At 26.5% G+C, this 144179-nt stretch overlaps 7 protein-coding genes and 1 long non-coding RNA gene across 17 annotated transcripts; 6 read left to right on the forward strand and 2 right to left on the reverse strand.

Moving 5' to 3' along the window:
* The first annotated feature begins 2044 nt into the window (after window positions 1-2044).
* LOC135926970 (uncharacterized) lies at window positions 2045-4259 on the forward strand. The gene is made up of 4 exons (XM_065462903.1): window positions 2045-2081; window positions 2125-2287; window positions 2339-2539; window positions 3937-4259. Exons 2-4 carry the CDS (start codon window positions 2170-2172, stop codon window positions 4257-4259), a joined length of 642 nt encoding a protein of 213 aa, XP_065318975.1. The 5' UTR covers window positions 2045-2081; window positions 2125-2169.
* Window positions 4260-4408: 149 nt separating this feature from the next.
* Window positions 4409-7777, reverse strand: LOC135926216 (ATP synthase subunit C lysine N-methyltransferase-like). 2 transcript variants are annotated; one of them, XM_065461994.1, is made up of 2 exons: window positions 7671-7756; window positions 4409-5189 (listed from the first exon to the last, which is right to left on the reverse strand). In XM_065461994.1, exon 2 carries the CDS (start codon window positions 5162-5164, stop codon window positions 4499-4501), a length of 666 nt encoding a protein of 221 aa, XP_065318066.1. In that variant the 5' UTR covers window positions 5165-5189; window positions 7671-7756; the 3' UTR covers window positions 4409-4498. The 2 variants fall into 2 exon arrangements, with proteins under 2 accessions (XP_065318066.1, XP_065318065.1); XM_065461993.1 differs by having other exon boundaries at window positions 4412-5189; window positions 7668-7777.
* An 18924-nt stretch (window positions 7778-26701) lies between these two features.
* LOC135927282 (RCC1 domain-containing protein 1-like) lies at window positions 26702-33336 on the reverse strand. 6 transcript variants are annotated; one of them, XR_010572028.1, is made up of 7 exons: window positions 33170-33335; window positions 32923-33130; window positions 32737-32860; window positions 32576-32697; window positions 27292-27534; window positions 26950-27174; window positions 26702-26889 (listed from the first exon to the last, which is right to left on the reverse strand). XR_010572028.1 is itself a non-coding variant. In XM_065463239.1 (7 exons), exons 2-7 carry the CDS (start codon window positions 32927-32929, stop codon window positions 26883-26885), a joined length of 648 nt encoding a protein of 215 aa, XP_065319311.1. In that variant the 5' UTR covers window positions 32930-33130; window positions 33170-33334; the 3' UTR covers window positions 26702-26882. The 6 variants fall into 6 exon arrangements, 5 of the variants coding, with proteins under 5 accessions (XP_065319311.1, XP_065319312.1, XP_065319310.1 ...); XM_065463239.1 differs by having other exon boundaries at window positions 27030-27174; window positions 33170-33334; XM_065463240.1 differs by having other exon boundaries at window positions 26702-27155; window positions 33170-33336.
* On the forward strand, window positions 33306-40091 carry LOC135927281 (26S proteasome regulatory subunit 6A-B). The gene is made up of 9 exons (XM_065463237.1): window positions 33306-33464; window positions 33515-33619; window positions 36484-36793; window positions 37096-37257; window positions 38167-38304; window positions 38486-38575; window positions 38845-38951; window positions 39090-39265; window positions 39883-40091. Exons 1-9 carry the CDS (start codon window positions 33408-33410, stop codon window positions 40043-40045), a joined length of 1308 nt encoding a protein of 435 aa, XP_065319309.1. The 5' UTR covers window positions 33306-33407; the 3' UTR covers window positions 40046-40091.
* Window positions 40092-59433: 19342 nt separating this feature from the next.
* Window positions 59434-60647, forward strand: LOC135927423 (small ribosomal subunit protein uS5-like). The gene is made up of 5 exons (XM_065463400.1): window positions 59434-59760; window positions 59899-60006; window positions 60044-60217; window positions 60260-60419; window positions 60462-60647. The coding sequence occupies exons 1-5, from the start codon at window positions 59536-59538 to the stop codon at window positions 60611-60613; spliced, it is 819 nt and encodes a 272-aa protein (XP_065319472.1). The 5' UTR covers window positions 59434-59535; the 3' UTR covers window positions 60614-60647.
* A 10053-nt stretch (window positions 60648-70700) lies between these two features.
* LOC135926971 (uncharacterized) lies at window positions 70701-71216 on the forward strand. Its single transcript, XM_065462904.1, has one exon. It carries the CDS (start codon window positions 70701-70703, stop codon window positions 71214-71216), a length of 516 nt encoding a protein of 171 aa, XP_065318976.1.
* A 22588-nt stretch (window positions 71217-93804) lies between these two features.
* Window positions 93805-94225, forward strand: LOC135927258 (uncharacterized). The gene is made up of 2 exons (XR_010572018.1): window positions 93805-93933; window positions 93986-94225. It is a non-coding gene; the product is annotated as an uncharacterized LOC135927258 (long non-coding RNA).
* Window positions 94226-101164: 6939 nt separating this feature from the next.
* Window positions 101165-137580, forward strand: LOC135927267 (somatostatin receptor type 2-like). 4 transcript variants are annotated; one of them, XM_065463222.1, is made up of 2 exons: window positions 101165-101180; window positions 135439-137580. In XM_065463222.1, the coding sequence occupies exon 2, from the start codon at window positions 135495-135497 to the stop codon at window positions 137214-137216; it is 1722 nt and encodes a 573-aa protein (XP_065319294.1). In that variant the 5' UTR covers window positions 101165-101180; window positions 135439-135494; the 3' UTR covers window positions 137217-137580. The 4 variants fall into 4 exon arrangements, with proteins under 4 accessions (XP_065319294.1, XP_065319293.1, XP_065319291.1 ...); XM_065463221.1 differs by lacking the exon at window positions 101165-101180 and adding an exon at window positions 108349-108464; XM_065463219.1 differs by lacking the exon at window positions 101165-101180 and adding an exon at window positions 109519-109660.
* The last annotated feature ends 6599 nt before the right edge of the window (window positions 137581-144179 follow it).

Consider the following 144179-nt stretch of genomic DNA (forward strand, 5'->3'; position numbering starts at 1 on the left):
TTGTTGATAATATCGCTTGGCATTTAAACTAGGAATACTTTAAGAATCGCCATAATTATTATTTTATATTTTTTTATTAAAACATTATCATAATTAATATTTAGACTTGAACATTTTATTTTATTATAATTAAAATATTAACAATTATATTTTAATTTCTTCTTTATAAACCTTATGTTGATAAGTAAAAATCCATTATAATGCTAATAAAATTAAAAAATTAAAACAATTTAAATTTATTTTTGGATCTAAATATTAAATACAATGGCACCTTGTTTCTTGACAAAAATATATAAAAACACAATGTTAAATCATATTATATTTCAAAATTTAAGCCGGGTCAGAATATATTTTTTGAATATTAGGCCAGACCTAGCACGAGCAAAATAAAATAATCAAATATAAGTAGACAAAATTTAAATAAACTAAAGCCCGAAAAGCAATTAAATACACTGATTAAATAAGATCGATTAAGTGTTCCCGGTCATACTTTCACCGAACTCTAATATTCTTATATTTCCTATTAAATTGTTAATAATTTACATTTATTTTTATTATAATTATTTTTTTTATTTTTTTTACAAAATTTAAACTTTCTAGAATTATTATAGTATAAAACAATTTTGAATGCCAATTTATTATGTATGCAATTTTATATTAATAATATACGGATTAGAATCTAAATATCAAGAGAGTGTGTTAGTTTAGCGAATTATCAAAAATTTATACATAAATTTAGTAACATTTGAGGAAAACAGTGAGCAAAAATTATCTTGCGCATATGAAGCACCCTTGCCACACAACAGATGCTATGAAAAATCGATGAATAATAACGAAACGAGGGCAGCAAAAATTATTAATTTAAAAAACTGGGGAGATCGTTGGCGACCTAGCGTAGTTATGTGGATATACAAATCAAAAAGTAAATTTTACAATTTAAGGGTCCGTTATATAAACGTATATTTTGTGTATTATAAAAAAAATTTTAATCTGATAATCGATGAAATTGCAATTTATTTAGTTTGCAATAATAGTCGCCTTCAATATAATTGTCCTGTTAGCATGGAAAACAAATGTTTACCAATCGCAAAACTATGCGATAGTGTTTATGATTGCAATGATGGAAGCGATGAATTATTTTGCCCAGCTAGAAGTAAATTATAACCCCCTTAAAATTTAATAGTAGCATAATATCAATTAAATACAAGCTAGTTGTCTAAAAGACAATGGTGGATGTGAAGATGTGTGCATTGAAACTAATAATGGAATATTTGGTTATGTGCGGTGTTTATGCGCTAGAAAAAACTATATTATGCATGAGGATAATATGCATTGCATCAAATCAAATATTAGTAATTTCAATCGTATAAAATTATATTTTTAATTATTAACATTTTAAGTATACATATAGGATTAGGTTGGGATATGGAATCCGAATATAAATTTAAAATCATTTACTGAAGATGATTTCTATCCAGCACATGTAGATTTAATTTTGGACAATTTTGGTAAAGTTGCTTGGGTATTTTTAATTTTTATGAAAAATATCTAGAAATTCATATAAATTGAGAGTAAATTAAGATTATTCACAGATTGTTCAAATTTTTTAAGTTTAAGAGTCATCATTAGCAAATGATTTAAAATTGAGAGATTCCAAATCATAAAGAATTATATCCCAATATGGCATTCAAAAAATTTTTTTTAAATGACTGCTTAGATCTGTAAACAAATATACTATAGAGATATATTCTATGTCTTAAAAAATTAGAAATTACAATTATTAATTTGAATTATAGGTGTTAATGATAAAAACTCAGAATCGGATTTCTACATGACAAATGAAAGTACATTAATTAGCTTATAATTAAACTTATATTAAATGGGTCTTATTAGCCTTAGAATCGATAACATCGGATAGGGATAAAAGTTATTTTGAAGATTTACTAGGGTTTGATTTGCCCAAAGTGAATATTGATGCTTACAAAAATATGGCACCTCTTTTAGTATCATTACATTATACACAATATAATAAGTCAATTCCCTATCTTTCTTTTCATGGAGAAATTCGGGGATATGGATTTGTAATAATAATTTTTAAAAAGCTTAAGTTTTAGACTCTACTAGATTTTGTTGTACGCCGAAAAAGAATTGATATTGGATATACCCACAATGAGAAAAAATTTTGAAGGCGACTATATGTGCGTAAGATGGGACATGTACTGTGACACACTCGGGAATCTTTCAATGGAACCTAAGCTTATTGATCAAAAATATATAAAAGCACTAAGTAATTTATAAATTTTAAAACATGATACTATTTAAATATTATATTATAAAGGCCCTCATAAATTCTTTCAAAAATCACGAATTAGTTTAACAAATATTTTCAAATCCACATCGAATGATAATCTTTCCCAAACGCGAGTTATATATGTTGTATCCCGTTTAGAATCCATATTAGTATGGGTTTTCGCAATTTTGTTTATTTTGACGATAATTGCATTTTTGATCTTGTTGTACAGTTACCGAAGGATTGAAAGTAAATTATCAATCTCTTATATTGTTCTTAATTAATTTTTTCCTTTGGATTATTATAAAAATCAAATGGTAGAAATGTTCGATTTTCAATATTTTTCTAAAAAATGATGATTTAGCAGAAATCATGAAAATCGTTTATACTATTGTTATTAGAGTATAACTTAGAAAAATAAGAGGTAATATTAATCAAATTTACGATATGATTGTATAGACGAAATAAAAGTTATATGATTTTGAGACTCGCAAACCTCGGCTTGTACAGAGGCAAACAAAATAACCGTCGCATTTCCTAAGCCCAAATCAATAAGCGATTTGTTATTCATTGACTCTAACTAGGGCTATGCTGATATTTTTGCCAATATTAAAATGATATGGTTATAAATGTGGATATCTCTGAATTGCCAGAAGATAAGCAGTAAATTTTTAATGCATAGCCATCTTAGAATGTTAATAAAACTTTAAAATAATTTATCAAACAAAAATATATTAAAGAATAGTCAGCATATGTTGTAGATCGGGTTTTAACAATTTTTTGCTGATCCGATACAAAATAAATTCTTGACCTGCCGATTCTAATTCCTCCTTATAATGATTTTGTTTTATAACAAGTTTTAATGTTATATCGATATTCCAAGATGTTTATGCATAAAAAATCTCTAACCAATTTAAAAGTATTATTTCGCAATATTTAAAAAATTAAATATCCGGCCCAACTTTATTTAGTAGATATTAAGGTATCTTACGGTCATTGATTTCAGAATTTAATATAAGAAAAATTTTAGGAAATAATCTTCCGAGAAAGATCAAGGAAGTATTTCATTCTTTAAAATATAATCAAGAGATTTTTCCAAATATATTAAAATTAATGTATATTTTGAAACAATACCAATAAGCCTAAGCACGGTCGATTGAATGGATTAGTTCTAATGTACATAGATATCTGACTCCATCTTGGCTAAGTTCGGGTTTAAATATAAATTACCCAAACTGTCGATCGGATAATTAGTTTATTTTGTAAAATTTTTAAATAGCTATGAAAGTTTTGATGGTAAAAAATTTGGATGGAAATCAGGTTAGGACAGATGTATTAGGAGTAAAAAAACATATAAATCAAGTCTGAACCGAACAGTTATTACTTTTGTTAGAAAATAATCATAAAATGGCTAAAATTTCTGAACCAAATTTGGACTCTAATCGGGTCATAAACCTAAATAAATTTGGGTCCAGATGTGGTACTGTATTGGGAAAAATGTTCCAAATACGGGTCCGGAGGTTCCAAACTGCAACAACATATTTGAATTATATGGCTTAACATTTATAAAGGTATTATTTTTACATTAATTCATGAGAATAATTTATAGTTATTGTATTAATTTCCGTTTCATGTCATAACATTAGATTTAAATAAGACTAATTACTCCCAAGAGAATACCCAGAACCAGAATATACCAACTGAATACAAAAATCAAGGACTCCATTCTAGACCTGTAAGTAACGAAGAGATCAATTTAGACCTAGAAAGCCCGAATGTTAGTGATAGTGACTATATGAAAAACAGAGCTGGTAGAAATTCACCAAAAGCGGAATCTAAAGACAGTTCTACGATGACAAATCCTACTTTGATGATGGCCAGCAGAGGTTTTGACTCAAGATTAGGACTCTACGAATACAAACGCGATGAACATGGGAAGTGGAGACGTAGCTTTCTTTACAAATCATAGGCAATCATAAAAACATATTAAGCAATTATGAATTCGTTTTAACAAAAAAAGTTGTAAATAATTAATGCGTTTTAATTTTACAAAAACTAATTAATACATTTATTTATAAATAAATTTATTATTCTTATCATAAAAGAACATATACAGGATAATTATTAATTTATCTTAAGGTTCATAAGTTATAACCAATAAGTAACGCAAATAATATATCATTAAAAAATAACTTTTATTATAATATATTAACTTTTCTGATATAACCACATAGAATCGATTCCATCTTCAATTTTAAAAATCAATTTTAAGTCATCAATCTTATAGGGTAAAATTTTAGCATCCGTTTCTCGGGTTATCAACGGAAACCGGCATGTTATAACTTTACTCCCCTGGTCTAATTCTTTTATTATTTTATCCTTAAGTCGTGGCATCATCTCCTTTACTCCAAACACGACTACAGTTCTGTATTGACTCAAGGGCATGTTCCATAAATTTTTACGGTAAAACCTTATGTCTGTAAATACATTACCTGATTTTTGACTGGTAAGTCGGATAAATGTTTTGAGATAGACCTTAACAATCGTTGAATATAAAATAAGCCAAGGATTAAGCTCTATACCATGGGCCACTAATCCCATTTTTGCTGCATGCAAAACCAGTCTTCCATCTCCACTACCCAAGTCAACTAGGGGACCTTTACAATGTTTTAGCAAGTGAGCGAAGTTTTTGATCTGACCCTGTGTGGCAGGTAAATAGGGAATGCATATTTTGCGTAAGGCGGGAGTCAAAAAAGGTAAGACTACTGCTTTGATTACTAGTAAAGTGCCACCAGCTACCGCTATAAGCTTCCAAGATCTCCCTTTTTTGTGTTGATCTAGTTGAGTGTTTACTAATGTAGTGGAAAGTGTCATTGCTCATCCTGGCTTTGTTTGGGAGCTTTTATTAAAATATTTTAAAAATATATTCAACAAATATAATATTTCTAAAATCATATTTAATAGTGCCTTATAGAAAAGTGTTATAGGGCATCGTCGTTACCCCCCCCCCCCCCACCCAAATAAGTAAAAGTGGTACTGAAGTGAGATATAAACGATCATGTTTATCGAATAACATTATTGACTATTATCAAAATCTAATTATTTAATCTCTTTAAAGGTTTTTTAATACATTTATAGTATAATCCAGGGTTATCAAACTGATCAATTGGCCAGTCAAATAAGGTCATTGATCGAAAGTATTTGACAAGTCATATAATGTTAAGTCTTGATCGAGTAGTTATTTAATTTCTCACATATCCATTTTTTTTTAAAATGTAAAAATATACTAAGTGCAATATTTTCCTGCAAGAGCTATCAACATGCCATATCTTCTACTTTAAGTACAATTAGTTTAACGAGGTGGGCCGCTTCTATAAAATAGACAAATTTGTTAAAGAGCTAAAAAGCGTCTATCGTTGAAGAAAATGTTTACTGGTTTGACCATGTTAAACAAAGAAAATTTAAAGTTTTTATATATATTTAACCGGTAGATATGTTACTGTCAAGAATTCAAGGGGACAGATGAACTTTGTTCCAAGTAAAGAATAAGATGTTAGCTTTAGTGCAGCATATTATTCAATCATGCCAAGACTCAACATTTTCTCCATCAGAAGAAAAAAATTTTATAAATGTTTGAAATAAGAAAAAATGATCTAAATACAACTGCTCACAATGCTACCTATTTATTAAATCCCCAATATCAAGGACAACATCTCATGAGAATTTGACGAAAGTTATGAATAGGATAACAGAAATAGGAATTCTGAAAGGTGGTGATAATCATGCTATCTTAAGTGATATAATAAATATTTGCTGTAAAAGTGGTATCTTTGATAAACAAAATAATATGGAACGCCAGAGAATTCATAGCCATTAATCAGATTTTGGCATCAAGCTGTTGGAATTGACTTACTCCACTTTGCAGTTTATGGGAAGCAAATATCTTATTAACTCTTCCAAGTTCAACTTATTCTTCATAAAGAAATAGGTGTGTTTGAGGTAATATTCATTTAAAGAACCGAAATGAATTGAAAACTTCTATTACAGGAAAATTAGCTAAAGTTTATCATATTTTATTTAAAAATATAAAAGAAAATTATTATTCAATATATCCAGAAAACGACTCTTTCATAACAAAACAATATTTCAAGAATGAATCATCAAATTAATAACATGCATTTGTTTATGAATATATTTTGTACATTTGTTATTACATATAATAAAGTGAATACTATCATAAAACCCAGTCAAATACCCAACCCTGAATTACTTAAAAGAGTTATAGAATATATGTATAATGGTTAATTTCTTGAAAAACAGTGTTGAAATTAGAGATCTGCAAAAGTAGGCTTGGCCCGTTACCAGCCTGAATGGGCCTCAGGCTGGACCTATTTTTTAAAAAAAATTTGGCCTGGGTTGGGCCTTAGAAGTTTTTTAAAATATCTAAATTTATCAATTTTATGTTGAATTTTTTATATAAAATAAAAATATTTGATTTTATCTATAGAAACTAGACACCATATAACATACATCGGTTATTTTGAGTAATTATAAAAATCAATTTCTATATTTAAATAAATTCGGCCCAGGCTGGGCAAAACTTTTTAAAAAAAATTTTAGGATGGGCCAGGCTTAAAAATTAGGTAATATATTTTTTGTGATACAAAATTCCATTTATTTAGAATCTTTTGTTGCAATGACTCTATAAACTGCTGGTCTTGAGTCTTATATCCCAACTGTTTGTTTCATACATGGTTGCATAATTGATATTAAAGAAAATTGATAGGTATTTAATTTTTTAAATCAAGAAAATTAAATGGGCATATATTTAATGAAATTTATATAAATTAGTAGAAATGGCCCTATGTAGTTTAAACTGCACAAAAAATCTTTTCACTAGAGTATTCACATACAAGTGCTTCACATTAACTTGAGTATTAACTTTACATTGTGGGTTGATGAAAAATAAAAAAGTTCATAAGTGTAGACAAGATTTTCCTATGTGGGGATTTTGGCCTATCAACTGTAAATATTAGAAGGTTTTCTGATTTTTCAGGTCAATAAATAGGTACCATTCTTATTCTAAAAAATTCACTTATAGTCATTATTAAATCATTCATATTTTTTATTGTTGAAATTTGGTTAGAGGAAACCAATGGATCAATACAAGAATACCAGATAAGGAATTGGCCCCTCTTCCAATGAATTTAAGAGACACTGTCAGGGCATTTCTCTTTTATTCTACAAGATGGCCAGTTAATAAATAGTATTTGATTAAATCTAAATAATCTCATCTTAAGTTAATATTTAAAAAATAGATTATTTGATTTAAAAAGAAATTAAACATAATATGGCAGAAAATATATTAAAGTCTTACTACTTCTATGCATCATAACTCAGATACGAACTTAAAAAAGGAAAATCTTTTCACAATATAAATCAACAAATTATCGATTTAAAAGTGATGATATTGGACAGACAACTTTGACGTTTAAAACATTTTGTCAATTTTCTAGCAGAATTTTCTGAAATAACCAAATATTAAAATTATATCTTATAGGTGCACTGGCTTTTTTAGACGTGTTTGATAGTTATATTATTTAATTATGAGATTTTCTTATAAATGTTTTCAAAAAAACGCTATATTTACATTTTGGGTATGTTATTTTACTAATAAATGTTTTAGCAAATTATTCATCTAATTTTAGGCTACGTCCAATTAAATTTTAAAAGTGCTCTGTTAAATCTTTTCATCTAAGTCAAACGACAAATAAAAAAAACGCTTTGAGCTGAGTATTGATGGATAATGGAATGGCTAAGTTATACTCATTTAACCAGGGGCCCCTACAACGGGGGGGGGGGGGTCCGAAGCAACTGCTTCAGTAAATTTGAGTGGGGGTACTTTTTTTTTACATCCATCATGATCATGTGATTTTTGCTTTATAAATGTAATAATAAGACCCCCCCCCCCACCACTTAATATTTAATTTAATATATTGACGGAAATTTTGGTCGATGTTTAGTAAATTTTATTTAATATCTAGTAACCAAGCCTTCTGGGGGAACAGACAACAAGAAGGCAATATGATGGCCCTTATTGAGCTTATTGCAGATTCTGAACCTATACTAAAAATGTATACACAGCAAAATGAAGAAAGAAAAAAGGATAAAAAAAATAAATGATTAAAAACGAAATTATATTCAAACCTATTATCATATAATAATAACATAAACATTCTCATTGAAACCATGAAAAATATGGTTATAAAAAAAATTCAAAATGAGATTACATTTAACAGGTGCTTTTCAATCATAGTTGATGGCACATACGATGTTTCGAAATCAGAAGCAATAGCTTTGATAGTAAGATATGTTGAAAATAGTGAGACGCCGAAGCCTGTTGAAAGACTTATTGACATATATTGTAAGGGAAATACCACAGGTCTCGATATAAAGCATAATATAATATCCAAACTTGGCTCGATGAATTTACCCCTTGAGTATCTAGTTGGGCAAAGTTATGATGGCGCCTCAAACATGAGTGGAAGAATCAATGGTGTGCAAGCCTTGATTAGAGCAGAGGCGCCAAAGGCAGCTTTTATTTGGTGTTATTGTCATCGATTAAATTTAATCGTTGTTCAATTATGCCAATCAATTAAAAAACTTCGAAATGTTCTAGGAATACTAGATGAGATTTATGTCTATTTTAATGGTGTAAAAAGATATGAGGTACTCAAAAAATTTCAGTGTAATGATCTGAAAAAATCGCAACGATTTCTACGCGTCAAGAATACCACTCGGTAATAGTTCCTTATTTATTTAAATTTTAAATGTTTTTTTTTATTTAGAAGCTGGCTATCGTCATATAAAGCTATTGTAAATTTTTTTAAACTTTATGATGCTTTGAGGGCAGCTTTAACAAATTTAAAGGATTCTGAAGATCCTGCCACTTCCACTATGGCTAGTGTTATAGTCTTTAGAATAGAAAAATTTGATTTTATCTTATCACTTTGTGTTTTGGATAAAATATTGTTGATAACAAGTTTGGCTTGTACAAAATTGTAAACCATTTCGAAGGATATAGGGTATGCAATAAATCAAATTCAATTGGCAAAAGATTGCTTGATTAATTTGAGAAGTATAATATAAATATTTTTTAATCTAATAGATAATAACACTGAATTTTTGGATATTTTTCAAAGGCACAAGATTTTATGAAGGAGATAAATCTACCTTTTGATTTTGAAAGTTATAGACTTCAAACATTACAATCCAAAAAGGAGAGGTATATATACTTTCATCATTAAATATAGAAATTATTTTTAGCTTTAAAATAGGTGTGTTTTATGCTGCACTCGATTTAATTATTATGCAGTTTAACGAAAGATTTAATGATGATTCAATGAAATTTTACATCAAACATCATTTTTTACGCCAAAGGGAATGGCAGAAAAATCAATTATTAAAGAAGATATCGAGGATATCTGTGAATTTTACAATTTAAATTCAAGTCAAATTTTCGAAGAAATGTTGAAGTTTAGAAATATTTATAAGATGGCCAAAATGGGGAATGTAATTATTACTCATGACCTAGAGGTTCAAGAATCTAAAGATTTGTCAGATTCTGAGAATTGTAAATTTATTTAATTAAAATATTTTTACCAATACATTATTTAGCTTCTTCTGATGATGATGATAATTCAGGGACTTACGATTCAGATTGGAAAAACTATTCATTTATTTTACCTTATCGTTTACTTTTAAATTTTTCTGCTTTCCCTAATTTAAGAATTTTATATAAATATTTATTAACCATTCCCACAACCTCATGTACTGCCGAAAGAGTCATGAGTAAAATTAAATTAATTAAAACAAGACTGCGCAGTACCGTGAAAGATTCTTTTCTCAATAATTTAACCATATTATCAATGGAAAATTTTTTATTTAAACAATTAAATACTGATGAAATTATAAATTCTTTCGCTTTCTCTTACCCTAATTTATCTAAATTATTAATTTAAAAATAATATTTATAAAGTTATATTTTTTGCATTTTATTTATATTATATATTAAAAATTGATGCAATAAAAATTATTTTTGAAATTTATGGGTGTCATAATTATCATCATTTTTTCGAAAGAGGGGGGGGGGGGATAGGTTCTTTTCATGGGCGTATTCTGCTTCATTCGCTCAAAAAGTGTAGGGGCCACTGCATTTAACAGTAACTTTAAAAAAATATTATATTAGTTGAAGTCATATAAGGTGTAATGATTAGCTACCAAACACTTTGAAATAAAAATAAGAAATCAGATGATCAGAAAAGTTTATAGATGTTTTGTATATCATGGATTTATTTGAGATGACCGAGTTAATCTATAATTATTCTATTTGGCCTTCGAGGCATAGTTTGAAGATTTATAACTTTTATTTTATTTATAAGTATTTAAATTTGTATTTTTTTGTATAACATTAAACAATTTTCATATTAGTTTTATACAAAAAATAATTTTACTTAAATGATTTTATTTAGATTAAACTATTAAAAAAATATTATATATAAACTCGATAAAAGTTGTAAAGATCAGTCGAAATGAAATGTAATTTATTGTTTTAAAATATACACAGTAAAAACCTCTTAATTGCATATCGCCAAAGTGTAAAATTTTTAAATGCGAAAAAAATCATTTTGTTAAAATCTACAATGGTATAATGTTAAAATATTTTTCCAAATACAAATCGGTTAATTGCGAAATATCGGTTAAATACGAAAAATTTTAAGTTTATGTTAACAACGCTATTATTATGGGACAATTGCGAAGCAGTGATTTTTGAATTGGAGTTTAGCACTAATTAATTAAGAAAATATTTTTGAATTTACATCAATCCATTAAATACTTGACACCCAATTTGATGGGTTTCTTTTGAGGATAGCGAAAATATCAAATCATAAAAAAATATAATATGAAATGAGGTTAGGTTAGGTTTTCCAGTGCAGGTTAATGCTACAAATGAAGATAATGAATATCAAGATTAAAAAGTTATTACCGAACTTTTTCAGCCATATTAATCTAATTAGAATATTAAAATTGAACATCTTATTTCACAAGAAATTAATATATTTTAAATTTTGTTCCTTTAGGATAAATCAAAATCCAATTGATATGAACATTAAATCTCTTAAAATCAATAGTAGTCATTTAAGACTACACTAGGGAATTTAAACTTAAAATCAGCCACCTCCCACTCTTAAAGTATAAATTATACGGAAGTTCATGAGTGTAGGCTTTTATCTTGCCCATATTCTTTTCTTAGCCTATAGAAGTAAATAACACTTCTCCGACTGTTGTGTCAAGTACATGTGGACTGTTGTGTCAAGTACATGTGGCCAGGGATGTGAACTCGAACCAGGGTTCAGGAAATTTAAATTGTTTGGTTGGACATTTTGAAACCACAGAACAAACAGAGACCGATTTTAGGACAACTCATTAAACCCGAGGTGAAATGGACCTGGGGCAGGTTCGGACACCTTTTAGGAAATCGGTTTTGATTAAGTTCCTGATTTTCATTTAATAAAATTTAAAATTATTGAATTCGGGTTCGGGTTCACATCCCTGTATGTGGCATGCCCACAAACGTGTAGAGAGCTCATCATTTTTAATTTTTCATCCAACTTAATTTAATCCAGTTAGATCTGTTGAACTTTCAATGACAGAAGGCATAAGCACTATAAATTATAAAATAACGTATTTGAGACTAGGCGCTTAATAATCACGTATAACATATTATTATTTTATGCTTAAATTGTCATTAGAAAATTTAACATATAGAATCAATGACATATAATATGTCATTGTATAGAATAGAATCGAAATTATCACAATGCCTTATAAATAAATCATTAGCAACTAAGAAAATTAGCTTTCCGAAAAAAGAGTCGCATTATTAATTTGGCTTTTACAGATACAGGGCCCAAGTTACAACCTGAATGGCCTTGTTATGCTAGAAAAAGGTAAAATTTACAGCACATTTGATGAGGTAGTTCTAAATTTTATAAATATCTACAGTTTTTATAATTCCAGGTGGCTGAAGAGATTTAGAAAAGGACAAAATATTATTTTCACACAATCTGCAAAGTAAGAGGGAGCACCGGTATCCGAAATTTTTTTGATTTATTAATTTTATGGAAGGGCATGATAGTAAAGAAAGTGATTACTTGAATGATGTTATAACCCAAACCTTATTATTTACCTAACAAAAGCAAAGCAATGAATGGATGTTACACCTTTATCGTATGCAAATGCTAACTTGAAGGACCAAGAATCATGAAGAAGGTTAGAAATCATTGTAGAAGGCCTTTTTAAAATATAATTACAAATAATTTCAAATCATTTAATTTTATAAAAAATATTTATCTGTTTATTTATTTAATATAATAAAGGAAAATAAAATATCACCTGTGTAATTTTAATTTTGCAATTCATAAATTTAATATTAAAAGGTTTTCAAATAAAAAATTAAAAACATTTCTCAGTGAATAAAATTGGGTTATCTACTATTCACTCATTTGATTTATTTATTATTGATTGATTATGATTTATTTAACAGGTTTAATTTACATAAAAAGGATAATCTTAAAAGGAAAATAAAAAATCATGTGCCTATTAATTCGCCAATTCATAAATTAAATATTAAATTACAAATAAGAAATTAAAAGCATTTCTCAGTAGTGAAAGAAATTAGATTATATACAATTCACTGATTTAATTTATTCATCATTGATAGATCTGAATTTAGCAGGGTCTACTTTCATTTAAAGGATTATCTTAGTTGGCATGTTTTAAAGTAAGGTGTAAATCATTGGTTTAAATATGATATTTCTTGTTATAACTTATAAGTTGCTATTCTCTCTATATCAAATTTCGTTATAATTATTTACAATAATTAATTTAAAACTTTTTATTAAGAGTTGTAAAGATGTAAATATTCACAACTTTGTAGAGAGGTAACACAAAAAATATTTTTCTTTCTTTCTTATATATTAATTAAATGTTTCCTAAAGAAAATCTTCATTTGATTTGTGTATTTTGGATTATCTTAAACATATCAAATTTTATAAAAAAAATATATAAAAAAAATATGCAAATATCCCGATTATATACAAAATGGGAAAAATATTTTAATCATTTTGAATTTTAACACAATATGTATACATTAAAGCAGTGGCGTAACTGGGGGGGAAGGGGGGGGTCGCAGGGGCTTAAGCCCACTGAAAAATTAGAATAGCCCCCTGAAGCAATTTTTTTTTATTAGCTCCTTAATCCCCTTGAACTAAAAATAAATTTTTTGATTGCCCACTGAATGATTTCTTTTATAATTCTATTAAGTAATATATAGATTTAATTTTATTATTTAAAAATTAATATAATTATCTAAATTTTTATTAAATGTAATTATTAGATTAGATTAATACATAAAAATTATATTTTCACTATGTCAGCTTGCAATCAAATTCTGTGATAAAAATAGAATATCAACACTCAGACTCACTAAATATTAATTTAGCATTAACAGTTGAAGCTTTTGACTTTTATTATTTAAATTATTATATAACTTTTATTAAATTAATATAATGATTTATTAATTAAAAATTAACAAACTTAATATTGTAATTAGCTGAGTTCAAAATCACTAATCAACTATATTAATCATTTTTAAATTAAATTACCTTGCCTCTTCCTAAAAATATTTTCAAGGTCCTTTATAAAAAGTAAGTTTACGCAAAGAACTTGCACGAGGTTTACACACAAAATTTAAAAATAGAAAAATTTTATTTTAATCATTACAAAAAATTATATCTATATATTCGTAAAATAATTATACTATATATACAATCAAGATAAAAAAGAAATCAAAAATACTTTTTTTATAAAAACAAATTAATAGTAAAATAAGGTGAGGTCAAATCTATCAAATAAGTATTTTTTTTATAAAAACACAAATTTTAAACTAAAAATGAGGAGAGGTCAAAGTTATTATTCAACATCAGGGTTGCCATGTCTCCACCCAACAGCGGGAGACTCCCGCAATTTTTTAGTTTACAAGCAGACATCTCTCTCCCGCAAAACTACCACAATTGGAAATCTCCCGCAAAAATATACAGCAATTTTTTAAATTCTCCTGCAATATTTTTTTAAAGTATTTTAACTTTTTTAATATAAAAATAATGAATTTGAGAGACATTAATTGATTATTTTTATATTTTTAAAATAAATTTTAAATATTTATTCGAAAAACATGTCTAGTTTGTAAATTTTTTCCTAACCTGTTTTATTTTTATCCAATAATAAATCAACATCATTCCATTCATATAAGTCAGTACAGGGGAGTATATCAACATCGATTGCAATACAAAAATATTCTCAAAAATAATAAATAATACAGATGCAACTACATTTGCGAAAATCATATACATCTATCATGTAGTTTAACATTCACAGAGCTATATCATCACAATGTGGGTCGAATCTTTTTCTCATGATAATTAACGACTCCAATATAAGTGCAAACCTTACTTGTGGCAGAACAAAAATGAGCAAGGCCATCACAAGTGTTTTAGTACCTGAATCCTAGAGGTAAATTCTAGATGATTTGAAAGATGGGCATCCATATGCAATTCTAACAGATGCATCTAATAAGGAAAATATTAAAGCATTTCACTCGATCCTTCGCTACTTCAACAAGAATAAGAATATTTCAATAAAACTGTTAAAATTTTTCCTCGGATAGTGAAAAATCCAACGATGTAGCTAGCCACATAATGGTAAATATAGCTGATTCTGGGTTATCAATGATTTGCATGTCAGCTTTCTGCGCTGATAAAGCCTCTGTAAATTTTGGCAAATACCAAAGTTACTGAATTGAGGCAGCACAATAATGAATTAACAATAAATGGCTGTATATGCCATATAATAATTCTTGCAAGAAAGCAATGAATGTACTATCTGTGGATGTCGAAATAATTGTGATGAAATGTTTTAACGAATTTAATTCATCAACTAAAAGAGTTAATGAATTAAAAGAGTTGGTGAAGTGGTCTGACTTGGAATGGTGTGAGTTGTTGTGATATATACCTATCAGGTAGTTGTCATTAATACATGCCATAGATAGAATTTTAAAATTTTACAAACCCTTAAAAAAATACTTTTTAAATAAAGATTTTAAAAGCTGTCCTAAAATTTTTAAAAATTTTTCGAGTATGAAATAGCAGAAGCATATTTGGGATTCTTTTAACATGTAGGAAATCTACTTCATGCAGTTAATATTCAGGCAATCAGAATATACTTTATTAAAAAAGATTCACAAAATCATGCTACAGCTCTGTTCATCTCTACAGTTAAAAATTGATAATATATTTTATGGCGCTATTGCTAAAAATATTATATTTTAAATGAAGCAGATATTTTTATTACAATCATAATTTGATTTTAATAATTCTATTTACAAATGTATAAATATTATGACCTTGGAACAGAAACCATCAATTGATGGTTTTTATAATTTAATAAATATATTAAGAATACTGAAATACATTGATGCCTTGTTTGAGGAGATTGTAATTCTCTTTATTTTTTATGATTTGCCAAAATACTTAAAGTTAGATGGTCTAAAAGCAGAGGAGAAATAGGTAGAATTTTTTTGTAATAACGATAAATCTCCATGCTTGGAAAAAATATGCGAGTATGTCTGCTCCTTACCTCATTCTAATGCCTCATCCTAGCGCATTTTTAGCCTGATGAGGACTGCCTGGAAAAATGAGAGAAATCGGATTGCTTTAACAACATTAGAGGCCCGCTAATGGTTAAACAAATATATAATATGTCATGTCAGGAATTTTATAAAGATCACAATAACGACGGTAAACATTTAGTTCTATTATTTAAACCTCAAATAAAATATAATTAAGTTTTAGCAATGGCGCCAAAAAATTATTGTCAATTTTTAACTGTAAAGATGAACACATCTGCAGCATAATTTTGTGAATCTTTGTTAAGATTCTTCTGATTGCAACTACACATTAACAGCATGTAGTAGATTTCCTATATGTAAAATCATTCCTAAATATACCTCTGCCATTCATTATTGAAAAAAATTTTCAAAATGTTAGGACAGCTTTTATAATCTTTATTTAACAAATATATTTTTAAAGGTTTATAAAATTTTAAAATTCTATCGATGACGGGTATTTGGAACATATCGCAACCAACATTGTGCTGACTCAATTCTGTAAATACACTCTGTTTCTACCAAATTCACTGAGGCATTATTAGATTAGAAAGCTGACATGCAATTTATTGATAATCTCGGATCTGCTATATTTACCATTATATGGTTAGCTATGTCTTTGGATTTTTCACTATTTGAGGGGAAAAAATTTAATAGTTTTATTGAAGCGACTTTAATTTTATTGAAATATCGGAGGATCAAGGTTCCCTTATTAGATGCATCTGTTAGAATTGCATATGTATGCCCATCTTTCAAATCGTCAAGAATTGACCTCATGGATTTAGGTCCTAAAACATTGATGATAGCCTTGCTCATTTTTGTTCTACAAGTATAGTTTTCATTTATATTAGAGTCGTTAAATATTATGGGAAAAAGATTCTACCAACATTGTGATGATAACTATCTCTGTGAATGTTGCACTACAAGATAAGTGACTAAAATTGCCGCTACTGTAGTTTCATCTGTATTATTTCCTATTTTTGGAGTACCTTCTTATGTATTTAAACGTGATACATGATAATTAAACGCCTATCCCTATAATGTTATACACACACACGGTAGATTTACAATTGCGGTAGTTTTGCGGGACATTCACATAGAATATATTTTTAATTGTAAAATTAAAATCGTTTTTTTTAAATAAAATTTTATCTTGTTTACATTCTTTTATATTTAAAAAAGATCGTTGGTTTTTTTTTATAAATTAATATATTCTAATAAATCAAGACGTATTTATTTTTAAAAATAGTTACCGACTTTGTATTAATATAAACTATTTATAAAAATAATAGGCGGATAATTAAGTCAATTCAAAATTCCGGCCGGCGGCCCACAAATAAATTTTTTTAGCAATTTTTATCTTTCTACCGCAATTTTCATATTTCTCCCGCAATTTGAAAATTTTGACCTGGCAACCCTGTTCAACATAGATATATAGCTTATAAATTATCTATTATATATATTATAATATATTAGGTAAAATGCCACTTCAGATGTATTTAACAGTTATATAATATATTACAATTAATATTTTAATAAGTTTTACTATTAAATGCTTATGATAATAAATATAAGGAATATTTGCATTCAATTCTTTAACGCCATCTATTTATTTAAAAAAATTTTAAATTAAACATCTTATTATTCATCCCACAATGGATGTAATAAATTAGATATCTTTTCTTCTCATATTTTACGTGTTTTTAGGAAAGCTATTTTCTCTGATAAACAGTTTTGAGTATACGAACATATTTTTGATATTTATAAACTACTATTATTTTAAGATTTAATATACCAACTAGAGGTGTTGCGAAAATAATATATAAAATCCTAATTGTTTTCATCATATTACTCTATCTCTTATTTTATAGTTACAAAATGTTTCATTTTATTATGACAACCTTGTCATGTAAATAACTCAAGGCTTCAATATTTATGCATAATTTCTTCTTATTTATAGTTTTCTTGTTTTATCAATTTATCTGTTAACATCGTGGGTATCATGGCTATGACTGCAAATTAACCAGCATATATTATTTGTTTAGCTATGAAATTTAAGGAGCATATTTTAGATAAGCAATAATGATCAACTGTTTTGTGGTTGGTATATCATTAAAAATGGAAGATAATCTTTTAGAAATATAATATCTCACAATAATTTTCTCGATTACTTATCTAGCTTCCATCATGTCATCTAAGAGGAAACTTTAACTACCACATTTTATGATTTGGATTGGTCGTTTATATTATTTTCTTCAAGAATTATTAATTTGGTTAGGCCTATAAATTTTTCCTTATTGGTCCATTCTATATTGCGTAAAATGGTAACAGATAGTTATATTAGTTTCATGACCTTTGGCAATATAATTGCTAAGAATTATATTGCCTTATATGCTTTTTAAAAACCATTATCAATTGAGGCATATGTATGTATTCCTTTTTATCACTTGTAATTCTTTAGACGCAAAATTTTTTTATACATGTGAAAATATTTTATACTGTCATAAATAGATTTTGTATTAAAAATATTATATTTAGAAATGTCTTGTATTATTTTAAATATTTATATGCTAGTTTATTTTGTATGCATAACAATGATATAAATAAGTTAAACCATCTTATATTTTAAAAAATTAAAAGGTGGGTTAGTCTTAGATTCATTTTTTAAATATAATCACCTAGTCCACCTTCATAAAAAAAGTCTTATGAAAATTTAAGAATAAAAGATACTATAAAATATTATATCATAAATCGAAACCTTTAAAACTAAATTATCGTAGTAGACTTGTTTTCTATATATTAATATTTCTTGCTGACAAATAATGGATAACCAAACTACAAAATGGCGCTACAGCTGATTACAATGTGTGGACACTTTTATAATGCATTGAATGAATGAATCGCCAATCTATAGTTATATATATCATTGATGCATAATATGATAAATGACAAAATATGAAATTCAGAATAATTGTTCCAAGTTAGCAAATCTTAAAAATGTATTATATATTAATATAAAACCCGGCCAAAGGCCGGGCAAATTAGGGGGAATTATTTTAGTTGAGCCCACAGAGATGGTAAAGTCTAGCGAAGCCCCTGCATTAAAGATGCCAAATTTGATAGCTTAATACTTAGATATGAAATTACATTATCAATAATAACACAAAATTGGTTTATATTAACATATAAATATATTTAATCTTATAATTGTGAAAAATCGAATAAGTGATAAAAAATAAATTTTTTCAGTTCTAACGCTTCGCAATTAACGGTGTACATTCTTTATTATCAAACACAGGCAGTTTTTCTATTATCAAATAAAGTTAAAAGATAGATTTGTTTAAAATTACTTGATAAAAACATGAAAGAATTAAGACAAATTATAACATTCATGATTATGATTTTGGTGACTATATGTTTTAATAAAAACCTAACAACCACTTAAGCAATAGCTATTACAGTGAATATAAATGACTACGAAGTCATAGTCAATTTAAAGGGTTCATCTTCTTTTTTAAAATTTGAAAATGGGGCTAAAATGAAGGAAATTTAGCGGGAGGGGGCTTAGCTCCACTAGCAATACACACTGATTGTATTTTACTTGGAAATAACCGATAATCAATACTAAAAATTTATTTTAAAATTTCTTATATTATATATAAATTTCATCTGTATAAATATACATCCTAGGCTAGGTAATTAATTTACAAGTATTTTGTAAAATTTTTATATCCAGGTGTGCAAATGATGCCGAATGCAGATGTCATGTTGTAAAATTTTATAATAAAAATTTAGGTACAACTCAATGAAATTGCCGTCTATTACTTTAAAAAGTAGAACGCTATTGTTACCGCTATTTTAAAAAAAGTAGCGCAAACTACTTTTTAAACTACTTTGGAATGTTTTTTTATATCTCTATTTCCACAAAATTTCAAATTATATATAATTTTTTTTAAATATTTTATCTCAATAATAATAACATTTCCATACTGTCTTCCAATCCTAGAGCAACAATTAGAAAGTATAAGCTATGACTAAATAATCGTTCAACACTAGCATGCAAAGCAGCATTAAATTAAGTATTTTTTTTATATAAGAAAAATCATCAAAAAGATTCATTTGAGTATTTTTAGATTTAAAAAATTGCGTCTATAAAGCATTCTCAATAGTATTAATTAATTATTTCAAAAAAATCATCTATAAGTAGGTGGCGTTTTTGATTTGACTAGAAAATAATATTAATAGATGCTAGGAAGAACACTTGTATGAGTTTTTAAAAAATAGTTAAAATGGAAAACAATTATCATTGTTCCCATAATTCGAACATCATTTGGGAATATTGATATTTCCCTTTTTAGCGATTTCTTTAAAAAACTCGATTAAAATAAGATATAAGCAAGGTTCCAGTTTTTTTTATTTTTAGCGATTTAATGGGAACCAAATTTGTTTGATATCTATAGCAAAATTATCTTCAATCTATATTGTCGACAATTTAAATTTTTTGAAAACTAGGTTTATAATGCAGATTTTTAAATATAAATTTCAAAATTAAATTAAAATTATGATTTTAGGATTAATTATAAATATATTTTAATTTTTATATGTATTTATTATATGAAAGTAGCTACTTTCTAAATTAGTAGAGAGCTACCGCTATCGCTGTTTTTTTAAGGTAGCGCGCTAAAGCAATGGCTACTGAAAAAGGTAGCGCGCTACTTTAACAAAATCGACTGCTGTCCCCTCATTAAAATTTATATTAGACTGCTTATAATAACATGATCTATCCGATTTGTTACAAAAAATTGAATTAACTCTATCTAATGGTAAGCAGAAAATAATTCCCGGGAAAAAAAATCCCCAATAATAATTCTTAGTAAATAATTCCCTTGAATTGATTTTCTTAAAATTTTTAAACAATTTATTTGAGATGGATACATTTATAGGGAATTTTTTTTTCATCTATTTTATTAAATTTTGTAATTTTTAATATCTTAATAAACAGGGATTATTTTCCCGGGGAATTATTTTCCTAGATTCCTACTATATATCTCTCAAACCTTTAATTAACCTCAAACCCTATCCCATATCTTTCTAATCCTACTCTACTCCTTATCTAATTTATTACATATTTAAACCCTAAATATATTTCTGCTAATTAAGAAAAATTCCTTCAGGTATATTATTTGAGTTGAACTATTATTATATTATTGAGAATGAATATATACATACAAAAATAAAACACAATTATAATTTATCTGTTGTATATGCAAATTCGAATGTTAATTTTGAAAAGTGATTATTCATAAATAAATGGTAGACGAAGATAATATTTTTGGGGTAATTTGTCTATGTAAATAATCTTAAATTGAACATAATATTTTTCTATAAATTTTATATATATATTCAAATATGCAAATTTTATATATTTAATTCTTCGAAAATTGTTTAATTTATATATATATATATATATATACATTGTTAATTCAAAAAAGTTTAGTTTTGAATAATTTTGGATTCTGCGAAATTTATGTTATTATTTTTAACGAACGATATTTGGAAATAAAATTAATAAAACCAAAGGAAAGAGTTAATAAAGAAAAGAAAGATTTAACAAACCTATAATTCTTAAATTGCTCTCCCAATACTGATTAAACACCCTGAGTAAGTTCGGAATTATAACAATTTGGACCGAAGTAAATCAGGGACCTTTAGATATTCACGTAGGAATTAAAAGGTAAAAACAGATTTATTTTATGGTATATAAATTATTATTACTTTTATTTATGATAGTAGTAATTTTATATGTATACAATTTTTTTAAATTATTTAAAATTTTATTAATTAAGTGGTTATTGAGTACTTTATAATGTATATTACACAGATTAATTTATTAAGTTTAGTTTTTGAATATATAGGTATAATTATAATTTTGTTATTAATTTTAAGTTTCTCGATAGGATTAATAATAGGTAGAAATACTTCGGTAATAAGATTGGAAAATAAAGATTTAGAAAGAATAAAGAACGCTATAAGAAAAGAAAGTAATATAAGTCAAATAAATAATGTAGGGACAATTAAATGTTACAGTTGTGGAAAGTTCGGACACATTTCGAGGCAATGTGATTTAACTGGACATTTAAATTGCACGAGATGTGGACGGAAAGGCCATTTAGTAACAAATTGTAGAAGTTTTGCAGATAATAGTTTAATATGTTTAAAATGTGGACTAAAAGGACATGTTCAGGAAACATGTAACAGATGACTATATAAAAGAGAGAATAAGTATATAAATTATAATAGTAATAGTATATCTGATTTTTATAAATTTAATTGTAAATTAGGAATAAATGATAATAATATAAATGATTTAGAATATTTGAATAAATATAAGATAAATGATAAAAAAAATTTCGAAACAGAAAACATATGCAAGATGGAGTTGGAAAATATTATAAGGAAAAATAGATGTCCTAGGATTAAAATAAATATAGGTGAAATGGAAATTAGCTTTTTATTAGATACAGGAGCCGAAATTAGTTTAATGAGTGTAAAAGAATTTAATAAATATTTTTCAAAAGATAGATTCATCACAAAGAAAATAAAGGTGAGACAGATAGATGGGAGCATGATTAAAATTCTTGGTTTTTATATAATAAAATTGATAGATATAAAGAAGGAAATAAAGTTATGGATAACGACAATAAATACGGAACCAATTTTAGGTTGGAATGACATTAAGAAGATAGGACCGGATTATAAGTGGTGGTCTTTATTCGAAAATATACAAGAGAACAACAAAACAACTAAAGAGATAATAAGAAGTGAGGTTAAAGAGAAGACTGAGTTACCTTGTTTAAGAGTCAATCAAGAGATAGTTCTCGATGAACTTAAAAATCGAACACCAGAATTTTTGATTAAATATAGAAGCAACTTAGAAGAAATTAAGAAAACAAGAGATATAAAGACTATAGAGGTAAATTCAGTCGAAATTAAACAAGAAATTAATAATATGGTAGACCAGAATGTTGTTGAAGATATTTTTGACAAAGAAATAAAGATTATTTTGAACAGGTATAAGGAAGTCTTTAAAGAAGAATTAGGTACTCTGAAAAATTTTGAAGTAGATATACGATTAGAAGAAAATTATAGGCCTAAGTTTTGCGGCATAAGAAGATTACCGTTTTCTTGGATAGAAGAGATAGATAAAGAATTAGATAAATGGTTAAAAGACGGAATAATAAAACCAATAGTGCATAGTGAATGGGCAACACCTTTAGTGCCCATAAGAAAACCAGATAACAGTTTAAGATTGTGTATAGACTATAGAGTAACAGTTAATAAGTGCGTAATAAATGAAAAGTATCCACTACCTAGAATAGAACAACTGCTAGCGAATTTAAGAGGAGACACCCTGTTTTCAAAGATTGATTTTTCGAATGCGTATTTGCAAATTAAGGTGAGTGAAAAGACAAGTAAGATACTAACGATTACAACTCATAGAGGTTTGTTTGCATTCTGTCGATTACCTTTTGGTTTGAAAATATCAGCGCCAATATTTCAAAGAACGATGACGGCGTTATTTCAAGGAATAAAAGGAATAATGTATTATTTAGATGATGTTTTGATATCTGGTAGAACAGAAGAAGAACACAATTCGAGATTAGTTAAAGTGTTAAATATTATATTAGAAAATGGTTTAAAAGCTAATTTGAAGAAGAGCGTTTTTGGAGTAAAAGAAATAAAGTATTTAGGACATGTTATAAAGGGAAATGAGATTACGCCAATTGGAAAGAATATAGATAAGATCATAAATATGAGAGCCCCGAATAATAAAGCGGAGGTACAAGCGTTTTTAGGAGCAACAAATTATTATCATCGGTTTGTTCAAAATTTTGCAGAAATTGCTACACCGTTGTATGATTTATTAAAGAAAAATAAAAAGTTTGAATGGGGAGAAGCACAGGAGAAAAGTTTCGAAAAGTTGAAAATAAAGATGGTAGAGAAGCCGATTTTAAGTTGTTTTAATGAGAAATTAAATATTATTTTAGCAGTAGATGCTTCTAATGAAGGTATAGGAGGAGTTTTGTTGCAGATGATAGATAATGTGGAGAAACCTGTTTTATTTTTATCGAGACGATTTAATAGCACTGAGAAAAATTACTCAACGATAGAAAGAGAGGCTCTAGCAGTAAAATTCGGGCTTACGAAATGTAAGGAATATCTGATAGGAAAAAGGTTTTTATTGTATACGGACCATAAACCGTTGGTAGATTTATTTAAAAAAGAGAATAAGGAACTTATGATTTCACCCCGGTTGCAAAAATGGCTAATTTTAGTTGGTAATTTCGATTTTGAAATAAAATTCAGAGAAGGTAAACAAAATTGCTTACCGGACATTTTATCAAGATTGTTTAATAAAGACATTGAAGACATAGAACCAGTAATCAATAGTTTAGAATATATAGAAGAAGAAGAAAATGTAAATTGTAATATTATAAGAGCGGTGAGAATAGATACAAGAGAAAAACCTATAACATTTGATATAGTAGATAAGATATCCCAAAAAGATGAAGAATTAATAAGAATTAAAGCTTGTTTAAAAGGAGATATAGAATGGAAAAATGAAGATAAAGCGTTTAAAAAAGTTAAGAGTGAATTAAATATAGAAGACAATTGTTTATTGAGAGGATATAGATTAGTGATACCGAATAAATTAAGAAAGGAAACCTTAGATGTAATACATTCAGGTCATCAAGGCATAGAAAGAATGAAAAATAAAGCAAGAGAATATATGTGGTGGCCTAAGATGAATAAGGAAATAGAAGAGTTAACAAGGAGCTGTGAAACCTGTAACATGTGGGCTAATGTTCCAGCAAAGAATAAGGAAGATAAATGGCCAAAGACAGACATTCCATGCGAAAGAATACACGTAGATTTTTTAGAATATGAGAAGAAAAGATTTTTTATCATGGTAGATGCAGGTTCAAAATGGATAGATTGTCAGCAAGTTTCAGGTTTATCAACAAGAGTAGCTTTAGACAAGATAAAGGATTTTGTAGGCAAATATGGTTTAATGAAGACGATAGTATCAGATGGAGGTCCAGCGTTTAAAGGTAGAGCATTTGATAAATTTTGTGATAGGTGGAATATTAGACATTTATTATCACCACCTTATTACCCAAGAAGCAATGGACAAGCTGAACGAATGGTAGCTTTAGTAAAGAGTTGGTTGAAAAAGGCAAAATATGGAGAAGGGCAATGGTGGTTATCATTGTTAGCATACAACAGTACGGAAACAGCAAAAGGAAAGTCACCAGCGGAAATATTTTTAGGAAGAAAGACGAGATCAGAATTAGATTTTTTAAAGGAAAAAGTGATAAGGAGAGAACAAGCAGAGAGTGAAAGATTTCCAGTAGGAAGTTTGGTGTGGGTATTGTTGTTTGATGGGCCTATTAAATGGGGGAAGGGGGTAATAAGCAAAAATATAGGAAAGAAAAAAGTAGAAGTAAAGATTGAAGGACAAGAAGGAACCTTTACAAGGCACCTGAAGCAAGTAAGGTGTAGAAGCTTAAGGCCTTAGAGAGAAATGAGAAATATACGAAGATTTAGAAAGGAATAAATTGATGATAGACATAGTAGGAGAATCATAATTTAGAAAGGAATAAATTGATGATAGACATAGTAGGAGAATCATAATTTAGAAAGGAATAAATTGATGATAGACATAGTAGGAGAATCATAATTTGGAAAGGAATAACGTGATGATAGACGTAGTAGGAGAATCATACGTTGTAGGAAATAAAAGGGATGTTAGACTTAATTAGGAGAGTTATATTTTATAAAGAGTTAGAGAAGAAAGTCGAAGAATATATATATATATGTGTATAAAGTATTTGATTTAGATGGCCTCCTATGTTAGAGTGGGTAACAAAATAATGAAGATAGAGATCCGAGAGGTTGACGGTTCAGAAGAGTCCAACAGATGGGTAGAAGCCGCTAGGAACGAAGCAAAACAAAGATATGGAGATTGGCTACAAGAGACGCCAACGAGAGGGGTTCACAGGATAGCACCATATAACACAAGAAAGAGAGTGGAATGTTGGGCTTGTGGGGGAGGACACAAGTTACGATATTGTCCCAGTGTAGAGTTGACAGCGAACAATAAGACGAATTTACCGATGCGAAATATGGTTGAATCAGCGAACACTTCGGGGGCAAGGGAGATCTAAAGGAAGGAGGTGTTGTATATGCAAATTCGAATGTTAATTTTGAAAAGTGATTATTCATAAATAAATGGTAGACGAAGATAATATTTTTGGGGTAATTTGTCTATGTAAATAATCTTAAATTGAACATAATATTTTTCTATAAATTTTATATATATATTCAAATATGCAAATTTTATATATTTAATTCTTCGAAAATTGTTTAATTTTTTTATATATATATATACATTGTTAATTCAAAAAGTTTAGTTTTGAACGAACGATATTTGGAAATAAAATTAATAAAACCAAAGGAAAGAGTTAATAAAGAAAAGAAAGATTTAACAAACCTATAATTCTTAAATTGCTCTCCCAATACTGATTAAACACCCTGAGTAAGTTCGGAATTATAACAATAACCAATATTAATAAATATTTTAGTAAAAAAATAGTGATTATTAAACACATATTGAAATGTAGGAAAATTTCACTCGTGTTACATCCCTGCTTAATTCTTCAAAGTCAACTTCCATTCCCCCTTCCAAAAACCACTGCTATACAGTATATAACAAGACAAGTAGTTTTGAAGATTATACGGTGGTCATTAGAAGCTAAAAAAATATATTCGTAATTTTTTTATAAATAAAAGTTGTGCGATGTTTAAACAATACTTTATATTATTGTACATGATTTCAATTAAAAATAAAACATTTGAAGAGTAAATCAATTTTCAGTTTCTACAATTGTATACCATGATCCCGCATATAGTTTCAATATTTTGTTTTGGTTATAAAATGGCATTTTTTGAGGTATCCTTATTTCTTGAGGGAATTCTATTTCATATTCACCGATTTGGCCATATTTATTCCATCCCCAACTATATAAAACATCATTGTCTATAAGCATAATATTATTTTTTAAAAAAATATAGACTAATTATTAACATTTTATAGTACTCTAAAGCAATGATGTAATAAGTAATATCGAGTATTAAAAATATAATTTTTATAAACCTGTCAAAACTATCGTGTGCTGCGAGCCGCATGCTATGTCTTTTACAATAACCTCGTTTTCATCGTCGTCACCAATTATAATTGGATGAGGGAGACATTGAATATTGGAAGCATGTTTGCGTTTGTTTTTATTATTTGCAATTTCAGTAAATTTTTGAAATTCACTTTGACAAAATTCACAAGAATCGGATAGCCCAAGTTGTCCATTTAAGTTCCATCCCCAGGTATAAATATCGCCTGTATCTGTTAATTAATTATTAAAATTAACTGATATGGCTATAAAACAAAATTTCATACTATATATTGAATAGATGGTTGATGGGCGAAAAATCATTTTTATAATAATATTAAAAATAATAGCTCTACCTGGAAAAAAAAAGTTTTAAAAATAAATCATCTAGTTAATAAATAACGGATTTTTTATGATACCCTGTCCAATGCTTTTCCTCGAAGTCTAATTTTATAAAATTCGTGCAATAAGAACCCAGGCTTTAAAAATATATTAATTAACGAATTCGTTAACCATGATCCTTACTGTGGTGAAAGCGATATATAGGTTTTAAACTAATATTTATTGCCTGATTAGTACTTATTCTTATTATTTATCAATTCATCAATAAGTTTTATATCTCCTAATTCCATTTTTCTGGATTGAGTTTTTTCATATTTTTATTATTATTCATATTAATTTTTAATAACTTAATGAAACTCGGGAAAATTTTTAATATTATAAATTTTTTTTTATTAAAATAATAATAAATATGTGATCGTCTGGATATTGGTGGAAATTTTTTGATGTAATAATAATTCAAAGTTTCATTACTCAAAAGTTTTAAGAATTGTATACTTTTTTTGTTCATTTGGCATAATTTTAATTATTTTTTTTAGTAAAAAATAATAAATAAACTATTGTTTGGATTTTAGTGAAATTAAGGCGAGCATCCCCAGAACTGGAAGAAAATCTTCCTCTCATTTATATATACATATATGTGAATATTCTTATTTTCGTAATATTAAAAATATGTTAAATTTAAGTAAATTAATTAAATTTTTAAATGATATAAATTTATATAGAACTATTTATATTTTTCCTTAAAATATATATATATATCTATATATTATCAGTTTATATATCATATTTATTCAAATATCAAGTATTTGATTTAATAGTCCTAATTTAGTAGCATCCAATACAGCACACGACTTTTTAAAATTTTTAAATAATATACTCCATTTTTTAATGTAAAATTAAAGAATTGTGTAAATTTTAACAAAAAAAAAATTATACTCCTAACTTAGTAACATTTAATATAGCACACCTTGTCCATTTTTAATATAAAATTAAAGAATTGTGAAAATTTTCAAAAGAAAAAGATATGAAATTCTTAAAACTTTTGAGTAATGAAGCTTTGAATTATTACTACATCAAAAAATTTCTATCCTATCCACACGATCGCATATTTATTATTTTTAAATAAAAAAAATATAAATAAAAAAAAAATATTTTTTTTCAAAGTATATTTATTTTAGGTAAATTTTATGAAAAACTAGTAAGTAATATTAAAGTATGTTATTTTTCGTATTTTATTCCCGTTTTTTTGGTTATGTTCTTATCTAGTTTTTAATGGAAGATTTCGGACATATTTAATAATTTTATGAATTTGTAAAAATTTATAAATTTTGAGGTTTTTTTCAAAACATTTAGGACACAGACATATATAAATAAGAATAATGGGAAGGCATGTAAAAAACGTGGTACAAATCTCTATGAAACTTGTTTTAAAATATATCATATAAAACATTTATTATATTTTACATTTTAGGTTTAGTATTATATAGAGATTTATAAAATATAAAAAACCATTGTATCACGTTTAGGTTCCGGGGTTCAGATAAAATAATTTTTTATAAAAACAAGTGATTTAAAAAATAAAATTCATCTTTCTTATTTACACAATAATTAAAAAAAATCATTAAAAAAATTTAAGAATTAAATTTTTTACTTAGCAAAATCGTATATTATTAAATTTTAAGAAAATCAGTAAAAAAAACTATTAGCTTTCAATGTTTTTAGTCTTGATCCCGAATAAGTAAGGAAAAATTCTAAGAATTTCAGATTATTTACTAAAATGTACTTTAAATTGCATAAAGCTAATTATATACATTTTCGAAATTTATTTTGGATGGAGAGGGGTGAATTTATTGGGGTAAAAAGACTGAACCCAAAATGCCCTACCGTACTTAAGATTAAGAGTGAGAGAGAGATCAGGAAAAAATTGTGAAGTTATTTTTCCTCACATCAGATAAAGGTCATATTTAAGCCAACTTTTGCTCACTTATAAATAACGAAATATCCTTATAACATTTTGTGCTTATGATTTAAGAACTTATGTTAGTAAATATATACTGAATATTTTGTTTTACTTTTAATAAATGCATTAATATGCTCATTGATTTGCGACAATGCTCTCGCATTAATGACACTACTTAAATACATTCGTAGTGAAAAAAAAGACGTGATAGAAGTCTAGCTCCAAAGTGTTCGCGGAAATAAACTCGCGAGAATGCGTTTACGATAATGTCTTCGGTATATGTTTCTTGAAAAAAAATGAACGGAATTGGTTTCGCGATATTACCTTCGCTCTAAATTTCCTTCGTGATCAAAGTCTCGCTAAAAAGTGTTTGGCAGAAATGATCTGACATGACTCAAATACATTCCATTTTAAATTTTAACTAATAAAAAATGTCCCCTGTTAGCTCCCTTTTATCTAAGAAGTAAAATGGGCAAAATTAAAAAGTTAACATTGAATTCTTGGAAAAAACATAACTTTTAGAATAGTCATAAATCATGCAAAATGAGTATTTATGACATTCAATTTGAAAAATATAACGGCTTCTATTATAGAGGTCTGCAATGGGCGGATTTTTAGCCAAAATGATCGCCCACTCGTTGTTTTAATTTTTTTTAATCCGCCCGCTCCATTTATAATTTTATGAAAAATTTCACCCGCCCTTCATTTATCTATAAATTTTGTTTAACCCGCCCGCCTAATGCTTAAAAATTATTTTAATGGCTGGTTTGGCTCTTTATTTTTTTATTTTAATATATTTCTAAATAAACATATATAAAATGCAATAAATACTATGAAGTAAAACTATTATTTTTAATAAATTGAAGTTTGTTCTGCTCATTTCGTCAGAAAAATATTAAAAGTTTACCCGCCCATTACTCTACAACTTAATTTAACGCCCAATTTTAAAAATATTTTAAAAAACCCGACCACGCCCGCCAAAAATATGGGCGGACGGGCTAAAAATCCGCCCAATGCAGACCTCTATTCTATTATCAATATTATTTTTTTTACTCAATATTAAAAAACAAAATCTAACAAAAATATAGAATTGATTGACATTATCCATATATAATAATTACCATTTAAATAAAATGGCTATTTTAGTGGTCACCAAAAAATTGGAATTAGTTATAGCAGAGTTGTTAAGATATTGCGATACTATATTTGGTGCATTTTTTGTATCGAATTTATAAAATTTCGATGAAAGTTTTATGTATATTTTTTATTAATATCACATATTTTTTTTTATCTGATGTGATGTTGTTAAACGGTCCGATTTTTTAAAAATGTCCGATTAAGATTTTAGCCAAAATAATATTATGTAAACATCGTGATTTAGCAAATAGAGGTCCAAGCCTTTCTGCCATTTATGAGGAAAATCTCCAGGCTTACATACTATTATTTTGGATAAATCTTTTGAACCCTTTTTAAAAATCAAAAAACACTTATTTGATTGATATTTCTTAGAATGATATTTAAGTCTTATCATAGCCTACCCTAAAATAATATTATCAGAAATCTTATTTTTATAATTTTAAAAAAAATAAATATGGAACAAAAAATTAATCTTATTTTCAAAAAATAAAATGAAAATGTTCCATATTCAAAAAATTTATAAAAAGAAATCTTATTTAAAGATAAAAAAATATTTAAGTTTAAAATAGATATGGAACATTTTGTTATTTAAAATTAATAAAATAGAACAATTTTTTGAAGTAGCCACATTTTAAAAATCACCAGACTAGATATTTATAATCCTTATTGGTTTTAAACATATGGAACACTAGAAGTAGACACATTTTAAAAATCACCACTAGATATTTATTATCCTTATTGGTTTTAAACATATGGAATACTATAATATTATGCAAATTAAGATGGAATATTTGGGAATAAAAATATGTTTTTTCACATCTTAATTGTGACATATGGGCCAGAGTTTTGAAATTATTTTAATAGACTTTGGCCTAAATTTTTTTAATTTAAATTTAGCTTATTTAAAACAGTTGCTAACTTAAAAAAATATTGCATTTATTTTTTCCAATAATAATAAATTTCAGTATTATAAAAAAAATGATTGCCTAAATACACTATTATTTGTTTTCATGAAATTTATTAAATTTTTGGATATGGGTTTGGGAAAAATTTTTGTAAATTATTATTGGCTAGGAATTTTTTTTTAAACATTAAATATAAACCAGGCCAGGGCCTAGGAAATTTTTTTTACTGTAGGCTTGGTTCTCAAAAAATTAAGAAAGTAATCAGGGCTGTGAACCCACTTTCTAAATAAAGGGTTAAGAAATATCTCTGAACCAGGGTCAGGTTTAGGTGGGTTCAGGAAAAATTTATTTACATAAAATGGATAGACTAAAATAAAAAAAACAATTACATTTTTAAATATTTATTTTTTACTATACATCTATTTTGCATGTTAATTTTTTAATATTGTTCAAATTTTATAATTAAAATTTTTTTTAAAAAAATAAAACAAACTCTTGAACCTTATTTTTTAAAAAAGGTTCCTGATTATATAAATTCAAAGGGTTCTAGTTCAGAGAGGTCTCTGATGTCTCCTTAATAAAAACTTTGAATGTATTTGTTAATAGTTTTTTTTTTAAAAATCACTCCTAAAAAAATTATATAGGAAATTATTCATAAATAGTGAAAGTTAATTGTATATTTATTGAATATTATAAAGCTTTGTTACTGATAAATAATAATTAACATTTAATCATGTTGTATTGAAATGTATCAGTTTTCTTCATAAATCAATATCAAATACAATCGAGTAGAATTGTTAAAAAGCCCAATTTTTAAAATTGCCCCATGCAAGCCTGAAGATTTTGCTAATGGCATAAGGCTTGTAATACCATTAAATGGTTATTGTAAGATTTTCATATTATTTTAAATGTCATAATAAAATATTTTACCAGTTAATACAATATTATGCCATCCACCAGCAGATATTTTAACAATATTTAACCCAGAAAGAGCATCAATTAGATATAATTTATCAGAACTTTGACAATCCCCAATACCTAATTCACCATGTCTATAATAACGTTTTATATTACTTTTATTAAACTCTCACCTTGAATTTCCATAAGAATACAAATTAAGATTGTCTGTCAATAATAATATATGTTCCTTTCCTATGGATATATCTTTGACTTTAATTATTTCAATAAATTGACATTTGTTCAGTTTTAGTTCATCTTTATTATGAAAAATATATATCCCACTAATTTTTATCAGAATTATGAGAGAATTAAGTTACCTATCATTTTTTAACACTATAAATAGTTCATTTGAATATATATTAGTCAATTTATTCTGAGGCATTCTTATTTTATCCATGTACTCATGATATTTTACAACTATCATACTATTTTCAATTAATACATAAATTTTATTTTGAAAAATTGTAAAGTCCATTATTTGGTGATTAATATAAACTTCTCCATATTTATCATATAAATTATGATCTATATAATAAATAATAATAATAAATAAGATTTCTATACCATTAACTACATAAATATTATTCCAATCAAAATAGATTTTATTAATAAGATCAAAGCGAGGAAATATTTGAGAAGGACTCTCTTTTTCTTCAGCGAAAGAACCTAATTTTATTAACATATGATAATGGATAAGTTTCACAAATTTTATTTATAAATTTATGTGTGCTAATCGTTATTATAGAATGAAACATGTCTATAAGTTTTTCGATCCATTGACATCTTACTTATTTTTTTAAACATGTCAGAACTAATTATCCAAGAACCGATAACGGATGATCCAGATATGGATAAAGAGGTAATAAATATAAGAATATATACATTAAATTTTTTTTATAAATATAATAGATTTTGGCAATGCCTACTCAGGATGTAATAACACGCACCAGATTGTTGGAAGGAGAAATAAGAATTATGAGAAGTGAGATTACAAGGTTAACTCATGAAATGCAGGTATAATAATACAAGCGCCTTATTTATTTGTTTTATTGGTATACTTATATTATATTAACACATAATATAATAATGGGTTTATTAGTTTTATAAAAGATTTAATGATTTAAAAAAAATATTAAATTAGACTATTTTTAAAAATATATTAACTTAATTTAAATCAATTTATGAATAAAACCTGTGATCTTAATGGACTATTTGAAAAAGCTTAAATCAATCATCTTTTGCAGGGAAAACATTTAGAGCCCTGATGATAATGTTTTATAAATATTTTATTCTCTGGACCAACAAAATAGGAAAAATCTGGTTATTTTACTACAACTTACTCTCTCTCTAATTTTATTTCCCAATTTGATTTTGATTTATTCCTCTTATAGATTACTGTACTTGATAATAATTGGGCATAAGTAAAATAAATTGAGTTTGAAATAAAAAAATTATTTAAATCAAAGATGTGACCTCAATTTAAATCCTAACCTAGGCCATTTTTAAAAGTTGAGGAGTGTACCAAAAAATTTCAATATAAAAAATTTAAAGTTAAATAAAAAGATTTTTCCATGAAATCATTTTTCATTTTCTACACATTTTTGAAAATTTTCAGTTTTTGCCATCTTTTTTTTAGTTAAAATTTTAATAAAAATGTTAATTTAAAATACTAATAATATAATAGGAATATGTTCCCTATCTTATCTTGTTTTTATATCAATTTTAGAAATTAAAAATGAAACAAAACATACAATCAAGTAAATAAAATGAAATCAATTTTTCTAGATAATCAATTTAAATTTAATTAAGATATATAGAATTTTGGTCAGCATAGGACTCTCTTTTCTTCCTTTGAATATATATTGTCAGATTTGCACCGAAATTTTAAAAAAGAGATCTTGGAACATGTTTAATTGAATAAAACATTTAAATTAATATAAATTAATTTTTTACTAGTAAATAATGTTTATATGGAGTATTAAAATAAAATGAAATAAAATTTATTATTTTATTAATATTGAATCAATATTTCTTTATGCTCTCCAAACCCTAGACCTAGATCTTTTTTTGAATTTTTTTTTATCTCTGAACATGGACCTGGACCATTTGTTTTATTGAAGGGTTCACAACTCTGCTTTAAATTATTTTGAAAGAAGATTTTATTAATATATTGGGCAAAGTTCAAAATAAATTTTATATGTATAGTCTATAAAAAAATAATTTAAAAAAACCAGTACTGTTATTTTGGCTTACAAAATATATTATAAAATAACTGATTTAAAATATTAAACATCTTAGTTTAGCTTAATTAAATAGTAAGAAAGCTAATGAAAAAAAATATATCTTAAAAAGTGAAAAATTTAATAAAAATTTTGTAGACCCCTTTTAATTTTTACAAAATTTTGTACAATCCCAAAGATTTGTGTAGCCTATATTTGGGCAAAATTTCAGCCTACTAGCTGTTATAATTTGGATATATCATGAGTCAAAGCATAAAAATGACTTTTCTGAATGTTGGTTTTTATTTAATTAATGATTGATTTAAACTACACAGACACTATCGAATAAATATACTTAATATTAAAATAGGGTAAATATACTTATTTAAGAAAATAAATTAAAAAATTTTTAGGCATCCTTTGTTCAATATTTAAAACCCTCATACAGAAAAATGGGTTGCTCCAATTTTAATTAAATTTTAAACACATTACTACTACCATTCTATATCTATATAAAAAAAATTAGAGATGGACCTTTACAACTTCTTAGGTAAAATTGATAAAAACTAAAAATGAGCTATATTTTTTATACTATAGATGACTTATATGCTACTTATTAAAACAATTAATAATGTTCCTATATGATATTTTTTAATAATATATGATTTAAAAGGCATCTATCATGACATTTTCTATGTCTGTCCTGTGGATGAAGCTTTGGAGTGTCTTTAGGCTTTCGGCTGAATAGATCCCACATATTTATTTTTAATTACTTCATATAATATGATGATAAATCTTTTTAATATAAAATGGCATAAGTTCTTTTACCGATTAATTTCAATTAATAAAAGTGTCTATGCCATATTGTATGAAAACTTGCACAAATCAGTCCACAAGCCACATCAAAATGTTATGGGGTAGCTAGTAGTGTTGTTAAAAAAGCCCTATTTGGGTCAATTTTTCAAAATGGTTCGATTAAGTTTTAGCTAAAATAATATTATATAAGCATTGAGATTTGGCAAATAGATGTCTAAAAATATTTCTGCCAGCTATGTGCAAAATCTTTAGGCTTACATAATGTTATTTTGGTTATAATTTTAATCAGGCTGGTTGTTAAAATCAACCTGAATTGGGCTTTTTAGCAACACTAGTAGCCAGAATATAAAATAAATAAATTTATATTAAATAGAATCTATTAGATTTATTTTTGCAGGTCCAATCTGTGAGAAAATTATAAGTTTTGTCCAAGATTTTTTTTCAGAGATCGAAGTCCAATTCTACCCAAAATTGTCATTTAAAAATAGGTCCGATCAAAAAAATTTATTCTGAAATATAAGATATACATCTTATTATAATACTAAATTTATTAATTACAATGAAAACTGACACTCATAAAAGTTGCCATTTTTATGCCTTTACCTCTGATATCTTCTAAATTTCCAAAACAAAAATTTGCTAACCTTAGTTTATATACTAAATTTAGTAAAAATTGGGTCATCCAAAAATCATGTTTTTTATCAATGATAAAAACTTAGAATTTTAATGATATCAAACATAATTTACTATTTTTTTAAAAAATTTCTAAAAAAAATTATTATCTAAATTTGAAAATTTATATTTAAATCATAAAATTAATGACTTCTCCTCATTTTTACTAAGAACCAAAAGGAAAAGATAAAGGAAAACGCCGAAAAGATTAAAGTAAGCAAAACCCTACCCTACTTGGTGAGTAATGTTGTCGAGCTTTTGGATGTGGACCCTAACAGAGATGCCGATGAATTTGCCGAGGACTTGATGGAGCAAGAAGGCGCAAATGTTGATCTCGACGCTCAAAGGAAGGGCAAATGTGCAGTCATTAAAACTTCGACCAGGCAGACTTACTTTTTACCAATAGTTGGATTGGTAGATGTGGAAAAATTGACCCCTGGGGATTTGGTGGGTGTCAACAAGGATAGCTATCTTATCTTAGGTAAGTGCTTGGTTTTATTTTTTTTAATTTAGGTAAAATGGTTTAGATTTTCTATAATTTTAATCAGAGATGCAATAATCCTCTAGACAGGACCTTATTGGCATAGGCTGATATTTTTAATTTTTTGCTGGTTCCAAATTATATTGATTTACCTTTTTCCCACCATAGTTATATTGTTTATAACATTTTAAATTAGCGGAAACGTTTAAAGTGGGAAATAGGAAGCGAAAAATTACATAAGAAATTATAGTTTAAAATAATTAATATACACCTTGGACACTAACTAAATTATCTCTAAAAAGAAACTCTACCACCTGAGTATGATTCTAGGGTAAAAGCTATGGAGGTAGATGAAAGACCTACGGAACAGTATGGAGACATTGGCGGGCTAGAAAAACAGATTCAGGAGTTGATCGAGGCCATTGTGTTACCAGTTACTCACAAGGATAGGTTCGATAAGTTAGGTTATTTGAAAAAAATATGAATATAATTCACAATTATTTACGAATTTATAGAATTGACAATTTTTGCAATAAGTTCAGACCTAAATAAATCGGTTATATTACTTCACAGATATAGTTGTATGTATTTGGCCACTTATATATAAAATATATCTATTGAGAAATATATATTTTATAACCATAAATATAATAAAAAAGTCGTATTGACAACATCTTAAAGGGACTTATCATTTAATATCATGTTAATCTGGAAAATCAGGATCCTCAGGGATGGATTAAAGTGATTTTTTTTTAAAATATACCTTGGAGGAAAATAATTTACTCCTAAGGCAAAGTTATTAATGGATGATGCATTCATTTTATTTAGGTTGAAAGGTAAAAATACACTATATTATTTTATTTACCTGCGAAATTTATGAATGTTAAATTAAATTAGTTGATGGTGAGTTGACTAAAAAGTATTTTACCATAATGTTAACAATAAATTATTAATATTTTTGAACTGCATTTGAATTAATCATAGAATTATCAAAAAATAGTATACATATTTATCATATACGACACACTTTTGATATTTAATCTTGACAATTTAAAAAAATAAATTATTGTAATTTATTATGTCAAAGGAATAATTTCAGGATGGATTAATGCAACATATAAAATCAAATCATTTGCAATAAAAATTTATCAATCGATTATAAAACTTAGTAAAATGAGATATGATAAGATGTTGTATTTGGAAAAAAACTAATAGTTACTAAAATATAAACATAACAAGAAATTAGTTTAAATCATGATTTATACAACGATTTAAATTGCAATTTTGATTAGTGTACTTAAGTCAAAACTAATATATAATTGTGTTTTAATAATACAATTGTAAAATTGACCACAATATCTATAAATAATAAGGTATTCAGCCACCCAAGGGTGTTTTGCTATATGGACCCCCTGGGACTGGTAAGACGCTACTTGCTAGAGCCTGTGCTGCTCAGTCAAAATCAACTTTTTTAAAGTTGGCTGGACCTCAATTGGTGCAGATGTTTATTGGTATATTTTAACATTTATATTTGAATTTATATAACCGAGAATTCAAGGAAAATGAAATAAATATATAGTGAGTTCTTATCAAATTTAACAAAGATAATCTACTCTTTTATTTAAGATGGAAAATTAAACCATTATTGTAAAATACTGATGAAAATTATGTATATTTTACATTTGCAAATAGGTGACGGTGCAAAGTTGGTTAGGGATGCATTTGCTTTGGCTAAAGAAAAAGCTCCGACTACCATATTTATTGATGAACTTGATGCTATAGGTAAATGTTTGTTAATCAAATTAATGATTATTTTAAAGCATTATTAAAAAACAATATTAGTGGATTTATTTTTAAATTTTAAAGCTGTAATGTTGTGTGACTATGCATTATGAAAATATTTTTTAATTTGTATGAACTTCTAATTATTTTATATAAAATATTCTTGAACATCTGGTGCATCTAGGGAGCGAATTTTGCACCTTCAAATGCATGAGTTATAATTAACAAAAAGCACCTTATTTTTTTACATGAATCACACTTTACTATAGGCACTAAACGATTTGACAGTGAAAGGGCTGGCGACAGGGAAGTCCAACGTACTATGTTAGAATTACTTAATCAATTGGATGGTTTCAGTTCTTCTTCAGACGTTAAGGTTTATTCACCATTTTATATACATTTTGCTTGATATTTGAGTCTGAATATTTATGGAAGCTTAAATAACCTTGTTTGAACTACTCTTTTATACATTTATATAAATGTTTTCTTACACAAACCTAAATTTTTCCATTAGGTGATAGCAGCTACCAACAGGGTTGACATTTTAGACCCTGCTCTTTTAAGATCTGGCCGTTTAGACAGGAAAATTGAGTTCCCCATGCCTACAGAAGAGGCCAGGACACGTATAATGCAAATCCACTCACGTAAAATGAACGTTCAAAACGAGGTCAATTTCGAGGAGCTAGCCAGGTATTATTTAATTTAATAAATATTAAGTTTGATGGCTTTGCATAAATAAAGTTCGAAGGATATATCACATTCACTAAGTATTTAATTATTTCTTTTTTAATGACTTGTTTGAGTTGGGATTTAACCGATTTTTAAAGGAAATTAAAAACTGGCCTTATCAAGACAATTTTTTTCCCCATTCTTAATATAGTATCACGTTATTATTATATTATAATATATATTACAAGCGGGGAAACAAAAGATTGTTTTACTGTGCGTTCCTTTATAAAAAATATATAATTTAGTACTGCAAATTTTTGCAAACATTTTATTTATTTGATAGCATTTTACTGTGCTGTTTACTATGAATATTTTTCACGACTAATAAGCATCGTCTACTAATATCCAAAGATGCTCTTTTTTCGGGATTTTCTTCTCAAATTTTATTTTCTTATTTGAAATAGAAATCGAAACTCATATAATGGAATAATTTTCAAGTTCAAATCTTTATTTTTGATAAAATTATCCTCTATCTCTACTTTAATTATTTCTCTCTTGAACTTTGGCCTCGTTTCATTTATTAGATTTTAAAATAATGTATCTAAATTAAATTACATTGTTGTATAAATACTCGAAAGATGTACGGATGATTTTAATGGTGCACAATGTAAAGCAGTATGCATCGAAGCTGGTATGATAGCTTTAAGAAGGGGTGCCACTGAACTAATTCACGAAGATTTTATGGATGCTATAATAGAGGTTCAAGCTAAAAAGAAGACTAATCTTAATTATTACGCTTAAAATGTTTATATATTTACTACTTTTGCATTATATTAATTTTTAATCGTTATTTTTTTACATGAGCTCTCAATAAAAAAATTCTATTTGTCAAAATACTGCATAATTATTTTTTAATGAAACGTTGTTTGAATCATTTTTATGATGTATCTAAATGCTTATAAGATATTTTTTTGGACAATGGTTTCAAAAAAATACTTTGTCACGTCAAAAAAAGTTTAAAAATTTTCCATAAAACATAAAGTCATTTATGTCATTGTACTTCAAATTTTTAGAAAAATCTAAAAATGCTTGGATGTGTTTTTTGTCATCAATGGTAAAAAAAATTGGGGTGCTTCAAATCGCTAAGAGATTAAAAAATTTTAATAAAAAATAATTTTATTTATAACGAATCAAAAAATACTTAAATGGATTTCTAGTGCCAACAATATTATTTTTTTTTTCAAATATAGGAAAGATTATGGTTTTTTAATAAAATATAAAGTTATTTATATCACTGAACTTCAAATTTTATAACGAATCTAAAAATATGCAGATATTTTTTTGACATCACCTGTATAAAAAATTATCTCGACTATTAAAAATAGTTATATTGACGATGACAGAAAAAAACACCTTTAAGACTTATTAATAAACGAAACCTTTTATTTTTAGAAAGTGTGGTGCCAACAAATTTATCAATTGAAGAAGATACTTTTGTTCGGAAAGTAGTACATTTAATTTAAATAATATAGTGAATGATGTATAATTAGAGGTCTTTAATTATATGAAATTTATATGGCTCATTATTATATTTAGAGAATAGTGATAAAATTTATAAAATGCTCTTTTTTTACATGATTCTAATATGCAAAAAGGTTTGGACCGGTTTTTGATGGTTAAAGCCAAACCGATATTATCATTTTTAACCGAACCATAAACCCTTATATCCTTACGGGTCAGATCAAAAGTGTGAGGGTTTGCATTCGATTATGAGAAATATCTTATTTTCTATACCCACCACCACATTCAATAAAAATCAAGTAGTATCTCTTAGTTTTTTAAGCTATTATGAGAATTTTAAATTAATACAACTAGTAAGCAGACGATAAAATTTTATGCAAACACTTGAAATATCAAATTTTTTGAATTGATATTTTGCGACGATAAATTTTTAGCTTGTATCATAAATTAACATAATTTTTGAAAAAATTAGTAACTGTGTGAATAACTAGATACATCTCAAGTAAGGTAACTGCTATTTAATTAATTATTTTTTCGACAATCTAACTAGATACATTTGAAAGTAACTAATATCATTACTAATGTAATGCTGTAAACAAACGAGTCTTCTTATTTTTATTCACTTGAAAAAAACAATATTAAACCAATTTTTGGGGGGAAATAGGTTTTAATTTGAATATTATTATTTATATCTTATGGCTCCACATCTTTATAGAGAAACCATTGTAGAGAATTGTTAATAGAGAAGATTTTAAAGAAAATGATTTTGAAGATTTTAAGATAATTATTCTGTAGAAAATCATTTTTGGTAGATTACTATTTTATTGAGATAGATTTTATATTGAATGTCTGGACTAGTGTTGTTAAATTACTGGCTCGGGTTGGTTTGGCCGACAACCTAGCAAGGTTTGAGCCGAAAAAACGAGTTTAAACCCGCGCACATCTTTAGACATAGATCAGACCCGACCCAATGGGCCTCATAAGCGGACCCAGCCCGATGAATTGGATTACTGGATAGGCTCGCTGGGAAACAAAATATATAGAAAATTAAACTCGTTAGTTTTAATCCGGGTATAGTTTTTTTAGAAAAATGTTCAAAAATCTTTGATTCTGATAATAAATGGGCACTGCCATTATATTTTATTCCACGAGGAAAAAAATAAAATTTTTAAAACTTTGTTTTAAGTCTAGTTAATAGTTTTTGATACTAGAAAGAAGTTCTAAAACCATTGAGTCTAGTAATAAATGGGCACAATAATTTTTAAAATTTTGTTTTAAGCCTAGTTAAAGTTTATGATATTAAAGATGTTCTAATACCTTAGGGTCTAGTAATAAATTGGCACTGACATTTAATTTTAGTCCACGAGGAAAATTTTTTTTTTAAACTTTGTTTTAGTTAAAAGTTTGTGATATTAGAAATATGTTCAAAACCTATGGGTATAGCAATAAATTGACATTGCCATCATATTTTACTCCATAAAAAATAAAATTATGAAAATTTTAAATTTGTTTTAAGCTTTTATAAGTTTTTAATCCCAATAAGATATTCTCTAATCCTTAGGATCCAGTAGGCCTATTCAAAAAAAATTCGAATATTACGATTCGAATAATTCGAATAGAAACGAATAATTACGAATACGAATAATAAATTATTTGTTTTATCCGAATACGAATAATCATTTATTCGATTCGAATAAAACGAATTATTCGTAATATTTAATAAATTGCTTTTTTTAAAATAAATCTAACATTTGTCATTTCTATTTGATAACCTGCCAATCTGACAGGTGATGTGTTTATAAAAAGACTAGCAAAAATTTTAATTTCCCGTATTTTTTCAAAATTAATTATATTAAAAATTACACAAACCAAAAGTATATAAAAATATATACAAACCAAAGGTATATAAAAATAAATTATATCTTTATAATAAAATATTATTAGCTAGCCTAATTATGTTAGAGGAGAATGATTCTGATGTAATAGTTATGGTTGATGTTGACAAAATTTCTTCACTAAAAAGAGGGATTATATGGGATCAATATCAACTCAATGGTGAAAAGACTGCTTGCAATCATTGCAGGAGCATTATTAAATGCAAAGGTAAAACAACATCGCCTCATATTAATCATTATAATAGGTTTCATTCACATCTCTGTAAAAACAGTAATAAATTTGACACTTTTTTAAAGCCTATATCACCTTTTTCTTTATCTAAAAAAATTAATTATAAAGATAACTTACTAAAATTATTTATTAATAATAATTTATCTTTTAAAATTGTTAATTCATCTGATTTTAAAAATTTTATAAATGATCTTGATTCTTCTATAAAATCAATATGCTCCAATACTATTAAATTGCATATGTATAATACATTTGCAGAAAAAGAACAGTTGGTAAAGGATAAAATATCCAAAACTAAAAGTCAGATTAATTTTTCATCTGATATTTGGACTAGCCCAACTCAGGTTCCTTTTTTAGGGTTAACAGCCCATTTTATTGATGATAATTTTAAAATAAATAACATAATTTTGGATGTTGCTCCAATAAATGAACAACATTCAGGTGAAAACATATTTAAAGCCTTTATTAAAATAATTAAAAATTATAATTTGGAGAATAAAATTTTTTATATAACTCTAGATAATGCTACTAATAATAAAACATTTATTGATACATTTTCTTTAAAATATCCATCAATAAAAATAGGGCACATTCTATGCTTTGCTCATGTTATTAATTTAATATCCAAAGAAATTTTAAAATTAAAACTACGAAACATTATTAGGATGATACGTAATTCTCCTAAAAAATTAAATTTATTAAAAAATATATGTAGTTGACTACATCCTCCTATAAATTTTTTAAAACCAATTGGATTGTGAAATAAGGTGGAATAGCACCTACCAAATGATTGAAAGGGGCTTATTGTTAAAACCTGCTATAAAAAAATTAGTTAATGAAGTTATAACTAATATTATAATTCTTCAAGAAAAACAATTATCAGAGGTAAACTAAAATTTATAAATAGGTAAATAATACTTTATCATAACATACAGGAGGAATGGGACGATCTTGTAAAAATTAAATCTATCCTATTGCCTTTGTAGAGGTAGGGACTATTGGGCTAGTAGGCACATCAGTCAACGTGGGAATGGTAACTATAGGTTGTGCGAGGGCAAGGCATTTAGGGTTCGAGGGATAGCTGGTGATAAGATGGGAAGCCCAGATTGAGGACATTTTATCTTCTGGTTTCGATAAGATGGAAACCCAGATTGAGGACATTTTATCTTCTGGTTTCGATAAGATGGAAACCCAGATTGAGGACATTTTATCTTCTGGTTTCGATGAGATGGCAATAGCCCCAATTTGGTTACTTTAACAAGTTTATTACATAGAGGGCAGTTAGATTTGGTAGAAGCTGTGCTGAGGTCTGGTAAGCTCATGAATTAAAATAGCTTGTAATATTTAGTTCATGGAGGGGTTTTGCAATAGTAAGCTGTAGAGTCCATATTCTTCTAGTACAATGTAATTAACTATCAGTCATTTTTGTAAAATATTCAGTTTCCCTTTCTGCTTTTATAGCAATATTAGCTTGCTTTAAAGGATTCGAATCAATAGTATAATTAGATAAGAGATTAAATGTATTATCCTTTTCAAGTGTGAATATTGATTGTGTTTTGTACATTTAAATAAAATGTTTGGATGACAATTTTATATTAGTCAACAGTTTTTGGTATAAATAAGGGTAAATTGTAAAGATTGGTAAGATTGATAGAATTGATAATGTAGAGTGTTATGTTGGGAATAATATAAAAAAACTTGTTGGTTATTAATTGATGTATAATAATTGAGGATGATTGGTAATCTAAAAGTAAAGGAAATGTTAAAGGAGAAAATATTTACTTAAATTTCTTGTATCATTAATCTACAATTAAATTTTGATATATTGGAATTGTATAGAATTCATTGATGCAAAATTATGAAAGAGGACTGAATATTTTGGATGATAAAATCATTTTTATGTCCGGTTGTGGTGTTGGCAGTGGTTGTAGTGTTGGCAGTGGTTGTAGTGTTGGCAGTGGTTGTAGTGTTGGCAGTGGTTGTGGTGTTGGCAGTGGTTATAATGTTGGCAGTGATTGTAGTGTTGGCAGTAGTTGTAGTTTTATCGTTAGATTAATCAGGCGTAGCTTGTCCGTATAATTTATTGATCTTATAGATATCATTTAAACGCTTTCATTGATTAATTTTTTAAATTCATAAATGAATAATATAATATTTTAATTTTGTTTATAACTTGATTATATTTATTTGTCATCGGATTATTATAATTTTTTCTGTTTGAAATCAAATTTGCAATAAAAAAATTTGTCAATATATTTGAGTATGATTTATTTTATTAGGAAAATTCATTTCAATTAGATTCGAATACGTTTTTGAATAAGCCTAGGATCCAGTAATAAATTGGCACTTCCATTATATTTTACATCATGAGGAAAAAAAATTGAAATATTTTTATAACTTTGTTTTAAGCGCTAAGAATTTTTATACTAGAAGAATGTTCTAAAACCTTTGCATGTAGTAATAATTGGCACCTATTATATTTTGCTTTATGAGTAAATAGAAATCATGAAATATTTTAAAACTTTGTTTTAAACCTAATTGAAGCTTTTTATACTAGAAAGATGTTCTAAAACCTTTAGGTCTAGTAATAAATTGGTACTGCCATTATATTTTGCTCCACGAGGAAAAAACATTAAAAATTTGTTTTTGGCCTAGTTAAAGGTTTTTGTTACTGAGAAGTTGTTAAAACATTTGATTATATTAATAAATTGGCACTGTCATATTTTATTCTACATAAAAAAAATTATTTAAGCCTAGTCAAAAGTTTTTGATACTAGTCTAAAACCTTTAGGTCTAGTAATAAATTTACACTGCCATTATATTTTAACGAGGGAAAACTAAATTTAATATTTTTTTTAAGCCTAGTTAAAAGTTTCTGATATTAGTGGTAAATTGGGTTTAGTAATAAATTGGCACTGCCATTATATTTTAATACACGAAGAAAAATATTTTTTTATAATATAAAAAGTATTCATCGGCAACTACTACCGATTTAAATTATTTATATATTTGCAATAGATTAGGAAATAATAAAAAATATTTATTAAAAACTTTACACATCTTTTTATGTCATATTTTGTTACTTTGTTGGATTATTTGATTAACTTGTTCTATATTTTTATGTTAACTTTTTCTTTATTTTCATATAGAAATATATATTTGAATATTTAGCTCTTAACTTATATTTTTTATATTTTTAAGAGATATTTTATTATATAAACTTTAGAAATAATATATTTTTTAGTTTTTTTAATGTGTACATTTCTTATTAATTAATAAATACGTTTTGTTTAAATGAAATGAATAACTTTTTTTAATACTAGTTATAATCATCACTTTTATATGAATTATTTATGCAAGTGATATATTATATTAAACATTGTCCATGAAAATAATGGATTAATAATATTAATTATCCTATAGGAAACATAATAAACAAATTAATCTTCCCCCAAATTTGGGGCTTATTGAAGCAAAAATTCACTTTTACTAGAATTAATCTTGAAAAATGTGTATAAAATATTTAAATATAATTATAAAGGTATAACTTTAGGTAACTTCAGTCGGATAACAAATTTCATCTTATATGTTATACAATTGAGATCTGCAAATCATGTCCCAGTGCGCCGGCACGAGCCCTAGTCTATCTTTGAAAAATAATTTCGGTTCTGGCTGGGGTGGCCTATTTTAAAAAAAATTTGGGCCAGGCCTGGTCGGGCTTAAATTTAAAATGTGATATTGCATTTTGTTAAATAAATGGATATATTTTAAAATTCTTTCAAGAAATAAAGTGCTTTTCAATTTTTTTATATTTAAATAAATTTGGATAGGACCGGGCGGACAAATAATTTTTATATTTGTTTCAGGCTTTTCCGTTCCAATAAAAAAATGTATGGAATAGCCACGGTTAGACAATTTTTTTTAAAAAAGATTCGGACTGGGCTTAAATAATTAGACCCGATGCAAATCAACTATACACTACTCAGCTCAATCACATATTTATTTAGTTTTATATCTTTTTGTTTATTATTTTAACTTATTTATTTTATATTTTAATAAATAATTTTTAAATAAATTTGAAATTAAGCTTAACCAGTAAATTTATTTTAAAATTTTAATCTTGGCTTTTTTCAAAAAAGGCCTAATATCTAGGGTTACCAGATCCTGATTAATGAAAAAGAGCACATATTATTTTATTTATTTTAAATAAGGAATTAAAATGAATTTTAAATTAACGTGATGATTAAGCATTCATTTAATTAATTGCATCATTTATATATAAATTACATTAAATTTGGCAAATGATAATTTTTTTCTTCCATATTTTTCACTTGCAAATATTATTCCTAATATATTTGGCCTTTTCAAAAATGTCTTGACAAAACCATTTAAATGGTATTGTATGCCTATGATTGCTTTGATAGATTTACATTCCAGTATTTCCCTCATTTGGCTATTGATTTAAGGAAAAATTCTTTCAACGTTAGCAATAGCTGGTGTAGGAAAATTGAAGCTTGCTATCTATAATTAGCAGTTCAATATTCGAGTATTGAAATATCATATAAATATTTGACCCATTTTTGGTGAAGAGGAAATTTTATATATTCAACGCACCTCAATTTATAAATAAACAATCCAAGGTTGCAAAATTGGTCAAACAACTTTGACTCATTTAAAGAAACATTTTTATTTAAAAAAATTTATAGATTTTTCTAAATGTGACTACTTAGCATTTTTATTTCCACCCATTCTTCTACAGATTCTGACCTAAGATCAACCCATTAAATACAATGCCAATAACATATCTTTCAATATATCTACTTTGATTTTTTGCCCCTTTTTATTATATTTGTTTTAAATAGTGCCTTTACTTTAATGGAAAAATATTTCATTTTTCTTTCGGTTAACAAATATTTTAATGACTTTAAATAGTTTAACATTTTAATAAGATTAATTTTTTTTATGAAACATATACATCAAGGAATGGGGAAACCAGAGATATGCGTTTTTTACATCATTTTATAGAATTTCTGATAATTGGTGGATTGTTAATTGAAAGAAAGTACAATTTAAGGCTTCATACATTTTAAGAAATGGCATAAGGAAATAAAAAAAATGCATTGTATTTTTGAGTGATAAACAATCTCCCCAAACAAGATATCAATATCTTTTCCTTAACTTTCTTTTAAAAACATTTTTGTAGTATTTATTTTGTTGTAAAAATTAATCATTTTCCTTATATGTTTTTCTTATTTTTAAGTATAAAAATTTAAAAAATAAAAATAACAAAAAATAATGGCTCACAATGTTCCCACTTAAAAAATTTATAAAATTAATCTATATTATTTATATTTTATATTATAAAAAAAGTAAAAGGAGAAAATAAGGGTGGGATCGGAGTGTGAAATAAATAAATATTAAATTAAAATACTACTGTCAAAACCGGATAATTGCAAAGCGTTGGGACTGAAAGAATTCATTTTATTGCAATTATCCGATTTTTCACTATTCGATTTTTTACAATTATAAGATTAAATATAATTTTTTTTTAATATAAGCTAACTTTGTGTTATTATTAATAAGGCATTATTTACATATATTCAAGTATTAATGCTTTGGCACCTTTAATACACACATATTGCGTTTATTAAAAAAAAATTATTTTTTTCAATTTGTTTCTATTCGGGATATTAAGATATGTTTTTTTAAATTTTTTTTATAAATGTGATAAATTTAAAATAATCCAAAATACACAAATCAAATCATATGAAGATTTCTTTCCACATTTTACATAATCAATAATTTTAAAGAAACATTTAATAAATATATAAGAAAGGAAGATAAATATTGTTTGTGTTACCTCTTTACAGTGTTGTGTATATTTACATCTCTAAAACACTTAAGTCTTAAATTATTCTTGTAAATAATTATAAAAATTTGATATAGAAAGCCAAGCAACTTAAAGGTTGTAACAAGAAATATAATCTTTACACCTTACTTTAAAACATGCTAACTAAGATAATCCTTTAATTTATGTAAGTAGACCCTGCTAAATAAATCAGAATCAATCAATGATGAATAAATCAAATGAGTGAATAGTATATACTCTAATTTTACTCACTGAGAAACGCTTTTAATTTCTTATTTGAAAAAACTTTTTAATATTTAATTTATGAATTGCAAAATTAAAATTACACACATGATATTTTATTTTCCTTTTAAGATAATTTTTTAATTTATGTAATACCTGCCAAATAAATCAGATGAGTGATTAGTAGATAATCTAATTTTACTCACTGAGAAATGTTTTTAATTTCTTATTTGAAAACTTTTTAATATTTAATTTATGAATTGCAAAATTAAAATTACACACATGATATTTTATTTTCCTTTATTATATTGAATATAAAAACAACTAATCTCCAATTCAAAAATCACCGCTTAGTAGTGTTGTTAATCGGCTTAGCCGAGTCGGCTCGAACAGAGCTCACCCAAATTTTGGGTCGTTTTTTTCGACTCCAACTCAAAGTTTTGGTCGTTTTTTACGACTTCGACCAGAGTTCAAGGCGAAAGACCCAAAATATGGGTCGATTTTTACGACTCCGACTCAAAATTTGGGTCGTATTTTTCGACTCAAACTTGAAATTTGGGTCGTATTTTTCGACTTAAACTTGAAGTTTGGGTCATATTTTTCGACTCCAACTCAAAGTTTGGGTCGTTTTTCTGACTCAGACTCAAACATCGGGTCGTTTTATTCAATCCGACCCAAAATATGGATCTTTTTTTTAAAGACGACTTAAAGTTAGGGTTGCTTTTTTTCACCCCTAACCCAATTATCTAGATCATTTTTTTCGACCAAAAGTCAAATAACATTTAGTATATATTAATATTATAGGCGGGAAAGTTACTTAAAGCTTCTTTAAATTATAATGCTCTGATTAACTATTCATCATAGTTATATTTTAAAATTTTTAAGTGATGTACCATAGAAAAGTGCCATTTGTCATGATAATTATTTTTGAACTTTTTTAAATGAAATAGATAAAAATATATATTGTAGACATGTTAAATCAAAATTTCAGTGATGATGTACCATAGATAAGTGGTAATTGTCATAATCGCTATTTTTGAACTTTTTTGAGTTTTTTTAAAGCAAATTGCTAAAAATATATATTCTAAACATGTTAAATTAAAAATTCAGTGAGGATGTATCATAGATAGGTGACAATTGTCATAATCGCTATTTTTTAACTTTTTCAAATTTTTTTAAATGAAATATCTAAAAATATATATTCTAAACATGTTAAATTAAAAATTCAGTGAGGATGTATCATAGATAGGTGACAATTGTCATATACGCTATTTTTGAACTTTTTCAAATTTTTTTAAAGGAAATAGCTAAAAATATATATTCTAAACATGTTAAATTAAAAATTCAGTGAGGATGTATCATAGATAGGTGACAATTGTCATAATCGCTATTTTTGAACTTTTTTAAATTTTTTTAAAGGAAATATCTAAAAATATATATTCTAAACATGTTAAATTAAAAATTCAGTGAGGATGTATCATAGATAGGTGACAATTGTCATAATCAATATTTTTGAACTTTTTTCAATTTTTTAAAGCAAATAGCTAAAAATATATATTCTAAACATGTTAAATTAAAAATTCAGTGAGGATGTATCATATATAGGTGACAATTGTCATAATCGCTATTTTTGAACTTTTTCAAATTTTTTTAAAGGAAATATCTAAAAATATATATTCTAAACATGTTAAATTTAAAATTCAGTGAGGATGTATCATATATAGGTGACAATTGTCATAATCGCTATTTTTGAAATCTTTGAAATTTTTTTAAGGAAATATCTAAAAATATATATTCTAAACATGTTAAATTAAAAATTCAGTGAGGATGTATCATAGATAGGTGACAATTGTCAAAATCGCTATTTTTGAACTTTTTCAAATTTTTTTAAAGGAAATAGCTAAAAATATATATTCTAAACATGTTAAATTAAAATTTCAGTGAGGATGTTTCATAGATAGGTGACAATTGTCATAATCGCTATTTTTGAACTTTTTTTAAAGGAAATATCTAAAAATATATATTCTAAACATGTTAAATTTAAAATTCAGTGAGGATGTATCATAGATAGGTGACAATTGTCATAATCGCTATTTTTGAACTTTTTCAAATTTTTTAAAGGAGATAGCTAAAAATATATATTCTAAACATGTTAAAGTCACCTATCTATGATACATCCTCACTGAATTTTTAATTTAACATGTTTAGAATATATATTTTTAGATATTTCCTTTAAAAAAATTTGAAAAAGTTCAAAAATAGCGATTATGACAATTGTCATCTATATATGATACATCCTCACTGAATTTTAAATTTAATATGTTTAGAATATATATTTTAAGATGTTTCCTTTAAAAAAATTTGAAAAAGTTCAAAAATAGCGATTATGACAATTGTCACATATCTATTATACATCCTCACTGAATTTTTAATTTAACATTTTTAGAATATATATTTTTTGCTATTTCCTTTAAAATAATTGAAAAAAGTTCAAAAATAGCGATTATGACAATTGTCACTTTTCTATGGTACATCTTCACTGAAATTTTATTTTAACATCTTTACAATATATATTTTTAGCTATTTCCTTTAAAAAAATTTGAAAAAGTTCAAAAATAGCGATTATGACAATTGTCACCTATCTATGATACATCCTCACTGAATTTTTAATTTAACATGTTTAGAATATATATTTTTAGATATTTCCTTTAAAAAAATTTGAAAAAGTTTAAAAATAGTGATTATGACAATTGTCACCTATCTATGCTACATCCTCACTGAAATTTTAATTTAACATGTTTAGAATATATATTTTTAGCTATTTCCTTTAAAAAAATTTGAAAAAGTTCAAAAATAGCGATTATGACAATTGTCACCTATCTATGAGACATCCTCACTGAATTTTTAATTTAACATGTTTAGAATATATATTTTTAGATATTTCCTTTAAAAAAATTTGAAAAAGTTCAAAAATAGCGATTATGACAATTGTCACCTATATATGATACATCCTCACTGAATTTTAAATTTAACATGTTTAGAATATATATTTTAAGATGTTTCCTTTAAAAAAATTTGAAAAAGTTCAAAAATAGCGATTATGACAATTGTCACATATCTATGATACATCCTCACTGAATTTTTAATTTAACATGGTTAGAATATATATTTTTTGCTATTTCCTTTAAAAAAATTGAAAAAAGTTCAAAAATAGCGATTATGACAATTGTCACCTATCTATGATACATCCTCACTGAATTTTTAATTTAACATGTTTAGAATATATATTTTTAGCAATTTGCTTTAAAAAAACTCAAAAAAGTTCAAAAATAGCGATTATGACAATTACCACTTATCTATGGTACATCATCACTGAAATTTTGATTTAACATGTCTACAATATATATTTTTATCTATTTCATTTAAAAAAGTTCAAAAATAATTATCATGACAAATGGCACTTTTCTATGGTACATCACTTAAAAATTTTAAAATATAACTATGATGAATAGTTAATCAGAGCATTATAATTTAAAGAAGCTTTAAGTAACTTTCCCGCCTATAATATTAATATATACTAAATGTTATTTGACTTTTGGTCGAAAAAAATGATCTAGATATTGGGTTAGCGGTGAAAAAAAGCAACCCTAACTTTAAGTCGTCTTTAAAAAGAAAGATCCATATTTTGGGTCGGATTGAATAAAACGACCCGATGTTTGAGTCTGAGTCAGAAAAACGACCCAAACTTTGAGTTGGAGTCGAAAAATACGACCCAAACTTCAAGTTTGAGTCGAAAAATACGACCCAAACTTCAAGTTTTAGTCGAAAAATACGACCCAAACTTCAAGTTTGAGTCGAAAAATATGACCCAAACTTCAAGTTTAAGTCGAAAAATACGACCCAAATTTCAAGTTTGAGTCGAAAAATACGACCCAAATTTTGAGTCGGAGTCGTAAAAAACGACCCATATTTTGGGTCGAGGTCGTTTTTTTCGGCTTGGACTTGGGTCGGAGTCGAAAAAAACGACCCATATTTTGGGTCGAAGTCGTTTTTTTCGGCTTGAACTCGGGTCGAAGTCGAAAAAACGACCCAAACATTGAGTCGGAGTCGAATAAAACGACCCGAGCTTTGGGTCGGGGTCGCGACTCGCGGCGTTTTAACAACACTACCGCTTAGCAATTATCCGATAAAAATAGCCTTGTTAACATATAAATGAGACTTAAAATTTTATTAATTCAACCAATATTTCACAATTAGATTTGCATTTTAAAAAATATGTTAACATGCCATTATAGATTTTACAAAATGGCGGTTTTTTGTTTTGCACTTAAGCGATATGTAATTAAGCGGTTTTGAATGTAAGTTGACAAATTAATCTTTTAAAAAATTAATTTATAATAAAACAAAAAAATGATAATTATTTTCCAAAAAATATATAAAATAAGATATTATTTTATTTTTTTTAATAATATTTTATAATAATAAGGCTTATTTCATATTTTCCTTAAAATTTTCGAATATTTTGCTGCTAACAAATATTAAAATCTAGTTCTAAAGTTTAAATATAATGTTCAAATAACATTTTTATTTTTTATAGATTTTAAAACAACAGGTATTTTATTATTCTTTATTGTATGAATATCATGATTAATCATATTGACAGATATAAAATTCTTACATATAGCACTATAAAATCCAAATAATACAGATCATATGCACCGATAATAACATTTATTGCACATATAAAAACAGGCATAGCAAATATAGTTTCATAAAATGAATTTAGATAAATAAATTAAAATAATTATATAATCTTTAAGCGAATAAATATCATTAATTTTGAACTTTAGCGCAAATAAACGAAAGTTTCTTCTAGTTAAATTCGTCAAATAATCTCTTTCAAAGTAAACAATAAAAAAAAAGACTAGAATTTATCGTTTCTAGTATTTGTCCTGATTGGGCCGTTTTTTTAGATAGTCAACTCATTATTTTAGTAAGAAATTTATAATGCTATTACTTTTAAACTACATGCGTAAGAAATATGTAATTATTTTAATATAAATTATATTAAAGGATTCTATTTATTATTAGATAAAAGGAAATACAACTATTAATGTATATTCCTTTATTATTGAATATATCTAATAATTTAATTTTTATATTTTATTTATTTCATGAGAAAATGAATCTCACTGCCATTAATAGAATATATATCAAAAAATTTTACCTAATTTGCAGTATACCTAAGCATTTGCAGTTTAGTAAAACCCAAATATATGTGTACGGAATGATTTTTAATTTTGTAGAGTAGTTCATGAGTTACAAAGGTTTTTTGAATCTTGGGGTCTGCATAAACACCACCTGGTCATCCAACTTTTTTTCAACTGTTTTGGAATTGATCAGTGATAATATTCTCAAGCACGAATATTATGCTTATGGCGGTTGTGGTATGCATTTGGATAAGAAAAAATTACACGATTTAAAATAAATATTGGTCAATCTATATTTATATACAAGCTATCATGTTGTCATTCGTTCAAGCTTGATTGCTCAATATAAAGTTAGTCAAACAATCTAATGCGGACCTAAACCAGACCAGCCTTATAATGAAGCAAAATATTTAAATTTATTATTGAATTACAATAAAATTTTAACAAAATATATTTAAAAATCAAAATAAAATATCGAGAATTTTATAAAAATTTAGAAAAATATTATAGGCTCTTTGTAATTTTTATTATATCTCAAGTAATTTCGGATATTATTCCACAATTACCAAAGATAAAATAAAAATTTTAAATTATAATTTAATTAGTGGTAGAAAGTATCTTGGGGTTTAGCAAGCTCCACTAACACTCGCTTTACTAATCATGATTTAAATAATATCAAGACATGATGAATGTTTATAAAACTCATGATAAATGCTTATAAAAATAACAAATTAAGAAACATTTGCTTAATATTATTTGTCTTAAAAACATTTTCAAAATTTGATAAAAAAAATATATAATAGTTAATTATTATAAAAATTTTTAGCATATGGATAGACAATTTAAGATATATTTTAGGATAAAGTTATATACACTAGTTTCTTAAATTTTAAATTGGGATCCATAGATTAACTTCCCCGGTCTTTTCTTTTCCACTAACAATCCCCTAAAAAGTTCAAAGTATACCACTAATATCTAATACCAAAAATTATAAACTAAACTCTAGTTAAAAAAAGAAAGAATAAATAATAATAGCAGTATTAATTTATATTAGTCACTAAGGTATTATAACTTTTTCTAATATCAAAAACTTTTTACCAGGCTTAATAGTAATTTTGTTAAATTTTTTTGAAATTTTTATTTTCCTAGTGGATTAAAATAAAATGACCTTGACAACTTATTATTAGGCCCAATGGTTTTAGAACCTTTTTCTAATATCAAAAATTTCTACTGGGTTCAAAACATAATATATATTTTTAATATTTTTACATTAGCCGCAAGTAATTATAAAAAAAAATGACATTAGAAATCTCACTATGAACCCATAGGTTTTAGAATCTTTATAGTATCAAAAACATTTAGCTACTATAACAAAATTTTATAAATTTTTATATTATAATTTTGCTCGTGAAATGAAATAAAATAGCAATGTTAATTTAATATTAGGCCCAGTGGTTTTAAAACATTTTTCTAATATCAAGAACCTTTTACTGGACTCAAAACATAAATATATATTTTTTTTATATTTCATCATTTTACGCGCGGTTTAAAAAATTATGGCAGCCCAAATTATTAAAACATCTTTTAATTATTAAAACCTATAACTAGACTTCAAAATTTTCAAATTTTTTATAATTGTTTTTCCTCGTGGAATAAAATATAATGGCAATGTCAATTTATTACTGAACCTACAGGTTTTAGAGCATCTTTTAGTACCAAAAACTTTTAAATAGACTTAAGATAAATTTTCATATTTTTCCCCTCGTGGAGTAAAATATAATGGCAGTGCCAATTTATTACTATATCCAAAGATTTTAGAACATCTTTTTAGTATCAAAATCTTTTAATAGGCTTAAAAAAAAGTTTTTAAAGATTTTCATAATTTATTTTTCCTCATGGTGTAAAATATAATTACTGTGGCAATTTATTACTAGGCCCAAAGGTTTTAGAACTAGTATCATAAACCTTTAACTAGGCCCAAAACAAAGTGTGGTATTATGTAAATTTAATATTGTACGAAATTTAACATTTTTATATTTGAATAATAATAGTTTAATTTTATATGTTTATTCTTCGAAAAATTAGTAATAGTTGTACTAGATTTTACATTTTTATATTTAAATGATAATATTTTAATTTTATATTTTTATTCTTCGAAAAATTATTATATTTAATATGCAAATAATTATGTATATATATATTCAATTTTCAATAAAGTTAGTTAGAGTGGAATTTTATAAATAAGAAAAATTTGTTTTACATTAATTATAGTATCTGAAATTAATTATAGACAGAGAGATTCTAAATATTTCTAAATAGAGAAAGGTAATACGATAATTTAATAAATTGGAATTATTTAAAAGAGTTTACATTATATTATTTTAGGTGAGCTCAAAAGTAAGTGGTTAACCATCGTTATTATTAAAATTAATCCTTTATTTTATTCATATAGATTTAATACACCTTTGATTCCTAATTAGCTCTCCCAATACAACATTAACACCCTTAGTTAAGTTCGGATTTGTAACACAAAGTTTTAAAGAATTTTCATAATTTTTTTCATCATGGAGTAAAAAAAATATCCGTGCCAATTTATTACTTATCACAAAAATTCTAGAAGATCTTTCTTAAAAACTTTCAACTAGGCTTAAAATAAATTTTTAAAAAATTTTCATATATTTTTCCCTTGTGGAGTAAAATATAATGGTAGTGCCATTACTAGACCCAGAACAACTTTCTGATATTAAAAACTTTTAACTAAGCTTAAAACAAATTTTTAAAAATTTTCATAATTTTTTTTCCTCGTGGACTAAAATTTAATGTCGAGTCAATTTATTCCCTAGACCCAAAGGTTTTAGAACATCTTTTTAGTATCAAAAATTTTTAATTGTCAGACTTTTTTGGTTAGGTTGTTTTCATAATAGTGAATTTTGAATCAAACAGTAAATTATATATATCACAGAAGATTATAAAATATTGGTAGACATCAAAAAATATCTTTTAATGAAGGTAAACGGGCATATGCGAGGATGAAATTAACAAAAATGAAAATAAATGGCAGGTTTATTTTATTTCTCAATTAAAATTATAAAATTACGATGTTGTGAGTGAAATTTATATACCTTAAATATAACGATTAATTGTAAACACAGAAAAACTCATCCCATTCAATAAAATAATGTAACCAACAAAATTAATCTCAAAAAACTTAAACCCTGACACAATTTCAACCAACCCCATTCAAATCATCTTTATAATTTTATCCATAAAATTCACAAAAGCCAACCATTCAAACCAACTCCATAATCAATATTTACCCAATAATCTTATTACCTCGAAAACTCAACATAAAACAAAAACATTGACGTTAATAATTAATCCACAACTTTCACAACGTACAGCGTCTACATGAGCGGGAGGGGTAGGAACAGTTTGCATCCTATTTTTTTGAGGGGCTAGGGGGTAAGCTGCTTTAATGGGGGTCGGATAAATTTTTTGAGGGGTTATCTATTAAATTTTGAGATGAAATAGGACAAAATTTATTGCTGTAAAAATTAATACTTCTATTATAGAATTATTATAATACAATTATCGACCAAATCTATATATTGCAAACAATCATACACATTGTTTTCCAAATAAAACTTTCTGCTATCCTTTTAAATTACATTTAAAAGGTTTAGATATATCAGCAAGCTCATAATGCCATAATAATTAATTCACTGTAAATAATGGAGATTTTGATTGAATTTATTATCTAAAAAATAAATTCTTTATAATCAAAAAAATAAATTCACTGTAAATAATGGAGATTTTGATTGAATTTATTATCTAAAAAATAAATTCTTTATAATCAAAAAATAAATTCTTTATAATCAAAAAAATAAATTCTTTATAATCAAAAAATTAGTTGGTAGAGATAGATAAATTTAAGTTATCTTTATAAATTCTTCAAAATAAAAATAAAAAGACACCGCCGCCGTAGGCGGCGGGAATTTTTTAGGGGGGTAGGCAAAAGTTTTTGAAGGGGGTTTGCATCCAATGAAAATCCTGTCATGTAGACGCGGACAACGTATTACATTACCTATGCCCTAAATAAATTTGAAAGAAGTAAGTTATTTATATTTTCGCTGCGAAGTTACAGTTTCTTTTGTATTATATTCTGTAATCATTTTGACTTGACAATATTTAGACATTATAATAACGAATGTATATATTGATTTATAACAGAGACCTGCAAGGCCGGGACGTATATTGTACCCAAATATTTGAAATCGTCATTATTAGCTATAAAAATCAAAAATAAATATAATATATTTTAAAAAAATCCTAACCAGGCCTGAAATTTTTTTTAAAAAAAAAGCCGGGCTGGGCCTTTATAAAACCTGGGAGGGGCCGTAAAAAATTTAAAAAAAAATTTTAAAAAAAAATCCAATCCGGGCCGGGCTTTACAAATGGTACTTCTGAAGTATGCAAACGATCATATAAAATCCTTTTACCAATATTCTATGAAAGGATATTTTATAGGAGGCCTGGGTTGTAATAATTTTGGTGTTGCGGTTTATGCAAATTATATGTTAAAAATATTGTAATAAATTTCTATTTATTATTTAAATGTAATAAATTTATATTTATTATTTATTTATAAAAAGAAAGTAACAATAAACTTTAATTAATTTAATTCATGGTCATTTTTTTAATAATATATTTTATTTATTTGTATATTTATAGGAAATATAAATACAGTCTGTAGAAATAATAAAGTAATATTATAGTTGTCATAACAAATTACATAATTTGTAAATGAAATCTATCTTAAAATTAATTAAGTAAAATAAGCAAAAATTCATTAATTATATTATATGTAGCCATTCGCCAATACTCATTTGTTTAATAACTATTCTATTTTAATATTTTGTTTTTGACATAGAATTACCTATAGTATTACGTGCCAGTAGGATCACCTAGACTAAATAATTGTATAGTCCTTACGCTATAAAATATTTTTTATAACATCTAATTTTTATCTACTACCACTATCATACTATAAAATGATTTTTTATAAATATATTTAAATTATTATCATAATGTATTTTAGTTTTTTATATTTTGCACAAGGGCAATTCATAGAGCTGATATATAATACAAAATAAATTATAATTAACTTTTATATATTCAGTAATTTAATATAAAATATTTAATATTGAAATATAAATAAATAATTTACGCGTGGAGTTAACGTCAATTTTTACTTTTATGCAAAACATCCGCTCACATTTCCTCTTACCATTAGCACTAACTAAAGAATTTAATTACATTTAAGTCCCTAAAATATTCCGAAAATGGCTGATAGAATGCAGCGACCAGGTGGGACAGCAATGGGAGGAGGTGGGTTTGGGACTATTGCAAGGCGCAGAGCTCGTGGTCGAGGCCGTGGCCGAGGAAGAGGCATGAGAGGTAAAGAAGGCGAAAAAGAATGGGCCCCTGTAACCAAACTGGGCAGACTTGTTAAAGAAGGAAGAATTAAATCTATTGAAGAAATATATATGTTCTCGATACCCATAAAAGTATATTCATTTTTAATCAAGATCCCATTGCCTATATTTTTTTAAATAGTAGTGCAAAATATCTTGATATATTGATAATAATTATTTCATCCTTTTCAAATTCTATATTTGAAAACATATTTTTATTTACATTTCTAGGAACATGAAATTATTAATCATTTTTTTCCAAGCAATTTGAAAGATGAAGTATTAAAAATCATGCCTGTTCAAAAACAAACAAGGGCAGGGCAAAGAACACGATTTAAAGTAATTTATATACAATTAAAAACTCAATTTTTTTTAGGCTTTTGTTGTTATAGGTGATCATAATGGTCATATAGGATTGGGTGTTAAATGTTCAAAGGAGGTTGCGACAGCAATTAGAGGTGCAATCATATTAGCTAAATTATCCTTAATTCCAGTTAGGAGAGGATATTGGGGAAATAAAATAGGAAAACCACATACTGTGCCTTGTAAAGTTTTGAATTTAATAAATTTGCATGTTATAAATATGTATAAGGTAACTGGAAAATGTGGAAGTGTAACTGTTAGATTGATCCCTGCACCAAGAGGAACTGGTATAGTAGCTGCTGGTGTTCCTAAAAAATTGCTTCAGATGGCTGGTATAGAAGATTGCTACACCTCATGTAGAGGTTCCACTTGTACTTTAGGAAATTTTGGTATGTTTCATTATTTAGAATATAACTAACAAATAATTTTAGCTAAAGCTACATATGCTGCCATTTCTAGAACTTATAGCTATCTTACACCTGATTTATGGAAAGAAACAAAATTTCAATCTATACCTTATTTAGAAAACTCAGATTTTTTGTCAAAAAATAAATATGGAATGCAAGAACCCAAGAATTACTAAGACTATATATAATTTTAAATTAATTTATCGAATATTGGATGTTATAAAATAAATTCAAACATTTAATTTTCTTACATTAAGTTTTGCTCTTTTATTTCTCCGAATTTTTGGCCGAATGAAAATTAATACAAGTTATTTGAGTGAATTATATAAGTCATCTAAATTTCATTTGTGAATAACTAATGATTCACATTGCTTCATTTAAACAGATTTTAAAAATGATTAGCCCATTATATATTCTGAAAATTTTTATGCAAGTCTGAAGATTATTTATTTGGACATCTATTACTGAAATCTCAAGACTTAGTCAATAATTTTCTGGCTTAAATATTTATCTGTTTTTAAAAATTGGTACAAAATGTTCGTTTTACCATGATTACTTGCAACGAAAATATGAAATATCTAATAATTAACAAAGCACCAAATAATTCTGAGAAACTCTTTACATGGCTTTACCTTGCCCTTAATCCCATGATTTGCAATAAATTTTAATATGACTTAATTATATTAGACTTTCATGATCTTGAGTAACATTGCAATTATACTTTAATAATATATTTAGGACTTCAGCTTAACAAAATATAATTTATTTGTTTTTCTAAATATTTGTAAATATTATTTAAAACCTTTTTGAAAAATATAAAATTTTTGGATTAATTTAATTTTTTTTGAATGGTTAAATCTGCAAAAATTGGTTCATGCACAACTCTAGTTTCCATTTTTTATGATGTAATTAATTTTTTCAATTAGGAATTTGATGCAATTTTTAGTATTTATAATCTTTATTGACATATTTAATATATAATTTAGCTCATATTCCCAGAGTATTTTGTTTTATATATATAAAATAATATATACACAAAATAGTGGCAGAATTATTTTATTGCATAAATAATTTTAAACAAAAAATAATGCTAGAATGGGTGATGAGTTGCTACTTAAAATGCATAATAATTTTATTTAATTTGCCAATCCAATTTATAAAGCAGTTTTTTTTATAAAAGTAATTTGTTGATGGCAAAATTATTTCAACTAAAAAAAACCTTTTACAAGTGTTCAGTGGTGTATCCATGATTTGATTTTGGCATCTTAAAAATTTGGGCCCATTCAATTCTCAAAACAGGTTCCTTGAGGCAGATAATATTAACCTTTAAATTTATAAATATTTGATTCCTTTTTAATAGTCTGGACTTTTATTTGGACTTTGGCAAAATGCTATTTCTAATCCTTTGTAGCACCTTATTCTGCTATAAAAATTATACTTTTCTACATCCAGTATTTCAAAAATTTTGTTTGCAATGGATCAAGACATATCTCTAAAATAAAAGTTTTTGATCTAAGATCAGGGCTCTACTACATAGTATTTGTGCATACTTTATGGGTAATCTTATATGAAGACAAATGATAGGTTACTAAATAATGCCCATAAAATATTGGATTGGCCATTTTTAAAAAAATCTTAATGGGGTCAATATTTTTATATGACAATTTTTATAGATACTTAATGATAATAAAAGGTATCAAAATTCTATTTATTTCAGGTATTCGAACCGATCCCTGGTTTTTGGGAAATAATCTGAACCTGAACCCCGTTTATAAAATTTCAAAACCCCGAACCCTTTGAACCTGAGTTCAGTGTATTGTTTAAAATTATATATTAAGATAATTGTATAACTGAATACAAATATTATTAATTTAATTGAGATTTTATAATATTTTCTAAGTAAAGTGTTAATAAACTATTCATTTACACCATTTTTTAAATTCTCAAAGATTCTATCAAGGTGTTAATGAATTTCAACTATTAAGTTCGTTTACGCCATTTATTTTAATTTTTAACTTATTCTTAATGATTATTAATTAGAGGAAAATGAAAGTGAACAAGTCAAAGTAAAAATGACTTGATTTAAAAATATCTCATTAAATTTTTAAAATTGCCTATAAATAAAATAAAAAATTTATTTTTTCCAAATTTGTGTCTAGTTTTTTAATTATGTTTTAAATATAGAATTTTTTTTATCAATTCAAAAATTCTTAAACCCGGGTTCAAAATTTCCTTGAACCGAACCCACCTATTTTTATTTTACCTTAAATCGCATCCCTGGTAATGCTTAACCCCGGAATACCCAACTAGGTATGTATACGTTAATACATAAAATTTATGAGTTAAACGATTTAAATAGTCATAAATTTAAAATTAAAATAATTTTTTTTATTGATATTAAAAGGCAAAAATTAGCAAGATGACGAGTACACATTGGCCTGTTGCACTTATCTCGCTAATTTATCAGTGCGTAGATGAGAAGCATAATCTAAAAATCGTTTGAATTTTAACTAAGGTTTGGGCTTTCATCTTTGCTAACTAAATTAAAAAGGTTGTATACATTCCTATAAACCTGGTTTTAAAATTTTTCTCTATTTTATGAACAACAATCTAATCAAATGATGAAAATCATGCTATATGCACAATTCACGATTTTAATATGATGGACTTCTTGGATTTACCTGTGTTAATAAGTATTTCAGGGTTATAAAAATCAAATTATTTTTAACAAGGGCCGACTGGCGACGCTACTGCCTCGTGGGCATTTTTTATAGCGGCCTCATTTATTTGGGTGCTTCGCCCCCTTACCCCCATTTTGCGGGCCTTTGGCCCACTTTGCCCGGTCTTCGGGTCCCTTAAATGGCTTCTTCGATTTACATGATTTTTATTACTTCTTATTTTTGAAAATAAGTTCAAACGATTTACATTACGATTATCATATATTTTATTTAAAAAAAATGCACATCTAAAATCATATTCAATACTTTTTATAAGATTCATTGCACATCTAAAATCATATTCAATACTTTATATAAGATTCATTGCACATATATATTTTATATTAGATACGATATTTCACTATAAAATCAAATCATACATCACATGTTAAATTTAAAAAAAATAGATACTCAATATACCAAATTCTTATCTCATCTAGCATGTATAGTCATAGACCTGCCCAAAATGAGCGAACGTGAATTTTATGAAGGCCCACCCTTCATAAAATTATGCCGATTTTTTTTCTCAAGGATACCAACAAACCTTGTACCCAGTTGTAGTTTACTAAATGAGTGGAACTTACCCTTTCCGATATTGTAATTTAAATAAATAATAATATAAGGCATATATATCTTATTTGTTTATTAATCTTGAATAGTTATATTCATGATAAGGAATGAGTTAAGAATATTTGAATCTATAGACATCAAAATTCCATTTCATTTGTTAGGTTATATTCTTCCAAAAGATGAACCGGAAAAACTTCGCCATTTGGGATGGATAGAATTGTGAATTTTTTTAAAAATTACAAAGTTGAATATCATATGTTTATAATCTTCGTAAAATTTTAGTCTTAATTAATTACACATATAAAATTATTGAATTTATACAATATTACAAAGAAATTAACTTTGAACCTTTGCGCAAATATACAAGAATGTCTTCTAGTTCAATCTGCGCTAATAGTTCTCGTTCAAATAACATCATTAAAAACGCTTCTAATTTTTCTTGGTCAATATTAGCTCAGCTTTTTTTATAATTTTTAATTTACTAAATGTCCTCTCGCAATGTAAATGACAAAGTTAATATGTATTCCTATGCAAAATAAATTAGTGTCACTTCTATGCATATTGTATCTTTTAAGAATTTCATACACGCATTTTAAACACTTGTTACATTTATTATCACACTCTTAATTATTTTCATATTGTAAAGGTCAATCGATTCTTGAGGACATTCATCTTGGCATTTGTCTGTCACTATATATTATCTTCGCTAATTCTATTCAATTTTTTGACAGAGCATTCTGTACCCTAATACTCTCCGGGAGCTTTAAATATTAAATATTTCATTTAAATTAGAAGCCATTTTATTGCTTTATTTTGAATCGATGCAATAATCGATGATATAAAAGACTTAGCATCTTCTATCATTTTCCATGCTGACAAAGTACCTAATTTTTAGTTTGAAGATATGACAGTGGCCTCATTATTTCAAAAATGTCCAAATATATTATAGCTGTACAAGAGTCTTAAATTTACATAAATTAACAAGTTTTTGCCTCAAATGATTTATTATCCAATATAAATTGAAGTGCATTTATCGTTATTGGGAGCATGTTCTCTTTACCATATATCCATCTAAGGGCTTTTTCACGTGGCCCATTACTCTATCTAACCTATTTTTTAAAGCAATGTATAATAATATAATATAATAAATTAATCAAAGCTTAGCTTACTCTAATCAAAAGGACGTTTTCATTCATTTGAAAAAAAAACAAAGAAACGTAGTCATGATGTATAACGTCAAGCGACGTTATTGATATTATGCAAACAATTCTCAAGGAATGTGATATTCAAATCATAGAGATATTATTAAAAATAAATAAATGATAAGAGAAAATAATGTGAGCATAATAAATTTTTTTTTCTAATCGGCCTCTTTTTTGATAATTTCCTCTGATCGGCCTCAAAAATCAACATTTTCTTGCGGTCTCGTGGGCTAAATGCCTACCTGGTCTTATGGCCAGTCCGACCCTGATTTTTAAGAAAGGCCATAAATAAATGTGATGTTATTTGCATCAATTAAAGGATTTTAAAATATTTAACAATTCACATTCAGCCATATCCCATATTTTAAATGAGATGATTAAATTTTCTTTTAAGAAACAAAAAAATCATTTGTGATACACCAAATGTCGCCTTGACATTTAAGAAAAACGAAGAATTTTAAAGTATTTCTATTTTCGCTCATAGTTTGCAGTGAGATATTTTTTGGCCTAAAATATAAATTTTTTCATGATATTGGTTCTAAGTAAAAATTGATCGAATTATCTGAACGGTTTTATTTGAATATCAAAATATTGCATCTGATCTATGCAAAATTTGTAAATCTGTATATCACGGATTTTAACCCTACTTCAATTCTAACCATATCATGGGGATCAATTTCTGGGAAAACTGTTTTAAGGTGGATTCTAATCGGCATGGTACAATTTCTTAATCAAGGCATCTAACCTTTGAGCCATACAACATTCCAAAACAATTATTATTTTTTGTATATAATGATAATTTACGACATTTTTACATAAAATTATTCTGCCTCATTATTTTATAAACTTGATTTGCACTTAAACTGCATCGCATACACTACCACCCTTCAAATAAAGTGTTTAAGCTTCACACTAAAACATGATTAACAGAATATGTTTTCGAATCAGCTTATTCCTTGAAAATGCCGGAGTAACGTAGAAGAATGTCATAAGGTTCGTATTGTCAGTCTAAATCGCATGACTTTTTCAGCTGTGTGATTCGATTAATTATATTATTTGAATTAATTTCATAAATTAAAAGAGCCGAATAATTTGTTGAAAAGTAAATCTTTATAATTGTAATCACTTTTATAAAGAAAATGAGCACCATAAAGATGACACCACAAAATGCCACAATTTTTTTTAAATAAACCTTACTTTTATGGAATAGAGAGTATACTTGAAATAAATAAGATTAGTCCATATATCCATCGTTTTTTGTTTAAGAGAAAGCTTCTTCATATCATGGTGTTGCTCATAAGAATTATAACCCCCTATTTCACCTTGTATAATTCATATTTAAGAATTTATTGATAAAATTTAAGTTATGTCTCAAAGTCGGTGTTTTATAACACTATGTACATAATCATATATTGATGTTGCTCAAATGTCGTATTATCTAGATACACTTGTATAATATCTATAGATACTATTTTAGATGTAACTATATCTGTTTTAAATACTTTTTAAGATACCTTTTGATATACTTTTACTATACGCATTTTATCTTAAAAATAAAAATTAATTTAAATAAATATATATTAAAAAATATTAAGACTAATATAATAAAAATATATATAAAATATTTAAAAAAAATATATAAAAAGTATAAATATTCATTAAATATTTTTTTTCCATTTAAATCTAAGGATATCAGTTCAAGATTGTGAAGGATATTTTTATCATGTCTAATATATAAATCCTTGCTTAGCCATGCCCCAGTGGCGTCGCTAGGGGGCGCAGTGGCTCGAGCCCCCTGGAAAATTTGAATAGCCCCTGAAGCAAAAAAATTTTTTTTAAATGGAATCTTAACCCTTTGAACTAAAAATAAAATTTTTTGATTCCCCTGAAAGATTTCTTTTATAATTCTATTAAGTAAAATATATATTTAATTTTATTATTTAAAAATTAATTAGAGTGTCTAAACATTTATTAAATGAATACTATTTTAAATATTAGATTAAATTAATACATATAAATTATATTTTCACTATGTCAGTGTTATAAATGAGATTTATATTATATATTATCAATGTTATAAATGTCATACATACAAATCAATCATATTAATATATATATCAGTTGTAAATATCAAATGATTTTCAGTTAATAAAGCCATCCATATTTGTGTATGCTTATTTAAGACTAATTAGTATATTGGCGACGTTGTCGATGATCTTATTATGAACAAAGAAGACAAAAATAAAGTAATTATGAATAAAGAAGAAAAAAATGATAACATAATGATCAAATTTGATAACTTCGACAAGCAAAACAATTTTGCTGATTACATTGAATATATTGATGATATGTTGGAGATAAGAGGTATATTAGTAAATAATGAAACCAAAAAAATTTTTTATTTGCGTATATGGGTATTAGTAATTTAGCAGAGATGAGGTCCTTTGTTTATCCAAAAATATTGAAAGATCTTAATTATGAAGAGATTATTGAAGTGGGTAAGAAAGTTTTTAAGCCTATTTCAACATTATTTAGCTCGAGAATTAAATTTATTCGGATAGAAAGAGGGGTTAATGAATCAGTTGCGGAGTTTGCAGCTCGACTTAAAAAATTGGCTCAAGAATGTAAATTTGAATCTGATCTAGATGGGAGATTGAGGGATCAGATGGTGGCTGGAATCAAAATGGGTGCATTGGAGAAAGATATTCGCACTAGATTTCCAGATGGAATAAATGACTTGGGAGAAAGGGTGAGTTTTCAACAGGTTTTAAATATGGCTTTGGCAATGGAAAGGGCTGAGAATGAAGTGACAAATATGATCGTAAAAAAAGTCAATAAACCTAAGGAGCAGATAGAGAATAATCAAGAAATTTTTCTAATCAAAAGTACTCATATAATAATAATAACAAAGAAAAAGGTAATTTTAGTTATTACAATAACAATAATAATAATTTTAAGTTTAGAGATAACAATAAATTTAACAATAATGATATGTATAAGTTTAATAAATGCTCAAAATGTGGAAGAACTCATCCCCCTTTTCAATGTTTTGCATCAAGGGTGAAATGTTATAATTGCCAAAAGGTAGGGCATTATGCTAAATATTGTAAGGGACAGAAGTTACATGCTATGCATATAGATGACAATGATTCATCAGATTCAATTAATAATATTTCCCAAATTGGTAGAAATAGTGCAAAGATATTTGTTTGGATAAATGGAGTACCTATAGAATTTGACTATGATACGGGGGCACAGGTATCGGTGATTGGGAAACAATATTGGGATGAAATTGGCCGACCCAAACTTGGACCAACCAAACCTTTATCAGTATATGGTAACCAACCGCTAGATGTGCTTGGTGAAACTATGGTGAGGGTTCGTCTTGGAAAGATAAGCAGATCACTACCGATTGTGGTGACCCGTTCAAATGACATTCCATTATTTGGACTACCATGCATACTGGCATTTAATATGTTTATTCCACGACAAGTGACTATACGTAGTATCACAAATAAAGAGGTTATGACAACCAATACACAAATTGCTGGCATGACAACAGAATTTTTCAGTGTTTTTGATGACAAGCCTGGACGGGTGAATGATATAGAAGTTAGCATACATTTGAGTGAGGCAGCAAGGCCGAAATCATGGCCAGCTCGTAGAGTACCTTTTCCATTACGAAAACCAATTGAAATGGAACTCGATAGATTGGTTAAATCAGGAATATTGAAGGCGATTGATCCAACACAAAAACGGTTGACATGGGCCACTCCAACGGTAAACGTACGAAAAACAAATGGAGAAATCAGGATTTGTGCGGATTTTAAGGTGACATTAAACCCATATATTTTGTGCGATTATCATATTATACCAACGGTGGATGATCTTTTAACCAAATTAAAAGATGGATTGAAATTTACGGTAATAGATTTGAAAGATGCATATTTACAATTACCAATAAAAGAAAGTTCAAAAGAATACTTAACCATATCGACCCACATTGGTTATTTCAAATATCAATGTATGCCTTTCGGTCTTTCTAGTGCGCCGACCATATTTCAAAGATATATGGACAATTTATTACAAGACTGCCAAATGACCGGAGTATATCTTGACGATATTATCATGACGGGGAAAAATGTTGTAGAACATTTGAATAACGTAAAAAAAGTACTAATAAAACTAAAACAGGTGGGTATGAAGGCAAAATGGGCCAAAATACGTTTTTTAAATGAATCAGTTTCTTTTTTGGGTTTCGTAATAGACAAATATGGAATACATCCAGCGAAAGAAAAAATAGATGCTATTCGAAGGATACCAACTCCTAGTAATATACACCAATTACTATCTTTTTTAGGACTTGTGAATTATCACGAGAGATTTTTGCCACATCTACATGGAATTGCCGCTCCTCTGCATAAATTAACAAGCATTAAATCTTGCTGGGGTTGGTCGGACAAGGAACAAGAGGTATTTGATAAAATAAAACAGCTTTTGTCAACAAATAAAACGCCAATTCCATATTCGCCAAACTTGCCAATTATATTGGAATGTGACGCTTCCAACACTGGTTTTGGAGCTGTGTTATGTTATTTAGTGAAAAAAGATATTAGCAGACCAATCGCATTTGCCTCGCGAACACTTCTAGAGTCAGAGAAAAATTATGCACCAATAGAAAAAGAGGCACGAGCACTTTTGTTTGGTATGGAAAAATTTCATACATTCATTTTTGGTCGAAAATTTTTATTACGAACAGATCACAAACCTTTGGAAAAATTATTTGGTGATAATCGGGAACTACCAAAAATATCCAATAGTCGATTAACGCGCTGGGCTTGGAAAATGTCCGCATATGATTTTGATATTGAATATGTTCCTGGAAAAGAAAATAAAGTAGCTGATACATTATCTAGACTGCCAATAGATGGCATAAAATCAAATAATGATCAAAAAAACGCGTTAAAAATTAGAGCTATAAATTTGCACGATATAAATATTAGTCAAGTTGAACTCCAAAAGGAAACATGATAGCTTGTTTAAAAAAGTAGTTAAAAACATTGAGCATGGATGGGTGGATTTTGATGCGAAAAAAAATACAGAGTTAGGTTGTTTTTATAATCGTAGAGAGGAATTGTCAGTAGATCATGATGTTATTGAATGGAATGGGAAGTTGGTAATTCCAACCATTTTGAGGAAATGAATATTAACGATTATACACAGAGGGCATCCAGGAATAAATGCTATGAAATCAATTTTTAGAATGTATTGCTGGTGGCCGAATTGCGATAAAGATATTGAACAATATGTTCGTCAATGTATGCCTTGTCAAAGTAATCGGTCGAATATTATGGAGGTTCCTTTATATTCGGAACATATCTAATATACCATGGGAACGAATTCATTTGGATTTCGCGGGGCCTATTGATTCGTATTCATGGTTAGTTGGAGTTGATGCACATACTAAATGGGTTGAGGTTGAGTTAATGAGAGAGACCACGTCCACGACAATGATCAGGGTTTTAAGGAAATGGTTCGCACAGTTTGGAACACCTAGAAATCGTATCAGATAATGGACCTCAATTTATTTCTGGAGAATTTCGAAAATTTTGTTTCGAGGAAAATATTAAATTGATACATACAACACCGTACCATCCAAAACCGAACGGTTTAGCGGAAAAAACGATACGAACCTCAAGAGTCGATATTTTGCAACTAGGAAAGACATCCGGGAGCCCGAGGAAGCCATGGGAGAAGTTTTGCTAGCATATTGAATGGGTGAGCATCAATCAACTGGACGTTCACCGGCTAAGTTATTAATGGGGCGAAATTTAAAAACGGGATTGAATTGGTTACGTCCTAATGTTAGTTATGAAATGGAACGATCGAATATACGACAAAAAGTAGCGCATGATGAACATAGTCATATGAGAGAATTTGAGATTGCACAACCGGTATGGGTGCATAATGAAATAAATTCAGGTTGGAGAGAAGGAGTTATAAAATCCAGAACTGGTAGATATTCTTATTTGGTAGAAAGCAAGGATAGAATGGTACGAAAGCATGCGGATCAACTTCGAAAAAGGGAGGTAGCTAAAGAAATGGAGAAGTCTGGGCCAGGGAAAGAAAATGGAGAAAATATGGAGTCAGAGAGAGAAGAGGAAAATATAAAAAATAAAGAATCGGATATAGTTGAGATTTTAGAAAATGTGGAAGATAACGGAAAACTAGAAACGCGGAAATCACAAAGAGCCAGGAAACCTACAAATCGGCTGATTGAGGAATTGTAAGATCATATGTGTGGGGATATGATATAAATGAGATTTATTTTATATATTATCAATGTTATAAATGTCATACATACAAATCAATCATATTAATATATATATCAGTTGTAAATATCAGGTGATTTTCAGTTAATAAAGCCATCCATATTTGTGTATGCTTATTTAAGACTAATTAGTATATATGTCAGCTAGCAATCAAATTTTGTGTTAAAAATAGAATATCAATATCACTTACTAAATATTAATTTAGCATTGAAGCTTAATTGACTATTATTATTTAAATTATTTTATAACCCTAATTAAATAAATAAAATCATTTATTAATTGAAAACTAAAAAATTTAATATTTTAATTAGCAGAGTTCAAAATGATTAATCAACTATATTTATTTTTAAATTTTATTATCATACCTATTCCTAAAAATATTTTCAAGGTCCAAATAAGTAAGTAGACGTATAGTTTATAATCCACTATTATATACAGTTGTTTATAAAATATTAGATAAAATGCCACTTTTATAGACGTATTTGACAGTTATAATACATTACAACTAATATTATAATGAATTTTACTAATAAATGCTTTTGATACTCAATTTAGTAACAAATTGCTTTCAAGTATTTAACGCATCTATTTAATTATAAATATATTGAAAAATTAAGCATTTTATTATTCATTTTACAATAGATGTAATAAATTTGATATCTTTTCTCTTCTTTTTTACGTTAGGAAAGCTATTTTTTCTTTTTCAAATAACAGTTTTGAGTTAAATTTTTAATACAAGTATATTTTTGATATTTTTACAAATTACTATTATTTTAAGATATAATATACCAACTAGAAGTGGTGCGACAATATATAAATCTTAATTGTTTCATCATATCATTCTGGTCCTTATTTTATAATTCTAAAATGTTTCATTTCTAATATGGCATCCTTGCCATGTAAATAGCTCAAGGCTTCAATATATTTGGACAATTATTTCTTCCAAAGATTTTTAGTGTTTTTATTTTATCAATTATCCAACATAATAAATTCTGATACTAGTTTACATCGTGAGTGTCATGGCTATTACTGCAAATTAACCAGCATCTATTATTTGTGTTGCTATGTAATTTAAGATTATTACTACAACGGCTGAGAGCATATGATTGCATATTTTAAATAAATAATAATGGTCAACTGTGTAGTCGTTTATATATCATTTAAAATGGAAGATAATCTTTTAGAAATTTAATATCTCACTATAATTTTCTCGATTACTTATCTAGCTTCCATCATGTCATCTAAAAGGAAGCTCTAACGACCATATAGTTTTATGATTTGGATTGGTCGTTTATACTCTCTTCTTCCAAAATTGTTGATTTAGTTTAGGCCTATAAATTTTCCCTTATTAGTCCATTCTATTCTATAAAACATTGTCTAAAATGGTAAAAGAGATATTAGTTTGATAACCTTTTGTCAATATAAGTTGCTAAGAATTATATTATTGCATTATGTGGTTTTTAAAAACTATTATCAATTGAGGCATATGTATGAATTAATTAATCTTTTTAATCACTTGTAATTCTTTAGACGCAAATTTTTTTTATATCAGCAATCGAAAATATTTTATATTGTAGTAAATAGATTTTGTATTAAAAAATTTTATTTTTAGAAATGTCTTGTATTGTTTTAATTATTTATATGCCAGTTTATTTTGTATGCACAATATAATAATAAATGAGAAAATTAAAATTCAGAATAATTGTACAGAGTTAACAAATTTAAAAAAAGTATATCCGGCCCCCGCAAATTGGGGGGCATGGGGGGCGAAGCATCCTATAATTTTTTTTTTAGTTGAGCCCCCTGAGATTGTAAAGGCTAGCGACGCCCCTGCCATGCCCCCTGATTGTAAAGGGTAGTGCCACCCCTGGTCATAACCAAAGTAAAGCGCCATCCAAAATGTTACACATTACTATGAAAGTAGATTGCATATCATTAATAGATATATATTTATTACACAAATTAAAATCAACTCTTAATATTTGTAAAAGATTAAACATCTATTATAAAGTAATGTATTGATTTTGATGAGTATGATGCTCTGTAAGTGTTGGTTGATTATTGTTATTATTAATATTTTAGTTCATATTTTTTTAGTCGACAGGACCTCTAATCCTCCCCTTCCCCAGCCAATAATGATATTCTACTAATTTGAAATTAGCAAAGAGAAAAAATAAGTACAATTAGCAAAAAAAGGTAATTCTGACCAAACTTAACCCCCCCCCCCCCTCAATTGTTATACCCACTCCATCTCTCCCCAAATGATAGAAGTACCTGATCATAGATACATGATATATAAAAATTATGACGTAGTTCATATTTCTGATTTGATGACGAATTCTGATATATTTGTGCTTGATAGATATATATGCTGAGAATATATAGAAAGGATTATCAATAAAATAAAGGAATAATAATCATATAGTGCATGATTCATTCAATTTATTTAAGTGAATTAAATAATTTACTACATCCTGTTTGAATTGTTTGTTTTCTTAAGTATAAATTAGTTAAGAAAATATGACAGAATTTTTTTAAAAAAATGTAATGCATGTTATTTATTTTAAAATTCTCACCAATAAAATGGGCTGTTGTTAGTTTTAAAAAGGGAACTCAAGTTGAGCTGATCCAAAAATGGAAAATTCATCTGACCATTATTTTTTTTTGATATTATTTTCTATACCAACTGTTCAATTTAAGATTGTTGAAATATATTGACTTTATTGATGAATCGAGATCATTTATAAAATATCATTTGAATTTAGTTTTATAAAGATTTTTAATTTTAACAAGTTCTCTTTAAAATTAGTTTTTAGTAAAATTAAAATAAAAGGTTGATAAAAAAAATCTTTTATACGGCAATTCTATTCCTGAATAGAACTTTATTTAAAATTTAGTATTCTGTTATTGTATTCATATTTTTCGCAAATTACTCCTCTTGGTTGACTTTTATTAACTTAATCATCAAGGGCAATTAATTCATAAAACTATAATAGAATATGCAGGGGCATGAAATAAAACTTCCGGACACATTCTGGACACGAAACTTGGATAAATTTATATTGCACTGGAATGGAACATTGGCCAGAACTCGACAGGAACGGAATGTATTTGTTACGGGTCCCTGATTATATATAATAATTTAAAAAAATGAGTTTTATTTTATAGCTTTACTGCAGTTTTGATAGATAAATTTTATTAAATTCAAGAAAGGCTGGTAATATAAAAAGTTTTAAAATATTATAAAGATATCAAAAAATAAACAGAAATATTTTCCACTAACTAACTACATATAAATTTTAGAAAAATTATATAACAAGATTTCGTTAAACTTTTGTAAAACGATAATTAAAAAGGTTTTCCACACATGCACATTAGGTTTTGAATTTAAAATTTAAATTTCTTTAAAGGTTATTATAAATTTTTTTGCATTTTAACTCTTTAATTTATCGCCTTATTTTGAATTTAAAAATATGAATTTGCCGAAAATGGATTACAATAGGTGAATAATACCCACCCTATAAATTCAGACAATTTTATAATAAACTTTCATAGAAATTTCAATTTAAAATGAAAAACCTACTGCGCATGTCGAGAAAACCTATTAAACTATCGCCTTACTATTTTAAAATAAATTTTTAAATAAAAATTGTTGACAGGCGGGGGAATTCGCTTGTCTTGAATATCGGAATTTATAGGAATTAATAGGATATTTGAAGTCTGCTTAGGGGAATTGCTTGGTATAATGTATATTAGAAGTAGGGATTTAATTTAAATATAAGATTTTAAATGATTCTTTATTATGAAAAGTTAACTGATAAAATTTATAATGTAAGATCTTTTTTTATAACCAAATAAATCAATTATATAAAAAAAACGAATATCATATAAAATCACGTTATCCAATTTACAAACATATAATATATTATTACAATACGAATATATCTTTAATAATAATATATCGTTACTAAAAAACGATCGCCTTAAACCTTACAAAATGAAAAAATATATTAATATAAAACGAATATATCGTTAAAAAATATATCTTACAAACATGTAACATGCAACACTTCCAAAAAAAAATAATAAAAAAACATTAGTATCGGGGAAAAAATGTAATGGGAATTAATCTTAAAAAAATATATATAAAAACTGAGGAAAATAGGGAAAGAACTCGCTTGGAAAATGAAATTCCATTTTTTAAAATTAATATTTCAAACAGAATTCCCTTATAATAACTCGAATGGAATAAATGTTTATTAGTATTCAAACTAAATGAATAATTTATAACTCGTAATTAGTCTATATTCGATAAGCCTCCTAATCAGGGACCCGAACTTTTCTTTTTAAGGGTTCAGTATATAAAAATTTATAAAGGTTAGATTCGGTTTAGCTAATTATGAAGGAAGCAACACAATTGATTTTAATTTATAAATATTATTTATTAAAATTTTTGCCATTGTTTATAAAATAGAAAAATTAATTTATTTTTATTATAAGTTTCTATCAATAATATATAAAAAATATATTTTAGAATCATCTCTCTACAAGAATTTATTAATGTATTTTTATCCATTTTAACCCTGATCATAGAATTTAATGAATGCTCAATAAATATGGCTAGATTTAAATATTGATGGCAAAATAGATTTGAAAAGTTTTTTTTTATAGTTAGGGATTCATTTTCTTTAGAATGATGCCTTATATGCCTTTCCAAATTAGCTCCATGGTCACTTAAGTATGATTTTGCACATATCTACATTACTGACTGATTCATTTAAGAGAATATTTTAAGCAAAAAAGGAACGTGGTGAGCCGATTCAATGGCGTAGGCATGAGGAGGGGTTTAGGGGTTCAAACACCCTCTCCCCCATGAAAAATATGGATTTTTTTAAAAATTTTTTATTTTAATTTACTAGGTTGATAATATAAATACTTAAAATTTAAAAAAAACAACTATAATAGTGCGCACAAATTGAACGTTGCAACTCAGCGTTTCAAAATGCAAACAATGTATTTTAAATGCATTCGTTCAAATTGAGCACATTTCCGGTTTTCATTTTAAATTATTTTTTAAAAGACAGACTTGCTTGTGGTTTTTGAAACTTTTTAAATTTTGAAGTGATAAAATGGATAATATTATACATCTTCTAAATTGTATGAATATTTTATTAAATGATATAAATGTAGAACTCTCAACAACAGAAAAAACTTAAAGTACTGAATGAATTCAATAGGTTAGTAAAATTTTTAGAAGAAGAGCCATCTGGGATGCAGTAAAGCTAATTTTTATCTATAATTTATTTATATTTTATTTAGACTTTTTATGGAAAGCCTTGTAGGGGATGCTAAAACCTAATGTTTAAACAACACTGAGGTTTTGAGATTTCTACACTATCTGAAGACAAATGGTACATTACGAACACCTACAAATGAATCTTCATTAGACATATTTAATAGCATTATATAAATTATTTATTTTTTATAAAAATATATTATGCATTTTATAAATATTCTTTTAATAAAATAGTGTCCAAATTAACATTTCCCTTTCGCGCCCGGAATATTTCCCATGAACAAAAATAACTTGTACTTTGATATAATAAAATAATGATTTTGACATTTAGATATAATAAAGTAATGATTTTGACAGGTTAATGATAAAATACGAAATAATAAATATTGTTTTATAAATAAATATCTCTAAGTACCAACGATTAGTTTATTTAAATATAATTAATTGATTAAAAATTTTGATGACAAATCATCTCGCTGGGCGCGAAAGGGTTAGAAATTAAGGGATATATCAATTAAATTTTTCTTAATATTCAATTAATTTATATATCATTTAATTACTATGGTTATTGAAAATGTATTTAGAAGCAACAGATAAATCTTATTTAGGTATAGTTTTTACATTATAAATAAATTAAATTATATGTCTTAAATCTTATGAAAATTTCAATTGTATCATGTTGTAAGAGAATAGAATTAATATTATTTTAAGTTTGAGATTCATTCCTCAAGCTTTTAAATAGCTCAATGTGCTACACCTAGAATAGTGTCCAAATTAACATTTAATAGAAATTAAGGGATATATCAATTAAATTTTTCTTAATATTCAATTTATTTATATCATTTAAAAACATAATTGTCTATAAAAATTAAATATGTAACATAATTTAATATAAAATATTTTCATAAATAAATTTAATACAATATAAAAATTTAATAAATTTTTAAATTAGTCTCTAAGAATTTTTGATTCCATTGTAGAATTATTTTCCCTGATAGGCAAAAAAGGTCTTGTAGTGATTTTTTGTTTTAATGTTTTAAATTTAAATGTTTGTTTCATATTGAAAAAATAAAACTTAACGCATCAATTTAAACATGACTGCGTTTACGTTTTTTTATATGCGTTTTGAAACAATGCGTTACGTTCAATTTGTACTCACTATAATTATGTTTTTAATTTAGAAATAATAGTTTTAATCTACAGTATTTGATTATTTATATATTTTTTAAAATTTATAAATTATATTTTAAAAAACTTGTCTAGTTTGCCATATTCCTTTTAAAAAAACCTACTCTGTCAACTTCATTATGAAGTAGCCATTAGTTTATTCCTATTTATTAGACTACCTTTTTATGCCGCCATTAAATATAGAAGCATCAATGCTGCAACCATATCAAGTTAAGTCATATTTTAAAAGATAATAGGATTTTTTATAATGATAATAATAACTTATTTTCGATATTTCATTTATTTAATTGCTTTTGTGCTTCTAAAATCTTCATTTCTATCTTATTTAATGAGATTTGAATTACTTATATATATTTAACAAACTGAAAAGGAAAAATAACTTCTATGAAAATATAGAATCATAAGATTCAAAAATATCTTGAATCGAGAAAAAAAAACTTAATATATTCGGACCAAATTGATTTTTGATAATTTAAATTTCGATATTTAAGATTCAGCTTAAGACTTGCCGTAATTTTTATTCCGCTTATAACTGGTTTTTATTTATTGGCTGAAAAAAATTTATCGGGAACTAGTAAGTACTAATCATACATTACATATTAGTCATTGTTTCTATAATTTACTTTCTATCATGATTGCCAATTGTGGCAATTTTTTTTATTTTGCCAAAAAATTTTTTCTTTAAGCTATCTACCAAACAGGTTGAAGCAGTAAAGAAATACGCACGAATTATTGTCATAAATTTCCGAGATAATGCTTCCAGATGTTTGGCTAACCTTACGCTTTAAGATGCGATATCGTAGGTTTTTGGTTCATAATTCGGTTATTTTTTAATGGCTGGCGAAATTGATTAAAGAATTAATAAGACAGTATGTAATAACACAAACCAGAAGTTAAACTTCTATATTCTCCGTTTGCCATGATGCTAATTTTGTTAATTTTTTTATTTATTACCAATAATTCTTTTTCTCTTTAAACCAATTACCAAAGAGAAGAAAGCAATAATATATACTAATAAAACCCTACTTAATAGTTTATTATAAGTTTAATATTTAGTGTTTTCAAAAGCTTGACTCACTTCGCGATAGTGACGTGATAGTTTTTATTTTGTTTATAATTTAGCTTCTTTTTGTGGTTCCCATATATGAGTGAGGAATTGAAAATACTAGTCAGGCATTTGGGAATTTTCTTTCTTCTGTAAACTATCTCAAGCGGATTAAATAAATATACAATTATAATCCAAACATTGATAAAATTTACTGATAAATGGTTCCAGTCACTTAAACTTAAGGTTGACCAAAATCTTGTTACTATTTTCCTTCATACTGGCTACTATACTGGTTAAAGTCCACTAATCAATCACAAAACATTGCCATATTTTAGAATTAGGGCTTTTTTTAGGAAACTTTAATGAAAATTATATAAAATCTACCGAAAATCAAAAATATATAAGAATTTTTTCTGATGTAACTTATGGCCGATCTCAGTACCCTATATATCGTTAATAAAACACAAATGATTTTTATTTTAAAGATTTAATAATGCCTGGGACTGGCCTAAGTTTTTTATATTATACAAAAAAATAAATTCGGCAAACTATTATCCTTTTTGTTTAATTAAAACCTTATTCTTCCAATAGTAATGCCGTTACCTGATTTGCTGGAAAAAAACGCAGGATGTTGTTTTTGTAAAGCCGGTAATATTGATATTACCTATACATCGCTAGAAATAATATACGTTATAAAACAACAGTTTGTAGTTACATGACTTATCAGATGGAATGTGTTATCAATCGTTGTGAAATATAGAATGATATTGGAGGATATTTCCAAAAATTAAATTTCTCAGGTTTAAAATAAGCAGATTTAAGATTTATAGATGAATATTTAAAAATTTTACCCGCTCAATCGTTTTAGATAAGCTAGAAAAGAAAAATGTAATTTCGATTAAACAATGAATATTTTTCACTCTAAAACTTATACCCATATTGAATACTTATTTAATTCATTATATTTCTTTGGTGACAATCTCTCATTCATATTAAAAAATGATGGCAGGGAATTCAGGGGTTGAAAGGTTATAATATTGTAGTACTAAAGGAATTAATCCCAAATTTTCCAACCTCATTATTTGGAATAACTTTATTTCCAATTCAATCATTTTAAAATCTAATGTTAGTTTTATAAAAAAACCTAGGGGTATTGGAATATTGCCGAGAACATTTCCGTAAAATCGATATTCTAAATATCCAACAATTAAGGAGGTATTTTGTTAATTCTAATTTAATTCCATCACCAGCACCAGTTAAAGGGTTATTATTCTTTATGGTATAAATTAACGGACTAAACCACTTACAAGATACACATTTTGAAAATTTGTCCTTAAAGAACTAATTTAAATAATAATAATTGATATGTATAGTTGGTGTTGGGGTAATTCTCTGAGAAATCTACCAAAATAACATGATTTTCGGATGACCATTTTTAAAATGGATGAAACTTGACATGAAAGTTAAATAGATTGTATATTTTATACAAATCAAAATTATATCTTTAGGATGAGCCTTCAAAGTTCGATGAGAACCTTTCTCAAAATATAATGGTCTAAAGTAGCAAATTATTATTACCTTTAAAAAATGCAAAAATTATTTTAAAAATATCCTCAGTGTTGTTGTATTTCTAATAAAACAAAAAAAATTTATTTTGAAGCCTAATTTGAAACGATAAAACTCGCTAAATTATTTATTACTAATATATTTAAATATTTAATTTAAAATATTAATGAGAGAAAATAAGAATTTAATTTTTATTTAGTTTTTTATAATTTTAGAAATAAAAATCAATTAAAAAGTTTGAAACTTTACACTTATCAATATGTTTATTACCAAATTAATTATTTAAGTAAAAATATTTAACTTTATAGCCTTTAGTTAAATGCATGTATTTGGATTAAAATTTAAATTCTGACTTTTCTGTTTTTTCATACTATAAGCTGTAATGAATTAGAGCATTTTGATTATGTTTGATTGAGCATATATGTAATTTGCACTAGACTGGCCAAGCATTTAGCTAGTTTACAGAACTAACTAAGCAAGCATCTAATTTAGTTCATATATTAACTTTTTACATTATTTAAGAGATTTATAGATTTTCAAATGAGATTTCCGAACCGAACCAACTATCGAACCCGCTAACGAACTGAGTTATAAATTTTTCCTTAAATAAAATTGCTTGTTGTATTTTTTGGGGAGTACAAAATTCTGCTTGAAAACATCATGTTTGGCTAAGCTTTGAAGAAATAAGATCAATAAAAATTCTAAAATAAATTAATTTATAATTATTTGCTATAGTCATCTTTGAAGGTTATATTTAATGTTTAATCTGCTCAATATTTTTTATTGCCTAACTTTATACAATAATTATTTTATGAATGTTTTATTTCTTTTATATATAAGGAAAATAGCTCTTCATTTTCCTTAGTTAATTAAAGTCTTTATATAAATGTTTTTTTGATACCATTGTTGATTTATAGATGTCTTTTATAGCTTATTCATTGATTTTCGATCAAATTCTTATTAATGAAAATCTCATTAAGGACAATAGTCGTTGGTCATTTGAATTCCTATTGTTAATAATTAAAATTCATTTATTTATATATAAAAATTATTCCGGACAAAAATGGAGGAAGATATAATTCCTAGTTCATTTTAAAACTAATTTGACGAATAATCTCATATATTATTTTTAAATTTTTAAATTTTCTGTATTTTTTTTTACATTTTCTAGATTTTGGTCAAATATTTTCTATATTTTTTAAAATTTTCTTCATTTTGGTCAAAACATTCTCCATTCTAGATTTTGAGGCAAAACGATCCACGCGCTCCTCTTAAAACAGCATTGTTGGTATTAAAATTCTGTGAAAAGAAAAATTTTGGCCTGTGCCCTAGGTCCGGTAATTTTTTTTAGATCTAGGTCCAGTCCATGGCGTGTTTTAGTCCGTGATCTGATTTAGAAATAATCTTATAGAAAAAAATCTCAAACTCAAAATATTTATTTTATTCATTATTCTAAATGTTATGGATTAAAATAAAAATTTCAGCAACGCCTTTGATAATTTAATGACGTTTATTGCAAAATATGATATGATATGGAAATTGTATAGTAAATATTTCCGGTCTCCTGTTTTTTAAAAAAAAATACCTATTGTCTGCCATATATGAGCAAAATCAGGTTTACATAATATTACTTTGGCTAAAATCGAATGTCCAGCTATGCAAAACTTTAAAGGATACATCTGCCTATTCTCTAATATCTATACAAATAAATTGCATATATATACAACAAAGGAAACATTTAAACACCACAAATGCATAAGTTTTAAACTTGTTTTCTCATTCATAATCACAAATATTATATTTATTACAATATTAAATAAATTGTATTTGCTTAAGGTATAATATAATTCAGGTACTTCTTCACTTTAAGTTAATTAGTAATTTACCTTCCACTTTAAACCCTACCTTCTCTAAAAAGTTATCCCTCTCCCCATACCCATTTCTAAACTTTAATCTTATATCATCCTAACAAATTAAAATTAGCAAAAAAAGGAAATCCAAGTAAATAAGCAAAAGAAAAGGAAATCTAAATCAAAACCACCCCGACTTCTCATCAATTTTATTCAAATGATGATAGGCTCGTTGCAGCTACCTATTCCCCTCGAGTTTTAATCAAAGATTCATACTCCCTTCCCCCTCCTCGTCGGAGTAGAAGTTCCTGATATGGTTTATTTAACCTTTCCTTCTATAAACAATGGAGTCAAAAAAAAATCAAAATATAATGCAAAAAAAAGATAATAATACGCGGTAAATTTCATTAATATATATATATATTCTTTTAACTTTTCATAAAAGCGGTTTAAGGAATATGTGGCGAGCACATTATAGAAAAATTATCATTCTATGACAAATCCAATATTTATAGTTTTTTATAATCATAAAAATATTCTTCCAAATAAATAAGCTCATGAATATTCAAATATACTATTATATTTATATCATGATAAAAAAATATTATAATAGAAATAGAGGAAAGAAAAAACCACGTATCGTGAGTATTATTAATCTCAATTTTATTGATATTATAAGACCATTATTTTTATTTATCATTCATCTTCTTTAATCCTAAATTTACGCATTTAATTTATGCGAAGTTTTTCGGCTACACCGAACAGTGAATAGAAATTTACGCTTGAAGGGGCACTGAGGAAAAAGAGGGGGGGGGGGAGTAGCACACTTTAAAAAAAATTGCATATTTCGATCATATTCTTTCTGCTAACTAATAATTCGTCATTTTTAAAATTGTATTGGCGAATAAGCAATGCTTAGAAATATGAATAACTGAGGTATTATGTATGAAATTTCTTAGAGTAAAATTTAAATATAATTTGAAATAAATGACTTATGCATATTTATATATTTTTTTTAAATTTGCAAGTCACATAAAACGTATTAAATAACATTAAATTTTTTAGGTGTAGGATTAAGAATGACTCCAAATCTCCCTTCCCATAGTTACGGCCTTCTGGTTATACGTTATTTCCTCAAATCTTTTACCTCGAGGGCATTTGATTCAATTACTGGAATGAAATAAGGAATGCAAAATAAAATTGCGTTTGGCAATCTAAAATTGCTATCGTCATTGATGAATTTACCTATCATATGGTCATACAATATGATTATTTATGTAATATCTATATAAAAATCCTCTTTAGGATTAACATAATTGAACTGGGATCCCAAAAGATACAAAGGGAATTTTAACTCTATTCTTAAATTCACCGGGTTTTCTTAAGATTTTTGCAAAAAAGGAAAAAGATATTTTTTTCGTCATCGATGGGGTACCAATGTCATTATTAGAAATAAATCTAGTATTGGAAAATCGTTTTCCTCATTATATACAATCATTATACCTTAGCAGAATCAGCGTCTAGAATTAGTGAGTTTTGAATAAAATAACTTCGGAATTGGGCATTGAATTGCTATAGTTTGGAAGGGTATTTTATGTACTATGGGCTGGAATAATTATGTGTCCTTTTATATGCATCTCAAAAATTCAGTCTAATCTAACAACAGTTCAAAAAGTTTGGAATTATATAATGGCGCATTTAATATTTATTTACTACTAATCTTTTCAATTTCAATAATTAAATTTTAACAATTCCAGGTCGTGCTAAAAATATCAATAGTTAAAAAAAATGTGGACTTGGCTTGAAAATATAATTTTCCGTCGATTAAATTTAGACCTTTATTCTTTGATAGTAATAATTATTTAAATAATTTTCCTAAAATTATTTTCAAGATTTTCTTCTATTAATTAATAGTAAGGCGAAATAATAAGTTTCATTGATTGAGAATACTTCTACGCGTTAACTAGAGGGAACGTTCAATTAGCAATGCAAAAATATCCAAAAAATAAAATTAATAAATAATAATCTTCAAAATTAGTATGTCATAAGAATATATTTTTGGAAGTTTGTGTGACAAAATTTTTAACTGTTCAGGTTCGGTTTGGATTAGGCGTATTAACCATTATGATCTCTATATATATAGAGCGTTTGATCAATTTTAATAAGGATAGTATAGCTAGTCGGAAAACTCATTGACTTAAAAAATTAGTAATTGAACTTGGCAGTAACAAATTAATCACGCCACCAACTCGGGAATCGGAATCGATGGATATTACAAATTAATACCATTCGATACTGGCATGTTTCTCATATTACTGACAAAATTCTTATGAATTTACTTCATCTTTCTATTCCATTCGCCGCTCCCACTTTCACAGATATACCATTTCTACCACATTCTCTCAATTTTTCAATGGCTACGGTAATACATCTCATAATATTATAATCATCATTTAATTAAGATGCTCTTTAATCAATACACAATAATGATAACATAACTTTCATGCTTGAAAATGAACACACCAAATCTTCAAGAACATCATTTAGTTCTATATATAAAATCATAATGGGGTCACTGAATAAAGATTTACCCTTTTTACAATTTCATCTCAGATTGTTTCATATTCCTCATCACAGTATTTTTAAAGTAGTCTCATATTCGTCCTCATCGATAGTCTCTATTCGTCTTCATGGTATTATCAAAGTGGTGGTCTGTTTGTTCTACGACACATTTGTCAGCGACCTAAAATGGTCCATGAGGACAATATTGTTATACGGCTCAATTTTTTAAAAGGGCTAACCTATTTTAACAAAAAAATATTATGCAGGTCTGGAGATTTTGCTCAAAGATGGCAGAAAAGGTTGGACACTTTAACAAATCTCGAGGTTTGCGTAATATTTTTTGTCTAAATATTTGGTTATCTGTTTTGTAAAATCGAGTCATTTAACAATATTATACTAGGACAACGTTTATCTATTCCTCCATCCTTAACAATTCCAATTCCTAATTTTTACCACGGTGGTTATTCTACTTGGACTGCTTAAATGGTCACCTCTAAATGTTGAATGGTCCTGGAAGATCTCGTTATCGCTGCACGGCTACTAGGCCATTGTATCCCCTTACAATCTTAATTGTATTTTGGTTATCATCTTTGGGCGGCCCAAGTCATCACCGCTTAACGTTGAACGGTCATTAAAGATCTATTATAGCTGCACGGCCACGAGATCGCAGTATTCCTTTCCATATCATCCCCTTTATCTTCATCAAGTTTTTGCTTATAAACTTTTACTATATTCCTTCACGCCCTCCGAGATTTACTTATATCTTCAAATTTCCATGCTCATTAAAATAATTCGAAATCTTTGAAAATTTCAAGTCGAAGTAATATTTAACCTTTGTTATAGCCGTAATTAATGGTAAAAGAATCAGTGTCGCTTTTCTTTATAATTTCATCTCAGCCTAGCCTTATATTCTACGTTTGCTCTCCTGTTAGAAAACCTTGACCTGGTCATCAGATCTTTCAATTAGCGGCTCAAGTGCCAAACAGTTCTACTTATGTAAAACTTGGCATTGTTTCTATTATTGATTTTATTTAGGCCGATTTCCAAGGACCAACTGTAATTATCTAATCTGACGTGATGGGCAAATGTAAAAGAGGAAGGTAACTACAATGGGTCCATTAAACAATCGACATCTTTAGAAACGATGGGAGACGTTCAGACAGAATGTCATAATTCCTTTGTCAAGAATTCAGTCCTTATTTTAATCATTGGTAGAAATGTCCCCTCCAATCATAACGTCATTGTCATAAGGTTCGTCGAATTTCAAAATTAACAAATACAGTTTCATCGATTCTTCTTACTCATTCATTCTTAAAGCTTGCTCCTATAACCCCTTTCAGCAGTAAAACACTCCTCACTAAATAATATATTAGATACATAAATTTAAATAGAAAAATAATTGTGAATTAAAAAAAATGATATGAAAGATGAAACTGGGAAATTATATACAATGATTAAAAATAATTTTCAATTATAATGATGTAATAACTACGAATATACCAGGATTTGGATGCCTATTTAGTTCTGCTAAAATGAGGGCGATAGTAGAAAAATATTGCTCTGCTTAGTATTTGGTGTAGAATTAGATTTATATATGTTCCTGCTGTTTACTTCCTTTTTTAATTCATTTTTTAATTATGAAGTAGTATGAAATGAAGAATAATATAAATTAATATTTTTTTTCTGTTCGAGTCAATATTTCAACGATGATGTCATATCTAACTAAGATAGACTTACTTCTCTTAAATTGTATAGCTAAACCATATCAAGCCATCTAACAGTAACAAATATGGAAAGGAATATTTCCCACAAACAATACATATAAGTTTGTTAATATATATGGCTTTGCGAATAGTAGCGGGCTATTAATAATGAAAAGCTAAGTTCACTTGTAACTCAAGATATCATATGATAAGCCCAGCGACGTTTTTTTATGTTTATATTCAAAAAAATAAATCTAGAGATGTGTTATGATTATTTTATAAACAGCAGTTCTATATTTCTGAATTGAAATAAGAGGACAAATTTTTATTTTCCAAATTCTTTAGGTAGTGTCTTATGTTATTAAATATAAATTCTTATAAAATATCTCATAGTGTAAATATTTATATATCATAGTTAAATTAATTGATTAAAATTTACCCAATTTTAATATACTTTTTCGTTATTTAAACATTTAAACATTATTTAGAATATAAGATTTTAAAAAGATTATAAATAAAAATGAGTAAGATACCACAAAAAATTTGAAAAATTTATGTTCTGCAAATAGCCAAAGTTGAATTTTAAAATGTTTAAATAAATAATTTGGTGCTATATGTAAAGGCTTCCTTTGAAGTAAATATTAAAAATATAAAATTTCACTTGACATTATAAATCCGAATGAATAAGTATAGATATAAAAATATCATTTCCGATAGTTTAACTTCCATAACTTGATCTTTGGATGAATCTTTTACTTGGAAGTTTACATGTGCTTGTTTCTTTGTTAAATATATAGGTTCTAAATAGATGTTCTAATCAATAAGTAGTAAAAAAAATAAATATAACCACCATAAAATTATCTATAATTATTTCGGGTCATATTATATAGTAACCTCTATAAATTTATTAACTTCAAATGCAGTTTCTTCTTTGACCACATTAAGCGGGCCCTTAAGATTAAAAATGATGTTTTCTTATGGGGGTTATTGGTGTTCATAAATTATATTAATTGAATTTATTCCATTTAAATGAATTATGTTCTGTACAATCTCTTCTTTTTTTAATAATTGAACTTAGCCATTAAAATGTATAGAAATACATACTTTATTTTTATTATTTAAAAATATCTTTTATAAAGTTATAAGTTTATGATCCACAGGAGAAACGAAAGTTAAAAAAAGAACTCACCTTTCTGGTGGGTAAATCTAGGCGACGATTGGCGTTGTGAGAAAACTGTTTTGATAATTTTTCATATAAAATTTTTAGGTTGCGTCCAAAATTTGATTTTTTTTTATTTACAAAGAAACTTTAATGAAAATGAATAAATAGGCCCTTTTTTTTATTATAAAAATAAAAACATGCATACAAAATATATTTCTAGAAAATTTCAAAAATTTAATATGATTTCATATAAAGTTTAAATATTTCAGAAGGTTTTGAAACTTTTCAAATTTTTAAAAAGGATTTTAGGCGCAACCTTATCAAATAATATGAGTAATGATAGTGGCCGTTGTCCACGTTTACATAAATTTTATTTAAAAAAATATCGCGCTCATGAGTGTTGAAATTCTTTGTTTTTCATAAAATTTATATTATATATAAGAAATAGGGGTGGGATTTAATATAGGTTATAGAAGTCGAAAATTAAGGGAACGAGGACGACTAATTAATGAATTTATGAAAATAAGTATTTAGAATTTTCGGGCTCAAATAAAGAGATATAAATTTTTTAATCAAATAATTTGTTCATAGTCAAATTTAGAAAGGATTCGAATAACAGATATTAAGACATAGCTCTGAATTATATAAAAGTAAAGATGCGTTTTCAAGCCAGTCGCCGCCCGCAAGTGGTAATGTGACATGATTATACATTTATTATTTTATTTATTGTTTTTATGATTAAAATTGATTAGACAGCTCCAGGCCAATCGGAAAATGGAAATCGAAGCCCGATCCGCATTTAATTTTAATTGTATTTTTTTTTACCCCACTTTACATCCTAGACGGGCTTTGGATTATAAATTATTAGTATTCAATTCTTTTAAAGGAATTGATTAATTTACTATTCGTAATATCATTTGAATAAGAAAAGTAGCGGATACGAATATTAAATTATTCGTTTAATTTAATAGAACCGAATTCAAATAATTAATTATTCAATTTGTATTCGTTTTTGAATAAGGCCTACTAGGTTATGGATACTCCTAATGTTTTGTTTTACCGCAAAAAACTTGAAAACCTTATTTACGAGATCGTAAAAAAATATAATTTTATGTTAATTTTTATTTTATAGCGAAAAAAAATAATTGGAGAAAGGTTCTTTTTGTTTTATATATGTATACGATGACGATAACTAAATTTAGAGAAAAAAGAATATTAGAAAATTTGTGAAAGAAAATATTCGATAAAAATAAAAAATGAAACAAGAAGTGGGAAATTCTAATTTTTAACTATTAAAAATTTTTTTTAAAAAAAATAATATATTTTATTAAAATATTTTTTAATCTATTTTTAGTAAAAGAATATTTCATATAAATTTTCAAAATATTAATTAATTATTCAAAATGTGTTTTATTTATTATTTTTTTTTTAAAAGACACAAAAATATCGATATCAGATTCGAATGTATAATTCTTGAATTACAAAGTCGGAGAAGTTAAAAGTAATACAAAACGTCTACATATTTATCAGAGACATGCAGGCGACTCGGCCCTAAGCCCGACCTGTCACGGGTCGGCCCATATTTTATTTTTGTAAAAATACCCAGGCCGGGCCTAAATTTTAAAAAAAATATATAATCTGGCCATATTTTGAACCCATATTTTTAAATCGCCATTATTAGCTATATGTTTAAAAAAAAATCCGGACCGAGCTGAAAAATATTTGGGGTTGGGCCTGAAAATATAAAACTCTGACAGGGCCGAAAATTTTTTTTTAAAAAATCCAGGCCAGACCGTGCACTTTGTAGGTCTCTGATAGTTATAAACTAAGGAAAGAAAGAAAAACATCTCTTACTCCACTTAGCCTATAATTTAGGATGCAATTTAAATAGCGCACTTTTATTCACAAAAAAAAACGTGCAAGGTATAGCAAGTGACAAATCAAAATAATAGCTCAATTTATTTAGCGAATAATTTATATCTTGCAAACAAACCCATTTTTGCTCGAATTTTTTTTAGTGCGAATAAAATTGCTGGCTAAGACGTTTTACTTCCATCTAAGTATATTTTAATATCAATCTTATTTTTATATACATGGGCCAGTGACCTGCATCGGGCCTAATGTTTCAAACCCTGTCCGAAATTATTTTTTAAAAATTTGTCCGGCTCTGCCCGATCCTTAAAATTTTTTTATTTGTCCCGAAAAGCCTGACCCGAAATAAAATTTAAGATTTATTGTCCTCACGGCCAGAATTTATTTAAATATAGAAAAATTTAATATTTTTTTTGATTGTATTAATATTCTACAAATAAATAATATTAACGCCTTGTTCCTTTTAAGAAATAACAATTTGTTTCACAAAATTTAATACCTTATTTTAAAATTTAGGCCCGATCCGGCCCGGTCTGAATTTTTAAAAAAAATATTAGGCCTGACCCAGCCCGAACCAAAATTTTTTTTTAAAAATAGACCAGGCCCGGTCCAGAACCCGATAGCCGGCTACGGGCTGGGCCGTGATTTTCAAATCTCTATCGGCAAATTTCGATGAATATTCTTTGCCATAGGTAAAATCCCTCCTTTGGGTCTCCTTTGATGACAGCTAGCTTTTGCTCCATTGTTTTGAAAATGTTTAAGGCTTGTCCAAATGAGGTTTCTGAAGCCATAGCAATAAACAGTGGGCTTTTTAGATGGTTTATTAGTTTTTTTAAGTTTTCTGCGTGATAGAGTTTGGCGGAAAAGGAATATCAACCTAATATAAATTTAAAAAAAAGCCCTATATATTTTTAAGAAAACCCCATTTTTAAAAAACTATTTTGTTTGGATTTTTTTTCCATCCTGCTACAGACGCCCAAGCTATATGTTTATTTTTATTTCAAATAATTGTAAGTTATAAAGAATTCTCATAATCTGTTTTTTAAATTTAGAAAATATTTTTTTTTATATTTAAAAAAAAAGAAAAACAGTTGTTTTTTTTAAATAAATTTTTTGTTAGTATTAATTATCCTTTTGTGCTTAGTATTTTTTATTTTTTATAAAAGCGATTTCAATTTAGAAAAATTAAATACACATATGAACAATATCAAATTAAAAATATATTTTAAAAAAAAACAAATAAATATATATTAAAAATAAATATTTAAAAAGTACATTTCACCCTAAAGAAGAGTGAATTCTTAAAAAATTGAACCGGCAGATTTTAAGAGAAATTTGCTGATGAAGGTCAAATCCTTCATTGATGACAGAAAATGAGAGGTTGGATAGAAGCAAGTATAGTCACAATTATTTAATTTAATTTATTATTTTTTTAAAATAAAACATTATTTTATAAAAACGGAGGTGGGACTACAAGTTACCAAAAAACATGAATAGTTATATTTTAAAATAGTTATTTGTAGATTTTGTTTTAAAAAATAATAGTATTCTTTTGGTTGATGTAAGGGCTCTTATCTTATCGCCTATTTTTTAAGAATTTTAAAGTTCCGCTTGGCATATGTTCAAGGAAAGAGATAACGATCGGTATAAAGGTATAATTTGTGGATTAGAATTTAAATTTTTTGGAAAAAAAGATACGCATGTGAAGTCCCAAATTAAGGATTTCCCTAAAGACCAAGGCACGGAAGTTAATCCATCTGGTCTAAGCCATCATCTAATGATAAATTTGTAGGCTCCAGAATGTTTGGTATTTGGGCCCTGGTAAGAGAACGACTAATAGCTAAATTAGTTACTGCATGCCTTGCATGCCTGCCTTGACTATATATACAATTTAGACGATGTCTCCCTTTGGAGTCAACTAACATTTTACATTTGATGCATGTATGTGGAACAATGTTACACCCAAGTCGATGACCTATGGAAACTCTTAATTGTTCATCTGATAAGAGGTTACCTAGTTTACGACTTGGTAATGCTTCCAACCATTCATAACCACTAGTACAGTCAGCATTCTGTAATAGTTGAATATACTCCAAATGGGGGTTTGATGAGATTATTTAAAAAAAATTTTAATTAAAGGTTCGAAAATAGATTGGTGTGTTAAAATTGTGAGTAAAACAGCTTCAGGTGGAGCTAAAGATACCCAAGCTGTCAAGGCTGAATTTAAAAGTTTATCATTAGGAGAGATAAAAGAAGCAATTTTCTTAAAAAAGAAATTAATTTTCATTTTTCTAAAAAATAATTTATCCAACATCTTTCTTTTATAAGTTGAAGTTTCAAGTTTTTAAATAAAATAAATAGAAATTATGACAAATAAATCGTTTTCTTTGTTTGTTTAAAAATGAGTAAGAAAAGAAAAGAATAAATTAATTAACAAATGTTCTTTTATATAAGTAAAATATTATCAAAATTATAGGCGATTCATGATTTATGAGTTTTTTTAAAAAAAGCGGACAGGTTCAATAATCTATGTAAATTCTGATAAAATTTGCCAGAGTCATAGCCCAACAAACTCGGGAATTTATAAGGATTATATGTTAAATACAATACACAGGGATAAATTAGCCTATCCTAAATAAGATTTTTTTCCCATTTATTATTTTATCTTTATATGTACCAGAGGCTGGGCTGGTTCGTATTTTTTAAAATTTAAATATCCCCGGACTGGGCCTAAAAAAAATTTTATAAAAATGGCCAGGCCCCACATTCATTCATTTATCATATTTCCTTTTCCCATTTTCGATTCTTGGAAAATATTTATAGTAATATCTTATTAAATATTATTCAAATTAATTATTCAACTAACCATTATTTTAGGTGACATTCAATCAAATTAAAAGCACCAAAGATACATTCAATATTCAAAATATATAACACTTTTAAAGGGAAATTTTTTTTAAAAATAAGTAATTATCTCTCTTTTTCGTTGTCCTAAATTCAGGCAATTACGTATGTTGGCAAGGAGAGAGTGCAAAAGGACTGACTTATATAAATTACTATATTAAATTAGAAGAGAAGGGAATTACCATCGATAAGTCGAATAAAAATAACTTCACCCCCCCCCCCCTCCTTCATTTTCACTTTAGAATCAATTTATTCAATAAATAACCCCCCCCCCCTCCTTCATTTTCACTTTAGAATCCATTCATTCAATAAATAATTTATTAAAATTTTAAAAATAATTGTGTCATCCGAGTTTGATAACAAATTAACATATAAATGAATTCTCAAAATAAACATGGTAATATTTTAATCTACTTAAAGAAAAACTAAAACAAGTTAATTTTAATTTATAAATATTTTAAATATATATAATAATTTATATATTATACATACAATCAGAAAGTAATAATATAAATCGCATGCCAGATCCTATTACAATTGCAAATCAAAATTTTCTTGGTTATTCCATTTCTAGTATAATTAATCAGAATTCCTTCATTTGATTAGTAATAGATTCCTTTCAATATATTATACTCATACTATTCATGGTACTCAAAAAAGTAATTGTTATTAAATATTATCATGTATAAAATATGGGATTCTCAAATGGGAGCCGGATCGAGCAACTCCTGAGCCGAAACTCCTGAACCGACTTATTCGGCTCATTGAGCTGGCTTGGATCTGGGTCTATTATTAGACTCTAAATTTGGCTAAGTTTAGGACCTGGCTTAGCCATTTAACAATACTAGTTTGGAATGTAATTTTGAATTTTGAAACGCATTTGATTATTATGCAGTTATCGAGGATTATAATCGAGATATTAGTTTATATTGGCAGTAGAATTTCAAGCTTTTGAAAAGATGGGTGATTTGGATGCTAATAATTAATACTCTTATAAAAACCTTGCAAAATATTTAATTAAAGGGATATGTGTGGCACAATTCTTCTATGGCACAGTGTGATGAAAGACTATCTTTATGAAGTGCAGGAACGTTTCTACCATGCAATGGCAATTTAAGCGCATTGCTATATCCATAAGCCAAATTTGGTATACGAATATCAGAATGCAATTATTCGATTCGATTCTTATTTTACGAATACGAATATCAAAATTATTCCATTCGAAAATTCGAATCGAATTCGAATAAGGAAAATATATTATTCGTCGAATAATTTTTTATCTATTATTCGATCGAATTATTCGAGATTATTCGATTAAAGTAATTTATATTAATAAATATTGAAAAATAATCATATATTATTAGTAGGAATTATTTGCAATTATTCCTATTTAATAAAATTTCCTAGTGGAATAATGAAGAAACATTTTATATTTCTAAAATTGTTGTTAACGGCTGTTTTTATTCGAATAACTTCATAATACAAAATTAACTTCCGAAAATTGTTTTATGATGGACGAAGAAAGTATTTATTTTTATATGCAATTTATAAAACATATACAATTATAATAAACTAGTAGCCATCCCATCAAGAATGACGGGCGAACCAGATATTTCTCCGTCGTTTGATGATGGAGAAATCATAAATTTTACTTTTTGCAAAAATTTTTTGTTTAAAAAATTTGTTGTTGGTATATTTGTCTTCTACATGATATGAATATTATATTGATTTTACTACATTATATATAAAAATACTATATATATATATATATATATGCTTCTATATTATCTTACTAATAAAATTTGTTTGTCTTTTATCCATAGTTAAATTTTACAAAATAAATTTAATATTCTATCTTTTTTAATTTATGGTTAAATAAAATTTTCGAATTGAATCGAATATTCGACGAATCGAATCGAATAATCATTTTATTATTCGTACGAATACGAATAATGAATTATTCGATTTAAACGAGTACGAATAATTCCATTATTCGATTCGTATTTGTGTAGGTATAGTTATTATCTAAACCTGAGCCTGAAATGTAAATATATTCGTTTCGGTTTTTAATTTCTGGCTTTAATTAATCAGTTTGCTATTTGGTAAACAAATATTTTAAAACATTATATGTAAAAAGGAAAAATAATAGTCATTTATAATCTTAACTAAATCAGATTTTTTAAATGATTATGATGACCAGGTAACTATCTAGTCTCTATAGAAAATGTTATATATGACATGAATATAGATCAAAGTTTGAGGATTTCTATCTATAAAAAAAACTATTGATTTGAATAAGTAAATTTTTCGCAACAAAAAAAAAATGCTTACCGCGAATTTTGTTCAACTAAGTAATAAAAACATTTTAAAAAATTGAATAAATAAACATAAGGAGAGTGCAAGGTCCCGCAAGTTTTGCTCATTTCTATGCTCTCTTTTCTTTAAAATTGAAGGAACGAACACTTATTTTGGATTAATTGTTGTTACCCAAAAATATATTTTCCTGCCCCCTCTTAAATTTTATTGAGAGGAATGGATGACTCATAACTATTCTCCAATTACAAACCCCTAACCCACTAAATACTTTAAAACTAATACAAAACATAAATTTCATAAGAATTCAAGGATATTTATTCAATAATATATTATGCCTTAGGTAAATATTGAAAAGGATAGGTCTAACTAGATTATCATATCATAATATCCTATTATTATCCCCTACTCAATCATTGCCGTCTTAGATAATTTAATAGTTCAAATAATAAGAGAAATATTACTCTTTTATAGAATAAATAAAATTATTAATATCTTTCTTCTTTATAAAATGTAAACGCTATCAATCTCAATTATATATATTATAACACGATTATTTATCCATTAATAAAGTTAATTGCCATTTAATAGATTTTGTTCATAAATTCCATTTACTCTATAATATCAATTGTAATTACCATCAAAACGTTAAAATAGCATAATCTATTCTACAAGCTCTAAAGTGTTGCTCAATTATTTGGGTAGAAATAATAATATGTCATTTATATAAAATTTAATTTGAATCTATTTCACTCAACATAAATAAATAACATCTCTAGCACGATACAATAGAAAGTTTTGTATATAATACGAATCTAATTTTATATATTCGTATATCTTAAAAATTAACTATTGTTAGGTAAATGTCAAAGTCCAACCACAATTCATATTTATGAAATGTAAAATTTAATAAATTAACCTCATTATTAATCTTTTTCCAAATAAATTGGCCATTTCATAATGTTTTTTTAGCATAGAATCTGCTGTAATACAAATTATGCTTCTTCCATTAATTTAAATATTGCTAAAATAGTATTATTTTCTATATAATAACATTGTATCAGATATAAAAAATTATATATATATTGTGAAAAGCTAGAGTGACAGCAATTTCTGACCCCCTAGTTCGATAAATGATATTATATCGTACACTTTATTCCAATTGAACTGAAACCCTTTTTGTTTCAGCAATAAATCTGTCAATTCTAAAAATAATTCAACTAAATTTACAAAAAATTAAGAGAGGGATAAATTATCAATGTTTCTGTCCACAAGCCACTGTTTGTAATCGTCAAAATGGTGTCTCTGGATTTGATAAACGCGTTCTTAAAATAATCTCCATGTCTTGTAGTCGATCAGATTGAGATCAAGGCTATTGGAGTGGTGAGGGGGAAAAATGGGTAACATAAAATCTTTAGTTTTTCTTAAAAGAAGATCTTCAGTTTCTCTAGCTCATTGAACTGAAGCACTGTCCTGTTTTGCTGGAATATAAAGAATTCACTGCCCGACTATTTCTTAATAGGAGGTAATAAGGGCTCATTGAGTAAAACGTCATGATAGCATTCACCATTCATTTTTTTAACGCTTGGATCAGATGAGCTCTTTGCAGCCAAGACATGTTACTCCAACTAAAACCATGACGGATTTTGATAAATTTAAACAAGTATGAAGCAATCGATTGGCAACAACTTGTTTTCTTATTTAAACAGCAAAGTACACCCTATCATTGTGCAGATTTACTGGTGAGGATGCTGTAAACATCTTCACCCATGAATCATGGTAGAAGTTGTTTGGTACGGACAGTCATATTGTATCGGGTAGGTCCTGAGCTTGTTCCATTTTTAAACATTCCAGCTGCAGATCTTGGATAATTTGATGCACTTAAGTTTTCGAAATACCAGTTTCTTAAGATATTCTACGAATTGTTCTGTGGATGCCAGATCAATCTTTTTGGCTCAATGTGAGTGTTTCAACAGAATCAACATTTTTCATAATACGAGTTGTACGTGGTCTACCACCTATCGCTTTTCTGCTGATCTGGTAGCATCGATTTTTGCAATCAATTGAATCGATTTAAGGTTGGAATAGATTAGTTTCTGTTAAGAAATTCTTTCAAAAATTTGGCACCATAATGTTTATATTATCTTAGAATTTTAATTAAAATCAAGTATTTTTACTGAAAACCATTTTACTAACTTTTGCTCAAATGTTAAGTTTAATAATAAAAAAAAAAATTTTTACATGTTGGAAAATTCGAATTTTGTTTGTCCAACTTTGAATGCTCATAACTTTGGACCTTGTTTTTATAATAAAATTTGCAAATAACATTGATAATTTATCTCTCTCACAATCTATAAAATTATAGTGAATTATATTTAGAATTGACAGATTTATTACTAAAAAGAATGGTCAGTTCAATTGCGAAATTTAACTTGCTTATGGATATAATAGATCCCTATTTTGATGAAAAGTATCATAATTTTTCCTATTTGGAAACATTATAAAATTATATACTCAAATTTAGAAACTCACAATAATATGAATGCGGGTCAGACCCGCCATAAAACCCAAGATTTTTAAACTTGATTGGCCTAAATTTGTTAGGCATGACAAATTCCTGAATTAGCTCGTTCATACTTTTGCACAACCTATCCCTAGCTGATTATGATCGATAAAACAATAGAAATTATTATTTTAGATAGAAAAAATTAAGATTTAGTTTTTTTTATTTTTAAATTTTACACATTTATGATAAATCTTAAATTAAATTTTTTGCTTTATCATAATTTTTCTTAATTATTTTCTTATTAGCACGTCAAAATTATTCTTAATTTAAAATCAGTGCATATAATTATTTTAGTAAAAACATTTTTAAAGACACTAAATAAATGTTCAACCGGCATGCTGAATGGAATGGTCGCGTTGTGTTTTCTATTTATTAATAGGAAAATGATTTTAAATTGTGAAATCCTTCCCTATGTACTCTAAAAAATTGTCAAGGTTTTGTTTTATGTTTAAATTATTTTTATTACGTAGAGGGCTCATCAATAAAGATGTCAGGTTAGTTTTTACCTTAGGAACTTGATGTAAATGGAAAACTGTGAAGGTAGACAATTCCTTGACTATCATTTACATCACCTCTTCTTTTCTTTTTCTCTAATATCTGGGTCTTGAACAAAAACCCATTCAAAGGATGATGGAAATATCTACAAAGAAAAATTATTATAATTGAAGCAAAGAATTATGCTAAAATGATATTTTTAAATTTATTGCCTTTACACATATAATAATGTTAATTGTTATTGCTTTTAATTTCAATCATCAGCAAATTAACGACTCACCACCCAGATCATCTACTCTTTCAGGCTATCGATCCTTGGAAGTCCTCTTTCCTAGTCTATCCTCTTTCCTAGTCTATCCTCTTTCCTAGTCTATCCTCTTTCCTAGTCTATCCTCTTTCCTAGTCTATCCTCTTTCCTAATCTATCCTCTTTCCTAGTCTATCCTCTTTCAATCTTATTGCAAAGAGATTGAGATTTACCATTGGTTGGCAATTCCGTTGCATTACTTAAATCGAGAAGTCAACCTATGGAACATTTCCTTCTCTTTCAATTTCATAACGGTTATGAATTTATTGAAGCAACCCCTTTAAGTAATCTTGATTTACTACTTACAAACGATGAGCTACGCCATGCTATCGGACTCATACTTAATTGCAATATGGTTATGCCATATTCATGCTCATTTTATCAGACTCCTGTTTGCTCGGAAGGTTGCCACTTCCTGCATTTCAAACTCTGTGAAATTAGATTTCTAAGACATACCAAATGTAATGACACTATATCTCGTGCCTTGAAATCAGCCTGAATTCTCTCAACCTATGAGCCAACTGGACTTTGTAACGCAGATTGTAAACTTTGTAATGGTGAAAAGTGGTACTATTTTAATCTGAAATTTTTCGTCTAGATCCACTAAAAATGATACTATTGTAGACGCAGAACGAAATAAATCTGCGAAAATATTCTTTTATTTATTTTTCAATAATTTTTTCCTTATCAATAATTGTTTCAACACTAAATCCCTTTCGTACTTAGGCCCTAGCCTTCTACAAGGATATAGGGCATCGCATTACATCGAAGATCGAAAATAAAATACAAACTAAGGTTTTTATCTTAGACTAAGAAGAGAGTTAAATAACAACATCAGTTTTATATTCTACGTTGATATATAAGAATAACTATTAATGAAATATCGAAAATTGCATTAATAATAAATTCAAGATTATCCAATGTATAATCTAATTGAAATAATATTCGTAATTAATTAGTGGGCAAAAAATATTATTAAATAAACCTTTAACTTTAGATTTCATTAGTAAATGTAATATCAATAATTTAAAGATCTTATTTATTTTTTCTGCAAATGGCTGGTAAACCCATTCATATTTTTTTTTTTTCATAATAAGGATATTATAAATCAGTAATATGCTGCATATATATAGATCTTTGTAAGTTTTAATGATGTGTAGCTTGCTTCTAAGGGAGCAATTTATTCTTTCACAAAACCATACAAAATGTTAAGATGAATAAATAAACGAAATTTGTCCTTTTTAGTAAAATTCTCAAGATTATAAAAGATTTTTATAATATTTTAATATATTGTTTTTAATTGAAATCATTGATACATTGGATAAATTGATTGTGATACATCCTGTTTTTACATTAAGTTATTATTTCTTTTGAAGATATAAATCAGTTTCTCTGTACTTGTGGTTGTTGGAGCGAAAGTTAGGATAACAAGTTTTATAAAGTTTTAATTTTTTGATCATCAATTCTTTCATATCATAATGCCCTGAGCTAAAGGGATAATTTTAATACATTTTCAACACAATTCATTTTAAGTTAGTTATTGTTTTTTTTACAAAATAAATAGATATTTCTTAAAAAAAAATACTATCAAAATTTTTCTTCCTTTTTTATTTATTAGAAAATAAGCCTTTTTTATTTGCTTCCTCGACATATATTTTTTAAATGTAAAATTACACGACGTATTCATATACGATTTTTTCTTTATTTACAAATTTCATATATGGTTCCACACTGTTAATTTTTTTTAGAAGTAATAAAAATTACATCAAAGATTGGTATATTTCTTTCTTTTTTTTAAATTAATTTTTTTTAAAAAAAGAATTTTCAATTCGCTTCACGAACGTATATTTTTTTTTGAAGTAGTAAAAATATTATATTAATTTTTTGCAAATATAATTATTAATTTTCTTGAAAACTGACAAGAGAAGCAACACTTCCCTTGCTTCTATGAAAACTTCGTTACTGGTAAATTGTAGCTAAGGCAGCTGCAACAGATTTTCATCACCTATTATATTATTTAGTGATCAAATTGTAAAATTTTTATAACATGCCTATGAATATTCTTGCATAAATTCATACTGTGAAAGTCTTTCAAATGTAGTTAATCAAAAATTATGTCTCTTTATGGAATTCTACCTAGTAATACTGGGATTTATATCTAATCTCCTAAAAAATTTTAATAATTATCTAAGAAGATATTAATGATTTATTTTGCTTGTTCCAAAGCTTTTAGAATTTTACCATTAAAGAACGATATATCTGAAAAATAATTTTCTTTTAATCTTCTTTTAGTAAGTTAAAGTTTTTATAATGACTATTATCAAGAGTCTTATGTGCATCAGTTGTCGCAACCAAATATCCTGCACAATAAAGATGTTTTTGAAGTGAATTAGATCATCATCATTTAATGAATCTAATTGATTTCTCATTATCATAGAAATCAGAAATTAAAAATAAAATCATTTTATTCATTCGAAATTTCATTTTCGCCTATTATTTAATTAACTATCAAAGAAAACTCAAAAGGGTTTATTATTATTATTTAAACATTATATAGGCAAAATATAAAAATAATATTTAAAAGCATTTGTCTAATATTATCTTGGATATTTTGTATTGAATACAAAAATATACAAAAACCTCTTGCAATTATTTTTCAATCTTATGAATGATGTTTTCTTTTAATTTGTCATATAGTCACGTTTGAATCTATAAAATATGGGAAAAATAAGAAATTAGCATTGTTTGTAAGATATATCTGATTAATTTATTAAACAATTTAAATATTTTTTAAATTTTATTAATATGTAAATATTTTTTTTAAATTTCAATAATTTCAATTCACGTGAAAATAAATATTTATTTATTTATAATTTTAATTTTTGTAAATCCTAAATTTGTAGTAAATAAAATAGAGAATAAACTATAATTTAAGATAAAAAAATATCGAGGATATATCGATTTGTTACCTATTAGTAAAATGTATCGAAAAATTATGACATATAGAAATTTTAGAAGTATCACCTATACCATTCGAACAAAATGATGTCGAACTCGACACAGGATCGCGATACCTTAACAACTCTGTTAAGTATATATTATATACTCAAATACATCAATTTTCGAATATTAATCTTTTAGTACAAATCGAGAATTAAATGTCGGAGCAACCTAGATATTAGTGCTTCTATAATTTTTGTTCTGGCCTGATGCAAATCTTGATAATTTTATCTTATTTTGTAAATAAAAATACGCATTAATTGTATAGGTTTCCGAATGAATGCTTCTAGGTTTGGTTGACTTCACGCTTAAGGCGTATATTTTTATTTTTCTTATAATTCAGTTATGGTTTACAAAAATGATTATAATTTTTTCCTTATTTTATCAATTCCAACTTTCTTAGCAATCTACCAAACGGATTAAAGCATTAAAATGTACAAATTAAGCACTGGTTAGTTCAGAATTGTGTTTCCAATAGCTTGACTTTATCGATTAAAACATAGCATATAGACTTCCTCTTCCTTATAATACAGTTTCTTTTTTTGTAGTTAGCAAAATTGATTGAAGGATTGATAAATACTGATCAGGCACTAAATATTAGAGCAAATCAAACATTTAATGCTTCAATATTTTTCTTTCTGGCATGATACCAGTTGGCAATATATTTTTTTATTTCTTTAATAGATTTTTCTTTTTATATACAATCTGAAAAGGATTAAAATAATAACTAATTAAACCCAATATACAGAATAAATGCTCTCAGTCGATTTTTAATTGTAAGGTTGGCCAAAATTTTGTTTGCTAATAAATTATTTCTTTATATTAATTAGAGCACTAGGCTAATAAATAACAAAACACCTAAAATTATGGATTAGTACCTCCAATTGTTCGGTCAACTTCAGGAATATGATAGGGAAAATTACATTAGAAAAAAGTAAAATATAAATAAATACGAGAAAAATAAGAAAACAAAAGCACTTAACTCCATTGGCCAAACTCTACCAAAGGTCGGGCAATTGATAATTTTAGGCGGCCCATAATATTTTCTTACCTACCTCCTGAATAAATACTGGCCACGTCACTGTATCTTCTAAGTTACGGACTCCTTATATAACCTACTTAATTTTTAAGAAAAATGTTAACATTTTGGTAAATTAGAAGATGTCATTTTTTTAAAAATTATCAAATAGCAAAAACAAAGCAAAATATAAATAAACGCGGGGAAAATAAGAAAACAGAAACACCTAACCCAAATTTTTAATTGGCCGAATTCTGTCGAAGATCGGGCAAATGGGGATTTTAGGGCGAAGCCTCCCCCCCTCCCCCCCAAAAAATTACTATTTTTATTTTTACCCCCACCCCTGAATAAATTTTGGCCACGGCACTGCATTTCATAGTTAATTAGAGGTAGGCGCGGGCTTTCAAGTTACGCATGACATGAATCATGGTGGGTCACCGCGTGAGTTTGAATAAATTTTAAATTATTAGGCGTTATTGAGCATGATGGGTCTTCCCAAAATTTTTGCCGGGCGTGATTAGGCATGAATATAAATTTCCCGCGAATCACAGAAATTTTAATTTTTAAAATTGCTTTTTTATGAATATAAATTTGCCATTTAAAATTATCTAATATATATAATCTCCATAATCAAAACACGATCGTTTTCGTATCTCCCTAATGTATTTAAAATTTAAGGAGACTATATAATGTAATGTGATTTTTTTGCTATCTACGAGAGTCGAACCACAAACCTCCCGTTTCAAAGGCGTATGCTTTACACATGCACCAACTTGTATATAATTAAATTTAAAATATTATCTATATGTATATATTAATTAATAGCTGATATTTTTAAAATTTTGCCGTTTATTACCATAACTAGCTGACGGTGTTGAAGGGTAATTATTTAGTTTGTGTGTATGGTACTAATTATTAATAAATTTTATAAAAATATTAAGATTTAGGAGAAAAAGAGGTAAAATTGTAGCAATACAGTGAGCATTAAGAGTATTAGAAATATAAAAATTTAAATTTGTGATGGAAATTATATTGGATAAAATTTAAAATAGTTGAAGATTTTTAAATTTTAAATATGGGATAGACATTGACCTGAAATTTTTTTTATGCAGACATAGCTAGGCCTGATCAAAAAACCAAGGCTCATGCAACTTTCATATTCTGATTGTATTTTTAAATGAATTATGACTTTGACATATTTTATTTCAGTTCTTCGGAATTTTTTTATATTAAATATTAGGCATAATATTTTATTTATAATTCATAAAAATATTTTCCAAACCCAGCCCCACCCATAATAATTTTAAAAATTTTTTCTCAAACCTGGCCAACGCGTAATAATTTTGAAATTTTTTTCTCAAGCCTGGAGATAGGTAAATCTCTAAAAACCATATTCATTTTTTATTCTTTTTAATCCCGATCAATCCTACTTCAGACTAAGACCAACTCATTAGGACTAATAGTGAATACTATTTTTTGAGTAAAAATATATTTAAATTAGCTTAAGAAAAATTTTTTAAAATTATTATGGGTGGGGCTGGGCTTGGAAAATATTTTTATGATATATATTGGACTGGGATTAGGGAAAATTTTTCAAGATTATTATCAGCTTGGACGCTTGGGAATTCTATTATCAACTATGGATCAAACATTGACCTAAAACAAATTTTTTTGCAGGCCTGGGGACCTGGCCTGAAGGGGGGGGGGTTATAAAGAATAAAAAGATATTATTTTCAAAAAACAGGTAACAACTATCATAAAAGTAGGGAGAAAAACTAACTAATTACCCCTCAACCCCGTCATTCTTGACGGATTATTAGCTAGTAATAAATATTTGATAATTTAATTGAATTATTTTGAAAAAGGAATTTTTGAAAACAAAAATAGCAACATTTTTTCCCCATCTTATAAAATTTCAATTAGATGAAAAATAATTTAAAGTCTCTAAACTCTCGTTCAGCAATGGAAATTTGGTAATGTTTAATTTAAATATGTTTTATTTTCATTTTTTACTATATGTATATATATATACTCATTTGCACTCAAATTATAATCAGTCAAAATTAAAGGAAATTTGAACATCTTACTAAAAATCTAAAAGATAATTGATGCAGTTAAAAATGTAATGTATTACTATGCATTTAACCATATATTAAACATAATGCATTGTACTTTTGATAATTGCTTACCTGAAATAGCTTAATTTTAAGTATAAATGGTGTAAAGATAGTGCAATATTTCAAACAATCTGCAGCAAATAGCAAGCTAATACTTTCATTTAAGATATGATAACGATGGAACTATGTATATATCATGATACAAAGTTACTTAAAATCATTATGATGAATCATAATTGCCTGCTTAACAAACAAGAATTAAATAGATTAGCGACTATTGATATAAAGATCACATGTCAGTTAGATATTTTTTTTATCTCAATATGCTCAGATAATCTGAGTGCAGATTCTCGTCCCACAATAAATGAAGTTTATTTATAAAAACAAAAAATTAATTAAATTTTATAAACCTTCCGAAGGCGATACAGTAATAATTAAACGTCTTACATATAAAACAACTTAAAAATGCGAACTGATTTAAAATTAGATGATATGCATAAGACTATGTCAACTATCATATTTAACTTTTCTAATTCATCCTGTATAAAAAACCGCATATTCTCTAAATAGCATTAATATATACCGATGAATTGTGAAGATGATATTAAAAGATTTATCACTCATGAAACAAATAATGACAATTTTTGAAGTTTTGATGCAGGAAAATTTATTTTCTTTTTTGAGAAAATTAGCTAGTAAAATTTTATCAGCTAACAACAAGTTCGGCTTCTAATGAAAGGTTATTTTCTATAGCCAATCGCTTATTAGAGGAAAGGCGAACACAATAGAAATAAAAAAATATGGACACTATATATAAATTTTGAATTGTAAATTGTAATATTTTGTGTTATTAAAATGAAATTAGAGAAATAAAAACTATAATAGAATAAATTTAAAAAAGTGAAAAATATAAAATTTTGGAAAATTAAAAAACACCGTAAATTTTCAGGTGTGATGGATGTGATCAAAATATTGTCTTTAGTGAGCGGGAGGGTTGGGTCAAAATTTTTCTGGTAGTAAGCGTGAAAGGACGTAAATATTTTTTACTTCCATCGTAAATTTAGGGCCACGCCCACCTCTAGTTAGAATCTCCTTATATAACTTACTTAATTTTTAAGAAAATTATAAACATTTTAGTAAATTAGAAGATCTCAATTATTAAAAAAATTAAATAGCGACAAAGAATACTATAAATAAGTCCATAATCCGGCTCGGGCTGAAGTCGAGGGTTTAAAATACATTTATAAAAAATTATAAATAAAATGGAAAATAATGTTTTATCTTCTTTTATTAAAATAAGATGATGTTTAAAATTTCTTTGGGATTAACAGAAAGAAAATTAGTTTGTTTTTAATTAAACTTTATTAAAAAATGCATCCTATTCTTATTTTTCGCGATTGAAAATTTTTGGCCAGGCCGGGCTTAAAAAAATATTAAAGATTTTGAGCTGAACTCTGGCCAAGAAAATTTTAATTTGAGAGGTGTCCTATCCGTTCAAAATAATGTGTTCTTGATTTTAATTACCAATCTGAAATAACAATAAATAAATATAAATCACCTATATTAAAAAGTTAACTAATATAATATACATCAGAAACATGCAGGCCCGGTCGGACTGTATTTTAATTTTTTTAAATATACCCGGGCCGGGCCTGAATTTATTTTAAAATATCCATGCCGGGCCTGAAAATATAAAATCCGGGTCGGGTCATGCAAATGGTACCTAGCAGGTCTCTGGCATACATATTGTATATTTGAGTATAATAAAAGTAAAAAACTTTAAAAAAAATCAAAATTAAATGTTTATTTATAGATTTTTCCAAAAAGATGAGTGCTGTGCTTTTAAATTAATTTTTTTTCAAAAAGATAGTATTTTGATGACATCTTTGAATAAATTATTTTATAAATATAGAGTTTCATTCTTCTTTAAATAATAAATTTTATTACTGTATATTAATTTCAATTGTTTTTTAAATGAAAAGTTTTTTTTAAAAAAAGTTTCAAAATATAAATTAAAATCTTATATATATTATTATAATACATTAGAGATTTGAAATAAATTCTTAGAAAAGTAAATTTATTAAATGTTTTGATTCATATACCATATGTGGTGTGACATACATATGCAAATAAAATATTTTTGGCAGGACTATATGTTTGTACCATCATATTTCAATATTTCATTTCTTTTCTTTCTCTATAAATTTTGCATTTGAATACTCGCAAATATTCTATTCATATAATGTTAAAGAATATAGGATATAATTAAAATTCTTTATATTTTTATGTTCCCGTTTAGCTCAATATGATATTTATACTGTATTAAAGTAAAACTTTCGACGTTACTCTAATAAAGTAACGCCGTTATATTTTGGGTCACACTGTTATAATAATAACGCCATTACGTTCAAGTTACTTAAAAAAAATAACTACCACAAAAAAAAGACTGCATATTTTTTTGAACCTGAAATTTTTATTATTATATAATAATTAATGAATATTATCAGAGACCTGCAGAGGTGCCATTTGCACTGCCCAGCCAGGATTTGGAAAAATGTTTTGCCCCAGCCCGGATTTTTAATCGGCCCATCCTAGGTTTTATATTTTCAGGCCCAGCCCGGCACGGATTTTATTTTAAAAAAATTCAGCCCGGGTGTATAAATTTTTTATTCGACCTTGGTCTTTAAAAAAATTAAAATATACCTATCTGGCAGTCTTGCGGATCGCTTTTTAAATATGAAATTTATATAAAATAAAATAGGAAATATGATAAGTGAATGAATGTGATTGTTATATGATACACAATTTTATATTTATAATAATAATGGCGATACAGTATTCATCCTGACCCTGATATTTTTTAAAAAATTATTAGGCCCCGAGTAAAAAATTTTTTTATAGGCCATGCTCGTATTTAAAAAAAAACCGGGCCAAGCCTGTAGGTCTCTGACTATTATATAAATGTAATAAGCACACATTTTAACATATTTTCATAACAACAAATAATTCGGGCAATTTAAAAAAAAATAATTAAATGGACAATATAAGAATAATTGGTATCTTAAGCAAGTAATTAATTAATTTACAACTTGTTTTTTATATTGATTGGGCACTATTTAAAATAAATAGAAAGTTTAATAATAATTTGGTATATATTTTAAATTTTTGATAAGTTTATTATTAAATAATTTTCACTCTTTTTTTATTGGCTCTTGGGTAGTTTTTAATTAAGTTGTGATTTTTTTTCAATTTGAAATATTGAAAAGGAGACTAACTACAAATACGTAGGAAGTTTAATAATAATTTGGTAGATATTTTAAATTTTTGATAAGTTATTAAATAATTTTTATTGACTTTTGAAAGTTTTTAATTAAGTTGTGATTTTTTTTTAATTTGAAATATTATAGGGGTGACTGACAGCAAATATTCAGCTAAATTATTTATATACTTTAATTAATTTCCAATTTATTTTGTTATCTATATATATATATTTAATAATAAAGTAATATAAATTAATAATTATATTTCATTTTATTTAATAATAAATCATATTCAAAATATTTCGAATTAGAAATCGATAATATTTATTTCGCAAGGTGACATATTTTAAAATGTATTTTTATTTTTAAATTGTTTATGCACGAGATTAGGGTTTAAATTAGGTTAAAATCAAAAGAGTCATCAGATATAATTTTTTAAAAGAAAATTTTTAATAAAATTTGTCGTTGTTTTTCCCGATTCAGCTGATTATAATGAACTTTTAATGCTTTTGATGGTTAATTTTGAACATCTAAAGTTTTAAATGTTTTTATTTTATATATAATATAGAAAACAGTAGTTTACAACTTGCTAATTAAATATTATATCATCTATTTGTATCAAACTCATATTAGAATTTAAAACAGAAATTAAATATTTATTTAAACGATTAAAAATGTGCATCTCTTTTAAGGATAATGATAACGTTAACGTTTTAATAAAAACTAGCTGGTCAATTTATAATTAACTGACTATTTTTATTTATTTTTTTATTCTAAATATTTTTTAAATACTGCACAAAATATTTATTTCTTTAATAATAAAAATACAGCATATTTTAATTAATTTACTGACAGAAAATATTATAATTTTTAATAGCAATTGCTTCTTAAAATTGTATACTGATAAACTTTTAATTTCTATCTAAACACCTCTTTTGTCATACAGAACACCCATTCGATATGTGCTGAGGATGGCAAGGGTATTTTATATTTCATAAACGGTTTTTATGAGTGGAAATTGTTTAAGGATAGCCAAAATCGTTTGCATCTCTTTATCACCCACAAAATTTTATTGCTCATTAAAGTAGTCATCACACAGATCATCATAAAAAAACAGCTTATCTTTTTGGAATAGTCTTAAGCACTATATTTTATTTTTATCAAAAACCAAATATGTTTCTTTTATTCATCTGACCATTAAGTTAAAATGATGAAGATAATTAACATTAAACAATAATAAGATAAAAGTGATTTAAATATAATAAATAAATTATAAAGTAACGGGTAGTGTTGTTAAACGGCTCGTTTTGAGCAGATTTTTAAAAACGGCTAACATAGTATTTTATCCAGAAAAATATTACGCAAGTCTGAAAATTTTGTTCATAGGAGGAGCAAAGGTTTAGACATATAGTATCGAAATTTCGAGGCTTAGTCAATATTGAGTTAGCCGTTTATAAAAATCGGCTCAAAACGAGCCATTTAACAACATTAGTAGCGGGTAAGGTAAAAAGTAACGCTACCTTAATTAGTTCTCTCAATAGTAACTATGTTTCCTCATTTTTTTTTGGAAGAAAGATGATTACGTTACTAAACAGCAGAAGGCTATGCCAATTAGGTTATTAATTTTTAATTAGGATTGAACTAAGCTGATTTAATTTAGCTCGAGCTTTTTAGTTTTACTTATATGTTGGTGAAGAATTTTGTTTTATGGGCAATAAAATTGCAAGTCAAATTTGCCTGGAATTCACAGTGTAGGCATACTATATACTTGCTGGAGTGCAATTCCCAAAAAAGTGTAGCCCTTCGGTAACTTTCATAAGCGAAAAATTACAGTTAAGGCCTTTATGAATATTATATATACCCTCTTTACTCCTTTATCTTTATAAATTATATAATGGCTTCATGTTTGTCGCGGCAAGACTAAAAAATATTATATTTATTGATTAAAATATAAAATAATTATATTATTATATATTTATATTTATATAATACTTATTCAAAATTCATTTATCTTTTTCTTCTTTAAAAAAAATTATTATAAAACGATAAAATACAATTCTGCCTTATATATATATACTTTATTTTAGTATAATCAATTTCGATCATATTAATTAAATAATGGGTAAATAATGGGAATATAATTCTTCGAACATTTTCCAAATTCTTACGTTAATAGGTTAGTATATATATGTTACAATAAAATAAAAAAAAATTAACAATAAAATAAACTTTCTCTATAATGAATCGTGCAACATTTTAAAAATAATATATAAATGACTTGCACTTTTGTTGGGACCAGTCCCTGGACAGGGTTTCCTATAAATTTTATAAAGAGAGTTCTAGATCTTTCTAGTTTGTCCCGGTTCCTCCAAAGATCATAATATTTAAAAAAAAAAATTAGTCTCAAATGATGATCGCATATTTATCTTGAGTCAGTCGGTATCTCTCTGTTAAAATCCTCTTATTATTGTATAGTTCAATCTATTATTCCAAATTGGAGAACTGGAGATTGTCAAATAGTTTTTTTCATCTTGAAAATCCAATTTTTAATAATCTATTTTTGTTTTGTAACCCAATTGTATTAATTGACCATCTTTAAGCGTGTAGCCAGGGTTTCATTTTTGTTGGAGGGGGAGGGTGGAGGAATTTGATTAAAAAATATCGAAATGATATTTTTAGAACATTACAAATTTATTTGAAATAATCATAATGGAAATTTATTTGAACTAATCATATTTTAAAAAATGACAATTTCGAACATAAAGGATATAATAAATTATGCTTAATAATATTTATATGTATATATAAACCTGTTTAACACGATATGATAGAATTAGGCATTATATGATAATTTAAAAAAAAGTGAAATATCATTCTCATTAATTGAAATTAATCTTTTTTGCCATTGATATCAATAATTCGTTCTCTAAATTGAGGATCAAATTTATATATTTTCTACTTCTACCTCTCTATGATAGGTTATTTTTTTATTCTATTATGACCAAAATGTTTTATGTGCTTATTGGTATTATTACTAAAATATACAGTAATTTTAAAATCATTTATCAAAAAATACTGTTTTTCCACCTACACTTATATAGAAAAAAATGTTGAAATCCTTTTAACAATTTAATGTTATTGTATTAAAATCAGAAATGAAATTTTAAATTGTAAAATTTTTTTTAAATCCTTAGCAGCATTTAATGTTCTAAATCAGGCTTTCGCCCACATTATAACATAATTAGATTTTTTAAAACCATTTTAAAATGTAAATTAACTCTATGGTGTATTTCATGGGAAAGGGAGGCAGGTTTTTCTATTCTCCCTCCCTATTCCCCGATTTTTTTTTTATAAATCAGAATAAATATGTTATTTGACATAAAAAAACTCATAATCAAAAGTAATAAAGCAAGAAGAAAGATCAAAATAAAGATATTTTATCATGATTTTATTTTGTAATGCCTTTTAAATCGTTAGATATAATTTAATTTTCTAAAATCATTTTAATTAAAAAAACATTTATTGAAATCTATCGTCTTAAATAATTTTTCCAAAGTATTTAAATTATTTAAATATTTGATCCTCAGTCTGAATAAATTGGGTAAACATTTAATTTTTTTTCAATATTAAGATTTAATATATCTTCAGAAGGATTGTCAGCAGATATAATAATATTTATATATTAGAGTCATTTCATGAATCACCACAAGAAAGGTATTTAAATTATTTTTTTAAATCTTCAATCAAATGAACATCAATACTAACATTGGTACTTAGGTCTTTGTATCCAGGATTCTTCTCATGGTTTCACCTAAATGCCATTTTTTAAATATTGCATAAACATAAGTGTTTCAGGTTTAAATGTAAGAAAATATGCTTAAATTTTCGTGTAAAATTTTATATTTAATCTAAAATAGAATGCATAACCTTTATGAAAATAGAAGACGTTCTGCAATTCTTAAAAATCTCTATATTTCTTCAGAAATATTTTATTCATTACGGGGCGAGATTCCCCTCTGTCCACAGCCGGCTAGCTGCATGACCGTTTCTCTATATTGAATAAAATACAATATCGGCGTTGCACATTGTGTGGATTTAATTGTAATAAATTTTGGGAATAAAATTTTAACCCCCCCCCTTCTACCCCCCTACAAAACTGCTTAGACCAGGACTAGTCGACGCAAGGAGCCCGTCAATTCCTCAGTTTTTTTTAAAATTAGTAATGTTTATAAGTTTACATATAGTTAATATTATATAATATGCATATTTTGGAAGGTCAAAATAAAAATATTTTTTATCATGATATTAGATTGGGCTAAAATAGGATACGTTTAAAATAATAAAATTGACTTTATATGAAAGTTAAAACTCTTCTTCTAACAATATATAATGTTTTAATATATTTCAGAAGGTATTAGCAATATTACTAACCTTGAGTAGAATCAAGGTTAGTTGGGTCAAATAAATCATGCATAATGATATTATATAAATATATATCATAAAATATTAGAATAATATAGAAGAGAATTAGTATTCATTATATAATATTGTAGATTGAAATCAATTCCATATGATAATCTAATTAAATCCGGAACAAAGATATTAATAATCTTATAAAATCCTTTATAAACCACTTGATTTTACAAGCACTAAAATTGATTTGAAAAATAAGTTTTAAGGGTGTGTCCTGGTTAAGGTTGTCAAAAAGCCCTCAGGTCTTTCTGAGTAGATTTTTAAAAACGACCCGCTTAAGATTTTGGCCATAATAATATTTGTAAACCTCAAGATTTGGCAAATAGAGGTCCAAATCTTTCTTCTACCTATGAACAAAATCTCCAGGCTTACATAATTTTATTTTAGCTAAGATCTTAATAGGGTAGTTTTAAAACGAACTTCTTATTACTAAACAGCCTTAAAAACAAAAGAAAGAATTTAAAAAAAACGGAAAATACTAAATCAGAAATACAAAAAAAACTAAAATAAATAAGAAAAATAACAATATCACCAAATACTTAAAACACCAAAATAGAATGTCTTTCAAAAGCTATTTATCCTCGGCTAAATAGCATTAAATATCAAAAATAAGCTGAATCAGAACACACTCTAATTAGTAAAAATTTGTGCAAGTGTACAAGGTAAGTTGAGCTGTCCCATTTCAATTCAGATGTAAACACAAATTTGTTTGGAATAGTTACTTGTAGTAGAATACTAATTTTATTATTTTTTAAAAAAAAATAACATCATTAAATATAGCATATAAGTTATCAAATTAAAAATAACGATTAAAAAATAATATAATATTTAAATTTTTTTAGAAATATATATAATATAACGCAAAACTGGTAATAGTAGTCAACAAATAAATTATATTTTATATTGTAGCGAAAACTTTGGACTTATAATCTGCGACCAATAAAATCATTTTAATTATAAGAAATAAGGTAAATTATATTCTTATTTATTACATTTTTCTGAAATATTTTAATCCAAATAAGGATAATCAACATTTTTTTTTAAAAAAAAATTATATAACCCCTATTTCTTCCATTTAAAAAAAAATCCGTATAGGAAATGAAAATTTTTTGTCTTTTCTTTACCTAATTCATTAATTTTTTTCATTTTTTTTACATTCATATATTAAAAAATATATAAATAAATCAATAATCCATTTTTAATTAACAAGTAATTCACGTTCTAACCTAATAACTAGCTAATCTATTTATACCCCCCCCCCTTCCCCCATAAGATCTATTTCATCAGTTTTGTTTTATTAATTATTTTTAATACATTTAAAAAAAAAAATTATTTAATGTTTAATGATCTCGGCAAGGCAGTAAAATAAGGCAGCTATATCCGCCCTCCTGAATAAACCATTTAATAAACATTAGCATTGCCTTGGCAAGAAGATAGAGGAGCTAAACCTAAATATTTTTAACACGCCTACGCCTAATAAAAAAAATTAATTAATTTTTTTTGGCAGGTCATAAAAGTTAGCGACATTATTTAATATATTATTATAATTAATTATTTTCATATTGCTTGATTTTTTTTAAAAAAAATTGCCTTCTTCCTTAGGGATCTTCCAGATAATTAGAATACAGGCACCTCTTTAAAATTAATGAGGGTTTTTTTTATTAATTTTAAAAGAAATGAAAACAAATTTTTGGCTAATATTATTAAGTATTAAGAAAACCCAAAATTTTACATTATCATATTTTTATTGGAGGGTCAGGGAAGGGGGGAAGTCATCATGTCTAAGCCACTGAACATATGTTCTTAAAAATTATATCAAACACTGTAATACAACATATTCGACATATTTACTAATAAAGAAATAATTGCACAAGAAAAACCTCTGGTAGATAAATGGTCTATTATCAAATTATATATTTTTTAACAGCATTTAAATAACATTTTCATAATTAATTTTACAATTTAATTTTTTTAAAGGTATTTATTAAAAAAGAACAAAATTAATCATTACCTTAAGTGCTATGGTCAGCCATAAATTTAGAACTTATATTATAATATATAGTGGATCCTTAAGGGAAAGCGCAACTATTTTTGGGAAAAATTGATTATTTGTTAATGTATTGTCATTCATCAGGATAATTTACCTAAATTCTGTCACATTAAATATTATAATGGATTAGCACATTGACCATCAAAGAACGATTGAATTAGAAAGTGACTTTAATAAAATATCTTAGTAGTATATTTGTAATTTATGATCTAAATATATGGATAAAATACTAATACTAAATTTCCTTGTCGCTTAAATGTTTAATCGAATTGAGAACCAGTTTCTGATTCACCGTCTCCTTAGCAGGAAATTTTCCCATATAATATAATTACACTACCGGTCTACAAAAACATTCCAAAATTCAATCGGGCCCCCCAGATGTATTGCCGGTTAGTTTGTAAATACATTTTTTGGATTGGGTTGGGTCCCCTTTAAAAAATATATCTAGGGTCTATCCGCGGCTTTTAATCATGTAAATGGTCCGAATTGGGTCAATTTATAAAAAAGGCCCTATTGAAATTTTAGCCAAAAGAATTTTATGCAAACATGGAAATTTTGCTTATAGGTGGCAGAAGATTTGAACTTCTATTTGACAAATCTCGAGGCTCACTATTATTTTGGCTAAAATCTTAATGGGCCGTTTTTATCTACCATAATTAAACCTTATAACAACACTACATGCCTTGTTCTGCATTACAGGTCTCTAGGCTAAAGCCTGAGATTTATTATTTTTCAAAGTGGAATTCTTTTTCTTAATAAAAAGTAAATATAATCATAAAATTTTAAACTGATTATCTTCAGCCTCTTATTCATTCATTTAATGATTGTCACCTAAGTATTTCCATAAATTTTGTTTGTAGCGGCGAATTGTTTAAGTTACACTATTTAAGCTATATAAATTAAAATTTCTCTAGCAATCCTTCTTTATGTTTGATTTAAATAAACCGATTCAGTAGATATATTAATGTTATATTTTGATCGAATACCTCTATGCTGCCAACAAAGGAACTAATAACTTTTCCCTTCTACCCAGGGCTATAATTCGGGAGGAAGGAGTGCGTGTCTTTGTCAATTCTAAAAAATTTAGCGTGCCTCTTCTAAAAATTTGAATTTTTTTAAAATGGTATATTAGCATATTATTAATATTATTTTTTATTATGAAAAGAACATTAGTAAATATTTTATTAAACAAAATGAAAGTGTATTAATGCAATTGTGCATTTTTAATTCAAAAACTAACCATTATTTATTTGGTTCTTTAAAAAGAATATCCAACTTTATCTTCAACATGCCATGGCATTGTTTAAAACATCGTTTAGAAAGAATTAACGGTGTCCGATGCAATAAAATTTTTTACAGGTATTAATTAATTTAAAGCCTTTTTTGACATAGCTAACAGAATCAAAAACGTTGGATCAAATGTCTGAATTGGGCATTCTGGGCGAGTCTAGTCCCTCGGGGGTCAGGAATATTTAAGATAAAATATATATGGATATCAAATAGAAGCGAATTCAAATATCTTCTGACTGAAATAATAGTTTACTCTTGGTTGGGTTGGACTTGGTCTGAATGGGGGGGGGGCTAAAAAATAAAAATTTAATATAGTATCAAATAAAAGGTGATTAAAATATTTTTTGATTATAATGATAATTATTATTCTAAATAGGCGGGTCAAGGTTTTGGGGGTCAGGAATATTTTATCAACATATATTCATAGGGGTATCAAATAGAAGCTACTTAAACATATTTGACAGAAATAATTGTATTTACTGTTGGTTTTAATGGATTGAAGGTGGGGAGGGGGGGGGGTGGTAGATATATAAATTTGACATGGGTACCAAATAAAAGATAATTAAAATATGGGGGGTCTAGAATATTTTTATCACTTATTGATATGAGAATTGAATAAAAGGTTATTAAAATATCTTTTTGCTATAATGTTAAATATTACAATAAATGGTCATGTCTAGGTCTTAGTGTGTGTGGGGGGGGACAGGAATATTTTTAACAACTCAAAATATTGGCATGAGTAGCAAATAGAAGAATTTTAAAATATTTTTTAACTATTATATTAAATATCACTTTGAGTGGCCGGGTCTTTTTTTTTGGGGGGGGGGAGGGGGGGTCAGGAATATTTTATCAACATAAAATACTGATGTGCACCAAATAGAAGCTAATTAAAATATTGACATGGGTATCAAATAGAAGCTATAAAATAAAGTAGAAGATTTTAATTCCCCATCATTCTTGACGGGTTATTAGCTAGTAAAAATATTATGAAATGCATTCCAAACTTTTGTCAATTTTAAAATATATTTTTTGCAATATAGTTCAATTTTTATAGAAATTCTAAATAGCTATTTTATATAATATCGATATAATTTATTTTATATGAAATCGATATAAACTAAATTCTTTGTAAAACAAAAATTCTCCTGTCTTTATTGCCATTTTTCCATGCCTCAACTATTTTTTTTAGAGTAATAGCGTGCCCCTGGCACAAATTAAGGACTGTACTGCTTCTACTCTATGCTATTATGCTACAGAGCGTCATCTATAAAAAACTAATTAGCATCACATATGGGATCTATATGCTGGTGAAAATGATTCACGCTTCAACTTCTGCGTTCATGCGATTTCGTTATAATAAATGATGAAACTTCATGTTTATTGCCATTACTGGTCAACATAATAAAATAAGATTAATTAATTATTTTGATTGATTATATATAATTTGCCAAAATTAAAAACTGTGAAAAGATGGAAAGAAGGTTTTGATATATAGATCTGTTTTGTTTTCCCATTAAAATAAAAATAAGAAATTTTATCGTAAATGGAAAATGGAAACGAAATATATATATAATATAATCTATTTTTTTTAAAAAAAACCTAAAATTGAATTCTATTTAGAAAATCTAAAATTATCAATGAATAATATAAAAACTTATAACATAATATACCTACATATTTATAATAATATTATGACAAATTTATACATTTTGACATGGGAGGAAGGGATTTCATTTTGGATGTTTGGGATTTAGAAAGTGCAAACAATTCTGGTCCTGTGGTTTTTTTTTGAATCGTACTTCCGATGTTTATTTTAAATCATTTAAATAATTTCTATGGTACTTGTAAATTTTGATACAGATGACAATTTAGCGGATATACGGTATTTATATTCTGTCTGCCTAGCCTAAGTGCTCGGGACGAGGGATATTAATCTAATGGTTAGAAATTTATATATATTATATAATAAAAATTTTGCATAAGGTCATATTACAAGTTTACATATTTTTGAAAAGAGAATGAAAAAATTATGTGATTTATGGCGGAAATCGCAAAAGATTAGCTTTTTTTATTCATGAATAAATTTTAATTTTTTTTTAAAAAAAATTTCATTTAAAATAATAATAAATCATATTGATTTTTAAAGTTGATTAATTAAAACTATGAAAATTAAATTTTGCCTATGAAACCTATAAAGGATATCATTTCTTCTAGATCGATCGTCCCCTGCCAAAATTTACTAATCAAATGTTTGAATAATTCACCACATTTCTATCTTTGAAGTACTAGTTAGTCTAGCATTATTTTAGTTTTAGTTAAATACCAAACTTAAATTATTTTAACATTCCTAGCTAAATTCAATTTTTTTTTGAAATATTAAAATTAGATTTTAATTATCTCATTTTTTTATTGAGGAATTGGAGGGAGTTAACAATTTAGTATTTTTAGTGTTAGGTCAAAAATAACGATATATATAAAACATATGAGAATCGAATAGTACAGTATATACCAGTTTAATATCATGTATATTTTAGGATATAAATTAAGAATCATCATAATATTTCGCAAAATTGAAAATATGTGCAGTAAATGTTCTTCCATTATGTAATTTTCCAACTAATTAACTGATATAAGTTAGATTAATTTATTCGAAATTGGTCCGGCCAGGTTTTGTCGAAAAATATTTTTAGGCCTCTGCCCCGGATTTATTTATTTTATTTTAAGTTTTAGGCTGGACTTTGGTCAGGCCTCACAGGTCCCTGATATGTTTTAAATATATTCTTTTTCTTTGCTTGATTTTACAGATAGAGGGTGATAAAGGCGTGATATCTAGGGATCGATTAATAATAAATAAATTCTACATTTTTTTCCACGAATTCGTTTCCGGGAATTAGCAAAATTAATTAAAAAATTTTAGAAATATAAATTTATAAAAAAATATAAACTAACAAATAATTTTCCGTTTTATAACCTCATTTTAATTATAAATAAAAAAAATTTTTAATATTTCATTTTTAAATTTTATTTTATATAAGCTTTAATGAACTTATCCAAAATTTTTTAGGAAATTAACGTCATATAAAAGATTAAGATGGGTAAAAAAAATTAGTATTTTGAGTTTATGGGAAATTAAAAATTATATCAATTTTTCACCTACTACAAATTCTTAGAATGTAAATATAATATTTTGTGTTTGTCCTAAGGAATAAATTAAAAACCTAAGGCGTTTAAACTTTTTATAATATAGTTAAAGAATTTTAAAAAAAACATGGGTTACATTAAAATGAATGGGAATTAAATTCTATCTTATTGAATGGATATACTTAAGAAATTGGAATGACAAATTTCTAAGCAAAAAAGTTCTTGGATATGGAACTAGTCGTCGGAATCATGAGATTATAAGGTACTCCCCTCCCCATTTTGATTAGAACATTGAACCGAATATCCGAGAAAATTTAAAAACTTTGAATTTTTTAAAATCTTTGAATATCTTAAACCATTAAGTTTATATCTACATTAAATTGAACAATCTTGTTTAACTATAACTAATTAATTTATATAGCAGTTTTGTATTGGCGTCCTCAATATAATTTGAAATCGTTAAGTATTTTCTCATATATTATATATAAATAATGTTTTTAGTAGGTAGAAGCATATGGTTGGCCTTCATCATGTTTTTGGCTATAATAATTGTATTGTCCTTGGTCAAAAATTTGAACTAAATTCTTGTCTTATACTGAACTATTCTATCATATTGCTACCCATTTATTTTAATTAATTTTCATATTATATACTTATATAAAAAATTTTTAAATAAATCATAAATTTATTTTACCAGCATCCCTTCCCTATACTCTATAGCAAGGTATTTTTTATCGAATCAAGTATAAAATTTTTCAAAAAAATTATAAAATCTTTTTTATCTTCAAAGCAACAAATCCATCTTGTAGGGTTTTAGATTTTCTAAAGATGACACAAGTCTAATTTACGCTACTCGTATTAAATTATAAAAGTAGCAAAGCTACCCAGAGATACAAAAAAGCGCACTAGTTTAACATCTATGAGCCTGAGTGTATTTTCTCTAAATTAATATTTAATATAATATGTCATTTTTTTTATCTTATATTTTAAAATATAAATTGTTATAAAGTTATATTTAATTATAGAAACTTAATGTGTTTGCAATGCCCAATTTTTTAAAATATAAAATATATAGTATTATACATTTTTATAATAATTCCATTATTTTAACTGAAATAGATATAAAAATATATAATGATAAAAATAGTAATTTTATCAATTTTTAAAATTGTTTCTATGCTTTTTATGCTTCCACTATATTTTTCGCGGGTATTATGCCCATTCTCGCTATTTTCTTATTTCATAAAAAATTTTCCTTCTTACATAATACTGTCCTCCAAACTGATTGAAGCATTAAAATATATTTATAGCGCCAGTGGCTTACCGGACACCCTCGCAGACCTCGCGCAGCAGATGATAATTTTTCGCAAATAAAGCAGAGGCCTGCATGGGACGGACGGATCTGAAACCCATAGGAAAGATCACATTTAGCACAAGTATGGACTAGGTCGGAAGATTTCGATTTTCGGTCAGGCTAATTTTATAGATTACGATTTTTTAATGGGCAGAGTCATTATATATTTAAATTCATTAAATTTATACATATTTAATAAAAATCGAATATATTATTTACAATCTTGTAATATTTTTTTAGTTCAATTTTTACATGCCAGATTCATATTATAGTCATTTTTAAATACTATTGCAAATGAATAAAATTACTTTTTATATAATTCTCACTTTTATTTGCATTTTTAATCTTTCGGTATAATTAATAACATAACATTTGTTCTAAAACTAGTTCCAACATATTTATCCATGGTGATTCAGGAATAAAGTAATGAATAAGATTATAATTGGTTATGATTTTGCATTATTATGGTATATTTATCACGGGTATATATACCTCTGAAATACTGTATGGAGAGGATGCCCACTATAAATTACATCAAAAAACTGTCGTAAATATGTAACGCAATTATCTGATTCGCTCTGGGTATCCAGAATTAAAATCATCATCAAATTTTGACAAGATATTGAGAATAATACAGGTGACTATGGGGAGGGGGTAAGGCGCAAGATCATCAATGAAATTGAAGGAATGTTGGGAATTGTGAAGATGTTATCGTTATTAAATAAAATGGAATATGGAACTAAGATGGAGGGGGAGTGTAAATAATGTAAAGGAGTAGTGTTGTATGCTGGTAGGGGTCAATATTGGATTAGAAGGGTTGTAGAAGTGCCTGCAATAATATGATATATCTAAATGTAATTAATTTAATATGAAATGTATAAGTGTAATAACATAACAATTCATATAAATCATAAAATATTAATGCAATAAATGCATAGTATATTATATAAAATATTATATACATATATATTTCTGTTTACATGTTTTAAAAGAAATATAGACAACATAGATCATCATCTCATCATCATTAATATTTATAATGAAAATTTTATGTTGTAATATAAAAATAATATGATGACAACTATAATGTATCAAATAATTAATATGATTATATACTCAACTACAAAATAAAATATAAATTTTTACCTTAAAAACTAAGAAAATCTGTATTGTTAATTAATTTTCTAATATTTTAGGAAATATTTTATATAAAAAATATGTATTGAAAACCTCAATTAATTAATTTGTTAACAAATCTGTTTTTCATCATTTTCTTTAGATATGTTGATAAATGTAGAAGCAGATAAGTCGGAAATTTTGTCTCAACCAAAATATATTAATCATTTATAAGCCATTTTGTAAGAAAGTCAGTCTATTTTGCTTTTTAATAATTTAATCCAGCCTTTGTTCAACCTTTTTCACATGCTAGATTTAGGTAATGGCTAAAAATAAGCGAATTCCGCTCAATATAAAAGCGGTGTCCAAAGAATCCACTAAACTTTGGAGAGCAAAAATTTTTATTCTTTCTTTAAAGGTGAGCTATATTTCCAAAAAAATAATTGGAGACTGAGATAATAGTTTTTGATTAAAACCTGGATTCGATTTTTTTAGCCTGTTAAAAATTGGCAAAAGCGGCTAAAAATAAAGTAACTCAACTATACATGCAACAAATGGTCATTGTTGTGAAGAATACGGCTGTTCTTTTCAAAATAATTGTGTGATTTTTTTTCCTTATAAATGCATCGTCATTGTTACAGAAAATCTAATTTCATTAAGTATAAGAATTTTATCCCAGGGTTATAGAGATTTATGTTGAATTTAGTATTGTAAAAGACCCATTATTGATATCTCATCTTCTTATTAAACTGCTCTCAGAAGTAAAAGTGAAGGAATATATGTAAAAAATATATATAAAAAATGATATTTATTTTCAAAAGATGTCTGACAGTGCTTGGGCACCTTTCTTGAAAAAATTAACGGTTACCGTTATCGTTATATAAATGAAAAATATAATGACTAAGTTACCACCGTTACCTCAAAAAGGGTTGTTACATGTTGGTAACATGTAATATATAATGATGTTTTTTTTCAATTTAAAGTTTAATGTTTATAAAGGTATTAATGTCATATTATAATATATTTCTTTATTTATTATTGTCTAAAGCGTTAATATACATGTCCATGTAAATGATTACTGTTTGAGGCTATAATTGTAGATCGTGATATGTAAATTGGACATTTTGATAATATTAAATTATGTTTAATTTATATATATATATTGATTCAGAAAAAGAAGTTTTGTTTTTTACCTAAGATTTTATATTATCGACTACTAAAAAGGTAGAGGTAGGCAGGAAGTTTAAGAGAAGATAACAAAAAATAAAACGAAATAATAAAAGAAAATTTATTTTTTATTTAATTCATTTTAAATACATACAACTAACTAACTACTTAATAAATTACATGTCTTAATATACTTTTCAAAAGTAAAATAACAATCAATGATATGAAACTATTAGATTAATATTAGGTTAAGTGAAAGAAATAATACAATAAGTGTAAGGTAAAATTTAAGTTAATATAATTTAAATAAAATTCAAATACATTAACATCGACGATACTTATTTTGATTAAAAAATGATATTCAAACAAATAAAATCTTGTCTTAATAAACATTAATTTATATAAAAGAATTCTGATTAGATAAATAGTTAACAATAAAATATACATTCTCAATCAATACTACCTTTTTCCAAGTTCTTATATTATCAATCACTACTACCGTACTATCTATCATATATACAGTCTCAATCAATGCTACCGATTTCCAAGTTCTTATATTATCAATCACTACTACCGACTACTAACTGCCTCATTAAGGGTTAATGCATAAGTTACTCTTATTTCGAACATGTAAAGGTTACAAATACAGATGCTCATCGTTACATACTTAAACATAAGGATATATGAAAATCGAAAAAGCAATAAATAATTATATTGATTCATTTAATCTGTAGAGCCTAAAATAAAAAGACAGTATAAAGCAGGGTTGTGTATTTGATCAATCAAATACCATTCAGTCAAATATCGGTCAAATTCAAATAAATGTTATTTAAGATAGTAAGACGAATATATAATATTAATTTAATAATATTTTTAGAATTAATTGTCATTGAATAACTAATTTTTGGCTCTACGTGGTAGAGTTTTGTTCTGATTCATATTCAATTTATCATTTTCTTTAATATTTTTTAATCAATTTTTCTGTTGTCGATTCCATCGATTTCTGTTTTAGTAAAATATATAACCAAAATCGACCAATTTCTTTTTGAAGGAAGAAGTAGAACCAGTTTGTTAGTAAAATGTACTTCTCTTAATAGGTACGGGGGGGGGCGAAGCTCATTCACTTGAGGCTGGAATCGTAAGATGCTTCCCTTGATATTATCCAATAAATAATCAGCATTGTGATCACATATTTATAACGTTTTTTCTTTTTAAAACATATTTTTCCTTTTTTCTTCTCATGTGAGTAATTGACCATATATGACCAGATCAAATACTCCTCCAATCAATTGATCGACTTAACCTTAGTATAGAGTATAAAAGGAAACTCTATAATTTTACATCAATAAAAGATTATCAATTTACTCATAAATATTAAACCAGACGGTGTTTTTTTTTTAAAAATCCCTCTCCTGTAAAATTGATAGAAACCAAATTAGAATCTAATCAAGCGAAGAAATTAGGAAAATTAAATTATAAATTATATCCTTCAATTTTTTTTATAAAAAAAATTTATATTTATAAATGAAATCATAATTTTCAAATATAATAATACAATTTACTAATTTAGTTATAAAAATCTGAAATTAATTACTAAAAAAGCAAAAATGCAATTTTTCGAAAAAATGAATAAAATATTTGTTAGGATGATAATTTGGCACTAAATAAACTTTTTTTTTTGTAATGCTAATTTCTGAACCAACCTTTAATATATTCACCAAGTTCAGATCCCAATTATTATTATTCTATAGTTTAAATTATTTCAAGTATAGTCCAAGGAAAAAGGTAGTCTGGAAGCTGGTTCAATATTGATATTATGAGAGACAGGGGTAGTCAGATTTTTGTCAAAAACATCATAAATTCCTAAATATAATTGTCATATCACAATACCAATTTTCATAAATCTCTCCCCCCATCGAAAAAACTTTGGCTAGGCTAATGGCCTATTGGGTAAATATATAGATATTGAATTAAAATAGTTCCATAACAAAAAGGTCTTTGGGTTCAAAGCCCTAGAATTAGACGGGGTTAATCCGAATCCAGGCGCGTACGCAGGAATTTGGTCTGGGGGGGGGGGGATAATAAATTTTTTTAAGAAATATTATTGTTATTTAAAAATATTAAACATAAATTTATTAGGACTAATAACTTTTCTAATACACAATTTTAAATAAATGTGAATTAAAAAAAAATTATATATATAAACCGGCATTGAAAAAACTATAAAATAAATGTGAATTATAAAATATAAAGTGAATATAACCACGATAGGAATCACTTAAATGACCCAAAATTGAAATTTGAATTTTTTGAGCCTTTAAAATTTATATATAAAGTATAAAAAATTTAAATGTTGGAAATATAAATTAATACACAAAAAGTTTCTTAGGAATAATTGTATTTTGTATGTTTTGAGCTAATTTTTCAATTATCTATCATTGCTTGGCGTTAAATGTCTATGAATATTCAAAAGATCCAAATCATTCAATCTACTTTCAGAAGTTGTGTTTCATAGGTATGTTTTTCAGAGACGTGCAGGCCCGATAATTTTTTAAACATACCCGGGCCGGGCCCGAAATTTTTTTTACAAAAACACCCGGGCTGGGCCTAAATACTTTTTACAAAAACACCCGGGCTGGGCCTAAATACTTTTTACAAAAACACCCGGGCTGGGCCTAAATATTTTTTGCAAAAACACCCGGGCAGGGCCTAAATATTTTTTAAAAAAAATATCCGGGCCGAGCTGTATATTTTAACACTAAATATTTGAAATCGCCATTATTAGCTACAAAAATCAGTAATAAATATAATTTATTTTAAAAGAATTCAGGCCATGCCTGAAAATTTTATTTTCAAAAAACGGGCCGAGCCTGAAAATTTTTTTAAAAAAAAACCCGGGCCGAAAAAAATTTTGAAAATGGTACCTCTGCAGGGCTCTGTTATTCTTCTTAAAAAAGAGAGTGTTTATGGGAAGAGTTGCTAATATATATAAACATTTTAATACATTGGGAATATAATCTAAAATGTGTTTGAAATAATGCAAAGCATCCATAGCATTTTTGGGACTGTATCAACCATAGTTAATCTTTTAATCATAGTTATTCAGCTAATAAGGCATCATAAGATACTTTAACATCTTCATGATAAAAATCTAACGAATATTTATTTTTTTTTCTATCACCATCTGAAAAAGGTTGGAAAGGCTTTTGTGGAAGTAATATCTGCGGATTTGTAAGTGCTGCTTGATGAATTAAAAACCATTCCTTTATTTGGATTATAAATGTATTTAAGAGAGGGAACATTTGTTTTATAATACTCTTCTACTGATCTTATATTAATGTTTTGATGATAAGCTTGCTTGCTGCAAGTCGAGGGGGACAAATTTTAAACACGTATAGCTCTGCTTTTAACTCAACAATAACATATAAAATTTGTTATTCATCAACATTAGCTCTAATTTTCTTGAGTTCTAATAAAATTCTCTCCGCTATTCTCATCTTCTTAATCAAGTCAATGTCATGTTTATGAAAAGTATTACATAAAATAATTGTATAATTAAATAATACATTCTAATGAGAAAATAAATTTGAAATAAGTATTGAATCCAATAATTTTCTTGCTTCTGAGAAAATATTTCTTATAAGCCATTGTGATATTATAGTAATAGCCTTAATAATCGGCTCTTCTAACTCCATAAAAGCTGTTATGCTTGATGGCGGAGACTCGATCTCGTTGGACAAGCTTGCAATTTCTTTCTTCCTGTTGGACAAGGAGTTTCAGAGATAATTATTATTTGACTAAAAATTTAGATAAATAATATGCCACTAAAATTTGAAAATAATAGGTAATTACGCCAAGGAATTGAAATCGAAATTAATTGATAAAATAACTTAGTAGATGAATGTGATAAATAAATGTAAATAAATATATATATGAGATAGGAATAAATATTAACAAATATAAATTAATATTGACAATAATATTTTTGAAAAATATAATCCGGCATCTGCATTTTTTGGCTTTGGGGGGGGGGGGATTTGTCCCCCTGCCCCCCCGCTGCCTATAAGCCTGTCCAAATCACTAAATAGGACAATACATATATCAGATAACGATATTGTATATATAGTATATATTAATTACGTCAATCTTCGCATGATGTGTTACCTATATTTGTAATTTATTATCATGTTACTTTTTATGATTTTTATTGCTCATATTTGAATTAGTACACCCTATTTTAGTTTCTACCAAAAAGATCTGTTATATGTTTTTTGCAAAACAAAGAGGCGTATTTTTTGAGGTGAATCTAATTAGTCACTTTCTTTTTAGGCAGAGGAAGTTATATAGTCGGATAAACTGACGACTGTTTATAAATAAGACTAACTAGAATACAGTCTTAGCAAGTTTCTAATTGACTGTTATATAAATATTGGTCAAAAGTTTAAAAAAAATAATTCTATAAAAAGATCTATAAATTGGGGGAATCGCAAGATTTAATGATATTTTATTTATTTAAATGATATTGGTCTAAGTCCGAAACTATAATTAATGGCAATCATTCTTATATTGCACTAAGTCCTGACATGCAAAATGTCTAAACTATAAAGTAATAATATGAAGATGTAAACTACTTTGAGTATTTTTTGATGAAAAGGCTTCGTTGACTAAAAGCCAAATATAATTACAATGGAAACGACCCATTATACATCAAAAAAATTTTTTGTGAAAAATAATATATAGGTTAGGTAAATATAATAATCATATTTATATCGATTTATACCTTATATAATTAATATTATCTGCAAATTTTTTTTAAAAAAATGAATTAAATAATAATATTGAATTATTTTTTTATGATTCAAAACTTTATTTTACTATATATAATATATAAAGGGAGAAAAATGTATTTTTTATACTGTTATTAAATTGGTCTTTCATATCATTAGCAGTAAACATATCCTTATAAAAATAATCGACTAAGAGAAAAAATCGTACAAGGGAAAAAATTTACCAGATTTCTAATATAATGTAAAAAAAATAAAATCCTATAAAAGAGAAGAAGGATAGATTAAAAGAGGCAAAAAAGGTATAATTTTTATATTAATATATCAAAGTAAGAGAGAAAATAGTTTATCACTTCAAAATGTTTCGTAATTTTAGCAAAAATTATTATAACACAAGTTCGTTCATGTTACACCTAACTTTATCGCCGTTTTAGTATTATATCGTTTGAGAGAAAAGTCGGCTAAGAGATATTTTTTTAAAAATCCACCCCAAAATTTCTTTTCTTATTCGATTTATAATATAATAGCAAAAATGAAGGTATAATGATATTTATCACTGGTAAAATAAACTTATTACTAATTAATAATGAAGATTTTTTAAAAAAATATCTAATCTGCGATTCACCTTGGTTTTTATTCGCGACCAGAGCTGTGAACCTAAACCTCCAAATACTGGTGATTCTATTGAACCCCAAACCTAATTATAAATTTAGGGTTTAGGGTCTATATACATATATCTCTTTTACAATTTCTAATACATTTTGGTGGAATTTATTTTCTTTTCCAGAAGCATTTTTATTCCATTTTACATCTAATTATATTTTTCTTTGTTTTGCAAATTTTTATATCAATTTAATATAAAATGTATTAAATTATTTAGCAGTGCTATGAACTTTACTTGAAAATTGTACTAGAATTAGGAAAAAATAAATTTTGAATTTTTTACATTAATGCTATATTTTATCATTTTACATGAAATAAATTATTTATATTTAAATGGTTATATAATATCAATAAAACATTGCCCTTTAAATTTAAGGAATAAAAAAAAATTAATTATCATATAGGAGACTCGATAAGCCACTTGATTTTACAAAGCTCTTTACTTTTACTAGAAAATTTTGAGAAAATATTAAATATTGTAGAGTTTAGCAAATGTATAAATTTAGGTGTTTGGGCTATCTCATGGCTATTAATCGCAATTTAGATGCGACAATTATTTTTAATTTGATTATAATTTTGACAGAAAGACAAACCCTGCCCCCCCCCCCCCCATTTTTTAAAAAGTATAACATTGTTTCCTTACTTTCATAATGACAATAGAGGATATTACTAATTATTTTTTCCAAATTTTAGTAATATTTGCATTGATTAATAAAAATATGTTATTTTTTAAAGAAATATTTTGTAGTAAGCCACCTAATACATCGTTACCAGATTTGATGGAAAACATTTCCATATTTTTTAATTTATTTGAAAATATAATTATTTGACTTGCAAAAAATTTTTATATTTATATATTCTTATCAATTTTTACAAGTTGATAATTTTATTTATACAAAAGAATTAAAAAAATATGGGAATGTTTTGAATTATGCACAATACAAGACAATTGATATTTTTACTTTAATATGTTTTATGAAATTTGAATAGCTAGTTATAAAAGTGACTCAATTTATACAAATAAAGTAGTGTGGAATTAATTCATTGAACTATTTTTATTAGTGATAAGCAGAGCTGTAGCCATGAAGGGGGGGCAGCCCCCATTCTCAAAAAAAATTCTTGGCCCCCAGAAAAAATTATTGACCTTAAAAAAATTTTCTGGACCTCCAAATTTTAAAAAAAAATTTGTAGATTGTTTATATATTTTTAAAATAAATTTTAAATATATTTTCAAAAAACATGTCTAGTTTGTAAATTTCTTTCTATCCTGTTTTATTTTTATCCAATAATAAATCATCATTAATTCATATTTATCATTTTTATGTGTGTTTATATTTTACATTATATAGGCGCTTAATTATCATGTATCACGTTTAAATTCTACTCATTCAATGATAATTATTTATTATAGTTCAATCACAATATTATTATTATAGTATAACCAGTTATTTAAAACAGCATATTTTAAATTAGGAAATAGCAATCATTTATTAATTCCTATTTCAAGTTCAACAAATGTCAAGCAACATCACGACCTCTACAATCTACTAGTATTGCTATATCATTAATTCCTGAAACTGATAATCATAGTTAGTATATATTTCTATTATGTTTTGTTACTTAGTGAGGAATTATTTGGCCCTGACTTATATGAGCAAAACATAATCTCTATAGGGTTGGCAATATCTATATATTGTCAAAAAAGTCTTCTAATAATTCAAGTTTTATTTCAAATCCCCTTGGCCAGAATGAACCAAATCAAATTAAACAATTACGTAAAAAAAGATATCCATGGAAGGGTAATATTTCAAAAATCATGGTATAAAGGTCGAGACTGGCTGAAGTGCACTGTAGAAGCTGACGCTGCCTTTTGTTTTCTATGTAGGAAATACTTTTGTAGCCCAAGTGATGAATTTGGACAAAAGAGATTCAGAAATTGGAAAAATGCCTTAGCTGCAAATAGCCAAAACATGTAAGCGCAAAAGCTCATTTAAATTCAATAACAATTTGGTATGATAAAAATATAAATAAGGATACTGAGATAACAACAATTTTGGTAAGCTAACAAATTAACTGTAATCGTTATTATCTAAAATCAATATTTTATTTAATGCTTTTTCTTAGCATACAGGAGCTACCTTTTCGTAGGAATGGTTCAACAAAAATTACGGATGCTGCAAATATGAAAACATAATTTATTCTTCTTGACTATTTATAGCAATATGTTTATCACCATCCAAAAAGATCCTGAATTATAAAATTTATACCCAAAAATGCCCAATATACAAAACGAAATAATATTATGACAGATATGGTGCTTGAATATATTTCAGATAAATATAACAAAAGTGAGTTGCCCTTTTTTTTGTCTTAAGGCAATAAGCCAGGCATATGATGGAGCAAACGTTATATCTGGTCGAAATTAAGGAGTGCAACCCTACTTCAAAAAAAAATTTAAAAAAAAGTGTACACAACCACAAGTTGCATCTTGTGGTTTAAGATTGGTATAATAATCTTGTTATCATTTTTAATTTTTTTAATTTCTCCAATGCATTGTATAATTTTTTTTATACGTTTTAACGAATCCTCTAGATATACAGGTCATACTCTTGAGACTTCTAGACCAGAGGTGGACTTTAGAAACATCTCTCACATCATTTATAAGAATTTTGAGGCTATTGGTGAAGTATTATTTTACTTTTCTAATAGAACTCTTAATTGGTTTCCACTCATGATTCAGTCGAAGCCTCTGGTCTTTTATCTCAATGTGTTAATATAAATTACGTTATATTAGTCATTATAATTTATGAGATACTAATAACAATAGATCCACTAAATAAACATCGACGACAGCCAGAGTTATTAATCTAGTAGGTGCTAAAAATCGTATTGATTCCACGATCAATATATTAAAAAATAAAAGAAGCCATAATTATTTTGATTTGATTAAAATTAAGGCTGAAAAACTTTTAGCAAAATTTAATCTCATTCCCTAAAAATCATCAAGGGTACGTAAAACGCCTATAAATTTCCAAATTTTTTTAGTCAAGACCAAATTAAAGAAATTATTGATTTCTTTGTTGACATTATAATCTTCTATCTGTTTTAATACATTGTCCCCCTTTCATCCTGTTTATTTTATATCAGATAAAATGGCCCCATTAGAATCATTATTAAATTTAAAATGGAAACGTTACATCATGAAATGAAAATAGCTAAAGGATTAATAGTAGAAGTAGAAGTTAAAGAAACATATAATTTTGAAAATATCCTAAATATTATGTATAAAAAAAATATCATCATGAATTTAAAGAATTGTAAAATGCTATTCAGCAGCCATCATCATTTGGGTATCAACAGCTTCTTGTGAGGCCTCGTTCTCTACACTAAAGAGAGTTCTTCGCGCAATAGAGAGACAATGGTAGATCAAGGTAAGCAAAATTTAGTATTGATGGCTTATGAAAAAAAAATAACACAAAATTTATTTTTTAATTCATTTATGTTAAAATTTAAAAATAAAAATCGTCGTATTATATTATAGTATTATTTTATATATTCATATATAGTATTATTTTTAATAAAAATAGCAAAAAATTTATATGAATGCTTAATTATTTATTTTATTTTAAAAAAATAGTGGGCCCCTCAAGTAATCAGCTGAACCTCCTAGCTGAAAATTCCTGGCTACGGCCCTGGTAATAAGTGTCATCATTTTTTTTTGTGGGCAGGGAGAGGTAATTTTTTATCGGATTCAATTATAACATTTTTATTTATTTTTCAATTATATGTGTAAATGAACGTAAAATTTAATTTATAGACCTCTCGATTGTTTAATTTGATCCGAAAAACTTAGTTAAATTAATATAGAATTAAATTTTAAAGATATATGATAAAATATAAATATAATAAATAATGTATAATTTTACACATATATCTAGTTCTTTTTATACAAATAACGTATACGTTACTCAAAAATTATTTCGCCATCACATTACATTTCAAAGATAGTAACAAATGCTGTTATTTTTCCTTAAAAAAAAGGCATTACTTGAAATGACAATACTTTACAGCACTGATTTTTAGGAACATTTGCTAGTCTTTTTATTATTATTTAGATTATTGAAAATTAAGAAAACCCGACGAAAAGATGAGCAAAATTAATAAGATATAATAGTTTTGTTAAACCTCAGTCTCACCCAGTGAGGAGTGGCAAGCCCTGTCAGTTAGTAGTGTAGAATAAATTTTTCGCTTTTTAAAATGCATATTGAGACAGACTTACATAGAAATCTAATTGAAGATATTATGATCCACCCCTTAAATAAATCTTTTAAAATACAAAATATAATATATATATTTTTTTTAAATTGTGTTCATTAGTACGATCATGAGTGAGAATTAAAGAAAAGCGAAACATATTTAATATAAGGCAATTTTAAAAAAGTAGCATTTGTTTACCATTGAATTTAACATAATTTTTGAATTTTTTTTATTTTCTGAACGAAAAGAATGAAAGAAGAAAAGAATGAGAGAAGAACAAACTTAAGTATATAAATTGTTTTCAAAGTTTTCGGTATTCTGGTAAGGTTCACAAAATCTATTTAAAAGTTTTCAAAGCGAAATATTCTTTTTTACATTTTTTTAACTGTAAAATAATAATTATATTCCTCTTTTTTTTTACTTCTCATTAAATTATCATTTATTAACTCATATTTTGGCATATGCCAAAATGAGTTATAATTTATATAATAATTTCCTATTTTTACTATTTGAAGCTTAGGCGTACATAACTTTTATCCAAGTTGTGGTTTAAAAATAAAATGGGGGGGGGGGGGGCTTCGCCTTACCCGGCATTTACTCGGCCTTGGGTTCCGCCTATGAATAATCTTGATTAGATATTTTTTATTTTTTGTTGGTAATTTTTATTTTGCTTTTTTATAATTTAATATCTTTTATATCATCGCCGTTAAATTTGACTAAAAAAATATCATTAAATCTAGAATCCCTGCCAATATTTCGTATTTATTAGTGTTTTAAGGACTTTAACCAATATGGTAGTCAGCACAGAGGGAAAAATTATTTAATCCATTAACAGTATATATAGTATTTTAAATTTGATTAAGGTTTACTTTTTGGGGCTATCTAAATGAGGCCTTTAAATACATATTTATATCCAATATACCAGCTTTTATCGAACATCCAGTTTATTGGACAATTTTTATATCGTAAGAAAATAATTGCGCATGAGTTCTAAGCTAAAAAAATAATAATTTTAGTTAAAAAAATTAGAGAAAAAATTGAAGCTAATACTAAATAATTCCAAGCATCGAATCAGTCATTTGTGTTGCCAATCATCATACTCTTGAATATTAAAATAATTTTATATTATCATTACTTTCAGTCTTGTTAATCGATCCTTTTAAAAGGATCGAATTCTGATCACGATTCTTTTCTTATTTTATAAATTTCTGAAAAAAAATTATGCTCTATGCAAAATTAACTAATATATAACTAAATTAAATAGAGTGTAAATTTAGTATAATAAAATAATATAACAATGTTAACATATTTATTTATAATCAAAATTAGCCTTTAAATAATAAAAGAATTTAATTATCATTAAACATCCGCGTCCTTCATTAAGAACATATTTAGCTGTACCAAATAAGCACTCCTCAGGAGCGCTTGATGGCAAAGGTATTATGTATTTTTATTTATATCGGTAGGCAAAATATTAGATTAACAATTGAATAAAAATATTATTAAGGGAAAGCGCATTTTGTGAAAAAATTTTCCCAAAGATATCAGTTTTTTCACAATTATTTGAATAAGTATCTGCATTTAGTTGATCCTACAGGTTTCCCAAATGGGTAATTAACCTGCCAACAGATTTTGGCAGATTGATATGAGGCCCAATAGCTTAAATTATGGGTGAATTATTGCTGCTAATATGCTATTGTTTTCATAGAGTGAAGGAGATATATATTTTAAGAAATTATAATTAACATTATTATAGGAGGAAAAGGTAAAAGGTTCTCATTTCTTTCTATCACTATAATAACTCTATGTACATTTTCTTCTAGATCTATAATAGACATCAGTAAATATAATTTATTTTATATTTAATTCAATAAATAAAACTTGAGGTTGTTATATCAAATTCTCAAATGTTGTCTTGATAAAATTTATGAGAAAAATAATGGGTGCTATAATATGATGGCGATAGATATTTTTTGATTTTATTTATATATTTTCTAAGCAAAAAAATAAACATCACGATCCTAAATTTAAGAGGGTCATAAATCGGGGTAAATTACCAAAATTAGGATCGAATCCAGGATAGTCGATCCTTTGATCCAGATTCTTTAACAACTCTGTAAATATTGTTATATTTAATCTCTTATGATTAGGGATTTAAAAATAATTATTACTATATAACATGAAGTATACTTGAAGTTCTCAGTTGAACTCCCTCCGTTCATAATATTGATGTAGTATAGCATTGATGGTATCGTAGTATACTCATTGAAAGAGGGGTTATGGATAGCGTCATTAGCATTTGTGGCTGAGGGTTGTTTTGATTACATGTGACTTTTTGATTCACTATCGTCATGATAAATAGGAGGAAGGGGGTAAAAAATAGTTCATAAAAGTAAAATCTATTTTTTTGTGATTATTCATAAAAAATTGTATGCCCAAAAGTTTGACACGACTAAAACTTTGAAAATGCAGTGGAAAACTAATTAAATATGACCAAAACGCGCTTTAATCTAAACGGGCCATATGACATTTTAATTAGCTTATTAGGTTGAAGCCTACAAATTATGATATACTGAACAACTTTCGTTTGACACAACTAAAACTTTGAAAATGCAGTGGAGGACTATTAAATACCACCAAAACGCGCTTTAATCTAAACGGGCAATATGACATTTTAATTAGCTTATTAGGTTGAAGCCTACCATAAATTATGATATACTGAACAACTTTCTTATTGTGCAGCACTACACCCATATTGAAAAAAAAATAAATGAGGATTACCAAATACCCATATCATATTTTATTTCACTTATTAAAGTTTAATTTCAAATTTTCAGATTTTAATTAAATCTCGAAAAAGTTTATATAAAATAGCTAAACATTTTTTTTCAAATAAAAAAATAATTTTTTATCTTTTCAAACAATAATTAAATTAATCTTCTTAGTATTACTATACACTAATCACCTTATTAAAACTAGTTTTCAAAATGAAAAACTATTGTTTGATATTATTGAATAAATGATTATATATCAATACAAAATACAACCATTTAGAGGCCATCCTATCAAGTTTTTAGAGAATTTTAGTTCTTAAAACGTAAGAAATGTTTTTGAAATTTTGCCAACATTTCATTTTTTTTGAATAAGCTAATAATAAAAAATTTCCACAACATTAAAAATCAGCAGTTTACATAAATACGTTGGAAAAATTTGCGATTGAAAAATGAGCTAGGAAGACCTTAAAAATAATATATATTTATTGAATGATCTCCTTGATAGGAAATTATGACTTTTTGAAAAGTGTATTAGTGATATTTTTTGAAATATTATTATAACATTTGTTCTAGAAAGGAATATCAAGTATATATCAATCAAAATATTTTAAAAAAGTATTCAACGACAGAATCTTAATTTTTTAAAAAATATGTCAACACGCGAATTATATGTTTTTTTTAAGAAAAAAGAATGCCATTTTTGGCATAATTAAAATTAACTATTTTTTGATATTTTGACAAGGTTTATTTTTCTTATTTATTAAGTTTCATAAGTAGCATTATGGTATTTTTAATTTTTTAGATTTGCACATTTTATCATCTAATTTTCCAGATATAACTTATATTTTAATATTTATTTTTAATTTCTTTTATGTAATAATAAAGGATATCAACTTGTGATAGGTGGAATATCGATATCGAATTTGCCAAAGAGTTTTTAGATGAAATCACAAATGAGATATTTAGTTCCTTCCAACTTGTCCATTCCTCCCATAAATTTCATGCATAACGCTTCTATGAATGATCCTAATAATTATGATAATGAATCAATCGATATAAAAAACTTACACCTATCCGTATCCAATCTTATGCTAATCTTCATAGTTGTATATATGGCAATATTCATTGTGGGTCTGTGCGGAAATATTTCCGTGATATACATAATTTTCAAATTCCCCAAAATGAAAACCGTAACCAACCTTTATATTCTTAATCTAGCCGTCGCCGATATAATGTTTTTGATAGGAATACCTTTTTTGGTTAGCAACATAGCTCTCAATAGTTGGCCATTCGGGTATTTTATGTGCAAGGTGTATTGGATAACAGCTATCGTGAACCAATTTGTTAGCAGTGTATTTTACATGGTATTATCCGGGGATAGATTCGTGGCCGTTTATTTAGCTCTTACGGCTGCAAGAAAATACAGAAAACCATTTATAGCTAAGGTTGTTTGTGCGGGAGTTTGGGCATTCTCGACCTTAGTGATGATTCCCATAATAAAATATTCCAGGGCTGTGGCAACCAACAAAAGTCCGTACACGGGGCAATATCTTTATAGTTGTCAAGTTATCTGGCCCGAACCAGGATCAGTCAAATTACTTACCAAGTTCGACGCGAACAAGGCGTTCACTCTTTATTCCTTTCTGTTTGGATATGGGATTCCGGTATTATTAACTAATGTGTTTTATTTTTTTGTGCTCGTTAAACTTAAATCGATAGGACCAGAGGTTAAGAAAGCACAAAACATTAGTAATCCTATATATGGTACTGTATCAAACATTATACGAGGTATGAGAAATCATGTTTTTACAGGAGTACAACACAAAAATAGTACATATGGATCGGGGCCTGACAATATTAATAATCGGGATTGCTTAAGTAGATTCCGAAATAAAAAGGATAAAATTCCATCATCCAATCTAACAGAGGAGTGTTACATAAAAGAACCCTCATACATAACATCTCTCTTGCCTTCGTCTATGAAGGAAAATTACGAAATATCCACATTTAAGAATACATCTAACGTTTATTCGAAAAAGAGTGATAATTTCTCAAATAAGGACGGCAAAAGGAATTTTAGTAGCGGTAATCCACCAGCTGGAAATTCATATGAAAAACGAAAAAAACGTAATATTAGAAGGGTGACCTCTATGGTATTGACTATCATAACAGTATATGTGTGTTGCTGGACACCTTATTGGGTCATGCAATTACTTATAGGTTTCAATAATTCTATTCCACCTTTCTACGTTTCGATGTTTATTTATTTTTTAGCCTATGCCAATTCCTGTGTTAATCCCATTCTCTATGCCTTTTTGAGCCCTAATTTTAAGACGGGCTTCATCCAAACCTTCAATATTCCCTGTTTTCGCAATCGATTTCTTAGAAAGCATACCGTTCATAAGCTAGATTTGAAAGGTCCACTAATGGAATCAATGTTAGATACTCATTCCAAATACGGAGAGCAAGACATTAATATTCGTAATAATTCATTGATAAAAACAAATGTAATAGACAATAATGAGAAATACGATATTAATAAACTTTGCCCTAACAAAGCCTTTTATACCAAAGATAAAAAAATAAAAAATTCTATTAAAAAGCCTAAAACCCAGTTTCAAATTGATGACGAGGCATCCATAATGGATACTAGTTGTTATTAACACATTTGAAATACATATTTTTTAAATTTACCAAAGAATTAAAATATTGTATATAAAGTGAAACTGCTAAATCAAATTTACTAACAATATTCTCCATCTTGTTGTCTTATCATAAATAATTAAATTTTAATATTATATAATTTGGATGGTATTTGAAATTTTAGTGTTTATATAAAAAACCAAATCATTGTGATTATTGTCTAATATAATATAAATTATTTATTAAACATTTTTTTTGTGTATTATAATATAAAATTTTTTTACTGAATATTATGGAAAACCAAATGACAACAAAAAATTTAAAAATTAAAATTATTATTGTATTATCCATTGACATGACAAATAATTATTTTTTTATTGATCTCATTATTATAAAACAATTTTTTGTTTTTAGAAAATAAGATTGGGAGAATAAAAATAAAACTCTTGAGAAAATTATATCGCGCATTTTTTTGAAAATTTGTAAGGAATTAATTATAAATATCCTTGCGAAAATTTGTCTCTATTTATTTTTTAGCAGAAATTATATTCTGCATATCAAAACTTTTAATACTATAAAATGGTATAATAGGAAGATATTAAAGATTAATAATTCTTGTTAAACCAATTTGGAGCTGACTGATAAATGGTAGTGGGGTTTAAAATGTACTAAACGGATTTTAAAAATTTCTAAATAGATAGAAATGTATTTCAAAAACTCAACCACGCCAATTTGTTTTGATCGGTCCGTTAAATAAATTGGTTTCATTTGTTCCCATTTTCACAGGAAACTTTTTTTGTGAAAATTGGTTCGATCCAGCGTCTATACGAGCAGAGAAAAGAGAGGGGTAGGAACAGTTTACTTCCAATTTTTTAAGATGGGGGGGGGGGGTGAAGGTGGAATAAATTTATTGAGGGAGGGGGGGGGGTTATTTATTTTAGTTATAGATGAAATAGGTCAAACTGTCAGGCTCTAAAAATTAATCCTCTTATTATAGACCTATTATAATACAATGCTAAACATCGACCAAATATTGCATACAGTCATGGATATTATTTTCCAAATAAAACTATTTCTGGAAAATTTCCTGCTATCCTTTTAAATGGGTTAGTGATTCTATCAGTAAACTCATATTCATGCCAAACAATTTACTATAATAGTGCATTCATTGTAAATTAAGGGGGTTTTAATTTAAAAAAACTCTTTTACATTCACAATATTTTGATAGTTGATAATAGAGCATAAATAATTTAAGTTATTTTTTTAAAGATTTATAATTAAAAATGTGTAATTAATAAAGTGGAAAAAATTACCGCTAAAGGCGGTTAAGAAAATTTAATGAGTGAGGGGAGTAGGTATAGGGTTTTGAGGGGGTTTGCATCAAATGAATAACCAGTCATGGAGACTCTGGTCCGATCTCTGCTAATATCTGAACCGGGCGGTAGTGTGGTAGAGTGTGACATACGTTTTGTGTCTCCTGGTATATCATTATCTTTATATATACTTTCATAGTAACACTGAATAAAAATCATTATCTTCGCCACTTATCAATTTAATATCCATGGTCCATGGATCTTAATTCTTACAAAGGATATTTTCTGAAGTTATCTGTATCAGAACAATTTTACATATGATCTCAAAATTATTTTCCTGAATTTGTCAAGAGGCCTATTCATTCTTTGCATCATAGTCGAATGGTTTCCAGAATTTACGTTTTCATTGGAGGGATATAACAGCATATATATAAATTTTTTTCAGTTAATTCTATAACTCATAATCCCTTCTAGATAATTTGGCGAAATTATTTCGGTCCAATGAATATATGGCTCATGTCTCGTCTCAGCGAGACAATCCGCTGCGATAATTTGTAAGTAAGAAGGTATAACGTCGGACGTTATAGCCTTTTATAGTGAAATGAGTGTTAATAATAAGTTTACAATAAAAGGGGGTATGAAGATTGTATTTTAATTTAAAACATATTGAAATGAAATTAGATATGAACAAGAAATTAATTAAGATCAATCGTCATAAGAATGGAAAGAAATTAAGTTGTAAATATATAATTTGTGATGAAAAATCAAATTTTTTTTTGATCTTCTTTGAGAATGCTCAAGTAAGATTTATGATTAAATTTCATCTATAATTCTAAATCATTTTGTAATTTATTTTGTAATTTTGAATCCATTTATTTCGATAATGATAATATTATATATTTTTATAATAACTTCGATAAAATAATTAATACATAAAAAATATAATTATAATGTTTCAAGATATTCCATTGTTCCAAGAATTTGATGATGGTCTTTTTAGAAATTAAAAGAGTCAATATTATAATTACTAATACAAATTAATTATAAGGATTACATAATTAATCAGTTACCCGCGATAACCCAACTCCAAATAGCTTTGCATTGATTGTAAATCTTAAAATCCGTTTAAGAGCTGAAAAATATTCCCAATAATTTTATCTCTTGAGTTAGGGCGGGAATTGATTGCTCAATTTCAAGACTCCAAAAAATATTATGATGGGATTTAGCTGAGGTGAATATGGTGATAGGTATTCAATCCTACCTTTATAAGCATAGATAAGATGGTTTCTATGGATGGATACATTATTCATTATAATAATTGCATCTAATGGTAAGACACTGATAAATTCTGTCTTAAAATCACGAGATAATAATCCATAATAAGCTCCTTTGATTATTTTATAATGGATTACCTCTCCAATTCCAATTGTACAAAGTATGCTTACATTTTCCCCTTAAGGGATGGGATTTTTATTATTGGAAGGACATTGTAGGGCGTCCAGGCGTAGATTGGTACAACATGCAAGTTTATTCCAGTTTCATCTAAGAAATATAATTTTTCTCTTGGGATATTTAAAATATTTACACAATAGATGTGATGAATATTAATTGCCCGGGAGTATTATTTCTCTTGTCATCTCTTTTTTTAGACCAACCTATATTTTTGATATATTTACTAATGGTTGTTTTCGTTTTTGGACTACCAGGGGGTAAATCTTATCTCCTGGATAGTAAGAGTGTTATTTTCCATTAATTAGCTTATGATGTATCTTTCAATTATGGAAGAATCTTTTTTCTTACTTCCTCTTTTTTGAATATTGTATTCTTTTAGAGGATTTCTATTAATTTCTGGGAACGTGTCCCATCTAGTGAACCGATACTGTAGACATTTTGACGTAATTTGCGATGTCTTTTATTTTCATTTGTTGTCTATCAGGCATTGATAACATTTTAGTATCTATATCTATTTTTCTTTATTCCCTTTTTGGTCTTTAAATTCTCGACGAAGATTGGGGGTTTTCATTAAAATTGGAAAATTAGTTTTACTATTGGATAATAAACATTTTATAATAAACATTTTATAATAAACATTTTATAATAAACATTTTTTTTATTATTTAAGAAAAATTTTAAAAAATTAATAAATATTTTACTAACACATTTTTTTTATTTTAAATTAAATTTCCAACAAATTTCTTTTTAAAATCTTATTTTGTTTACCCCTTTTATTGTAAGTTTATTATTAAGACTTGTTTCCTGTATCTGTTTGTTTCATAAAAAATGTGATAACCTACTAAACAATATTTATATACAAAAAAATCACTTTTTGAATGCAAGTATGGCTCATAGGATCTCAGACTGAACCTAAGCAACAAGTTATTTGACCTATGACCAGCAGGCATTTTTTTATAACTAAACCCAATCAGCAGGTATTTTTTTATAACTAAACCCAATTTATTTTCTCTACTAGATAAATTAAGAAGGAGGATGAGGAAGGGTTGATTATATTAAAAAGTATGAATGTTTATTTTAATAAAAGCAATAATTGTTGAGTAAGTTGCTATTGTGTTGACTAAGTTCCATTTATCTCATTATATTGCGCACAAAGATTTTGCATGGATAGAGCCTGCAAAGTAATTTTTCGCAGCCCAAGACTATACATGTCGTATTGGGATATGGAATCTCGGGATCTAAAAAATATTTAAAAAATATTCCGAATCCCCATGAAAAAAAAATAAAATAATATAATTACTTTTTCTTCTCTTTTTTGCGGCTGGCACCATATAATTAAAAGGCCAAAATAAGGGATTTAAATAGAGAATTTAGAAAAAAGTAAATAGTATAAAATTAAGGCATATAATGAATGAAAAAGGATGAGGTGAAGACTTTCTTGTTTTAAAAAATATTAAAAAATATATTTATAAAAAATCCGAATTATTGCAACAATTATTCAATGCAATATGGCATTTCGTTGAACATTTAAGCAGGGACCCGAACCGTTATTTATAAAGGTTCCGTTTGGTTACGGTTCAGTATGTAAAAAATTATAATGGTTACCTTTTGGTTACGTTTCTTGAGAAGAAATTTATAAAGGTTCGGTTCAGCTAATTATAAAGGTTTATAGGTTCATTACGGTTGGAAATTTTTTTTTTATTGAAGCAACACCATCTTCTAATTTATTTTTAATATAAGCATCTATGAATTATATATAAAAAAAATATATAAGATTCAAAATAACTCATTTTTAAATATATTATTTGAACTTATAAGTAATATATTTTCAAGTATAAATGGATTCCTTTTTGTTCGTTGTGACGATAACAAAATTTTGCCCCGAAAAAGCCCTCTCTACAGAAACTTGTGTTGCGGAAACCGCCAGTACTATAAGAGCACGTTTATATAATTCTGGATATTCAAATTATTTCCATTTCTAAAATATAAAAACTGAACCGGTTTAACCGTTTTTTATAAAGGTTCTTTTTACTCCTTCAAAAAATAATTATATCGGTTACGGTTATGGTTCAGATATTTATAACAAAAATAAAAAATTTTTAAAAAAATATTTAAGAGGATTCGGAATCTTTTTTAAAAAAAACAATTAAATTATATTTTTTGCCGCCCAGCGGGCACCAGAATATTTTTATTTTTTATATTTAATATGTATTACTTTTATGCTTTAAATCATTAAATACTCGAAAAAGTGAGGTTCGTGAAGTTGGCTCCACAATTTTTGATTTTCAATGGTCAGTTGGTGTGATTAGTACCCGGTTTTCAGTTCGATTTATACCATCACCGTTTTTGAGATATTCAAAGAAAAAATGGGGGGCCAACTTCACGACAGCCCCCCAACTTTTGAACTTAAAAATAAAAAGTGAATAGGTCGATAGAGAATGATTTGTACCGTTTCAAACTCGATTTGTACTATTACCGTTTTCCAGCTATTCACCATTAAAGATATGGCGCCAAAAATAAAAAACACTCAAAATCTATTTTTATAAAATATTTTTTAACGTACAATGGTAGAGAATTTTTTTCTCTTCCTAATGATGCCTCAAATTAAGCTTTATCTTCATTATTTATTTCGGAAATCAAATTTAAACCTTATATTATAGCGTGAAGTTAGCCCCCCCCCCCCCCGATATTCAAAATTTGAGATTTTTCAAATTCTTAAAACGGAATTGATTTGTACCGATTTGTACCGTTTCAAACTCGATTTGTACTAATACCGTTTTCCAGCTATTGACCGTTAAAGATATGGCGCCAAAAATAAAAAACACTCAAAATTTATTTTTTTTAAAAATTTTTTAAAGTACAACGGTAGAAAATTTTTTTCTCTTCCTAATGATGCCTCAAATTAAACTTTATCTTCATTTATAAAAATAAATTTTGAGTGTTTTTTTGGCGCCATATTTTTAACGGTCAATAGCTGGAAAACGGTAATAGTACAAATCAATCCCGTTTTAAAAATTTGAAAAATCATAAATTTTGAATATCAGGGGGGGGGGGCTAACTTCACGCTATAATATAAGGTTTAAAATTTGATTTCCGAAATAAATAATGAAGATAAAGCTTAATTTGAGGCATCATTAGGAAGAGAAAAATATTATCTACCGTTGTACGTTAAAAAATTTGAAAAAAAATAAATTTTGAGTGTTTTTTATTTTTGGCGCCATATTTTTAACGGTCAATTGCTGAAAAACGGTGATGGTACAAATCGAACTGAAAACAGTACAAATAGGTACAAATCATTCTCTATCGACCTATTCACTTTTTATTTTTAAGTTCAAAAGTTGGGGGCTGTCGTGAAGTTGCCCCCCCCCCCCCATTTTGTTCTTTGAATATCTCAAAAACGGTGATGGCACAAATCGAACTGAAAACGGTACAAATCGGGTACTAATCACACCAACTGATATACCATTGAAAATCAAAAATTTTGGGGACCTGAAAAAATGGTTTTAATATAAATTAAATGTAAAAAAAATAAATATTACTTTTAAAATTAATAATTTAGACAAATTAGAGGAAGAGAAGGCTAAAAGAAGTGCGGGCCTAATTTTTTATTCACGGCCCGCCCGTTTAAGGTGGCAATAAAAACATTCACGCTTATCACTAAAAAATTTTCGACCCGACGCGCCCGCTCACGAAAGGCAATATTTTGATTCTCGCCAGAAAATTTACGGTGTTTTTAAATTTTTCAAAACTTTAATGCTATAATTTTTTACACTTTATGGAATTTATTCGATTTATTTCTTTAATTCCATAATCCAAAAAATAAATACATATTATATATAAATCCAAATTTTTACTTAGAAAAAGAAGAATGTCTATTTTTCTATTTCAATTGTGTACGCCTTTCTTCTAATAGGTGATTGGCTACAGAAAATAACCTTTCACTAGAAGCCGAATTTGCCAGGGCTGACAAAATTTTATTCTCTTATTTTCTCAAAACAGAAAATAAATTTTCCTGCTTCCAAACTTCAAAATATTGCCATTGTTATTTTTTTTATTTTTTAAAATTTTATTTTGATAATATTGATATTGGTATAATTTTTAAAAAACAGATAAAACACTAAAATATTAAAACAACTATAGAAAAATATGTATAAATATATAAAATTACTAAATAAAAATATATATTAATAGTATCGAAATCTCTAAAAAGAGCTTAAT

This window comes from Gordionus sp. m RMFG-2023, chromosome 3, assembly GCF_954871325.1.
Source record: "Gordionus sp. m RMFG-2023 chromosome 3, tfGorSpeb1-WG-v2, whole genome shotgun sequence".
In the NCBI taxonomy this organism is placed as follows: domain Eukaryota; kingdom Metazoa; phylum Nematomorpha; class Gordioida; order Chordodea; family Parachordodidae; genus Gordionus; species Gordionus sp. m RMFG-2023.

What these genes read in the sequence shown, in the direction of transcription:
- LOC135926970 (XM_065462903.1), top strand. Translation starts at nt 2,170, where the DNA reads ATGAGAAAAAATTTTGAAGGCGACTATATGTGCGTAAGATGGGACATG. An exon ending in AAAATATATAAAAGCACTAA is followed by an intron (nt 2,288 to 2,338) that starts GTAATTTATAAA and finishes TATATTATAAAG; the next exon opens with GCCCTCATAAATTCTTTCAA. An exon ending in CAGTTACCGAAGGATTGAAA is followed by an intron (nt 2,540 to 3,936) that starts GTAAATTATCAA and finishes TCATAACATTAG; the next exon opens with ATTTAAATAAGACTAATTAC.
- LOC135926216 (XM_065461994.1), bottom strand. Translation starts at nt 5,164, where the DNA reads ATGACACTTTCCACTACATTAGTAAACACTCAACTAGATCAACACAAA.
- LOC135927282 (XM_065463238.1), bottom strand. An exon ending in GCATAATATTGTATTAACTG is followed by an intron (nt 27,535 to 32,575) that starts GTAAAATATTTT and finishes ATTAATTAACAG; the next exon opens with ATACAGGCGATATTTATACC. An exon ending in GCACACGATAGTTTTGACAG is followed by an intron (nt 27,175 to 27,291) that starts GTTTATAAAAAT and finishes TTATGCTTATAG; the next exon opens with ACAATGATGTTTTATATAGT.
- LOC135927281 (XM_065463237.1), top strand. Translation starts at nt 33,408, where the DNA reads ATGTCAGAACTAATTATCCAAGAACCGATAACGGATGATCCAGATATG. An exon ending in GGATAGCTATCTTATCTTAG is followed by an intron (nt 36,794 to 37,095) that starts GTAAGTGCTTGG and finishes ATCTCTAAAAAG; the next exon opens with AAACTCTACCACCTGAGTAT. An exon ending in GGATAGGTTCGATAAGTTAG is followed by an intron (nt 37,258 to 38,166) that starts GTTATTTGAAAA and finishes ATAAATAATAAG; the next exon opens with GTATTCAGCCACCCAAGGGT.
- LOC135927423 (XM_065463400.1), top strand. Translation starts at nt 59,536, where the DNA reads ATGGCTGATAGAATGCAGCGACCAGGTGGGACAGCAATGGGAGGAGGT. An exon ending in TGTTCTCGATACCCATAAAA is followed by an intron (nt 59,761 to 59,898) that starts GTATATTCATTT and finishes TTACATTTCTAG; the next exon opens with GAACATGAAATTATTAATCA. An exon ending in GGCAAAGAACACGATTTAAA is followed by an intron (nt 60,007 to 60,043) that starts GTAATTTATATA and finishes AATTTTTTTTAG; the next exon opens with GCTTTTGTTGTTATAGGTGA.
- LOC135926971 (XM_065462904.1), top strand. Translation starts at nt 70,701, where the DNA reads ATGGGTGAGCATCAATCAACTGGACGTTCACCGGCTAAGTTATTAATG.
- LOC135927267 (XM_065463222.1), top strand. Translation starts at nt 135,495, where the DNA reads ATGAAATCACAAATGAGATATTTAGTTCCTTCCAACTTGTCCATTCCT.